The sequence below is a fragment of the Trachemys scripta genome, chromosome 10, assembly GCF_013100865.1.
Source record: "Trachemys scripta elegans isolate TJP31775 chromosome 10, CAS_Tse_1.0, whole genome shotgun sequence".
Taxonomy (NCBI): Eukaryota; Metazoa; Chordata; order Testudines; family Emydidae; genus Trachemys; species Trachemys scripta.
The window spans coordinates 45,718,092-45,844,764 of NC_048307.1; the positions used below are offsets into that span (position 1 = coordinate 45,718,092).

General features: G+C 50.5%; 1 protein-coding gene across 2 annotated transcripts; it reads left to right on the top strand.

Moving 5' to 3' along the window:
• The first annotated feature begins 49,218 nt into the window (after positions 1 to 49,218).
• Positions 49,219 to 97,509, top strand: RBPMS2 (RNA binding protein, mRNA processing factor 2). 2 transcript variants are annotated; one of them, XR_004647345.1, is made up of 9 exons: positions 49,219 to 49,741; positions 72,815 to 72,892; positions 74,863 to 74,901; positions 76,421 to 76,483; positions 78,447 to 78,597; positions 79,189 to 79,337; positions 83,381 to 83,534; positions 95,435 to 95,504; positions 96,267 to 97,509. XR_004647345.1 is itself a non-coding variant. In XM_034783043.1 (8 exons), the coding sequence occupies exons 1-7, from the start codon at positions 49,682 to 49,684 to the stop codon at positions 95,495 to 95,497; spliced, it is 603 nt and encodes a 200-aa protein (XP_034638934.1). In that variant the 5' UTR covers positions 49,220 to 49,681; the 3' UTR covers positions 95,498 to 95,504; positions 96,267 to 97,509. The 2 variants fall into 2 exon arrangements, 1 of the variants encoding a protein (XP_034638934.1); XM_034783043.1 differs by lacking the exon at positions 83,381 to 83,534 and having other exon boundaries at positions 49,220 to 49,741.
• The last annotated feature ends 29,164 nt before the right edge of the window (positions 97,510 to 126,673 follow it).

Consider the following 126,673-nt stretch of genomic DNA (forward strand, 5'->3'; position numbering starts at 1 on the left):
GGATAGAGACCACCGTGTTCCTCATTCTCACTTCCCCTCCCCCCTCACATCACACATCCCCAAATCGCCCCTTCCCAGACCATGTTCTCTTCGTCTCAAAGGCTCATCCCAGGGAGACGCCCAGCCCAGAGCCCCCCCCCCCCCCCCAGGTGTCTCTTCCACACTCATCATTACATCATTAACTCCTGTTCCTGGGCAAGCCAGTGGGAATTTTGTTAGGAGACAGGGCCAGGCCCACACCACCTCCTGCCGCGTGCTCTCCCTCCTTCCTGCCTCAGCCGTCCTGCTGATGGTGCAGTCCAGCCTCTAGGGCTATGACGCCCAGGCTCCCCTCATCGCTCCAGGCTGGACCCTCCAGCTTGCACAGGGTTTGCTGCTGAATTGTAATGCAGCCAAGCCACAACCGCCACTTACCCAGCTTGGGCGAGGGGCCACGCTCTGAACTATCCCCCCTATCCCAGCCAGGTCCAATACTTCCCCTTCTTCCTCTTCACATTCCCCAGATCTGCCAACATTCTCCTCCAGGCTTCATCATCTTCCTCCTCCGCCTCCCTGCCATCTACCCCGGCCCATTCAGGACACCACTGCTCAGATCAGCTTTCTGGTCTGTTGCTCACCCTCCTCCTTGGGCCCCTCGACTGGCTCCCCCTTCTCCAGCGGGTCTTGTCCTCCCCTGTGAGTCCCTTCTCAACTCTGCCCCACCCCCGCCGCTGACCCAGCAATGCCATCACTTGTTTATCCCACCAGGGCCTTCACATCTTCTGTCTTATGCATGGAACTCTCTCCCCCTACTCAGCCAATAAAGCTACTACTCCCCTGCTTCGAATCCCCAGCAGGGCCAGAGGATTGCGGCTCAGCAGGGAGCACAGGTAGGTTTATTTATTTCACATTTTCAATGGCTCTATACTTCCTACGGTAACCACATGCTCCCATCACCACGGCCTCCCTCCCCTCGTCTGCTACGCCTTTGCAGCGTCTGTTATTTTATATCCAATGGTAAGTTCTTCGGGGTGCACAGTAATGCTTAGGGTTCTTTAGTTCCTGGTCCCAGTCACCTGAACTGGGGCAGGGTCACAGGACCAGCATCAGTCTCCCGCGGCTCCAGCGGCTACTTTTGTTTTTGGCAGATGAAATGCAAGTAAAATAGACTGTCAGTCCCCAATGACAGCCCTAGGCGAACACAGCCCCAGACTCCAAACCCATCCCAAGATAGGTACAGGGAGGCCAATGCCCGACCCCACCCGTCACATCAGAGGATCGTCTTGCTTCTCATTGGGCATCTACCAAGACCTGCTCTCTGCAAGTCTCAAAGGCCCTCTGCCCATCTGGCCAGTTCCTGTGCTCAGTCCTGCTCCATTTGTTTAGCGCTGAGATACAGCTGGGGTTAGGTGAGAGGAGCTCAGCTGAAGGAGCTGGGTGAGTGGGTTGGCCTGTGCCAGCACAGGGCCCTGTCAGCAGTGCTCTGGGTGTCTTCCAGAAACAGAGCCAGCGTCCTCCTTGGCTTTGCTTAGCTGCCTCAGTTCCTCCCGGATGCCTGACCTTAGTGTGGAGGGCCTTGCTGTTCCCTTGGCCAGCTGCACCCACTTTCTATTTCGATCTAGCATTCTCTGCCCCTGCCTGAGGGGCTCCTGTTTACCATTCTTCTCAGAGGATTTCTCCTGTTCTAGTTTCTTGGTGAATAACGCTTTTGTAACTGCCTGGGCTAGGAGAGAGCTTTCTTTGGCTCAAGAAGAGGTTGACATGAAGGTTTTTGTCCAGCTGTCCATGAGTCTCTGAACGGGGAGTCTAATAAAACTGTGTGGGCCATGTTGTCATATTCTAACATTTCTAAGTAGGGAGCCCATGAACCCGCCAGTGCTATTATTTTATCAAGTTCTTTGCCCTTTTCACTGACTTTTCTGCCTACCCAGTCGCCTGTACATGGTAAGGGCTTAACACATTGCTCTTGAAATGGGATTGCAAAGAGTATTGCTGAAATGAACCATTCAGCAATTGTGGGCCATTATCTATTATTAACTCACGTGAGTTCCCATGGGGCGCAAACGCTGCTTTACACTACGCTATGACTGTGCTACTTGATGTGTTGTGCAATAGCTCTGTGTTTAAATAACAACAACTGAGAAGCAGTCCACTCATAAGAGGTGATCTTTCCTGTTTAATTCAAATAAATCTATGCCAAGCTTGGACCAAGGGCAAATAGCAATTTCTGGTGACTTCCCTGGATCTTTTTCATTCCGATACCTTTATTGGCCTCAGATTTCACACCTAGATCCCTTCCTTCAATGGCATCTCAGGCTCTGTGTCTCACATTTCTCAATACTCAGCTGGGCAGGGTGCTTTATAGGCTAGGTCTACACTAGGGGGGAGGGGGGTCGACCTAAGATATGCAACTTTGTGTATTTTAGGTCGACTTACCTGGCTGTGAGGACGGCGGCGAGTTGACCGCTGCTGCGGCGCCGTCGACTCCGCTTCCGCCTCTTGCCGTGGTGGATTTCTGGAGTTGACAGCAGAGCCATCGGGGATCGATTTTACCACGTCTTCACTTGACACGATAAGTCAATCCCCAATAGATCGATTGCTACCCGCCAGATCGGCGGGTAGTGAAGACGTGCCCATACTTAGCATTTCTGACCTCGGGCCATGTGGTATCATGACACAAGGTCCTTGGTACGGAACTGCAGTAATTCCATCTTCACAGTCCCAATACTTTCTTATGCTTGGAGGTGCCTGGGCTTTTTCTGTCCATATAGAGTCACTCTCTCAAGCTGTGGTAAGGTTGGATTATTTTGTGTTTCTTGGCCGAGCCTCTCAAATTGTGTTTTGGAAATGAGTAACACTTGAGTCATTTTTACTTCAGACTCCTCCTCATGCAGCTCCTGGCTTTCACTATTGCTAGGTAGTCTTGGAAATGATACGAACCTCCTTTCTGGGCCTGTAGTTCACATTTAACGACTACTTTTGCAATTTCACGAGCATCATGCCTGCAAACTGCATGGAGTTTAAAAAAAACAAACAAACAAACCATAATAGAGGCTCAAATTAAGTGTATGCCTCAAATTAAAAACAAGAACAAAAAACAGTAAGAAAAGACAAAAAAAAATGCAATCATGGCTAAATAACAGAGTAAAAGAGGCAGTTAGAGGCAAAAAGGCATCCTTTGAAAACTGGAAGTCAAATCCTACTGAGGAAAATAGAAAGGAACACAAACTTTGGAAAGTCAAGTGTAAAAGTATAATTAGGCAGGCCCAACAAGAATTTGAAGAGCAACTTCAAATAAAAGACAAAAACTAACAGCAATTTTTTTTTTTTTTAAGTACATATAGCACAGCGCAGACTCACCCCTGCAGCGCCTTCTGCTGGTTGTCCTCGGGAATTAGCTCTTCAACCCAGGAGCGCCCTCTGCAGGCCGGTGATCCGCTTGCCGTTGGCACCTGTGTCCCTCCCAGGACCCCGGTGCCCTTGTCTCAGGGTTCTGCCTCCTGCAGTACCCCACAGTCTTGCTGGGTTTCCCCCACCCCAGGGGAACCCCTCACCCCCTATCCCCATGTCGCCTCAGTCATGGCTACTGCCAGTCTCTGTTTAGCCCCCATGCCCTGGGGTGGACTGCAGTCTATCAGCCGATCATCACAGGCAACAAGGGGTTTGGACTGGCTGCCTTTACCCACCCTCCAGCTGCCCCACTGCAAGCCCAATATCTAGGAGGCCTAGAACTAGGCCCTGCAGCCTGGGGAGTTGCTGGCCTAGGGCTTCCCTGCTCCTAAGGCCTTTCCCCAGCCCTGCCTTCCTCTAGGTCCCCTGGGTGAGTTCCCAAGCAGCCAGGCCTGTCTCCCTCTCCAGTCAGAGAGAAACTGCTGCTTTTGGCTTCCCAGGCCTTCTGATAAGGCCCAGTTCCTTAGTTTGAGGTGTGGTCCCAGCTGCAGCCACTTCCCCCAATCAGCCAGGGTTTTACCTTGCCCAGCCCCAGCCCTCTGCAGGGCTTTCCCAACCCCTCTAAGGCCGGAGTGGGTGCTCACCCCGCTACAGTACATCAGAAGCAGGAAGCCGGCCAAACAGTCAGTGGGCCACTGGACGATCCAGGTGCTAAATGAGCACTCAAGGAAGACAAAGCCATAGCAGAGAAGCTAAATGAATTGTTTGTATCAGTCTTCACTGCAGATTCCCACACCTGAGCCATTCTTTTTCGGTGAGAGATCTGAGGAACTGTCCCAGACTGAGGCATCGATAGAGGAGATTTTGGAACAAATAGATAAATTAAACAGTAATAAGTCACCAGGACCAGCTGGTATTCACCCAAAAGTTCTGAAGGAACTCAAATATGAAATTTCAGAACTATTAACTGTGGTATATAACCTATCACTTAAATCATCTCTCTAACAAATGGCTGGTGGATAGCTAGTGTGAGGCCGATTTTTAAAAAAGGCTCCAGAGGTGATCCTGGAAATTACAGGCTGGTAAGCCTAACTTCTGTACCAGGCAAATTGGTTGAAACTATAGTAAAGAACAGAATTCTCAGACACATAGATAAACACAATTTGTTAGTGAAGAGTCAACATAGCCTTTGTAAAGGGAAATCATGCGTCACCAATCTACTAGAATTCTTTGAGGGGGGTCAACACGCATGTGGACAAGGGGGATCCAGTGGATACAGTGTACTTGGACTTTCAGAAAGCTTTTAACAAGGTCCCTCACCAAAGGCTCTGAAGCAAAGTAAGCAGTCATGGGATAAGAGGAAAGGTCCTCTCATGGATTGGTTAAAAGATAGGAAATAAAGGGCAGGAATAAATGCTCAATTTTCACAATGGGGAGATGTAAATAGTTGTGTCCCCCAGGCGTGTGTACTGGAACCACATCCCTTCACTGGCTCCTGGTCAGCTTCTTATCCCAGTTTCAGGGCTTTGGTCCTAATTTTCAAAGCAATTAATGGCTCCAGCCCCAGCTATATCAAGACTGAACATCTTTGAAACCCCGCGATAGCTGCACTCCTCTGGGACAGTGCAGATGACAGCTCAGGATGAAGCATGTGAGAGCTGGGGACAAAGATTCTCTGTCCAGAGGATGCGGCTTTGTTACAAACTTTTGGAGGAGATCAGGTGAGTCCAGAGCCTGGTTGTCTTTAGGAGACATGGCAAGGCCTTCCCCTTTGAGAAAGCCTTTCCACCATACGTAAGGTACAGGTATTTTGGTACAGGTATTTTTAGTAAAAGTCAAGGACAGGACGTGGGCAATAAACAATAAATCATGGAAGCTGGAGCCCTGCCACACGGAGCTGAAGCTGGAGCCCCTCTACACCATGCAGGGCTGAAGCCACAGCCCCACCACATGGGGCTGAAGCCAGAGCCCCAGCTCTGCTGCACAGGGGCTGAATTATTGGAATTTTCAGGAAGTTGCAGAGGTCTCGTAATGTCACGGAATCCATCACCTCCGCGACAGACTCATAGCAGTAACCGTAAGTAATGCTCGCTATTCAAACACTCCTTTTATCCCCAACCTCTACCAACCTCACCCACAAATAAAAGCCCCCTGCCCCGAGCAGAGTTCTGACCCCAAAAAGAGGGAGGTGCCAGAAACGCCATGAAGTCCACTAAGGGCTTTGCTATTGCTGTTCTTTGTATGTGGAAGGTGCTCAGACACTACAGCAGTGGGCAGCAGTATAAAACCTTAAGAGAATAGATAGATAGAGGGGGTGTATGGGAATAGATAGATAGATATGCAGGAGCTCCTGGTTTGGAAATGCTGGACTGTTTCTGTTGGACCAGGGGAACATCCTGCCTCCACAGTCCCAGCAGGGCTTCATCTCCTCGGGGTACGATGCTGAGGTGGGAGAGACCCAGAGACGGGGGGAGGGTCATGGAATGAGGAGAGGTGGCTCTGGAAAGTTCCCCCTTCCGTACGCTCGGTCTTTTCCCAGCATGCTTTGGGGGCTGGCAGCGCCTGCAGTCGTGCAGTGCTGTGAAATATTCATCGGCTCGCTCTGCTCGGGACATGAAATTGCTCTAAACACCTCTAAATATTTCATCCTGTGTGCTGGAGTAGCCTCCCACCTTGCGGGCCTGCTGGGGTGAGGCAACGGGGTTGGCGAGGCTGCCTATTCTGCTGCTCACAGGCCGGCAAGGCGGCCAGGCTGGCCCAGCCACAGGGCAGGGGTGGGACAGTTCTAGGTTCACTTGATGGCTTCAGAGACCAGACCCTGGGATTCAAAAGACCCAGGCCCAGTTGTATAGCTGTCGCTGTCTCTCTCACATGCTTCTGGCCTCCCTCCCCCTCAGCCCTCCCTTGCCTCCACTTCTCCTCCCTGTCTCTCACATGTTCCCTTTCCTCTGAGCTAGCTGTTCACTGGTGTTTCTTCTCCGCCTCCCCACCGCCCGGCCTTGCCATGCTCCCCATCTCGCTAACGCCTTGTGAAAGGAACATTTCTTGTCCATGTTTTCCTTGTGAGCAATTATCCTCATTAAAAGTGCAGGATCAGGAGGACGTGCGGAATATTCTGGCCTCCTGGCTGCTGGGAGCACGGGGCCTGATCCCGCACTACTGGCGCTCCCCATGGACATCCAAGGGGAAGAGGATTGTGGCATGGCTCCCACATGTCTGAGTCCTCCAGAGGGCACAGGGAAAGCTGAGGAAGCCAGCTAAGGCAGTATTGTCTGCAGTAAGCAGAGATGCTGTGTGCATCGTGCAGAGGTAAAAGTGGAGTCACAGCAGGATTGTGTGCAGGATGTGGTTGCAGCTCTGTATGTATCATATGCACTAAGCAGAGATTCACTTACCAGACACATGGTCTGCAGTGACTGAGGCTCAGCAGTCTGTGGGGTGGCAGGGCGGGTTCCACTGGCCTCCCCGTGTGCTCGCCATGCACGATGCTTGCTGTGAGACAGCACCAGCAGTGACTGTAGGTGAGTTGTGGGTTTGCTATGTGGTGGTTTGAGCACTCTGGTCTCTTTCTCTACTGATGGAATCTCACTGGCTGGTGACAATCTGTCCATGGTTCAGATTTATGTGATGAAGTTTGTTTGGATCTGGGGGCTCTATATGTCACATAGCGCCACCTGGGGGTTGCCCTTGGCAGCCATGTGTTGGAGGGCAGGAGGCCCCCGAAGGATTAATCCTGAGGAATGCCTGCCCCCTGCGCTACAAAGAGCCAGTTCCCCTTGCATGTGCCAGACTCTGGCTCCCACTCCAGAGGCCCGGCTGCCACGTGGCCTCTCTTTGGCTCTCTGCTGTTGACTATTTAAGGCAAACCTCCTTGCCTGATTTTAAACAAAGCCCAGCTCCTCTCGCTCTCCTGGTTTTAAATAACTCGCCTGGAGTAAACATTGCAAGGCACGAGCCTATAAATCAGGCATTCCCAGGACCTGCTCAGCGGGGCGTGTGAGCAGGAGGGCAGCCCAGGCCTCCTGGGCTCCAGCACACTCAGCAGCAATCGTGCACTTTCTGGAAGGGATGACAGGGCCTGCTGGGGTGGGGGGAAGGGAATGAGTTCCCATGGAAGGTAGAGCTGCTGACGACTTAATGGGACAGAGGTGCTGGGTGTGTTGTAGCCATTGGGGTAGAAGTAACTGCTAGAATTAGACTGCAAAGCAGTTTCCATTACAGCCCATGCTTTCTCTTGACATTCCCCGCTGTGACTGGAAGTTTCTAGCCACGACCCCTGCCTGATGATGAATTATTCCCCTAGGCACAAGCTCTCCAGCCAGTTTGGGATTTGGAGAGAGTCAGCATTGGCCCGCTTCAAAAATAATTGCAATGCCTTTGTTCCCTGGCAGGGATAATTCCAAGATGGCTGCCCTATGAAATGGCACCGTCAGCCTGGAGGAGTGCCTTGGGGAGGAGGTTCATACAGCAAAGCGATAGCACTGAACATACCCAGCAAAAACGGCTGTTGGTTTGGACTTGGATGAGCACACGCAGCTAGCTGGGCTGAGAGCATTACTAACCTACATGTCAGTGTGGGGAATGGTCCCCCTACTGCGGGGAACTTTCCTGGCTTATGCACTACCCCGGTGAAATGGGCTAGCGAAAGGATCTGAGTCCTCGCTTCCACTCCCTTTATCCAGAGGCCTGCCTGACCTTGGGGGCTCCCCTTCCACTCTCCTGTGTGGCAGAGTCCTTGTAACCCCAACAAGGCTGGACCCAGGATTCCTGGGGGGCTTGACTCCCAACCTTGTCGTGGTCACTTAGGACAGCGGATAGGGTGTCCCCACTCTGGGGTGCTCTCTCCGCACTGGATGCTTCCCTGACCCACTGATCATTACATACAGTTCAAAGCAAATACAATTTATTAAACAGCAGCTAATTAAAAAATAAGGAAAGGTGAAAGGAAAACCCGTCACCCCACTCTGTGGCACGGGGACATCACAACCAGCCCTGGCTGGAATGTCAGGGCAGTTCACAGCCTGTTCCTCACACATCCCAGGTCCTTGCCCAGGCCCTGGCTGTGCTGCAGGGATGCCGTGGGTTGGACACTTGCTCTGGTGGTTGCCACATGCCTTCAGGATCTAGGTGGCAGGTCCTTCTTCCCAGCGTCAGGTCCCCTCCTCTCCTCCATTGGGATAATGATCCCCCTCCAAGGCCTCTTGGCTGGTGGGGTCTCCCTGCACTGGACCCGCTGCCCAGGGTCCCCCCTCGCGCTCCCTCGCTGCTCATCGCACCTGCCTCCGGACTGCTCCAGCTCCAGCTCCAGCCCCAGCACTGCTGCTGCTCTGCCTCTAGCAACCTGGGCTGCTTCGCTGATCCCTCTGGCTCTGGTTGCTGTAGCTCTCCTCCCAGCGCAGGTCTGTTCTCTGGGCTGCTTCTGTTAGGGTGACCAGAGAGCAAGTGTGAAAAATCAGGACAGGGGATGTGGGGTAATAGAAGCCTATATAAGAAAAAGACCCAAAAATCGGGACTGTCCCTATAAAATCGGGACATCTGGTCACCCTAGCTTCTGTGGCTCTGCACCCAGCGTTGACCTGCTTCCTGAGCTGCTTCTCTGGCTGGCATGGCTCTGCTCCTCAGCTCAGCTCGGGCCCCTGCTCTCTCTTTAGCTCGAATCAGATGTTCGCGGGAAGTCTGAAAAGGGGCAGGTGGCGGCAGCAACAGGTAAGGGGGGGGGCGCGAGGAGGGCTCCTGGGAGGCGCGGCGCGGCCCAGTCCGGCCCTGGTTGAGCGGCCCCGGCGGCTCTGGCTCCAGCCCGGCACGGGCCCCGGGGTACCGGTCCCGGCCGAGTGCGCCGGCCCGGCCCCGGCTCGGGCCCCGGGGCGCCGGCCCGGCCCCGGCCCGAACACCTCAGGCCCCGGCCCTGGCTGCTCTGGCTCAGGCCCCGGGGCACCGGCCCTGGGGTGCTGGCCCGAGCAGCCCCGGCCCGAGCCCCTCGGGCCCCGGCGGCTCTGGCTCGGGTCCCGGCCCGGACCCAAACCCCGCGACCCCAGCCTGAGCGGGGCCTGCAAGCGGCAAGCCCTGCCCCCAGGAATCGGGCCCCGCTCGTGCTAAGGCCGGCCCTGCCTATCAATCAGGCTGACCTGGAGCATTGGCCTCTCCCCATTGTTCCTGCGGACTGTCAGTCTCAGGGTCCTGATTTCCCATCAACCCTTCCCCTTTCTTTTGGGACTGGGAGCTAGCCAACCAAAAAATCCCCACTGAGTTTTAGTAAGGGGCTAACAGACCCCTTACATACTGGTTGCAGCTAGCCAACCAAAAAATCCCCACTGAGTTTTAGTAAGGGGCTAACAGACCCCTTACATACTGGTTGCACTAGCAGAGCCTGGGAGGTTTGGGATTTGCTGCATCAGCTTCCACGCCTTGGAGAGTCGAGCCTCTTCTCAACTTTCTTCCTTTGAAAAGAAACCCTAGGAAATGAAAGGCTAAAATTGATACCAATGCAATGTCAAGGCTGCACAAAAATGTGGGCATTAGAGTTAAAAATGTTCACTCAACTTCCACTCAGTTGCTTCACTGAACTGTGTGAAAATACAGGATTTATAGTCACAGTTACACGTTGGCTTAGGAAAAACTCTTACAGAGAAATACTCAAGCCTGAAAATGTCTAAAACACTGAGAGAATTCAAGATTCAGCTATGTGATATTTTGGATTTGAGAGTTATCTGAATTTCACACCATCTGAAATTCAGGTAACAAGGATTTGAAAATCTGGAGTTTACCAATATCTAAACATGTGTTTATGCTGTGATCATAAATAACTTTTATATGATATGGTATGATATTTATATTAATTCAGAACTGGCCGCACCATCTACATTTAAAGTTCCCCAACAGTTCCCATTGTAAGACTCTATTTTCATTTGGTTATAACCAGAGCTGTGCAAATAACAAATCTGTCAGTTTGCTTGGCATTATTGAAAAAATTTTAAAAAATAATTTCAGGTCAAACTGAAAATGAATTTTTTCAAAATTTTCAGTGAATCCAAAAGTAAAAAAAAATTGATTTCAGGTTGAATGAAATGTTTTGTTTCAATTTTGACTATGACAAATTTAACTATGATTCAGATTGTTTTTTAACATAGAATTACAGGAAATTTTGAAACAAAGTAATTTTGAACCAATTTTTGGTTTTTTTTTTTAAAATACGGGAAAAAAGTTTTAATTTTTGGTATTTTTGTAAAAGCTTTTTTTATTGAAACAATTTGCAAAATGTTTTGGTGTCACCGAATCTGCATTTTTTGCCAAAAAAGTTTCAGACAAAAATTTTGCCCAGGTCTACTTATAACTTTGCGAAACTGTTTAGGATGAATGTTTCCATGCCAGGTGTCTGACTCAGGCTGAATATTTTTGGAAAGTTTCAGTTTAAACTGTTTAGGCATTTTCAAGAATGAGATTAGGAAAAAACATGTTTTGGTTTAGAGAAGGAACTTGAAATTTGGCAGGAGGGGTCACCCTGATGCCAGGGATGTGCCTTTTGCTGTTTCTATGAAAAAACACCAAAATCTGGTCCAGTAATATCCTTTGAAAAATCTCATTTTGCACATGCTCAGTAGAGACTTTTTGAGCTGGACAACTAAATTATCTGAAGATTCCATCTGTACTGAGCTTGCCAGGGCTAAGTAGGACTTCCCCTGCAATTGCTCTTCCTGGCTGCTGCAGGCCACTGTAGGGCAGGGCACCAGAACTGGGAGCTGGCAGACTGCTCAGTGCCTCCACTACTGGTGCACAGCTGATATGGAGGAGGAAGCAGCCCTCATGGAATGCTGACGAGATAAGATTTGGATGGGGGTGGGAGAGGGAGACTGTAGATTCGGACAAGGTGCCTGTGGGGGAACACTGGGGTCTGGGATAGAGAGAGACTGGGACTGGCAGGGTTGGCAGGGAAAAATGTGCACTGAACGAGGCAGGGGTTCTATGGAAAAAAATTGTGATCATGTAGTTACGGACTATCGTAAGGCATACATGCAAAGGAGGTGAATTAATGTTGCACAGGCTACCTGAATTCTGGCATCTCATAACGTTACTTGACTTTGCAACCTTCTTTTCATGTTGTTTTTGGATGTAATATTGGATGCAATGAGAAATAGTGTGCAATGTAATTAAAGACTTGTGCAATGCAGACAAAAAGGGGGCAGAGTTAAGGTTATACTTTCAATCATTTCTTGACCTGTGTATAGTTATGGTAACTGTCAGCCTCACTGCATCTTTTATTTGGAACACCTAGCTATCTAATCTCTTTCTCTACAAATGGGTAAGTCAAAGAACACATACAATTATATAAAACATCTGTTAAGAGAGAGAAAGCAGGATCTGTGAGCAGAATCTTGCAGAGGGAAAAATGCCAAAGAAAGCCACCACAGTAGCATTTAACTTCAAAAAGGGAACTACACAGAAATGAGGAAGCTAGTTAAATGGAAATGAAAAGGAATAATAACAAGGATGAAATGCCTGCAAACTGCATGGAGACTATTAAAAAAATCCATAATAAAGACTTAAACTAAATGTATACTCCAAATTAAAATAAACAAAAAACAGTAAGAGGACAAAAAAATGCCACCTGGTCTAAACAGCAGAGTAAAAGAGGTGGTTAGAGACAAAAAGGCATCCTTTAAAAAATTGGAAGTCAAATCCTACTGAGGAAAATAGATAGGAACATAAACTCTGGCAAGTCAAGTGTAAAAGTGTAATTAGGTAAGCCAAAAAAGATTTTGGAGATTAACTAGCTAATGACACAAAAACTAACAGCAATTTTTTTAAGTCCATCAGAAGCAGGAAGTCTGCCAAACAATCAGTGGAGCCACTGGATGATCAAGGTGCTAAAGGAAGACAAGACTGTTGTAGAGAAAATAAATGAATTCTTTAGGTGACAAATCAGAGGATCAGTCCCAGATTGAGGTGTCAATAGAGGAGGTTTTTTGAACAAGCTGATAAATTAAACCATAATAAGTCATCAGGACCAGATGGTATTCACCCAGGAGTTCTGAAGGAACTCAAATATGAAATTGCAGAACTACTACCGTTGATATGTAACCAATCTCTTAAATTAGCCTCTGTACCAGATAACTAGAAGGCAGCTAATATAACATCAAATTTTAAAAAAGGCTTGAAAGTTGATCCTGGTAACTACAGGCCATTAAGTCTACATTCAGTACCAGGCAAATTGGTTGAAACTATAGTAAAGAACAGGATTATCAGATACATAGATGAATACGATTTGTTAGGGAAGAGTCAGCACAGCTTTTGTAAAGGGAAATCATGCCTCACCAATCTATTACAGTTCTGTGAGTGTGTCAACAAGCACGTGCACAAGGGTGATCCGTTTGATACAGTGTACTTGGACTTTCAGAAAGCTTTTGTCAAGGTCCCTTACTATCTTAAGCAAATAAGCAGTCATGTGATGAGGGAAAATCCTCTCATGGATCAGTAACTGATTAAAAGGAAACAAAGGGTCAGAATAAACGGTCAGTTTTTACCATGGAGAGGCATAAATAACGGGGTCCCCCAAAGATCTGTACTGGGACCTGTGCTGTTTAACATATTCATAAATGATCTGGAAAATGGGTTGAACAGCGAGGTGGTAAAATTGACGATGATACAAAATTACTCAAGATAGTTAAGTCCAAATCTGACTGCAAAGAATTACAAAGGGATCCCACCAAACTGGGTGCCTGGGAAACAAAATTAGAGAGACAAGATGGGTGAGGTAATATTTTTTATGGGATCAACCTCTGTTGATGAGAGAGACAAGCTTTCGAGTCACACAGCTCTTCTTCAGGGAAAGAAAATGGCAGATGAAATTAAATGTTGATAAGTGCAAAGTAATGCACTTTGGAAAAAATAATTCCAACTATACATACAACATGGTGGGGTCTAAATTAACTGTTACTACTCAAGAAAGATCTTGGCGTCATCATTGATAGTTCTCTGAAAACATCCACTCAATGCACGGCATCAGTCAAAAAAGCTAACAGAATATTAGGGACCATTAGGAAAGGCATAGATAATAAAACAGCAAATATCATAATACCACTATATAAATCCATGGTATGCATGCAGTTCTGGTCACCACATCTTACAAAAGGATATATTAGCACTGGAAAAGGTGCAGAGAAGGGCAACAAAAATGATGAGGGATATGAAACAACTTCCGAATGAGGAGAGATAAAAAGACTGGGACTGTTCAGTTTAGAAAAGAGATGAGTAAGGGGGGATACGATAGAGGACATGAATGGGGTGGAAAAAGTGAATAGGGAAGAGTTATTTACCCCTTCACATAAGACAAGAACTAGGGGTCACCTGAGGAAAGTAATAGGCAGCAAGTTTACAAGAAATATAGGGAAATACTTCTTCACCCAATGCACAGTTAATCTGTGGAATTCATTGCTATGGGGCGTTTTGATGGCCAAAAGTATAACTGGGCTCAGAAAAGAATTAGATAAGTTCATGGAGGATAGGTCCAACAATGGCTATTAGCCAAGATGGTTCCCAAACCTCCAACTACAGGATACTGGGCTAGATGGACCATTGGTCTGACCGAGTGTGGCAGTTCTTATGAACTTGACAGGGTGCCTCTAGGAGCACGATCCAAATATGGGGAGGTGGAGCCATGGCAAGCAGAGGCAGCAGGCCCTATGGATCAAGTCCCAGCCAGGAGCCAGCAGAGCTCCTGAGACCAGCTATTGAGTTGCTGTGTGGGTGAGTCCTTGGGTGAGTCCCTCCCCCTTCCCTGGGCCTCTTGCTGCCCCACTGGGCATGGGGATGCTGCTGCTTCCCAGGGGGAGTTTGGACTGGGAAGGGCTGGGTTGTGTGCGGCACCGGGAAAGGGGATGAAATGAGAAATTGAGAGGAGACAGGTCCCTCACTCCCTTCCAGCCCTTTGAAAATGCAGTGCATTGCTATTGTCTGGAGTCCACAGGACCGTGGAATCAGAGGCACTCAGGGTGGACTCCGGAGAGAAGAGACTGATTCTCCTCATTGCGGTAATTCTGGGCTGGACTCCATGATGGTGCTGCCGGTGGTCCAATCTGAGGAGAATGCCCCCTGCCCATTAGGGAATGGCCACCACAGCCAGTCCAATAAGCTGACGAGGCTGCCAGGAGGCAGTGCAGCAGGGACAGCAAAGGGGCTGTGCGCAGATGGGGCTGGGAACCTCTGCCTTGTCTTTGTGCCTTGCATGAGCAGTGGTGGCATCCCAGGGGAGGTGAGCTTCTTCCCATGTGGTTGGTGTAGGTCAGCACCATTCACACCTCTGCCCCCCACTGGCTCGCTCCTCAACCCTCTCCTCTCTTCCCTGGACCTCGCTCCTCTCTTCACCTCTCCCTTCCTCCTCTCTTGGCATCTCCTCAGGCTGTGGTGTCTCCTGGCCCCTTCTTCAACACACTGGGTCCTGGGCTAGTTCTCCTGGCTTATCCAGCTTGCCCTGTCTCATTCCCTCTCTCTCAGCCCCCTTCCTCTCTCATCTGTGGGGAATGCCCTCCCAGAAGCAGAGCCCCAGTGCTGGTAGCAGCGATGGAGGGGCCAGTGTGGGTCAGTCACTGGCATTCCTCCCTCTCCCCCGGTGTCCAGCCTTGCTCAGAGCAGGCCCAGCTGACACACTGGTACAAACGCCTGAGCCCCATCTTCACTAGCTCTCATGCCACCGCTGTCCCCGGGGAGCTGTGCTGGCTAGTGCCATGCTGAGGGTGGGGGTGTTGGCCTCTGCCATTACCAGTGCACCTGCCTTTGTTGTAATGTATTCACCTTGGGCCCATCTTCTGCCCCTCCCCCCCTTCTCTGTTCCTCTCAGAGTGTCTCAGTCCATTTTGCCTCCCTCCTCTTTCCTTTCAAAGGCAAACACATGAGGGATTGAGCAGCCTCTTCGAGGATGATGCTTCATTTAGCTCTCATCCCCCCCGATTTGCTAATCCCTCTTGTTATCCACATGACTGAGGGGCCATATTCTAAGTTCAAAAGGATACAGTGCAGTGTCGGTTACAGATCGGATTGCATCCTTGGAAGGGGAGCATTAGCTCTACCAGTGCTAGATCTGGGGGCGGGTGTGCTCGGAGACCGCTCACACCTTCAGAGCAGAGACAATGGAAAAGACGGGGGTGGGGAAAAGCAGGGCTGGGGCTCAAGAGTGTGCAGGCTGCCATCGGGTGTGGGATGAGAGCTGCATGGTGCCCTCGCCGTGTGACCACCAGAGAACTCCCATGGTGCCAATAGGCATCCGGCTGTTTGGAGGGATTAGGATGCCGGGTCCTTGGACTGAGGAGTCACTAAGGGCTCCTTTGCAATCCCCAGAGACTGAGCATCTGAGGGATGATCTTGAACCTGTCAGTGCGGGCCTGTTTCTCCACTGCTTGGGTCATCATTGATACCTGTGCACGTGAGTGCAAAACTCCCCCCACTCTCCACTCTGTAAAAGGTTGCACAAAGACCTAGCCAATGGGTCTCAGATCCTGCCTTTATAAGCAATCAATAGCAGGAAGAGGGAGCAGTTAAGAGTCACAGGGAGGGAGATATGAAAAGAAAGGAGCTGATGAGATGCTGGAGGCTGTTGCAGGGTGGTGGAGACTGCAAAGGAGAAGGCTTTTATACCAGTGTTGGCCAGACTGTGAGGACAGACCAATCTCACGCTGCACATCTCTGTCTTTCACTAGCTGCTGCTTTGACATGTCAATCTACCTTTGTAAATCAAACCATTTCTTTCCTGCTCATGGTGCTTGGTCTAGTGCAGCGTTGCCAGCACCAAGTATTCAGAAATCATGAGTCAGATTCCAAAAATTACGAGATTGGTTTAAAAATTGTGGAGGTTTTTTTCTCCTACTGAGCCTTTGGGTCATGCTCAGGTCACATTTCCAGGCTTTTCTCCAACCATGTGGGCTAAAAAGATACTTCTTTTAAAAAAGGAAAGCTGGTTCTTATAAAATCACGTGCCTCCAGGAGCTGGAGTTTGAAGGAAAACCCAGAATACTGTAAGGCTCATGCTAAAAACACAAGAGATGGCAGTGCTGCTATGTGCTAATTTTAGCATGACAGTTTCTCAGCATAATTTTTGTTGGTGGCTGTATTTTTATTTAATATTTCTACAAGCTTTCTTCCCATTATTGTGCTTACAGATGGGTCATTTCTAACAATTTTCCATTTCTAACACCTTTGTTAATTTCACTTTCCCAACTATAAAAAGACATCGGATCACAAATGTGTTGGTTGGTACGAAAGGCAAGCAGGGAAAATAATAAATCAATTCAGCCCCTAAGAGGTGTATCCTCCTGAGCAGAGGCTGCCAATTGTAGCAAATTGAAACCACCAAACTCTCTTCTTTTGTACCCCAAACCCATTTCAGGTTTTAAGCAGTGCAAGTCACTTGTTGTAACTGAAGGTGCCTGTTCCTTTAAATGCTGCCTTGACGCCAAGCTGAGAAGTGTTACTACAGCTATGGTGCTTGTGCCTCAGACCACCCAGCCATCCTCTGCTGAATTCCTGCTCCGGCAGCCTGGTTATTAGCAACTTCCATCTGATAACATAAGCTCCACTTCAGCTTATGGCACTGTGCAGTGACAGAGTGGGGCTGATGGTCTCCAGATCCTCCCCTGCAGGCTCTTAGGGCTCCCTGTTGGCTGCTGTAGAAAGGCAGAAAGGGTCAGTCCTCAGCTCCCTCCCTCAGGGCTCTTTTCAATGCTCTTCGAAAGGCTGGTAAAAAGTGCTGCCCTGAAGGCTGTGCTGGGGTTAGGAACCCCAGCATGTAGACATGCTTTACAACTGCCGGGCCTTGAAACACACGTGTGACCAGCTCCGGTGGCTGGAGCAGAGCTCTGGTGCTGTCACCCACAGAGAACACGCCCATTGTTCCAAGGGGTGACTTGGTGCCATCATCAGCTAAGGCAACAGAGAGGGGAAGTGACTTGACCAAGGACATATAGAGAGCTGAGGGCATTCCTGGGGCTTGAACCAGGAGTCCTGTCACTGCAGCTCCTGTTTTAACCCATGGCCCCCTGCTCCCACTGAGGAGAGAATGGAGCCCGGTGTGTGTTCTGCAATGTGGGGGGAGGCAGTTTACTTCTCACTGGTGTGATGGAAGGAGTGAGTGTTTGGGACTGGGAGGGTCTGAGTCCCCTCCTCATCATCTAGGTTGGGAGCCCTCCAATAATCTCCCATGGGAACAGCTGCTCAGTTGGCTGGAGGCTAGCAGGGAGTGAGTGGAGGAGATCCAACATTCCCAGCCCAGCACCAAGTCTGAACATCTCTCCCGAGTGATTAGGGGAGCATGGCATTGTGGGTGTTTTCCTAGGTCATCCTCTATTGTCACCTAGCAATGCCAGTCCCAGAATCCATTGGTGATGACTCAGGGCACGGTGGGCGGTTCCAACCCAGGAGCCAATTCAGGGTGTTGTATTCTCTGGCTTTGCAAGTGTGTTGCTCTAACCCTTTGGCAGGAGAGAGGCTGCTGCAAATTAGGGAGGCAGCAGGACTCTATCGCAGACATCCCAGGACATCTGCATTTCTGATCTGTGCCATAAGGAGATGAACACCTAGGCTGCGCACTCCCTGTGGCTGGGACAGAGAAGCAATAGGAAAATGAACCAACTGGGAACAGCTGGCCAACTTCTCAATGAGTGAGGCCTGTGGACAAGATACAGCTGGTGGGCAAGCGAATGATGTTGCTTTGTGGAAGTTGACTGCCAATGCTCCCTGGCATATTTGTGTGGTACAAAGAATGGTATGACTGGCGGGGGCGGGATGTTACTGTGTTGGAAGCATGCTCAGTTTCCTGCCACATGTGGCAGCCATTCACAATGTCTTTGAGGTAACAGAGGGGAGTGAGCGTGACTGCAGTTTTGCTGACACTTGGGGATACCACAGATGGCACATACGTATCTCCACATCTCATAAAGCTGGAACCCCAAATGCTTTTCCTCTAGAGTGGTGCAGGCTCCAGTAGGACCCTATTGCTGGTTCAATGATACTAACACTGAGAATTGGTCAGAATTCCTAGGGACGGGCAGCTTTCCCTGCCTCCCACTAGAGAAAGGAATGGGTTACTATTGCTGTCGTGTCTCAGGGGAATCAAACCTGCCCCTGGTTCTGGGTAATCAAGGTTATTGTTGCCTGCTGTGAGCTGCACATCTCTGAGTAGAGAGGGGAGCATTCTTCAGAGGGTGCTGGGCTGGGAAGCCAGTGTAAATGCATATTGGCAACTGGCATTCCTGCTCTGAGGAAGGGAGCTTTGATGGCATCAGCATGTTCTGTGCCAGTACCCTGGCTCCCGCTGTAGCTGGGGAGGGAGATGCAGTGAAAACACCTATGGATTGAACTCACTCTGCTTCTCAAGAGCCTTTGCTAGCTGCAACTTCCACTTGATGTACAGCTTTTCCTAAAGAATTGCAGCTCATCCCTATTGATCATTAGTACTGTGTTTCACATGGTGAGCTAAATCAAAGGCAACAGGAGCAAGGTTGGGTATTCCCATTCCCATTCTTTTCTGATTGTGAAATACTGATCCTTCCACCCGTAATCATGCAAGTGCCTCTGAACAGCTATGGGGGTTTGGTGGAACACCTGTCATTTGTTCCTCTCCATCAACTTCAGCACCTGTTGTTCATAACTGGACACTTGCTGGGCATGCCTCTTGTTTGCATGATTCACAACTGTGTGTTTAGGGAGGAGGATGGCAGCATGAAGTGCTCCCCTGTGAAAGATGCTGCTTAGGTGAGCCCTGTTTGGAATGGTCAAGAAGAACTCTAAGGAGCGAGTGGGGTTGACATTGCAATGATCTCAGGACATATCTACACTACAAAATTAAGTTGACCTAACTTACATCATCAGCATATAACCACCATAGTAATTACATTGCTTGTGCATGTCTATGCTGTGTTCCTTGCGTCGGCAGTGTGCATCATCACCAGAAGCGCTTGCACTGATTGAACTGTCAGTGTGGGGCATTGTGGGATGGCTTCTGAAAGCCTGCAACAGTCTATTATGCAAGCAACACAGTGTCTACATTGAGACAGTGTCGACCTAACTACACTGACATTGACTCTACGCCTCTGGTGGAGGTGGAGTTACTAATATAGGTGCTGACTTCCTCTCTACCCAGGGGGTGCTTGATCCACTCTCCGCCACATGCCCCACCCCACTCCACCCCTTCCTCCAAGCCCCACCCCTGCCTTGCCTCTTCCCGCCCTTGCTCTGCCCTCGCCCTCGCCCGTGCCCCCACTCCACCTCTACCTCCAGGCCCCACACCTCCCCAACTCTTCCCGCCCTCACCCTGCCTCTTCCCTGCCTCTTCCCCCCCTCCCCAGAGCGCGTCCCATACCCTCTCCTCCCCCTACCTCCCAGCGCCTCCTGGACACCATGGAACAGCTGATTGCAGCAGGCAGGAGGTGCTGGGGGGGAAAGAGGGAGGGATGGGAGCTTGGCTGCCAGTGGGTGCTAAACACCCACTAATTTTTTTCCATGGGCAGCAAAAAACTATAGTGGCCCAAGTAAATCCAGCATTAAGAATAGCTTCTGGTTATATGAATTAGTGGTAATTACATGGGACACAAATTAGAAGTATGCTGTAAGTCTGTAGTTAATGCACCTGGATTATGAATGTATCCAACAGTACTATAGTAATCTAAAGTTAAGGTCCATACACCACAGTGGCCATGGCTCTCTGGGTCACTGCAGCTCAGTCCTTCTCAGACTCTAAGGCCTTGGCTACACTTACCCGCTAGTTCGACAGCTGGAAATCGAACTTCTGGGTTCGACTTATCGCGTCTAGTCTGGACGCGATAAGTCGAACCCGGAAGTGCTCGCCGTCGACTGCGGTACTCCAGCTCGCCGAGAGGAGTACCGCGGAGTCGACGGGGGAGCCTGCCTGCCGCGTGTGGACCAAGGTAAGTTCGAACTAATTCGAACTAAGGTACTTCGAACTTCAGCTACGTTATTCACGTAGCTGAAGTTGCGTACCTTAGTTCGAATTAGGGGGGTAGTGTAGACCTGGCCTAAGGCCTAACATAACCCAGCTAAAACCACCAAAGCCCAGGGTATCCCCACTCTACAGTCTCAGTCATGAAACTGTATTCTTATTCTGATCCCATTTTCCAAACCAACCCGCCTTCCTCAATTGCAACCTGCCTGCCACCAGCGCTGCATGTGCCACAGCTTGAGAATGGTTGCTATAGGCTATTTTCAGAGGATTAGAAATGAGGGGTATTTCCATTTGTTCTAAATAACGTCCTACCTATCTCATTTCCTAAAGGAGCTCTCCAGGCAAAAGCCAAAGAGCTGAAGTGGAGACCAAAGCAACTGCGTCATCGCACAGACTAACAAGCTGCAAAGCATCTCTCCTGACCAGGAGTGTCCCTGAGCCAGAGGAACACAAGACAAACCACAACTGTAACCCATCAGAGAGGGGCACTTATGCTGGCTGTTCCTGTTGCTGTTTACCTCTAAACAAACATTTCACAAAACTTATGTTTGGGGCACTGCGAATTTCACTTTTTCAAACCTAGCCCCTCGCAGCCCGTGGGATTGGGAAAACCTGGCTGCTGCTTTAGGCTGGAAGCAAATTTAGTATCGGATTTGAAATGTCCTCATAAATGGCAGGCGAGGAACGTCCTCAGACCCTGGGCTGCAAGCAGTGCTGCCAAGAGCTGCTCTGAAATGCCCATAAAAGAAGATTTGCAGGGATCTGATGCATCTGGAACAAACATTTCCATACACCTCCAAGGCCCTTGTCTTTCTCTGTTAGCTTCAGATCATCCTCCTAGGGAAGGAGGGCAGAGCCGAGGAAAACGGGCAGTGATGTGCAGACGGGCAATTAAAGATTGAAAACATACACTGAGGGTCTTGGAATATCTATGCTGGGAATGTTAGACAAGCCCTGACATTCTATAGCCCTGTCAAGCCACAGTGTCACATCATCTATTGCCCAGATTCCTCCAGGCCCCTCCTCAGCCCCAGTGCTACATGATGTGTTACCCAGAACCCTGGGGACCCTGCCTAGGCACCAAACCATCTGCCACCCTGAGCCCTCTGGCACTGCATCCCGTTCTCTGTCACCCTGAACCACTAGCCCCACACCCCGTTCTCTGTCACCCTGAGCTCTCTGGCCCCACACCCTGTTCTCTGGTACCCTGTGCCCCCTGGCCCCATACCCCGTTCCCTGCAACCCTGAGCTCTCTGGCCCCACACCCTGTTCTCTGGTACCCTGAACCACTAGCCCCACACCTCGTTCTCTGTCACCCTGAGCTCTCTGGCCCCACACTCTGTTCTCTGGTACCCTGAGCCTCCTGGCCCCACGCGCCCTTCTCTGTCACCCTGAGTCCCCTGGCCCCACACCCCGTTCTTTGTTCCTCCTTGCCCTTCATCTCCTTCTTTCTGGAATTAGTTGGCCTTGGCTGGGGACCGATCTCGCAGCCTTTGCAGCCATCTCTGTGATGCCCAGGATGACTCCTGTGTAGCACATGAGGTAGGACCTGCAGAGTCATGAACGGTCAGACTGAGGTTGGGCCTGCACAGCCAAGGATGGTCTGACTGCAGGGCCGGTGCTACCATTAAGGCAAACTAGGCGGTTGCCTAGGGTGCCAAGATTTGGGGGTGCCAAAAAGCGGTGCCCCCAATTTTTTTTTACACCGTTCCTGGGCTGGGCTGCCGGCAGCGCGCTGACACGTGCGGCTCAGACTCCCTCTCCCAGTGCAGCGGCCGCTCCACTTCTCCCGCCTCCCAGGCTTGCGGTGCCAATCAGCTGTTTGGCGCAGCAAGCCTGGGAGGGGAGGAGGATTAGAGCGGGGGGCAGCGTGCTCGGGGAGGAGGCGGAGCAGAGGTGAGCTGGGATGGGGAGCTGCCGCACGGCTCCCGGGGGTGGGAAGCTGCCATTGGGGGCGGGGGGCGGGGAGCTGCCGCAAGGCTGCGGGGGGGCGCAAGGTGGAGGTTTCGCCTAGGGCATGAAACTTCCTTGCACCGGCCCTGTCTGACTGTGAGGCTGGGCCTGCACAGACATGGACAGGCTGACTGTGAGTAGGGTTGCCAACTTTCTAATAGCAGAATGCCAAACACCTTTGCCCCGCACACTGCCCCGCCCCTTCCCAGAGGCCATGCCCCTTTCCCGCCCCTTCTCCAAGGCTCCGCCCCCACTTACTCCATCCCCTCCCGTCGCTCGCTCTCCCCACCCTCATTCTCTCGCTCATTTTCACTGAGCTGGTGCAGGAGATTGGGGTGCGGGAGGGGGTTAGGGCTCCAGCTGAGTGTGCAGGCACTGTGGTGGGGCTGGGGATGAGGGTTTTGGGGTTCAGGAGGAGGCTCCGAGCTGGGGCAGGGGGTTGGGATGCGGGAGGTGGTGAGGGCTCTGGCTAGGGGGGTGGGCACTTACCTCAGGCGGCTACCAGGAATAGGCAACATGTCCCTCTGGCTCCTGGGGGAGGGGGGCCATGGGGTCTCTGCATGCTTCCCTGCCTGCAGGCGCCACCCCCACAGCTCCTATTGGCCATGGTTCCCAGCCAGTGAGAGCTGCAGAGTTGGCGCTCGGGGCGGGGGCAGTGCATGGGGCCACCGTGGCCACCCCTATGTCTAGGAGCTGCAGAGACATGTCGCCGCTTCCCAGGAGCCGCATGGAGCTAGGTAGGGAGCCTGTCTGCACCACCAACTGGACTTTTAATGGTCTGGGGTCAGTGATGCTGACCGGAGCTGCCAGGATCCCTTTTCAACCGGACATTCCGGTCGAAAACTGGACGTCTGAGTGTGAGGCTGGGCCTGCACGGCCATGGATGGTCTGACTGAGGCTGGGCCTGCGCGGCCATGGACGGTCTGACTGAAGCTCCCACCTGAGTCAGCGCAGGGAAAGGAGCCGAGAAGAGTTAATAGCTGGGTGGGCTTCACATGTGTCTCTGGAATGGGGCGTGATGAGGGGCTCTGTTGAGGGGAGGGGCAGATGAGGGAGCTGGTCTGACCTTCAGTCACTTGTGGCAGGATTAATAAAACCTGTTGGTAAAAGTTTAGCAATGTCCATTGAATCAGTCACCAGGGCTTAAAGGGCCAGGAGGCTCCTGAATCCCACACAGTTACCTGGACACAGTGAACACCTAGAGCAGGGGGTCAGGAGTCAGGACCCCTCAGGGGGTCGCAAGATTATTACTTGGGAGGGGGGTTGCAAGCTGTCAGCCTCCACCCCAAACCCTGCTTTGCCTCCAGCATTTATAATGGTGTTAAATATATTAAAAACATGTTTTTAATTTATAAGGGGGGTCGCACTCAGAGGCTTGCTATGTGAAAGGTGTCACCACTGGCCTAGAGCCCCACGCGCCTTGCTATGGGATCCAGGTGCGTGGTTATCGGCATTACTGTACTGTGTACAACACCTAGTGCAAATTGGCCCCTTGGCATTGCCACAAGCATCATCCATTCCTCATCCTCCTCCCATCTGGGAAGCAGAGTCGGACGGCTTTGTGTGGGGGAGAATGGGCAGGAATGTCAGTCCTGGCTTGCTGGATTCTTTGTTTTTTAATTTTTAATTTATTTAACCCAGTTGCAAACTGAGAGCCTTTCAAGAGACCCATCAGGGCCCTGGCCACGCTGCTCTGAGCAGAGCATGGGAGTGTGCTTCCTCAGTGGGAAACATCCTGACGTTAGGTCTTTCCCAGACTCCTAGATGCTTCTCCTCTGAGGCTTGGTTCCCATGCAGGGGACGATGTGTTCTGAGAGCAGATACCATTTGACAAAGCTGTACATGGGGCAGCGTTCAGTTACCTGGGGCATACTGGGAATACATCACTTTGCACAGGCTAGAGAAGTCCAGGCAGGACCAAGACAATCTCTGAATGTTACTCAGATTCTTGTCTTAACAGCCAGTCTTTCATAGTGTTTGGATTGGAACCAAGGCCCATTTAGCAGCACAGAAGAGCCATGTAGGGATCCAGTCTGGATTAAAAGTGGCATTCATGTCTGTGCAAAGGGCCAGCCCAAGGCCAAGGGAGGGTCTAACTGAAGCTCTGTTTTGAGGGTAGAAGAGTATAAGGCCCTGTGGGTCTAGAACCCAGCCAGCAGCAGCTGTACCCAGGTTGCGCTCCATTGCCCATGACCCATTGTGGACACAGACCATGGGAAGTCCTGCCTCAGGGGGGTCTGACAGGCAGCAGCCTTGTGGCTCCTGATTGGCTTCCCACCCTGTATAAACCCAAGGGGTATTCCAGGAAATGTCCAGGCAATAGTGTGGCTTGCTTGTAGCTGCCATGACCATTCTTACTCCCAGCATCAACCTTACCTTGATTTGGACTTTGCCTCCTGACCTGGACCCTGAAAGCAACTCAGACTCTGACCCCAAGTATCAACCTTGGCCTGGAACTATGAACTCCTTGGCTACTCCCAGCCTCTGGTTTGACTCTGCTCTGACTCTTGGTCCTGACTGCCCTTGTTAGGATCCTGACAAAGAGCTGCCTAGGCCCTCTGCACAGGGGAAAGTGTTGCCGATACTGTAGAGTGAAAAGACTGGGTTCTGATGGGCCAGTTGTTTGTTTAGTGCAATCCAACTAGGTTTAATGCAATTAAACACGTAGGAAAGGCTGGGATTTTCTGTGCCATGCCATGTGTCAAATGGCTGACTGTGTTCTACAGTGTTATCTGTGGGGTGTTGCTGTGTGTGTTGCCTCCAGGGCATTTGTCTGTCCTTGCTGTGTCCGTGGCAATGATGCATCTTTTAGCTATGCTAGAAGTGGTGCTGTCTCCAGTGGGGTGGTTCTCTTTGTATGGAAGCTGGATAGTTAGGATCAATCACTGTGATCATGGAGATGGACAGGTTCTGCCAGGTTCAGCAGTCTGTAAGATACCTCCTGGGAGGAATGGAAAACATGCTGCCAGCCTCCTCCCAGAATTACCCCACCCCACTGTTCCCAAAGTGCTTGCTCATGGGAGGGTCCAACTTCAGACACCTGGAGTCTGAATCAGGGGCACTGAGCAGCCGAAGCTCAGGCTGAAGGTTCCCTGGCATCTCCCGTTGGGCAACCAGTCACTGACATGCACACAGCTTGAGGCGCTTTTGAGATGCTGGGCTGGCTGTGAGCCTTGCCCTCGTTTCAGAGGCTGGTGCCCCCCCATGGGGGATCAAACAGGTTTGGAAAATAATCTGTCCCCTGGCATTTTTGCTCAGTTGCATCTTTATTTGTAAGCTGGGGGACAAGGTGGAAGTAGGAGGTGGGGGGGAAGAAAGCGGGAGGGAATATGGTTTAACTCCTTAGTGAAAGTGTTCTGGACAGGAGGTATGGTGTATTGTAGCTGTTTCCTGTGTACTGGTCCTTGAAATCGCCAAGAACACTGTTCTAATCTCCACAGAGGCAGGCAGTCATTTTGCCATCAGCTCAGCATAGACTGTCAGTGTGGCCTGGCCATGCCTCTGAATACCCAGATTCTGAAATAAGAGACCACACACCTTGAAATGAAGGACATCAAATTTTTAATTGAACACACTGTTTTATTTAAAAAAAAATGTTCAAGCATGCAAACAGCCTGGAACTTATTATAATGAAACTAAACCATGGTTCTGTGTATTACAAGCATACTTAAAATGCTATGGTGAAAATTATGCAAGCTGTTGTCACTTTAGAGATTGGTACTCGGCCACAGCTGTTTACCTTCAACCATGACTGTCAAAGGTTTTGCAAGTGCAAAACATTAAAGAAATTGGTGATTTTAAAAAACTCAATAAAATGAATGTCAGGATTACCCCAGACAATTACAATTCTGTTCTGAACTGTGGAATTAGGTGACCAGAACTGATGTGCGTGTTGTTGTAACAGCTTGGGCTGGACCGTCTTGGACAGCCTGGGTGGCTCAGTTTCACTGGGGAGAAGCACAAGCCACATATCACACCCCATCAGATGAGCAAACAAAATCTTACATAGCCTCCTGTCTGATAATAGACTGGTTAGACGTTTCTTCAGAAGCCTAGACATATTGCTTTAGAGCAGTGGCGTAGCCAGGTTCTAAGAGCAGGGGGAGCAAACATTAAAAAGGCGCCCCCCTTGGCCCCTCCTCTGGCCACGCCCCTTTGGCTCCTCCTCTGGCCGCTCCGCGCCACCTCCCCCCCCCCCGCTTGGCTGGCTCCTCCGGCTGCGCCGCCCCCGTGGCCCTCCCCATGGCTCCTCTGGCCACGCTGCGGTCATGCTGCGCCCCCCTTCAAGCCTGGGGTGCAGCAGCCCCCCCCCGTTCCAGCCCCGTGTGTGTGCAGGGAACAGAGGGGGCTACAGCCTGGATTGGGGTTACAGGGCCCGGCTCTGCTCACGGGTTTTGACCCCTCACGGCTGGCCGGGAACGCAGCTCCTGGTGGGTCTGAGCCCCTTGGGCAGTGGGGCAGTTTGGGGGAGTCTCTGTGCTCCAGGCTGAGCACCGGCCGCCCCGAACTCATCCCCCGCTTGCTCCTGCCTAAGCTGACATCCCCGCATGCCTCTGTTCTTCTCCAGGACTTGCCTGCTTCCCCTCACGCACCCCGGAGCAGCGAGAGCCACCAGCTCCATTCGCCTGTCTCCTTCCCCTTCCTTGCCTGAGGCCACCCTCGCTCCTCTGGCCGCGCTGCCCCCTCCCATGGCTCCTCCGGCCGTGCCGTGCCACCCCTGCGGCCCCTCCCATGGCTCCTCTGGCCGTGCCGCCCCCTCCCCATGGCTCCTCCGGCTGTGCTGCCCCCCCCTTGCCTGCAGGAGCCGAGCGCCGGCCCAGCAGGCCAAGCTTCAGAGCGGACTGTGGGCCCCGCCCTCTGGCACCATGGTAACCTCTAACTAAGGTGCTGCTTTTGGAAAATGTGCTGAGGGGAAGTGGCTGCTTCCCCTGCACCCCCCTAGCTATACTACTGCTTTAGAGTAGAGCCTTTTCCCTGGGGTGACTCAGCACCTAAGGGTCTTGGCAACATGGTGGTTGCATCTGGAATTGAACTCATTAAATAAACTATAGCACCCTTGTGGCCAAGATGGAGTCCACTCCATGGGTGGTTCTGGACAAGAAAAGGTACATGCAAAAACACAGTGGGGAAACTCCCTTCTACCCCAGAGGCACCTAGTCCAACCCCCCTGGAGTTACACACCCCAGAATAGTGCAGTGGAGACAGGGGCGGCTCTATGTATTTTGCCGCCCCAAGCACGGCAGTCAGGAGACTTTCAGCGGCGCGCCTGCGGGATGTCCGGCTGGTAACGCGGATTCGGCGGCATGCCTGCGGGAGGTCTGGCTGGTAATGTGGATTCGGTGTACCCACCGCCGAATTGCCGCTGAAGCCGCGGGACCGGCGGACCTCCCGCAGGCATGCCGCCGAAGGCTCCCTGACTGCCGCCCCCACAGCGACCGGCAGGCCGCCTCCGTGGCTTGCCGCCCCAGGCACGTGCTTGGTGTGCTGGTGCCTGGAGCCGCCCTTGAGTGGAGACAGGAAAGACAAACATTTATTTACAGAGGGCTGAATGGAGAAAAACAGGGGGAGTATGACATTCTGGGGTACAATCCAGACAGTGAAGGGCTGTGCCATCCCTGCCCTGCAATCTTGGGTGCCTCACAATGCTTTGCTGCTGTAGCTCTGTGACGTTCCACTCTGGTGTTATCTGGACTGGTGATCTGCTAGGTCACTCTAATCTTTGACTCTGGGAGCCAGCCTTACCCTGCTCTGCTATGAAAACGCCCACTCCTGGGCTGTTCACGCACAGCCTCTGGCATGTAAGTTGCTCTCAACTACCAAATGACACTAGCCAATACCTCTGGTCCCAGACACAAACCTAGGAACCTCCGTATTGCAGTGTCCAGTTATACCCGCTGGACACTGCAAGCTTATATGAATTCGTCACTTTAACAAAGAAATTGATATGTATCAGGCTTGTTATCCCAAGGGGATTCTCTGGCACACTTCAAACCAAACGCACTGCTTCAGGTAGAATAAACAACCAGATTTATTAACTACAAAGATAGATTTTAAGTGATTATAAGTCAAAGCATAACAAGTCAGATTTGCTCAAATAAAATAAAAGCAAAATGCATCCTAAGCTGATCTTAACATTTACAATGCCCTTACAAACTTAGAGACTTCTCACCACAGGCTGGCTGGTTGCTCTTCAGCCAGGCTTTCCCCTTTGATCAGCACTTCAGTCACTTGGTGTGGTGTTTGTAGATGTAAGTGGAAGAGAGAGGAAGAGCATGGCAAATGTCTCTTCCTTTTATCATGTCCTGTCCTCCCCCTTGGCTTTGCCCCTCCCCCTTCAGAGTCAAGTGAGCATTACTGAGTCTCTCCAAACAAGGCTGAGCAATTTCCCTGGTGTGGCCTCATGCAGATGGGTCATTGCATTGTAGCTCCCTTGCTGGACAATGGCTGTTGATGGGTTCTTTGACACCCCGCCCAGGCATTGGTTACTTTCCTTGCTGTTGCCTCTGGGAAGCTAATATCTGTCTGATTCCACCAACTTACAGCATGTTTTAGTGACAACCATACTACACAATTCTCATAACTTCATATGCATTAATGATATACATATATGGACAGAGAAATGACTTTCAGCAGGTCATAACCTTTCCCCGATACCTTACAAGGCATGCTTTATATATAAGATCACGATTAGATGAAAATGAGGAATATGGGGATTACAGCATGCTCCCCCAAGGTATAGAATATCAAAAGCTTCCACCTGGGCTGCTCACAACCAGCCTGCAAGTCACATCCTGAGTGTGTGTAAAGCTGCAGCCTGCCAGCAAAGCTCCAGTCACACTCTGGCTTCCACCAGCCTTGGTTAACACTTTTAGAGTGACCCTAACACACTCTCAGTGCTGGATTTCCCCCCAGAATGTGTGTTCTGCACTGTCCAGCTCTCTTCTGGACAGTCCAGATATATTAGGTCCATTGCCCTTCTAAGGGGATCAAGATACAAAGTTTGCTCCCCTTGAATGGAGTTACCCACACAGTTCACAATACTGGATTAGTTTTGATCAAAGAATAAAACAAGTTTATTTAACAACACAGAGATAGGTTTTCAGTGAGTACAAGTATAAGCTATTAAAGTCAGAAGTGATTACAAGACAATAAAGATAAAATGCTTCCTAGTACTAAAACTTAACAAACAAGTCTGGGTAAACCCAGATTCAAGGTGAATTCCCTTACCCAGTAACATTGATGACCAAATTTTCAGGCCTGTATCTGCTCCCAAAGTCCACAGATTGTTTCTTTTGTCCTAGGTGAAAAAGACCTGGATAGGGAGTGATACCATGGGGTGTTTTTGCCCCTCACTTTATAGTCCTGATCCCCTTTGAAATGCATTTTTCTGACAGTTATCCCTAGATAAAGTTCATTTCCACTGTGAGGTTGGAGTCATGGAGTTTCAGGGTGAAAGAGAAACTGGTTTACCCAGACTTGTATGGTAAACACATTTCAGACCTAATTTCAGCTTATGTTTGTAACTTTATATATAATGTTGCTACATGCATTTCATCATGATATTATTGACCTGTGAGTTTTAGTTTTCAAATGATACCTCACAAGGCATATTTTGTACAAGGATTATTACAATAGTGTGTAGGGTGTGAATACAGGGGTGCATTCGGTCACAGTGAGAAGATGGGGGAATGGTAAAATGGGGTTACATCCACCACGAGGACCCATGCACCCAGTGGTACCAGTATAAAAGGATAGTTGCCAAACACTGCGTCTAGCCTCAGAGTTCCAGAATCTTGGGCAGAGTTCCAGTCCAGCAGTGAGTCCTGGGTGGTTCTGTTTATCTCTTGACCCAGTAAACTTCCCTACAAACTGCTCCAGTGCCCTCTTCTGCTGCTCTCTGCAAACCCACACAGAGCGACAGCTTCCCCACTTAACTAGCTACAGCCTCCCTCCGTATCTCAGTGCAAAGTCACAAAACCCAATATTCATGGCCCCATTGAGTTCCGGGCGACAGTGATGCTGGGTCTGGCTCTGGTTTGTCCTTCTCAGATGATTCCTTCCTGGCTCCTGTCCTGGGATGTCTCCAATTGGCCGCTCTGTCTCTCAAGCTTTGGGCTGGTTCTTGGCTGGTTTACTGTTTGAGGGCCTGTTCACCGTAGGTCCTCTTGTCTGGAGCTACAGACACCCCACACACCCATGTCTCTCTCCCCACCTTGACTCTCCTCCCTCTGGAACAATCTCCACTTCCTCTCCCTCAGGTTTTAAAGGGGCCCTGCTCTCTAAACCCCAAGGGGGTTACAAAAGTCTTGGACTCAATAGTGTTAGAACAACTTCTATGGGTCTTACTAGCTGGAGCCCAAAGTTGGATCCAAAGATTTCGGCCACGTGCTACCGAAGAGTCTATAGAGAAGACAGAGGCCTAGCTAGAGACCAATGGTACTATTGAGTAGCTCAAACAAGGGCCCAGCTTAAGGATATTGTACCAAGGGAGACGGGGCAGCGTCGAACCCCAACCCCCAGAGGTCAAAGGCATCATACAGGTAGAGAATTTCTAGATGGTTTGATGCTGCAGTAACCCCAGGAGCTACCAACACACCAGGAGTCCCTGCCAACTCTGTCCACATATCTATTCAAGGGACACCATCATAGGACCTAATCACATCAGCCACGCCATCACGGGTTCGTTCACCTGCACATCTACCAATGTGATATATGCCATCATGTGCCAGCAATGCCCCTCTGCCATATACATTGGCCAAGCCGGACAGTCTCTATGCAAAAGAATAAATGGACATAAATCTGACATCAGGAATCATAACATTCAAAAATCAGTGGGAGAACACTTCAACCTCTCTAACCACTCAGTGACAGACTTGAAGGTGGCAATTTTGCAACAAAAAAAATTCAAAAACAGACTCCAAAGAGAGACTGCTGAACTTGAATTAATATGCAAATTAGATACAATTAACTTAGGTTTGAACAGAGGCTGGGAATGGTTGGGTCATTACACTAATTGAATCTATTTCCCCATGTTAAGTATCCTCACACCTTCTATGGGTCATCTCGATTATCACTTCAAAAGTTTTTTTTTCTCCTGCTGATAATAGCTCATCTCAATTGATTGGCCTCTTAGAGTTGGTATGGCTACTTCCACCTTTTCATGTTCTCTGTATGTATAAATATCTTCTTGCTGTATGTTCCAGTCTATGCATCCGATGAAGTGGGCTGTAGCCCACGAAAGCTTATGCTCAAATAAATTTGTTAGTCTCTAAGGTGCCACAAGTACTCCTATTCTTTTTGCAAACCTACAAAGGCCCACTGGGGCACTCAGGAACACTATATGGTTTGTTTCCACTGTGCTCAGCCTGACCATATACAAAGGGACTGACCCCTTATGGAATGCAACAACCTGGGTGCTATTATAGCCAAGTTTGTGGCCTTGGAGGCTCTCTTAATTGGTGTCGAACCCCACTGTATATAGTGCCTATTAGACAAGGGCACTGGGTAATAAAGAGCCTGGTCGAGTCTGGCTGCAGGCAGTGGTTAGTCCGGGGGAGCAGTCTCTGGATAGTAGAAGTGGTCAGATACCTGCCAGTCCACATTTCATGTGTGCACGGTAAGACCCATGTCTGCCCGATAGCGAAGGTCAAATGGAAGTATGGGGTCAGCAAGGTCAGCTGAGGGTTGGGGTGGTAAGGAACCTCCCTGGCCCATGACTGTGAGCTGAAACTGTGGGGTTTCCTGATGCTGATCAGGGTACCAACCGAGCCGACTATTGACAAGTGCCAGGAGCCAGGCTCGGGGCCGGTTAGTGCTGCTGAGCAGGCAGGAAGTGATCAGAGAGACCAGACGCTCCATGCAGAAGATATTGAAAGGGCCAAACAGGAGATTAAGTCCTCTCAAAGCCTGGAGGTGCATTACAAGAGGCGAGGTGAGGGGTGGAAGAAATTAAGGCCTCCTGGAAACAGAGAAACAGGAACAGGAATTAGTCCAGACAAAAACAGAATTGGAACAGGAAAAGTATCTTTGCCAGCTACTTGAACAAGAGCTGAATATGTGGTAGGCAGCAAAACAGAGCAGTCACTCCTGTAAGCTGGGAACAGGTATCCGTTGGGGCTGAAGAGGAAGGAAACTGGGCAGGCCTCTGGGAGAAGGACAGCCTCTGGGAGGGGACAGGGGAAGCTGCACTAGCCACAGAAACTAATTTTTGACCTCAGGGGAAACTGGAGAATGTTGAGGTGAGGTCCGGAGCACATGGACTGAGAAACCGCAGAAACAACTGGCGGGCACTGAGCAGGCTCTACAAAATGTGATACAAGTAAAAGTGGCTGAAAGGAGATTCTCAAGAGATCCTGGAGGAAAAAGACTGATGGCTTATGTGGGTGCACGAACTAGAAGAGGAAATGGAAGGCGGTTTAGACCAGCATTGTAATGTCCAAAAAGCATTCCGTTGGGAAGGAGCTAATTGCTGATTATGGCACAGGTGCAATAGATGTACCTAATTAGATGCTTTTTGGCCAGCGGGGTGGGACAGGGAGACAGCAGGTGATAACTTAATGGGCAGCTAGGCCCCATAACAGTGGGGAGAGTTCAGCCCCAAGGGAGGAACCACAGGGAGAAGGACTTCTGTGAAGGAGCCTGAGTCAGTCTGCAAGAGAGCAGGGCAACTAAAATGATTAGGGATTTGGAACAGATTCCATATGAGGAGAGATTGAAGAGGCTAGGACTCTTCAGCTTGGAAAAGAGGAGACTAAGGGGGGATATGATAGAGGTCTATAAAATCATGAGTGATGTGGAGAAAGTGGATAAGGAAAAGTTATTTACTTATTCCCATAATACAAGAACTAGGGGTCACCAAATGAAATTAATAGGCAGCAGGTTTAAAACAAATACAAGGAAGTTCTTCACACAGCACACAGTCAACTTGTGGAACTCTTTACCTGAGGAGGTTGTGAAGGCTAGGACTATAACAGCGTTTAAAAGAGAACTGGATAAATTCATGGTGGTTAAGTCCATTAATGGCTATTAGCCACGATGGGTAAGGAATGGTATCCCTAGTCTCTGTTTGTCAGAGGATGGAGATGGATGGCAGGAGAGAGATCACTTGATCATTGCCTGTTGGTCCACTCCCTCTGGGGCACCTGGCATTGGCCACTGTCGGTAGACAAGATACTGGGCTAGATGGACCTTTGGTCTGACCCGGTACGGCCGTTCTTATGTTCTTATGTAGATCTCAGACCAGCTCATTTTGAGGGGCCAGCGTTCAATGCTGGAGCTGGGGGAGGAGCAGCGGAAGAAGATGGAGGGTAGATTTGTTGAGAGACTCCAATTATTAGTTTGAGCTTTTGTCGCCCTGAAAGGGATGGACTTAGATACTTCTCAGCCGGATGACTGAGGAATGCACAGAGATAGACGACTGGCAGGTGGCACTAGAGATACCAATTTCTGCATCATCATACCCTGGTGCAAGGGGGTGCTGTAGTGGAGAGTGTGCCCCAGAACACAACATCCAAACAACCCCACAGTCTTTGCTCCAGCGAGACCTAGGAAAGGAATGGTGAGGGTGGGGCAAAGACAGCCTGTCAGGATGGAGGGGTGTTGGCAGAGCTGAGAAACAGCCCAGGTCTGGACTAGCAGAGGGTCTGCAGGGCAAGACTGAAAGGCAGCATCAGAACTGTGGTTGTAGGATGCCCATCAATGGAATAGCAGGGGGCTGTAGGGTGGGATGGAGGGGCATTAGTAGAGCTGGGTGAGTGATGGTGGGGTGGTGGGGAAGCCTAGGATTGGAATAGCTGGGGGGAATGTAGGTTGGGAGTGTCTATACATAAATGCAAGCAAGGAGCATGGGGAACAAACAGGAAAAACAGGAAGTATTAATACATAAACTAAATTATGACTTAATTAGTATCACTGAGACTTGGTGGGATAAGTCTCATGACTGAAATACTGGTATAAAGGGGTATAGCTTGTTCAGGAAGGACAGGCAAGGGGAAAAGGGAGGAGATATGGCATTGTACATCAAGAATATATACACGTGTTCTGAGGTCCAGAAGGAGGTGAGAGGCAGATGGGCTGAAAGTCTCTGGGTGAGGATAAAAAGGAGAAAAAAAACAGAGGTGATGATCAGGCCACCAAATCAGGAGGAGGAGATGGATGAGGCATTTCTAGAACACATAACCGACATATCCAAAACACAACACCTGGTGATAATGCAGGACTTTAACTACCCAGAGAGCTGTTGGAAAAGAAATACAGCAAAATCCAAAAAGTCTATTGAGTTATTGGAATGTAAAGGAGACAACTTTTTGTTTCAGAAAGAGAAGTAACCAGGGGCAGTCATTTTAGACTTGGGAGGTGGGAGGCAATTTGGATGCAAGTGATCATGAAGAAGTAATGGGCTTAAGGGAGATTTAGTTTAGATATTAGAAAAAGCTTTCTGACTATAAGGGTAAGTTCTGGAATAGCTTCCAAGGGAGGTTGTGGAATCTGCATCCTACAGGCTGGAAAAACACCTGCCAGGAATGGTCTAGGTTTACTTGGTCCTTCCTCAGTACAGGAGGATGGACTAGATGACCTCTCAAGGTTCCTTCCAGCCCTACAGGTCTGATGTTAGCAGAGCAGTGTGTGGAGCCCAGCATTGGAATAGACAAGGATCTACAGGTGGTGAATGAGGTGCAGGCAGAGCCGTCAGAGGAAATTTCCCAGCATCTTCTAGCACTGTATCCGGAGGAACTCAGGGCTCTCAGCCCTTCTTTCACAACTACTAAATTCAGTCATAAATCTAAACAAGCAGGAAATAGCCCAACGTTCTCCCCTTTGTCCTAGGACGAGTTCCAGGCCTTGCCGTTATCGCAGACAGCCAGCAAAAAATGGTGAAATGATGCTGGCTGCCCCGGCTCCGCTGGCCACAAACCTATTGATTTATTTACACATCTGAGCTCTGCGAAGACTTCTTGTAAGGAAAGCATAGTTGGCCTGATCCAGCCCTTGCGTACACTAGCTATACACCTGCACAGCTGCATTGGCTACCACAGCGTTACTACTGATACCCACGGGCGATATGATCTGACTTATTGAGCATTGTCTTGATTCCGGTTTAGCTTGTTTTAATAAAACCAGAGCCAGCCAGCCCAGAAATTATCCCTGGCAAACAAGGTGACCATTACATCTTCTCCCTTCTTCCATGCACTAAAGCTTTCCTGCAGACGTGACAGTAGCCAATCATGGCTGGTTGCCTGCAGAGCACGGCTTCTTCCTAATGGTATATGTCCACTCTCATGCATGGGTTCTGAACCCTTACTTGAGGCAAGATCCAGGCGGCCTAGGGCCACAGACACCTCCATGCAAAGCAACTCTGCCCTGACTTGCAGAGGGAGCTAAGAGTACTCATCACCTCTGAAAATCAAGACAAGAGCAAGATTTCAGTCTATTGCACTGGGGGGAGATTCTCTCAAAGCTTCATCCGCTGCCCTGTGTCTTCATGGACTTAGGGCTAGATTTCCAGAGACCCCCACAGTCAGTGCATTGAGATCCAGAAAATCTGCCCATTAATGTCCAGCTGATCTCTGATGACAACAGGCTTTTATTATCATTAATGCTCCTGGTGCCTGAGTTGCACTTTGCAGATGTTAGACGAGTCTCACAAGCCCTTGCAAAGCAGGTCAGCATTGTAGTAGTAATAACAGAAAATTATGTCCATTTTACAGATGGGGAAATAGAGTCACAATTAAGCAACATGTCCAAGGTCACAAAATGAATCGATGGCACAATTACAAATAGAACCCAGATGTCCTATCTTCCCATTCTTTGTTCTAACCTCAAGAAGACATGCCCTCCCTTTTATTAATAGGAATCAACTGAGTCAGACCCAAGGTACATCTTGCCAGGCATCCATTTCTGACAGTGGCCAGAACCAGCTGGTTAGAGGCAGGCGTAAGAACCCTGTAGTAGCAAATTGGGGATAATATTTTCCCCACTCCCTGCCCATAGGTCTCATCCTGGCTAACAGAGATCAGCTTAAGCACTGAAGTAAGTTTAATGTCCTTGTAAAAATATTTGTTAGCATTAATTATGGTTGTGACGTTGCACTCTATATGATTTTATGAAAATATGCTAATGTAACTGGAATATGCTTCATGCAAAAGGTCTCTTGTAAAATATCATTACAAAGCTTATAATCTACTAAGTGTAATCATCCTATTTGTATAAATGTACCACTCTTGTATCTGAAACTAGAAATATGAAATATAACTCTGAGGGCCTATTGTAATTATGCAAAGTGTGGACCATTAATGGTGGTTTGGAATCTTGATGACTCCCATTAACCAGGACAATTGACTGCAGATGGCTCTGTTTTACCTGTAAGTCTTCCTGTATACCTGTGTGCTGGCAAGTGGGTAATGAAATCTTACAGTGGCATGTGATCATGTCACCTGAACTGGAATCCATCTTTAACCTGGTGCTTTTCCATTGAGAAGGGGGAGGTGGGATCCCAGAGGGACAAAGGATTCCCGTCTTATGCAAAAGATATATAAATGGGTGGAACAGAACAAAGAGGAGAGCCATCATGAGGAATCCCCTAGCTACCACCTGAGCTGGAACAAGGGCTGTACCAGGGGAAAGGACTGTGCCCAGACTAGGAAGGCGTCCAGTCTGTGAAAGAGACTTATTGAAACATCTCTCAGGGTGAGATTTTTACCTGTACTCAGTTGTATTACTGTATTAGGCTTAGATTTACGTGTTTTATTTTATTTCACTTGGTAATTTACTTTGTTCTGTCTGTTACTACTTGGAACCACTTAAATCCTACTTTCTGTTTTTTAATAAAATCACTTTTCACTTATTAATTAGCCCTGAGTATGTATTAATACCTGGGTGGTGGTGGTGGCGGGGAACAGCTGTGCATATCTCTCTATCAGTGTTATAGAGGGCGAACAATTTATGAGTTTACCCTGTATAAGCTTTATACAGGGTAAAATGGATTTATTTGGCTTTAGATCCATTGGGAGTTGGGCATCTGAGTGTTAAAGACAAGAACACTTCTGTAAGCTGCTTTCAGTTAAGTCTGCAGCTTTGGGGCAAGTAATTCAGACCCTGGGTCTGTGTTGGAGCAGATGGGCATGTCTGGCTCAGCAAGACAGGGTGCTGGGGTCCCGAGCTGGAAGGGAAAGCAGGGGCAGAAGTATTCTTGGCACATCAGTTGGCAGTTCCCAAGGGGATTTCTGTGATCTAACCCATCACGATGGTAACTCTGGATATTCTTGTTAGCCATAAAAATGTCCAGTCCTTTTTGAAGCTTGCTAATTTTGTGGCCTCAGTGACTTCCTGTGGCAGTGAGTTCCACAGGTTAATTATAAACTGTGTGAAAAGAAAATTCTTTTTATCAGTTCCACATTTTAATTTCCTTGACTGGCCCCTTGTTCTTGCAATGTCGTAAGCAAACATCAAGGAATGCACAAGGGACTCTGTAAAAAAAATGTTTCCTCTGGCTTGAGCTAATGCAGCTGACACTTGAAGTTCAGTAATAGTACACTACTCTGAGGAGGCTGCAGGTTTTAGCCCCACAACTGACTTCTCCATGGAGGTTGGTTAATTATAGCCCTATTTCTAGATATCTTTGGAACTTATCTGGCCCCCATTACTGTAGTCTCTGAGCACCTCACAGTATTCAATGTATTTATCCTCTCAGCCTTCCTGTGAAGTAGGAAAATGCTACTGTCCCCATTTTACTGATGGGGGACTGGGCCACAGAGAAACGGTGTAACTTGCACAGAGTAAGTCTGTGATGGAACAAAGAATTGAACTCTGAAGTCCCAAGGTAGTGTCCTAACCATTGCACCATCCTTCCTCCTTCCCTGCAGGTGCAGATACAGGATGGATTTGGCTTGTGCATGTTTGAAAGGAAACATTCCCAGTGCTGGCCATGAGTCAATGTGAAATATCAGGCCGCTGTGCACTGGTGGCCTGGCTTGCTTTTCATCAGGTTCTGTGGGTAGGTGACATCTTGCTGCCTTGGTTCAAGGGTGCTCACAGCCTAGTGCTGCTTTGCCCGCACAATCGCCCCGTGGCAGCATCTGGCCAACGTGACGTTCTTGAGCAAGCCAGAAAGTCTAGGCAAATCCAAAAGTCTGTCTCGGCTTTCCTTGTCCATGCCGAGGCTGAGCTGTTGGAGTGGATCATATGGAAAGCATAATACAGGCAGCGCAGTGCCTTTGAGGGTACGTCTACACAGCAAAAACAAACCCTGCGGCAGTGGGTCTCAGAGCCGGGGTCAGCTGACTTGGGCTCGCAGGGCTTGGGCTGTGGGGCTATAAATAGTTGTGTAGATGTTGGGCTCAAGCTAGAGTCCAGGCTCTGAATCCCACCCCCCTGGCCGGGTTTCGTATGGATGCTCAGTGCCCAGGCACAATGTTGTGTGATGAATGGGCTGCCTAGTGCTCCTTCTCCAGTGTGCACAGGTAAGCCATACATGTGTACCTTAGTTCAGGTACAATAGCCCCTTGTATGACTCTTCTGGTCCCCAAGCATTTTATACAGTACAGGGAGGGTCGGAAAAGTGATTTCACTGCTGAAGAAACTTATTTTCAGAGAGACAAAACCATGTGCCCAAGCCATCCAGTAGCAGCGCTGGAAACAGAATTAACAGAATTATTCAGATGTTCATAAAAATCCCGGGAATAGAATAACCAAGACTGGTAACCATTCGTTGGCTATTAGCCATGCTGGTAGCCCAGCAGCAATAACCCAGGACTTCCAACTGGAGGCATAGTGGACCCAAGGAGGAGATGCCATCAGGCTTCGTGCCAAGGGAAAGGGATCTGTCCTTCCCTCCCATGGGGCTGGAGCTGACTTTGTGCTGCAGAGAGCTGAGTCTATCAGGAAAACTCAGTCACGGGTCTGAGACTGGACACTTACCCCTCCTCTTGCCCAGCTACCCAAGAGGGCGATGCGCCCCAGAGGGTGTGTGCTTTGGTGGCTAGGCTGCCGGGGTAGGAGCTGGGAACAGTGACCTGCGTGGTCAGGGATCTTCCAGCAGTGGCAAGTGATATCCCAGGGCAGGCTCTCGGCTCTCCCGCATCGGCTTCATTTCACTCCCTAGTGCAGACACCTTCTCAATATCCAGTTCACATGTCTCTGAGCCTCTGCCTATGAATCCAGATGTGCTCCTAGTGATGTTACATACACCTAACATTAAAGGATCTCTTTCCTTTAAACTTTTCATTCTATTTCCTTGTCATGCTTTATCATTCTTGGCCTGAACTTTTCCCACCAAAGGTCTCACAACATTACAAACATTTCATTGAGTTTTATTGTTATTACATTTATTAATATCGGTCATTTTATAATCTTTTTATTATGATTACATTTATCAATATAATTAAATTATTAACAAATACAGGAAGTCTCATTGCAGACTCTGGCAGTGCTGTCCCTATATTTTATAGAAACTGAGACACCCAGAGATAAAGTGGCATCACGTGCATCAGTGCCAGTGTCAACAACAGAACTGAGAGCCCAAAGGGCCAGGCCCTGCTTTAACTGTTTGGAAGCACAGCCTCTTCCATGTAGGCTTTAGAAATACGGTGGGCTTGTCTACACAAGGAAGTCATACTAGTTTAACTCAAACTGTAATTCCAAAGGCTCTGTGAATACTCTGGTTTTGGTTTAAGAGTAACTTATTTTGATTGAGCTTAAACTAGTTCCTAAACAACATAGGTTATGTTTAGGGTGACCAGATGTCCCATTTTTAAAGGGACAGTCCTGTTTTGGGGGACTTTTGCTTATATAGGTGCCTATTACGCCCCACCCCGTCGGGAATAACTGGCTAGGTGTTAGTACTGCTGAAAAGGAGCTGGGGGTAATAGTGGGTCACAAATTGAATATGAGCCAACAAAGTGATGTGATTGCGAAAAAGGCTAATATTCTGGGCTGCATTAACAGGAGTGTCATATGTAAGACACTGGAGGTACCTGTCCTGCTCTACACAATGAGGCCTCAGCTGAAATACTGTGTCCAATTCTGGGCACCACACTTTAAGGAAGATGTGGACAAATTGGAGAGAGTCCAGAGGAGAACAAGAAAAATAAAACATTTAGAAAACCTGGCCTATGAGGAAAGATTAAAAACACCAGGCATGCTTAGTCCTGAGAAAATAAGACTGAGGGGGACCTGACAACAGTCTTCAAATATGTTCAGGGCTGTTATAAAGAGGATGGTGAGCAATTGTTCTCCATGACCACTGAAGGTAGGATGAGAAGTAATGGGCTTAATCCGCAGCAAGAGAGATTTAGATTAGATATTAGGAAATCTTTCTAACAATAAAGATAGTCAAGCTCTGGAATAGGCTTCCAAAGGAGGTTGTGGAATCCCCGTCATTGGAAGTTTTAGTAACAGGTTAGACAAACACCCACAGGGATGATCTAGGTTTACTTGGTCCTGTGTCTGCAAGGGGGCTGGACTTGATGACCTCTGTTATAAATGATGGTGGGGGGAGGGCAGCTCCCTTTTATGGACACCCAGCCAGCCAGTAGCTATAAAATCCCTCTTAGTATCTGTTCTCTAATTGCTCTACCTATAAAGGGTTAAAAAGTTTCACTGCTATGCATAGGTAAAAGGAAGTGAGTGGGCACCTGGCCAAAGGAGCCAATGGGAAGGCTAGAACTTTTTAAAATTGAAAAAAGACTCCCCTTTTGTTTGTCTGTTGTTGTTCTCCAGGGGAGAGGAGGACAGAGAAGCAGCTATGCTGTAAGAAGCTTGGGCCAGGTATGAAACATCATCAGTATTAGACCTAGAAACTACTCATTTAAAACCCCAGATATGTAAGTAGATCAGTAAATGGCTAGGAAGACACGATTTAGGTTTATCCCTTTTATTTTGTTATGGCTTGTGGATTCCTCTGTGCTAACCCCAGGTGCTTTTGTTTTGCTTGTAACCTTTAAGCTGGACCTCAAGAAAGCTATTCTTGGTGCTTAATCCTTGTAGTTGCTCTCTTAAAATCTAGCAAAAGCCTGAGTTTCCAGATGTATTTTCTTTCTTTCTTTTTTTCATTAATAAAATTTACCTTTTTTAAGAACAACATTGGATTTTTGTGTCTTAAGAGGGTTGTGTACGTTGTTTAATTAGCTGATGGCAACAGCTGATTTCCGGGGGTGAAAGGGCTTGAGGGTTCCCCACAGGAAAGAATTCCCAAGTGCTCCTTCCTGGGCTCTCAAAGGGAGTCTGCACTTGGGTGGTGGCAGCATCTACCTATCCAAGGTCAGAGAAAAGATGTAATCTTGGGAGTTTAATACCAGCCTGGAGTGGCCAGTATTAATTTTTAGAATCCTTGCAGGCCCCCACCTTCTGCACTCGAAGTGCCAGAGGGGGGAATTAGCCTTGACAATCTCTTGAGGTCCCTTATAACATTTATGTGATTCTATGACATGTTGGCAGTGCAAACATAACTAGATAGCAACTGTCCACATTTCTACTTTTTGTTTTATTCCCTTTTCTTTTCAGATCATTGAAGAGCTCCTGAGGGAGCCATATTGGCCTCTTACTATTCTTCCGATCTTTCTGACACACCAGCACGTTGCTATAGCTAGTCAAGGTAAATCCTAGCCGGGGGTGTAGTGCTGACCTCAACTAGCCACAGCGAGGTTAAAAACTACAGAGCCTCATTTCCACTAGGATTTCATACTGAGATGCTCTCTTGAGGTACCTATCTTGCTGTGAAAAGCACACCTGTTTTTACAGTGAGGACATCGCCTTAAGCTAACGTGAAATAAATTGGATTTAAATCAAAATCAATGGGGTCCACACAGCCTTTTGCTCCAGCTTCAAATCATCCTGTGAAATCTGTGCCACTGTGCATAGCCTGGTACAGATCAACCTTGGTGGTTCACAGCATGGGCAGGGGACCGCAGCATGCAGCGAACATTGACCATTACTGTCATCTATGAAAAACACCTTTTCATTGCCCTGGAGCCCTGACACACCTGAAAAACCACCAGGTGCAAAAGTCCCTATAGACCTGGTGCCTACCTGAACTTCTATTCTCCCACCCTTTGTCAGTCTTGTCTATTTACCCTGGAAACTTCTAGGAACAGGGTATCTTACTAGGTTGATCTTACTTACAGCTTTGCTGTGAGTACTCTAATACTACTGCTAATAATCATAATCATTGTGTTGTGTCAAGTATAAGCAGGACTCTTGTATAACAATACTGTACCCAATGTACCTGTGTAAGTAAACACAGACCCTATATAGCAGTGGTTCTCAACTGGGGTCCGCGGAGCCCTGCAGCTAAACCCGGTGGCCCAAGCCCCAGTGCTGAAGCCGGGAGTGGCATGGGGCTGAAGCCAGTGGCCCCCCAACCCCAGCCGGGAGTTGTGCGGGGTTGAAGCCGGTGGCCCCCGTGTCCCAGCCTGGAGCAGCACAGGGCTGAAGTCGGTGGTCCCTCCCACCCCAGCTGGGAGTGGCGCAGGGCTGAAGCTGGCGCTCCGCCCTCCCCCCCAAGGCCTCGAAGCCGGAAGTGACATGGGGCTGAAGCCGGCGGCCCCTCTCCCCAAAATCCCCAAAGCCAGGAGCAATGTGGGGCTGAAGCCAGCAAACCTCCCTCCCCAAGTCAGGAGCAGTGGGGGGCTGAAGCCGGGAGCCCCAGCACCCCCTGCCCCGCTGAAGCTGGGAGCTGCGCTGGGAGCCCCCCGCCTGAACCCTGAGCTATTCCTCTGCCCACACACAGCCCCTAGCTACCCCCTCCCTGCACCCTGAGCTACTCCCCTCACTCCACACAGCCCCTAGCTACCCCCTCCCTGCACCCTGAGCTACACCCCTCACTTCACACAGCCCCTAGCTACCCCCTGAGCTAAACCCCTGCCTACACACAGCCCCTAGCTGCCCTATCCCTGCACCCTGAGCGGTTTTCAAACTTTTTGAACTGAGTCCCCCACTTTGAATTATATTTTTGGTTGCATCCCTTCACAGCCCAGACAGGCTGGGTGGCCTCCTGAGTGAGTCAGGGGGTGGAGGTGGCGCTCCCTTACTGGACCCTGCAGTGCGGAGCTGGTTTGAGTGCCGCCAGCCCTTGCCCCCGCCAAATAGAAGTAAAACTATGTGTATGCCCAAGGGTCCCCCCCAGCCTGGAGCCCCTGTTCCCCCTCCCTGCCGGGCCCTGGTGTTTTTATAGCATGTTGAGGGGGGGGCTCAGCAAGAAAAAGGTTGAGAACTCCTGCTATATAGAACAGTCTGAATCACTGCATTGGACCTAATACATGTACTTCTGTCTGCATCTGCCCATCTAGACCAAGATCAGCCCACAGGGTGGTCTGGTCTGATTGAAGGAGTCTGGTTTTAGTGAATATAGGCAAATCTGCTGTGAACTAGCTGAATGGGTGCCCCCTGCTGTTGCGCTGAGCTGGATCCCCCCTGTCCGGGAAACAAAACACCTCCCCTGCCCCAGCTGCATGTTTCGTGTGGCTCTGACAATAACGCTTACATGTTACTTGCTGGCGTGTGAGCCTGTAATGGCATCACTGTAAGCCTTTGCCTGAACATCACATGGCCTTTGGGTTTCTCCCTAGTGCATTTGGGCTTCCTTGCTGCATTGGCTGGGGCAGCGCAATCTATAGTCTGCAGCTGTGAAGGCACATCACACAGGAAGGGCTGGGCCAGCAAGAACACATGGCAGAGGCCACAGCACAAATGCATTGTGGGTATTAGGTGGAGAATGGAGTCAGTGGATTCCAACCTCCCAGTGGAAAGCAAGGAGTTTGCATGAGTGATGCAATATCAATGGACCCACTACCATTGTTGTGATACTATAGTTCAGGTTGCATTCTGCTTATCCTTAAAATGGGCATTCAACTGCATGTGCAAAACGCAGTGCATCTGCCCCAAATATTCAGCCCCTAATCTCCCAGTAAGACTGGAATTTTTGCAAGAGTTTGAAGAGAACCAGTTACTGATTTCCTGAGTTCTAATCAATGACAAATTGTCCCCCAGAAGTTCACATTCTGAGTCTCGTGATCTTTCAACCCCACTGGCTTAAAAACTACAAACTGGAGAAAGTCAAAAAAGTGAGCCCAGTGAGAGTTTGGTTGGCTTGTTGGGGCTACGTCATTATTTTGTTAATTAACCCAAATTAAAAAAAATTAGGATTTTCATCAAATCTGAATCTGTATGAATGGTGGTGATCTGATTCATGATGGCCAGGAGTAATATCTGGTGGTTCATCAAGGATCAGAGGGGACAGCTACACTGCAAAGAAAAACCCATAGTGCCTGGTCAATTGACTCGGGCTCACGTGGCTCGGGCTGAAGATGTGCTTTGCAGTGTAGTTGTCTTGCTTGAGCTGGAGCCTGGCCTTTGAAAACCATTGCAGAGGGAGAGTGTCAGAGCTGAGCTGGAAAGGTCTACACAGCTATGCCTGCAGCCTGAGCCCCACAAGCTTGTCTGGTCTCTGAGGCTTGGCGCTGCAGGTTTTTCTTTGCAGAGTACACATGCCCGAAGAGTCACAGAGTTTAACGCCAGAAAGGACTATCAGATCCTGTGTATCACAGGCCAACAGCATCACCCAGTACCCATACACCAAGCCCAGTAACCAGAATTAGACCAAAGTATTATAGTTTCCTGTCAATCAGGATCTTCACCATAGAAACTGTTGCCTCCGTGAAACTGTTCAGGCCCTCCTGAACTGGCTGAAGATTTTAAAGAAGAACAGGATGTGGGACAATCCATTGCTGCTTGCTCTGCACTGACGGAACCATCGCTATGGCAAAGATCCGTCTCTTTGTGCAGATGGCTCAAGAGCTCTGTTCCTGAATCAGCTGGACAGGAGAGCAGGTCAACATTTTTGGATGAATTTTCCCCCTGCTTCAAATAATGGTCTTTAAAGCAAATGTAAACAGCAAATCATTTTTGCAACAAATAAATAAATAAATGTAGTATTTTCAGGCAAAAACGGCAATGCTTTTTGACAAAAAATTTCACATTCAAAAAACTCCAAGCAGTTCTACTGTCCAGTTGATTCAGGGCAGAACTTGTGAACCAGCTAAACAGTTTAATGAAGCTCAGGATCTCTGACTTAGCAGGGGCTCATTTCATAGACACCTGGATGTTGGTAAACGGAGTCATTGCTTTGTCATTGCCTCTTGGAAATAACTGGGAAATGAATACACAAAAACACTGCGCTGCGTGTGAGTTAAGGTTGCTCTTAACAGCCTCCAGCAAGGCAATGAAAAGTTGAAGTTCCCAATAGTCCGTGCCTTCTGCTCCCTCTTCCACAGACACACATCGCTGCATTAGCTTGACTACCTCTGCCACAGCGAGTGCAACACAACCATAACTCCGTCCAGCTGCAGGATCAGCCTTCCAGCACCTCCTTACCCAAACCCGAGGGTCTGCAGCAACAGCCGTGGGTGGGTGAGTCTAGTCTGTAGTGGAGGGTGGTGGAATTTTCAAAAGCAGCTTCCGATTTGGAGCATACCCAATTTGAGCCAGGTAGGACCTGAGCTGTGGAAGTGCTCAATGCCCACAGCTCTTTGTGCCCACGAGAACTGTGCATGCACTCAGCAGCTTGGAGAATCCTGCCTCCTGTGTCTCAAGTTGGAGTCACCCCAAGGCCATGGCTGCTGTTGAAAATGTGGCTGTGAGTGATCTGGCCAAGGCCACACAGTGAGTCAGTGGCAGAGCGGGGTCACAAGGCAGGAATAAAGCTAGCTGGCTATAGGGTAACAATTGTGATTTCTGAATGGAAATTTGTCTGGCTCTGTTCCCGCCTTTGATAGCAAGCAGTTCTAGGACACTCATCAGAGCAAAATGTTATTGCCAACCAGTCGCTGAAGATAAATTCCAGGCCTGCTGCTGAGATGCGCTCAGTTGTAGAACAAGTTGAATGTTGTCATGAAACTCAGTTCATTTTGGGCAGTCGGGGAAGTGGATGCTAAAGCTTAGGTCACCCAGTCAGAGAACAGAGATATTCCCATGTGACTGAGGTCAGAGAGACTCAGACTTCTTGGATCACATTTTTATACAAAGATCATCTCATAATCACCTGGCCTTACACCCGTGATCCCACAAAACACCACCCTGGCTGTCCACAATGACTCAGCCTCCTCCTCTCCCTGCTGTGCTCACACAGACCATCTTCACGCCTTCACAGAGACATCACCCTTCCTTCCATTCCCAGCCACCACTACCCCGATCCACTCCCTTCCCATGTACAATAGTGTGCCAACAGCAGCCATTACTTCCATGGAAGAGTGATATGGGAAGGTATTGAATGGACTGTAGCGGTCTGTGCTGCAGTTCAGTAGCTGGAAGGAAGGAAGAAGAGCCAGCGCTGTGTGATCAGCCAGATCCTATGGAGCACAATTTGTGAAGCTCTGACTTTGGGGACTAAACACATAGCTCTAATAGGGTATCCTCAGTGAACGGTGCAGGAGCATAGGCTAACAGTTGTTCACATAAACTATTCATTGAACGGTTGACTAAAATTCCCCCGAAGCATGACCTTCTCATGGACAGTTCACCAACTGAAATTCACAGAATACACTGTCTGCGGTGACAAACTGGGCCATGTCTGCTTCTGGCTCCCACTCCTACATGTCACTTGCTAGATTCTATTGCCTGCCAGTCACATGCCTGAACAACAACATGAACCAAGAGACAGTTAAAAAGCCACCAGAGAAAAAGTGAAAACAAAGCCGAGACAGCCCTGAAGTTGGGCTGGGGCTTGCTCTAAAGCTGTGTTGACCCTGACAAATTTAGGACCAGATGTTGTCACCATTGCAGATCCACTGGCAGGGGAAGCAGCAATGTAGAACAGGACTCTGGTGTTTTATCCTCATGTTGCCTTGCTCTGCAGGCAAGAGAGGAGCTGAGGGTTCAAACACATTTATGGCAGGCTTGGTAAATCCACAGCAATACCAGCTAAATGAAGGCGTCTCGGTGGCGATCGCACAGCTACTTGCTCCCTAGGGAACAGCTAAACTAAACAAAAGAGAAATCCAATAAGGGGGATAGGTTAGAGAAGCAATTACAGGATTATTGTACCACCCGCCCTTCAGTCAAACACAAAACTAGCCAGCATCACTTCTCTATTTAGGCATTAGAATTTGCAGGGTAGGGTCAAAATTCACTGGGTCCAGGTGCCAGATCTGCATATTTGTGGGACCACAATGGATTTTATTGGTGCAATTGCAACAACTAGGCTTGTTCCCTATGTAAACAGCAGAATTAGAGGGAGCTGGACCAAAACTGGACTAAAATTGTCGTCTCCATGAACAAAGAGTGTGCGCCATGCTGAGTGACCCAGGGAGAACACAGAAAAACACAGGGATTCGTTACCTCGTTAGAATTTTGACAATTCCCACCTTTCTGATTTGTGGTTATTTGCACAATGAAATCTAAATGCGTATTCCCCCAAAAGGCTCTTTCCGGCTTCCTTTTATGGTAAATTACATTTATTGAATTGCTCAATAAAGCACAAGAACAAAAATCACAACCAGGAGATCGTCACAAGCCACACAAAGGGAAGACCCCACCTTGTGCCTGGAGCATGCAGTCTAAAGGCAGACAATTCCAACTATCCTCCTCTCACAGGGCTCCAAGACACAGTCAGTCATCCTTGTCTCTTTTAAATATTGATTTCTCCTCTTAACTGCTCCTGCTCCATCTCCCCTGTTCCCCACTCCCCAAGGGCATGCCTTGGCCCATTAGAGAGATGAGCATTGTTTAGCGGTCTGGTAAAATCCTCCCCCCGAATTCCACTGCCTAAATGGAGAACAAGTCTAGCTACTGGCTTGAGCACCAAGAAAAGAGATCTAGGCATCCTGGCATAACAACGCTGGAAAAATGTATCCTCATGTATCCAGCCCATATTTAACCCCCATCCCTGCAAATTCCATTGGTTCAATAGAGACTCCCCTCCCCCCCATATGCTGGATCTGAGTTCTGGTGGTGCTGTTGTCCTGGAATATGCTGGCATCTGTTGTGTGTGTGTGCGCGTGTAAATGTCTGCAGTGTTGTTGTAGCCTTGTGGGTCCCAGAATATTAGAGAGACAAGGTGGGTGAGGTAATGTCTCTTATTGGACCAACTTCTGTTGGGGAGAGGGACAAGCTTTGGACCTACGGGGGTCTTCAGGTGTGGGCAAGGTACTCAGAGTGACACTGTGGCACTGGAGGGAAAGCTTGTCTCTCCCCTCAACAGAGGCTGGTCCAATAAAAGATATTTCCTCATCAGGCTCGTCTTTGTGAGGGGAAACGTCAGGGCTGGATCCCGGGGCTAGATGTGAGTGCCTAAGGTGATGTGCTGAGATGCAGCAGGCTCCAGTAGGACAATAGGAGAAGCTCCACTTGTTGTATGACACTCCCTACTTCAGGGCTTAAGCTAACCTCTCCCCATGGAGATCAGGCTGAGGGGTGGGGGCAGAGACCCCCTCTACAAGGCTCTTCTCCCTTCCTCTGAAGCATCTGGTACACCCAACTGCCGAAGCATCTCGATGGCCCACGGCAGATCCAGCGTGACCCCGCCTGCGGTCTCTATTTGTGCGGCCCTCCTCCAAGCTAGCTGGAGCTGCGAGGGGGGGGTGTCGTCGCACCGGTTGGGGGGGGGGGGCCTTGTAGGCAGGAGGGGGGGGGGGGGGGCGCGGGCCGGTCGGTCAGAGCCGGAGGAGCGGGCCGGGGGCTCGGTCAGAGCCGGGGGAGCGGGCCGGCAAAGTGGGGACGGGCCGGGACCGGCTCCGGGCGGAACGGGGCCGCTGGCCCTTTAAGAAAGTTCAATCGTGCGAGTTCATCAAAGTTTAAAAAGTTTTTCGTGGAAAAAAAAAGCGGTGGGGGGGGGCAGGAAAGTTGGCTGCAGGCGGCGGGGATTGGCTGCGGGTTCCCCGGGAGACGGTGATGCAGGGCGAGGGGCCGGGCCGGAGCCCAGCTGAGCCCCCCTCTCCTCCCCCCCGCCCGGGCGGGCTGCGCCGAGCCATTGATGACCGTATTGAAAAGGCGCAGGCGGCAGCTCGGGGCTGTACTCGGGGCCGGCGGCTGCAGCTCGTTGGCACCTTCCCCCTCCCTTAATTGCTCCTCAGCCAACTCCATGTGAGCCCGGCCGGGTACAAATAGCCCCGCGCCGCGTTTCCCCCCCACACCGCGCACCTCGCCCACGCCGCACCCCCGTTCAGTTGGGCGGTGGCCAGCCCACTCCGCACCCTCCCGGGCAGCACCAGGGCACCCAGCCTGGGCACCGTCTCCGCACCTAGCTGCACCCCGGAGCCTTTTGTTTGTTGGTCACCCACAGGCACCATTTCCAAGCCCAGCCCAGGACCGCAGCTCCCCCGAGAGCCTCCTGCCCCCAAGAGAGCCAAGCCCGGGGGAAGCCCTGCGATCCCTGGACAAAGAAGCTACAAAGAACCCAGGACCGTCCACTCAGCCCCCTGCACCCCCGCCATGAGCAACCTCAACAAGGAGAGCGAGCACAGTAACAGCAGCAACAACATCGAGGAGGAGGTAGGGGGCTGGGGAGCAGCTGCTGCTGCTGGGGGCTTTGCCCCCTTCCTTGGAGGGGGCTGGGAGGGAAGGTTTGGGGGTCCTTGCCTGTCTCTGGGGGTGGGGTGGTAAATTGGCTAGGGGAGTGTAGGGCTTAATGGGGAATTTGGATCCTGGTCTCTCTAGCCTTGAGCTAGGTGGGATGGGGACCTGAGTGTGTACTCCTTGTCAGGGGGACACGCTCTAGCCTTAAAGAGCACCTAAGGTGCTTACTACAAGTATGCCCCACTTCCCCTCTGCAGGGCTAACCCTATTTAGTCTGTCCAAAGTGTCTAAATCAACCAGAAATGTAAGCCCTGCTCTTCCTCAGTGCCCACCTTGTCTGGGGCTGGGTGGTTGGCTGTGCAGTCAGATTCCTGCTCTCTTCCGGCTCCGAGTGGAGCAGTGAAAGAACAAACTAACTTTCTAAAAATCTGCTGTGTGGGAGCCCTGCTCCAGCGAAAGCCAGAGCTGCTCTAAGCCCTCCTGTGGCGCTGTGGACAGGCATCCAATGCAAGGCTGTACCTTTCTGTTGGGCTGGGAACAATCTTGTCTGAGGCTGGGGGCAAGGCTTGACCTTTGCCATCCCTGAGTTTGGCTCTTGGTCTGGGATAGTTTTCTGTACCTTCAGCTGGGACTGGCCCTCAGATTCTCCAGGACCCCAGTCATGAGCCAGGAGAATTTTCTCTCGCATTTTACCATTCAAAACCTTGCACTACTTGGTGCTTAAAGTGATCTTAAGTGTGTGTGTGGGGGGGGGCGGCTCTGCCATAACCTGGGAGCATCAGCTTTGGCAAGTCAGGAAAAGTGCCCCACTGTGAGCTGGTTTGATTTCTTTCAAAGAAACCTTGGCTAGGTTGGTAACCCCCCCCCCCAACTACACCCCCACCCCCAAAACATGCATACACTAAGTGCTGCTGGCTGGTGTAGTACAACCTATTCCTGTTTGTATTGCTGGGCAAAGGGCATCTCACAGCCCCCAGAGGGGAAGGATGACACCCTTCATCCAGCCCTGATTCCTGTTCACCCCAAAGCTTGGGTGGAGGGGTTCCTGGGGGTGGGGAACAGCTCAGAATTAAATGAATCCCTGGCATGCAGCTGGGGTGATGGAGGGGCCCTCATAGGGAAATGCAGTTGTTTAAGCAGGCCTGGTTGGGTGTGGAGAGGTGCTCTCCTTGGAGCCTTGAAATGCTTGCCAATCTGGTGTGAATTGCATGATCCATCTCCTGCTCTCCTCTTGAGAATGTACGGGCTTCTTGGTGTGAGGACTGTTGCAGGCCAGCTAGAGGTCAGGAACATTTCCTTGTCATTCTATTTTGCCTGGCTTGACCTCCTGCGTGACCTTGGGGAGATCGGCTAGCCTGGCCCTGCCTGGTGCAGGAGCCCTAGCCTAGAGTGTGGCTCTGGGGAATGAGGACAAGGATCCTTAGTTTCTTGGTTTGAGGGGACCTCCAGTGGTTGCAGTGTGCCTGGGCTGTCCCCAGCTTGGCCAGAACAGGGCTGCCATGCTCTGCTGGAGACCTCTCTCTGCTTTCAATATAGTGGGTGAGTAAGAGCCACTTGGGGCACAGAGGGTTGCCAGGCTTCTTTGTCTCCTCCCTGACCACTGATGGCTAGAGGTGCAAATCTGGACTCTGGTTAGCTTTGTGCTGGGTCTGAGAACCCTGTGCGGGGAGGGATGGCAGAGCAACCTGGGATGCTGCTCTCTGCAGGAGAAACCCAGAACAGAAACCGTGCAGCCTGGTGTCCGGATGGCTGCACTGCTTTGACTCCTGCCTTGTGGCATGCTGCTGGGCAGCAGGGAAAACAATCCCTCCATGTCACTGCCATCACTTCTTCTACCAGAATGTCTGTGTCCCCATTAGTCACTGCACCAGAGTACTTGGTACAGTCCCTGACTTTTTCCTGGGGCTCAGACTTCTCTGAAGTCAGCCCAAGGATGCTCACCCTTTGGGTGCAGAGCTAACCGTCGTAAGTGTGTAGTGCTCAGTGCTGGAGGGAAGCGTGAATTCTCTGGTAGCTTCAGTTGGCTATGCTATTCTTCCCATCCCCTCCCCCAACTCTCCTACAAGGAGCCGTGTAGCATTGCTGGTGCAGAATGGCGGCTGTGTTTCCACCCTGGCATTGGGCAAAATGCTTCCAGTACATTGGTGAAGCATGCTGAGCTTTTGATCAGGAATTCTCAACAGCTACATAAGAAAACCCCTTAATGCTGAGGCTACCTGTCCACCCTCTCGCTGTTCTGGGGAGGGGGGGGCATGTGTGTGCAGGAACAAAGGATAGCACTTACCTAGGTCTGCAGGAAGTGGGTTGGGAAGATGTTAATGGCTAGTGGAGTGAGATGGCTCAAAGCACTGTCTAGGAACAGCGTGGTGACTTCTTTTCTTTTTCCATAGAATTTCTTAAGGGTTTAGATGGAGAGGAGGAGTCTAATACTTAGTGCCTTGGTACAGCTGGCGATATGGTGGTGGCTGCAGCAGCGGCATTTTGTAGCATGCCTGGATTTCTAGTCATGGGTTTAACTTCAGGTTTGTCTCCCCCTGCTTGGCACTTTCCTAGTTTCCCCTCTCCTTCCCTTACCCCTAATTAGCCAAGCTAGTCCAGTTAATGCTTCTGTAACAAAGGAAGGGGTTTATTACCAGCAGTTGATCAGCACTGCCTGTGAGAATCTGCTACAGTACAGCCTAACTAATAGGCACTAATGCCTGGGAAAACCCATTGCAAATCTTTGATCTGATTATTCGCTGACCTGCGGAACTTCCCAGTGAAACCCAAGATCCTGGGTCACTTAGTCAGGTGTAATTCTGTTTCAACTACTATCTAGTGCACCCCATAGCATGCTAGTAAGTGTTGTGCGAGGTAATTTGTCAGGCTATCAGTCCTCATGCTGGAGTAAGGTTTACTATTGCTGCCCTGCTGAGAGCTATTGGCTGGTGGACTAGCAAAGTGGAGACTTGAAGCGCTACTATCCTTGGATATATGCCGGTATTGTGACAATATGCTATTGCATGGGGAAGGTAGGAACACCTGGCCCTTCCAACAGTGATGTGTGGTACTAGGATGGGACTCGACTCTTCCAAGAAAGCCAGTCTCAACTGTATTTCAATGTCTGTCCACCATGAGCAGGGTGAGAGCAAAGGGGTGTGAATAAAACAATTGTTTGGCATGCTCTCATCCTGGTCTTCCAGTAGAGGGGGGCTGCTGTGCATGCCCACAGGGGGGCAGGGAGGGAAGGGCGCAAAGGGGAGCAGCATCTGCAATCCACAAATCAGTAGAGCTGCACAGGCTTGTATAAAAGGTGGGGGTCATGGCCACCCTGTCATTTCTAATGGGAGTGAGTGTCCTTGATCCATGGAAAGGGGGTGCTGGTCTGGTCCAAGGGTAGAGAGCCATGGTATGGAAAAGGCTGAGGGCTTCTATGCAAAGACACCTGGCCCCTCCCAAGCAGTCTTGTTCCTAGAGTACATCTCTTCCTTGTTGGATGTAGCTGCCTAATTCCCAAAGCTATACGCTTGAACTGCTTCTTTGGGAAGAGCATTCCAGTCAGGTTGTGTCCTTGTGTTTGTTAGACATTTTCCCCTTTCTTCTTCCCATAATTCCTTGTTACACAGGACTTCTCTGCATCACTCAAATTCCTCTCCCTTCTTGTAGCTGCATCCTTCTAAGAAGACATGGCCATCTCAGTTCATGCTTTGGACTAAAGTCTTTCCTCCTAGTGTTGCAAACACTTTGGGTGACTGAGTGGAAGGGAACTTTTTTTCTCCATGTGTATTTGACAGCATGCTATAGAAAGATTCATTTCTCTTGTCTAGCCAATTACCCCCTCCCCACCCACCCCAAGCAGCAGGGAATCTCACATCAGTAGGGGACAGATCTACTTAAACAAGTGACTAAAACTAGTAGGGGGCTTGACATGACTTTGAATTTGGGGTTTTGAAACTGACTAGAATTCTAGTCAGTTTCAATGTTGCTAATGTTGAACCATGGCTCACTTGAATTCTGGAATATGGCTAGGACCTCTTCCCTGTCACTGGTGAGGCAAGCAGTATGTTATCTAGCATCTTCACTCAGATCTAATCCTTACTGCCATGAGTGCTCTGCTCTTCTCAGAATGCCCTCAAACTTCTATTCCTAGATACGTGCCTCTGCATGGGTAATTTGGTCTCTTTGCCACATCACACTGTAAACTCCTATCAAAGTTGGCATCCACAACCACCCTTTAAGCCTCTCAGCAAAACCAGTATGTCCCTCTCATTGAACACACACGTACCTTGGCTTATTCTCCTTCTTCCCACTTGGCACTTGTCTGTGTCACTCTCAAATTTAACCTCACTGGCACCTAATCTCAAGGTCCCTGTCTTTCACAACCCCTCCTGATTAGTGTCCTCTGTAGATCTTATTAATGTGTCCCTCTCTCCCACTGCTTGGCCATAATGGAAAGCTTAAATAGCAGGGCCTCACACTAGTCCCTGGCCTACCTCACCAGACACCTCCCCAAACTTGATACACTGCCACTTATCATTATCCTTTGTTTACATGTCTAAGCCAGTCATCAGTCCACATGCCAAGCTATTCTGAACTAACTGATATGCAAAGTTGTCTCTACAGCCCTTCTTCCAGCCACTAACTTTGGCTCAGCAAACAAAGTGCTCTAGTAAGTAGCACTGCTGCTTGGGATGTTGGCACACAAGTAAACAAAACACAGCAACTTATTGATACTGCACTAGCACCTCAGGACCCCAGTGTCTGGTGCTGTACAAACAGAACCAGGAGAGCACCCCAGAGCAGGGACTTACAATCAATCCTCATTATTATTATTATTATTACTATTATTAGATCCTATTCCTAGAACTAGAAGGGACCTTGAAAGGTCATTGAGTCCAGCCCCCTGCCTTCACTAGCAGGATGAAGTACTGATTATGCCCCAGATCCATAAGTGGCCCCCTCAAGGATTGAACTCACAACCCTGGGTTTAGCAGACCAATGCACAGACCACTGAGCTATCTTCCCCCCCCCCCTTTTGTCAACTGCAATGCTGTTCTAAACAGTGTTACTTGCTAGATGGCTGTCACCTTGCCCTCTCCCTGGGGTGGGAGTTAACTTTCACAGCCGTGATGGCCAGTAGACCTACAAGAGGTTCCATACAGCTCCTAGCCTGCAGCAAATATAAAGGAGGGGAGAGGGCATGTGGGGCACCTGTGAGGTTGGGGCAGAGACCTGGTGAGAAGCCAAGGGATCTGTCCCTGGACTCCTCTTGAAGAGACTCATCTGCTACATCCAGCCTCTGGCTAGGATGGCAGATACCTTGCATGAGAATTCAACAGGAATCCAGTTTCCTGCTGAAGTCCTTCTGCTCTCCACCTCCCAGGCTGGCTCTGTCTCCATTAGAAAAGGACTGAGTTAGATCACTCTAGCCAAGCTTGACCTAAACTCAACCACTCTTCCTAGCCATGATGTAATGGGGCTGGCGGGGAGCTCACACTTAACACTCACCAGCTGGTAAGATATGAGAATAGATGCTCTTATTTGCTAAGACTCCTGTTTAATCTTTGAGTAGTCCTCATGCAACCACACTGGCCAGCTCTTGTTCTTGGTCTCTCCTCTTTTAGAGAAACTGGTCTGACCTCAGTTATGTCTCTGTATGCTTAAGCTGCATTCTACCCAAGTGGATTTTCACTTTCTCCAGATGTACTGTACTTTCCAAAACTTACTCTTCTGAAATTGACCAACGCTGGACTGTTCAGTGCCCCATCCTTACTATGGAGAACTTGAATAGCTAGTGACAGTAGCTGCCATCAGTTTTCACTCTGCTTGTCTTATACCCCTTTCCTCCTATGCTGTGTTTTGTCTACTTGGATTATAAGCTCTTCAGGGCAGAGCCTGTCTGTACAGTGCCTGGTACAATGGGGCCTGTTAGCCCTTGAGCACTACTGCAATAAACACCTGTACTAAGCTTTCCTGTTCTCAATTGCTGCATCCCAAGCAGGGTAGGAATACATAGAGCCAGGATGGTGCCTATGCCTTCACTTCCTGGATTGTAAAGAACATCTCTGCCAGTTCAGCTAAAATCGGTCACTTAAGCCCTCTGAGAACAGTGGCTGAGTGCCTGGATCGCAGGTCCTGGAATTCTATTCCTGGTGGTATGGCCACAAATGCTCCATCTACTTTGATTCCTTATCCTTTCCCCAACAGCTCTCACTGCCTCTCAATTAGCCAATGATATCTTCCTGCCATACTTCTGATGCTCTGACCACTTCCACCTCTTCCTGGTCTAGCACCCCAGTAAAGTTTGGCTCTGTCTATAGCAGTAGGTCTCAAACTTTTTTACTGGCGACCCCTTTCACACAGTAAGCCTCTGAGTGCAACCCCCCCATACATTTAACATGCTTTTAAAAATATATTTAACACCATTATAAATGCTGGAGGCAAGCAGGGTTTGGGGTGGAGGTTGACAGCTTGCACCTCCCCATGTAATAACCTCATGACCTCCTGAGGGGTCCCAACCCCCAGTTTGAGAACCCCTGATCTATAGTGATCTCCCAGCTGAGTCAATCAAGCATCAGTTACATCCACTAGAGCAGTCTCCATGGCTTAACATCTCTAGGCCCTGCTCTTCCATGCTACCCAAACAGGAGTTCTCCAACTCTTTGCTGGGCCCCCTTTGAAAATATTTCAGGCTGTGATGACCCCCCCCCCCCCCGAAGTGATAGCAAATTACTGTACATACTCAAAGCACTAAATGATGCATGTAATCATTATCCCTGCAGTCAAAGGCACTGAAGCCCTTTGAAAAGTGTAAAATAGGGTGACAATATTTAAAATTCCCAAATAGACACTGCTAAGGGGCTGGGGAATGGGGTGTGGGGAGTACAGCAATACCATACTATGCCACCCTTACTTCTGCGCTGCTGCTGGTGGCTCGGTCTTCAGAGCTGGGCTCCTGGCCAGCAGCTGCCACACTCTGGCTGCTCAGCACAGAAGGCAGTGCCTCCACCAGCAGCAACACAGAAGTAAGGGTGGCAATACCATACCATCTCATGACACCCCTGCCCCCACTGTAACCTGGAGACCCCTTTTTTTGGTCAGAACCACCAGGTTGAGAAACACTATTAGAACATGGATACAGATGCCTGGGTGTTGTACTGCCTGGGTTTAAAACCCAGTCTTCTGCCGCTTTTGGACAAATCTCCAACAGACCAGATGGATAGTGTAGCCTTAATTACACCCCCCCCTCAAAACAAAACATCTTATGATAAAAAGCCTAGCTCTAGGGCTGTTCTCACCCAAACGCCTGCTATTGCTAACACAGACCACTCCCTTTGTCAGATCAGAGTCTGGGGATTCTTTTCGAAGTTAGAGGAAACGACTCTTCCGGTGTCTCCTTATGCATCTTAGGGAAATCTAGCTTAGGTTCCCACTGTCATGCAAACCAGCTTTCCTTGCTGGCCTCTGTCTCAAACAAAGCACTCTTATTCCATGCAGTTAAATGGGGTCTCTGTTTTCCTCCTCCATATGTTGCTTGTCATGTTGGTAGTGACAGTGGCCCCTTCTCAACACCTGGAGAGCACTATCAAATCCTAAACCTCCCTTGAGTCTGCCACCAAGCACCACAGCTCCGAATGCAAAAGTGAAACTGATGGGCCTAGACCACAGCTGTGCCTCTAATCCATAACTATGTACTGAAGCTATAGCTGTCTGATCCTTCCTAGGCACTGTGCACCTAGAGCCCCCAGTCAGCTACGGCTGCCTGCTCTCAAAGTAGGCATGTAGAATCATAGTAGCCAGGGCCAGCTCTAGGTTTTTTGCCACCCCAAGCAAAAAATGTTTGGCTCACCCTGCCACCCCAGCGCTGGGCTCCTCCCCCCCCCCCCCCCAAACTCCCTGCTGCCCTAGCCCTGGGCTTCTCTTCTCCCCACCCCCTCCCACCAGTGCTGACTCCACCTGCTCCCTGCTCGCCTCCAGCTGGTCCTGCGCTGTCAGGGTAAGCAGCAGGGCTCCTGGGCCACACCTCAGCTCAGGGTCCCTCCAGCTGGGGCTCCTGCCTCTAGGACTGGCTGGGACCCAGGAGGGCAGAGCTGGGGGACCACCCGGCAGAGGGCTGAGGGGCAGGGTAGCCCAGAGAGCAGGACTCAGGCACCACATGGCAGTGCCCCAGGCACCAGTCCCCACTATGGCCCTGCTGCTGCTTCTGGCTGCCCTGCTGCAGTCCCTGGGTGGCTTGGGTTGCTTCGCCCAGCTGCAGCGCTGCTACCAGATGCAACCTGCAGTGGCCCCAGGGCACCCCCGTGCAGACACGCTGCTGCTGTCAGGGCCAGCTCTAGGCTTTTGCCGCCCCAAGCCAGGGGGGAAAGGCTGGCTGGAATGCCAACCCTGAATGTGCCACCCCAAGCACATGCTTGGTTTGCTGGTGCCTGGAGCCAACCTGATAGTAGCTTAAAATGAGAACTCTGTTCTCTAGCCTTCATTATGGTGCCCAAGCAAATGAAATATAAAATATACAGACCTGTCTGTCAGCTTTGACAAGTTCTAGACTTGTCAGAGGAAGGCACAAGAACCCCTGTAATAGGGAAATATTTCCCCTGTGTTAATTACTCCCAAGAGATCTGCTCTATGGATTACTTTGGGGAAGGTCTCTGGTCTGTGTTAAGAGGTCAGACTAGATCACAATGGCCTCTTCTGGCCTTGGCATCTATAAACTTGCTCCACATCACTTAATGGCTGGGTTCTACCTTGAAGGAGGCTTTATTGCTGACAAATGTCTGCCCTAGCTTATGTACCTGAATTACCCTATTTGTTTGACCTCTGAACCCTGCTAAGCTCTTGGCCTCCATCTAGTGGAAGTGAGTTCCACAGTCTTGACCAGTTTTAAATGTGGTACCTCTAACTTCAGTGGGTATTATCTCTGTATACAACAGACAGGTAAATAGGACCTCCTGGCTTAGCTGCCACTTCAGTGTTCTAGCAAGGAAGAATTGAATATCTAATCTCAGACTCCAACAAGCCTTACCTGTGATCTGCTTTCTAAAGTTATGCACTGATTCAGATGAATCATTAGATTTGAATCTAATTACTTTCTCACCTAAAAGGCACATGTGTTTTCAGATCAGGAAAACAAGTCACATGGCACTGGCTCATTCTGGGTCTGAAACACATAAAATGGTAGCTGTCTCTGCAGAAGGCAAGGAAGCTCCTATGTTAAAGATACCATATGCATACAACAGAAAGAAAGACCCCTCCCTCCCTCTTACTGTTCTACATCTAAACAACAAGGTAGCTGAAATCTGGTTCCTCTTACCTAGAGCTTGGTCTTGGAAGGTAAATGTGCACTAGGTTACCAACAATCTCCCCTGACATGATGGAATGTGACTCCATCATGCAGAGCCTTTTCAGCACAGGAAGTTGCTGACATGAGAGAAACAACCTTAATGCTGGATAAGGGTCCTAAAAGTGGTAATTGCTTCCAGACAAACATGTACTGACAAATATTTTGTTAGACCCCAAATTGCTACCTTTATCTGGAAAGCATTGACATTCACAGGTTCAGGTGGGCCATGTTCTGACACCTATCATGTAGCCATACCACCAGTCTGAGATCATGTGATCATCACATCAGTCAGGTGTGATCCCATTTGGATGGGAGACCAAGGAAAACCCAAGCTGTTGCAGGAAGTGATGCTGGTGACCTTTATAGGTAAAAGGAGAGGCAGTGCCATCTGACCGGCCCCTGGGCATGGTGGGAAGGGGTAACTGCATTTTAAATGAGACAAAACCAATCCTGTGTACTGAGAGGAGGTGGCTAGTGCAACAGACAGAATGAGGGAGTGTCACTGCTGAAGGATCAGACCTTGCCCTGAAGAACTGAACTTGCTCCTGGGCTCTGTCCTCGCTGGCACTTGGCACTCAGCCAGCCACACCCACTTAGGCACACTTGCAAAAACCTCTACTTTACTGTAGTTTCATTCCTTCAGGTGTCACTTGTAAACCACCACTTTATTACCTGGGAGGTGCTTGTGCTGTAGTGATGGCCATATAAGTGCCAATTGGTGTGATGCCAGCCTGGAAGGTGAAACTAGGGGAAACTTCTACAGAGTCTAATTCCCACCCTTTTCTGGCCGGGGGGGGGGGGGGGGGGGGGGGGGGGGGCGCGCGGAGGAATGTTCACCAAAGATAATGGCTGTGGCTTAAAGGCCAGAGCTAGCCCTAGGCAAGCACAGCCACTTGGTGGTGCCCCCTGCAGCCAGTGTGCTGGGGCTGAGGTAGTGCCAACTGTTCTTTCAGTTGGAAGGCAGGGTGAGCAGCAGATGCAGCATGGTGGGTGGGGACAACTGAAGCAGGTGCCCCTGGGAACTCTGGCAATGGGGCCAGAGCTGCAGGCAATGAGTGACCTTTGCCTGGCCTAGCAATGGCCTGTGTGGAATGAATGGAGTGGACTGGTCTGGGATCAAGAAGCCCTCACCAAGCCTCTTGTCTCCAAGGCTGCTGACTAAGGCAGGGGATGGTGGGGAGGTAGGTGGGATGACTCAAGGTGAAATCCCTTGCAGTAGAGAGGGAGGGGAAGCCCAAATGATGGTGATTCTGGCAGCTGTCAGGGTCAAGGCTGAACTGCCCCACTGTGCAGGCCCGACACAGGAGTACTACCTGGAAGCTGCTTCTTTGGCTCCATTCATAGGACCTGGCTCAAAGTTTAAAGGCAGATGACCCTGTCACATGACTCCCCCAAGTCAATGGCTGGCTACATGCCTTGCCATTCACATGGGGTGTGTGTGTGTGGTTGGGGGGGGTTTGGACTGATCCTGTCCGTAACTGGCCAAGAGCTTTGCAATGGGTTCCAGGAGGGAGTTGTCTTGAACTCCTGCTGCCCGCTGCACCATGCTGGCTTGGAGAGCACTACAAGCCTAGTCAGCAGCCAAGCTTGTGAGCTGGGTCTAGGGACTCCTGGGATGAGGAGGATCCCAAAGGTGCATGATATTCTGGTCTTAGAGGGGGAGATGCAGCAGAATCCCCACAACTGCCTGTGAAGGAAGCTCCCAGAGTCTGTGCAGACTCAGTCCAAGCTTGGCTAGAGAGCTATGTGACCAGTCAGGGGAATGCAGCCTCTTCATTGCAGCTCCCTTTCAGAGTGGTTCTCATTCCATCCTGTTGGGGGTGTTATCTCCAGTGTGGCTGTCCAATGTGGTGTAGGTAGCTAGGTATCTGCCTGCTCCTGGACTGGGCAGAGCTGTCATTGTGTGGGGCAGATAGACCCAGTATGCTGGAGTTACCAGCTGTGCTTTGGCATGGATACCCTCTTGAGTCTTCATTTGATAGCAAGGCCAGAACAGCCCATTGCAGTTCTAGTCTGACCTGGATAATCTCAATCTAAACACTCAGTCATTGGAACGGAGTCCACAAGAACACTAGGTATTAAACATGGCATGGCCTAAATTTAGGTCTTCTCCAGGTCAGAGGTTCTCCTTACCAGCCTGTGGCACCCTCGATCCCTACTCCCTCCTTGGAGGTTGGGGAGGCAGGGGGAGGGGAGATGGAACAACTCCAAAATGGCTGCAGAGCTGCCTCTTCCTTAAATGCCTTAGTGTCTGGCCAGCCATGGCTCCTCCTGGCCTCTCCAGAAACAGTTGTCTAGGGTCAGGATCCAGAGCTGTCCTTGAACGTGTCCCCCAAACAAGCAATAGGTGGGTTGACTGGGCTTTGAAGTAACCCTGTGGTAGAGGGCCTGGGTCAGAGGTGTGCCTGCAGCACATGTAGACACTCACGCTAGTTTTAATCTAGCTTGGGTAGGCCTACAAGTGCAGCCATTACTTCCACTCCCACTGCAGTGTTGCTGTACCCTAAGCCCATGGGTACACTGAGGGTGCTGTGTACATTAGATTTGAGGGAGGGGAAGGCTGTCCTCTCGTCCCCACCTTTATGGTAGGCTGTTCCAGGGCTCCCTTGGGCTGGAGGGGTGGGGAGCAGTTCCCCTCTGCTGTGTTCTTTACTGGCTTCTCTTAGTGCTGCCCCTTCCCTTCCCCCTTGCTCTGTCCTAACTTATCACTTGCTTTCTTAGCCACCAGACTCTTCCTCCTGGGCTTCCTGCTCTTGGTTTGTTTTGCCTGCCTGTGCCACTTGTGCTCAACCTCCCAATGCAGACATGAGGTGCTATCTCATTCCCTCGCCATGTCTTGCCACAGGCTGCTGCCTGCCTCTGGAGCAGTAGGAGGGTCAGAGCACGGATGCTGGCTGAAGTCAGGAGCCCCTGGCATGTGCTGGTGCTGGAGTTGTGCTGCCTATAGACCCACCTCTAGCAGCACGGACCCAAACTAGGGACTAGTAAAGGCTGGACTAAACTCCTCCCAGAGGTGTCCTTTGTTTCCTGCTGTACTAGGACTGCAGAAGCCAAGACTACAGGAACTTGGTAGCTCATCTGGTGGAGTGGAGCAAGACATCCCTAGGGGCTGTGGGGATGCTCACAGGCCTGTTGGTGCTTCAGGTGACTTCTGTACCCCTGCAGCTCCTCAGATCCATGGCTCTGGAGATCTGGAATTCTTCCTGCCTTGCATCACAAAGGATGATGCAGAGCCAGTCTAGGAGCAAGGCCTGTCCACTCCAACAGAAAGGGCAGTCTGGGAGTGAGAGGCCCACCTGGGCCTCTGGCAGGGTGTCAGGACTGAGCAGCCCTGGCACACCCAGGCCTCTGGCAGGGCTGAGCAGCCAGCTGGGTTGGGGGTGATTGGCAGGGACCTCAGCTGGAAGGGAAAACAGGAGTACCTGTTGCTTGGGGGAGCTAAGCAGGTGTTCCTCAAGGAGGCCAGCTCCTTGTGGATGCTAGAGAGGGTACCTACAGCTGCTCATGTGGGTCCCTCAAGCTAAACTTCTAGGTGTGATAGGCCTGGTATAAGCTAGGCAGAGGTGCTGGTAAAGCCAGTGCTCTCTGCAGCTGCAGATCAGGCACACAACTAAGGCTGCCCCTTGACTTCCAGGCTCACCTAATGTACTTCCTGCTGCTGCTGCTGGAAGGTGGGAGGCTGACACACAGATACAGATGTTCTTGTTCCCCCAGAACAGCTACAGCACGTGCTGCGCAGGCTTCCCTGACCCAGAACCTCCTGTAGGGGTGTGCAGTTCAGTCTTGTCCTCGCTTACCATAGCAAGCGATGCCAGTTGTAGTTCTGAGGGTGCAGTTACTAGGACCTGGACTGAACTTTGTACATGCCTCCTAAACAAGCTACCTGGAGAGGAAAGTCCCATGGCTCAAGGTGACCCTGTGAGCTATAATCTCTGGCCTTGACACCAGTTTAATAAAAGGCCCAGTTGCCCTAGTACCACTGGAGACATGTGACACCTCAGTGTGAGGAAACCTTTCCCCAGCTGGCTCCCTGTGAGTACCTGTGCAGAAGCTCTCTGCTCCAGCCACATAGCACTGACACAAGGCTTCAAAATCCAAGCAGCGGTATGTCCCCATGTACAATAAACACTAGCAAAGGACTGGCTGAGTGACCTTCAAGATGTTGACTGTTCCGTATTCTCTAGCTGCCTCTGTTCAACCCTTGTACTCAGTAAAGCAGGGAGGAAGCACTTGCAGCTAACAATGCCTCTGGCTGGCCTAGGAACAGGCTATGCCTTTCTGGGATTGATCGTATATTTGCTGGACTCCAACAGTTACTTTCAGGTAGCCATGAGTGCTTGGGACTCGAGCAGCTGTCCTCTGGAGGAACATCTCATGGCAGGCTTGTCCAGCTGGCTGGGCTAATCCATGGAAATGGGCTCTCAGTTTAAATGGCAGACTGGCTTTCCCTGAACAGACTGCAGTGCTGGTGAAAAGGTGCTATTCTGGCAGGTGCTCAGGCTGCTAACGCATCTGCTACAATATCCAAAACACATCCCCAGGCTGCCCCAAAGAGGGGAACTGGGCTAGCAGAGCAGTAAACTAGCTTGGAGCTGGGCAATTGCACCGCAAGGCTTTTCCGGTCCAGGCCAGTGAGTGTAATCTCAGGGTGCATAGCCTGGTGCACCAAGCTAATCTCCAGCTGTAGGCTTCCTGCTCCTTCAGGCAGAAACCCACGTCTGTCTCCGCTTCCCAGTTAGCTCAGTGCTGTCTTCCTGCTTGGCCCCACTGTGGCTGGGCTAAAACCCAGTTTTAGAACCACTCCTCCACCCAGATGTGCAGGAGGATGAAATGCTTGAATAGGAGCCTTTAAACAGCCTTTATTGGAAGAGGCAGGGGAACATCCCCCTGTGCATGCACATGGTTCTGTCTTGTAGCCAGCACAGCTGTATTTATATCTGCTCTCAATGGCTGCCACTGTAAACCTGACTCTCATAAACACTCAAGCCTCCATCCCCATGCCTCTTCCCTTTCAGAGTTGTTGCTGTACTTACTGTGGGGCCCAGATACTGGCACACTCCTGGGGGGGGCAGGCGGGCATGGGCTTCCTCTGACTCCATCTGTCATTCTTATCCATGACTTCATGTCAGTCATGCTTGGCTGGGCAGAAAGGCTTGACTGAGTCGTAGTGGCTGAATGTGCCAGGCTGAGCATGTCTGGTTCCCTGTGTGCCAGCAGAGAGGGTGGGCTGCTGTACCACCACAGCTGGATGGTGCAGTCTTGGGGGAAGGGATCTCTTCTCGAGCTCTCAGAATGAGGCTTCACCCCCCCCATGTACGGCACACTGGGAACCTAAATCTTCCCCCTTTCTCTTCAGGCAACTGGGTCACAGTGAGGACAAACAAAGAACTCTGCTTCAAAAACCAATCCAAATGCTTGTCAGGATCCTGGTTATGTCACTGGCAATCTGGTGTTTGGGGATAGCAGGGGTGAACCAATGAAATCACTTGCTGCACTCCCCTCTTGCAGCACTGCTATGGGGTATACACTGGATGTTTCTCTACCTACTTCAGTAGTATGGCCACTTCTGGGGTGCAGCACAGCAGATGTTCAGCCATGCATAGCAGTTGTGTAAACTGGTCCCTCCCATTCTTGTCTTAAATGCAATAAACTGAGAGCTACTTATCAGGAAGTTCAGCTTGGCAGTCACCAGCCCAAGATGGCATGTGGCTGAATGGGGGGCACCCCCCACCAAATGCCATTGTCTTTAAATGACTAGGAGCAGTCAAGAACTCTGCCTCGCAGCAGTGTTACCTGATGCTACCTAGCACCTTCCCTCTTCAGAAGGGAGGAGGCCAGTACTGAATGACTAGCTGGTAGCTTCAAGCTCATCTGAGTTGGGAGGTTCCAGGCTGAAGCAGTGCCTGCTGTTGCAGCCATATAGGCCACAGACCTAGTGCTGTGGAGAAGCCTGCTTGTGTGCAGGGGCTTGCCACTAAGCTGGGCCATATCAGGTCACCTGACTCCCTCTTTGGCCTCTAAGCGGGCCAAACAGCATGCTTCTGGGGTGTGACTTCCCTCTCCACTGAGCTTCTAAATTGAGGCCACTGTCTGCTGGGCCACAGGCTTCATTCACTCATCCTGAGCTGGCAGCTAAGGTTCTGCAGCTCTCCAGGCACTCAGTCCATAGGTGAGAGAAGTCCCTTTATAAAGAGCAGGAAACTGGGATTTAAGGCATGACTCCTGTTCCTAACCAAACCACACCAGAGTTGCTATGACTCCGACCTCAAGCTATAGAAAGACTGAACTTACAGGGACATGTGGTTTGATTCATTTAGTTGCTTTAGTCTGGTTCTTTTAAGAGCAAAGTACTAAAGAGGGGAGGAATGCAACAGACTGGGGGCAAGAAGGGGACAGTGACCACCTACTTGATATGTTTGCATTTTGTATGGCACTCCATTTCAGACTCTCCAAATCTGCTCTCTAACATGGTGCCTAAGTTCCTGACATTAACAGGCTCTGCTAGAATATCTGGGACTGAAAGATTAGGTTGCCAGCAAATGTACTATTTGTAATCTTCATGGTTAAGATTCCAAATGTTCCCTTCCTGCCGTTTTTGTTTTGCAAGCCCCGTGTTCCTTGCATCACTCGAGCCTTATAAGTCCCGGGTTTTAGAGCAGGCCGCTGCCTCACAACATTCCATCCGGCTATCGTCAAGTGGCCCCAGCTGCATCTCATCCAGAGCTGACACAATTCTGCAAAACAGCAGCCATGTGCAGTGGCCGGATCTCCTGTGACCGGGATGAACTAGCAGCACACAAGCTCTGCACTGCTTCCTTGTGGGCAGGGCAGCTGTGCCCTGGGCACACAGCACCTTGGGCCTTAAGAGGAGGCACAGCTGATGTTTAGAACCACACTCTGTTCCACTGACTTCCAGTGCTAGCAGCAGAACTCTAGCAAAGCCAAGAGAATCTGTCTATACTGACCTCTTTCCTATCCAGTCCTCTTGTGACAGCCTATATGGCACACGGACGCTACTCTAGAACTGGGCTTGGCACAACTTGATTGTCTCATAACTGACTTTATTTTTGACTTTTTTCAGTTGGGGGAGGGCGTTCATACAACTTAATGACAGTTGAAATTCAAAAAGTGAAAGCTTTAACAATTCAAACCTAGATTGCATTGAGTGTCTGGCAAATAGTCTTAAATCAAGTTCCTAGTTCAGGCAGTGCTTTCTGGCTCTGCTTTAGCAGTAAATTTCATTTACCAAGGGAAATATCTTAAGCTTGTCTGGTGAAATCAACACTTACCAAGAAACCAAATCTTCAAGTCGCACATAGGGTTGGAAGGGAGTTTGCTCCCTGCTGAGGTGCTCTGATTGCAAGGCTTCCTAAAAACTTCACTTAACCATCCAGGGAGGTGGAGTTACAGATGTTTGGACAACCTTGGTCTGTAGGGCTCTGTTTGCTCCAATGGGCTTCAAAATCTTTGTATTGTATATAAAGCAATTAATGTAGGGCTTTCCTGCCTCAGCGCCTGCTGGTCTCTTGACTGCCATGATGGACGGGCAACAGTACCTCTCGGCTGCTCTCTAGCTGTTTGAGGAGAGGACTGCTCTTGATTCTTGCCTGGGAGAGTGCCACAGATTACTTCCCAGGCTTCCCACAATGCTGTGGGAGGAGGGGAAATGCTGAGTAATGCCCTGTCTCTGTACCAGGCTTACTGCTGGGGGGTCAAGCTGTTTCTGGCCTCTGACATAGTCAGACCCCTCAGGATATTTAAAATATGGGGTGATCTAGAAACTAAGTGTCTCTTGCCACTGCTGAAGCTGCTCCCAAAGGCCCTGAAGCTGGGCTGCTTCCTGTTGCCATTACACTGCAGAACTCCTCCCATGCACGGGCAACCACCATGCTTCAGGTGAAATTGTAACATGAAGCAACACTGCAGCAATGTCCTACTCCTAGCCAGCCTAGGGATGCAGAGGGGCCTGCCTTATGGAGTAAAGCAGCAGTGGGCCCATGCTGAGGCCTGAGCCAGCACAGTGTTGGACTCTAACCTGATCTTGGATCACTACCACTGAGCCTTCTTGGTGGTGGTGGTGGTGGGGGGGGGGGGCTTGCTTAATCTAAAGTAACAGACTTATCTGGGGTGTGGGGGAAAAGACCCAAGCCCATGACTATGGGCATGAGGAATCGGGAGTGCCCAAGTGATTTGGGCACTAAGCAAGTTATTACCCAGGCTGGATTTTGTTTAGTAATGGATTTCAATAAATGCCACTAAGCTCCTCCTCCCCACACAGTGAGAAGGTGGCTGCTGTGAAAGTCACTTTCCACTAGTGACTAAGTGGACACAGAGGAGCCTGTGGCTGTCAATGAGGAGCCAGTCTCTTGCCCTCAGCTGGGTTGCTCCTGGGTTAAGAAAGCAGAAGGAAAAGACAGACTAAACAGTGTCCCCTTGAGGATTGCTGGGGAAACTCTCAGCCTGCAGTAACTTCCTAGAACCTTTAGGCGTTCTGCTGGCATGCTTGTCAGCCACTGGCCATCAATGGTGTAATGTTGGCTGGTGTAACTCTGGCTTTTGGGGAGGGGGAGAAGGAGAAATGTCCAAGTGATTGGACAGGAGACCACTTCCTGTAGCACATGTCCAGAACAGGGTGACATTAATTCCCCTCTACCATGGGCAGGGTCTCTCATTGGGGCAATTGAGGGCCCTCTCCCCAGGTCTTCCACTACTCTGGGGATTACTGGACCCAGAACTAGAGCTAGTGGGATCAATGGCATGCTGGCCTATGCTGAACACCACCTGTTAAGGTGGAAGGTTTGGAAATAGGCAAATGACACATCTTATGCATGTGACATAATGCATTTCACAAGTGATGTCCCACCAGCTGGGCAAGACAGCCATGGCATTGTCCAAGTCACCACCTCAATCACCTGGCTGAGTGCTGGTGATGTAGGAAGTGATAAGCCACCCTGCTTCTTTCTTCCAGGTAGCTTGGGTGGAGAGTTGGAGTGGGGATGGGGAGAAGCTTCTGCTGTGGATCGGGCTGGGCGTGGTAGAGCAGTACAGTGGTGTGGCTGGGCTAAGAATGGGCAGGGCTGGGGGTGTGTGCAGGCAGCATTGGTCACAGCTTGGGTGCTCTAAGCAAGGGGGTCCCTAGGCAAGAATTGGCTGGCTTGGTTGCCCATCTGAAGAAAATACCCTGTTGCTGGCAGTGGATGTAGGTTCCCCAGGATGAGTCTCACTCTGCCCCCCAGCTGGTGTCCAAATAAGGCTTCCTGTCATGGGCCGGTGCTTGAGACCTGGGTCTCTGCCATGGTGTTGAAAAGACTCCGGTTTCACCACGTTGGTGGTGAAATCATCTTGAACAATGCAGTGGGGGTAGAAGTTGGGGAGCCTCTCTAGGAGCCAGCAGTGGAGCCCTTTCCTAGTGTTGATGGGCTCACAATTCAGTGGGCTACCAACCATATCCATCTCTGTCCTGAGTCTGACCAAACTTTAATGTATTCTCCAGTCTCCTGGGTCTTTCCTGCTCATGCTGTTCCCTGGGACTGTCTCCACATCACTCTGGTCCTTATAAGCTAATGATGCCTCTCCCTTCTAACATGCTTGTTGCAAGGGCTTGCTGATAAGAGTGCAGGACCACTTTCAAAACCATCTGACCTGTATCTTGCTGCACAGAGAACATCCCATTCTGGGACCTGAGCACATCCTGAAATATTGAACAGGGAAGGCTGTTTCACATGGCTGAGGCACGTGCAGGCCTAGCACTGGTGACATAGCTACTTCCTGTTTGCAAAATGGGCCGGTCTCTTCTGAAAATACACAGCAGATACTCCCCAGCCTCCCCATTAGTGCTTCTTACTCATCAGTTACATGCTGGCTGTGGCTGAGCCGCTGGGTCCCTGGTTTCTTAGCAGCTCTGACCAGCAGTTGTACTGCATGAGAACCAGTCACCTCTCCAGTGAGGCTGCAGGATTGACTTGCACAGCTTGATGGTGGCTGTTTTTGATAGTGTCTCTCAAAGGAGCAGGTAGTCCAGCTGAAGGAGATGGCCATCACTCTCAAATGCTACTCCTGCCACTCACAACCCCAGGACTCACCTCAGCAAGGGTCCAGCCTGCCAAGACCAGGTACAGCTTAAAGGAGGCTCCAGATAGGTAGAAGGAACCTAGCAAGCTGAGATCGTAACTACAGCAAAGTGGATTCTGCAGGTGGTCAGGAATGAAAGTGGGTTGGGGAGGCAGGACAAGACTAGACACTAAGCAATTTTCAATCACTTGCAGGACTGGAATGGTCTGCTGGACTTTGATGGTTGCAGGGAGTAACTGGCTGTTAAATGATTAAAGTACAAAAGAATACTCTTTCTACATAGATTGATAGATTCTAGGACTGGAAGGGACCTTGAGAGGTCATAGAGTCCAGTCCCCTGCCCTCATTGTAAGACCAAATACTGTCTAGACCATCCCTGATAGACCTTTATCTAACCTACTCTTATATCTCCAGAGACAGATTCCACAACCTCTTTAGCCTCAGCATAAGCCTAAGGCACAAAATGACTTACCTAGCAAGGGGGACACAAGGCAATAAGTCTTCAAGTATATTCAGAACAAGAGACAAAAGGAAGTGCAGGCCCTCTACTTTCCAGGGAAGGAGAGTTAAAAATTGATATCAAGAAAGCTGAGGTGCTTAGGCAAAATGGGCATTTTCTTAACTAGAAAGAAGTTACTCAACACAATATTGACAACAGGGAAGGAATGCAAGCTAAAAATAGGGAAAACAGGTTACAGAATATTTATACAGATGTGACCTAATCAGTAGGGCCTGATGAAATTCATCCTAGGGTACTTAAGCAACTAGCTGCAGCAATCTTAGAGCTGTTAGTAATTACCTTTTGAGAATTCCTGGAGGATGAGAGGTCCCAGAAGACTGGAGAAAGGTACTATGTTTGCTCGTCTCTAAAAAGGTGCACAAGGAGGACCCAGGGAATTATAGATTAGTCAGCTTAACTTCAATAAATTTGCTCAAGATCTTTCCAGGTATTGAACAAGACCCTTGTAAGCAGCTGGAGGGTAATAGGGTTTATAAGGAATAGCTAGCAAGGATTTGTTAACAAATCATGCCAAACCAACTTAATTTCCTCCTTTTGATAGGATTACTGATCTAGTGGATGGAGGGAAGCAGCAGATATGACAGACCTTGGGGGTTTTTTAGTGCAGCTTTTAACAGTTTTGCATGACATTCTCATAAGCAAACTAGGGAAATGTGATCTAGATGAATTTACTATAAAGTGGGTGTACAACTGGATGAAAGACTGTACTCAGAAATTACCATTACCTTGCTGTCACATTGGAAGGGTGTATCTAGTAGGTCCCACAGTGGTCAGTCCTGGGTTCAGTGCTGGCCAATCTTCATTAATGACTTGAATAATAATGGGGAGTAAGTCTATGATCCTTGCTGATGGAAGGGGTTGCAAGCACTTTAGAGAAATTTAAACTTGTCCTCTAATTTGTCATGGTCCTTTTGAGTTGGTCTAAAATCAACAAGATGAAAGTCCTAAAGACAGTACAAAGTACTTTTCACTCAAAAAAAAAAACAAAAGGGGGGGGGGGGGGGGGGCGCGGGGGTAGCAGTACTGAGAAGGAGCTGGGGATTAGTGGACCATAAACTGATTTCTCAATGAGATGCAGCTGCAAAAAAGCTAATGTTCTAGGGTGTATTAAGTGGACTCTTGTATACAAGACACAGGAGGTAATTGTCCTGCTCTACTTGACACTAGTGAGGCCCCAGGTGGAGTACTGTCCAATTCTGGGCACCACACTCTCTAGGAAGGATGTTGACAAATTGTAGAGAGTCCAGAAGAGCAACAAAAATGATAAAAGGTTTAGAAAACCTGACCTATGAGGAAAGATTCAGGGGAGGAGGGGGACTCTCAATGTTTAGTATGGAGAAAACACTGAGGTGCAACCTGATAAGTCTTCTAATACTTCAAGGGCTGTTATAAAGAGAAGGGTGATCAATTGTCCTCCCTTCACTGGACATAGAGAACAAGTAACAGGCTTAATCTGCAGCAAAGGGAGGTTAAACTCTGGAGCAGGCTTCCAAGGAGGAGGTGGTAGAGTCTCCATCATTGGAAGCTCTTAAAAACAAGCAGGACAAACACCTGCCAGAGATGGTTTAGGTTTCCTTGGCCCTGGCACAATACAGGGCTGGGACTTGATAACTTCTTGAGGTCCCTTACAGCACTACATTTCTAAGGTTCTGTGACTCTTCAAGGTCTCCAAGATGCTGGACAGAAGACCAAAGTCCAGAACCTTGGTGCAGATGGGGTTGAGCACCATGGAGAGTGCTGACAAGTTCATCAACCAAGGCTGCAAGCAGAGTGGAAACTGTAGCAAACAATATCCTTTGACAGCCAGGTCTTACTGCTCAGGCATGACAGCCATGTCATGCCTATGGATGCAGAAAGCCTCTATGCACTGTGACAAACTTCAGGAGCTAGCAGATCTATGTACTGCCTGCATCACTATATGGGTCAGGCGTCTGGACCCTCTTACAGGCAGATCTGGGTCTGTTAGAGGTATTCCATAGGCACTGTTTATGCCAAATTCTGAGCATAAAGTGTGCAAGAGTCAGTCAAGCCAATCTTGCTGAGATCTGGGCTTTCTCCAATTGCTTACCACATTCAGAAGTGGCATTGTGTGCTCTTTGGGTATGTCACCAGGAGGGGGACAGACCTCAGCATGCAGTGATCTAAGATGTCCATTGAGGCATGAAGGGGTGCATGCCCTGAGCCTGCCTGGTATTGTCCTCTGGGCAGGATTGAGCCAGAGATGGGAATGTCACTCTGATGCCATCAACTTGCTCCAGCAGCAATCAGTGGACTATGTGCATGTGGTGTGACCCTGTCACCACTGGGGCTTTCAATGAACATTCTCCATTGGTCTTGCTGTCACTTTGACTTTGAAGTCTGTACCCAGAGGCCTAGTTCTGGGCCCCCTTACTTTGAGAAACATACTAAAGTCCCTGCTAGACCCTTCCTGCACTGGTAATAGGGATGGAGCAGGTCTAACTTCTGTGACCCAGCAGGATGTTCTGGGACTGTGTAATCGTACCAAGAAGATGGGCTCTTCACCTAGGCAAAGATGGCCTCTTGGCTTGTGGAAAGCTGCAGTATTTCAATTCCATTGTTTGCTCACTGTGCACCCGGCAAGATATTTGAGGCAAAGCAACTTATCTCAAAATAATTCCCAGTCAGACTCTAATCCATGCTCATGCATTTCTGAGCAATGTCTCAGGCCCTGCTCATGTGTCTAGGTCATGCTGAGGGGCAGGGTCTGGGCCTAGTAGAGCCATAAAGGAGCACATGCAGCTCTGTTTTGGGTGTGAACAGTGATTGTACATGGTTCTGTAACTTGCACCCCCTGAGATGCTGGCTCAATGAACAGCTCTGGGCACACCCCATCATGAAGGAGGCGCTACAGTGCCTCTGACGGTGAGCCAGCAGTTTGAATGACCTCTCTAACTAGACACTACTCCCCTCAAATCTAGGAAGCTTGAGTTCTAGAGCTAGAGCAGCATTTCCCCCCGCCCCATGAACATGCTGCCATAGGCATGATGCTCCCCTCTCGCCAGGGAAAAGCCTGGAATGCAAAGGGTGATGTGTTGAGGCCATGTTTCTGAAATGCATGCGCTACCTAGCGCTCCAGCCTCTGCCTGCCCGGCACTCAGTGTGGGCCCATCTCTTCTAGGTACGGACGCTCTTTGTCAGTGGCCTTCCTGTGGACATCAAACCCAGAGAGCTCTACCTGCTCTTCCGACCGTTCAAGGTGAGTGGGGGGAGGGATAGCTCAGTGGTTGGAGCATTGGCCTGCTAAACCCAGGGTTGAGTTCAATCCTTGAGGGGGCCACTTAGGGATCTGGGGCAAAATCAGTACTTGGTCTTGCTAGTGAAGGCAGGGGGGCTGGACTCAAAGACCTTTCGAGGTCCTGTACCTATCTAGGAGATAGGATATCTCCATTAATTTAAAGTGGGCTGCCCTGCTAGCAACATGCCGGTTGGTCCTTCAGCCAGCCTGCCTTGGGCAGCACAGGCTGCCATCTGCTTGAGGGAGTGTTTCTTTTGGGGTGGGGGGCAGGGGGAATGTTACTGGGTCTGAAAGTCTAATGGGAAGAGTGAAGGGACCTGGGCTGCTGCTCAGTGGGGGTCAGGGAGGAGCCCTTCAGGGTAACCTGGTAGATGCTCAGTCACAATAGTGAGGCATCTAATGATGGTGGCAGCCAAGTAACAGAAGCCTCAGCTGGCTATCCCTTCTGTCCCAGGCACTGCAGGCCATCAATCCCTTGCTGTCCTGAGCCGAGGGTCAATGGGAGCTTGGAGATCACCATACCCCTCTGATAAACCAGAAGGTGCCCCTTGGGACCCACTGGTGGTTCCCCCTCCACAGGAGCTCATACCAATGTACTAAAAGCCACTGCAGGCACTGCTCACTCCCCACTGCACCGGAGAACCCTAGGGAGCAGGATGTCCCATGTTCTAGCTGCGGTTTGCTGCTCTAAGGGGAGGTGAAGAGCTCCCCTGCTCCTAATAATGTGCAGAGGGGTGAAATGTCTGACCCAGGTGAGTCAGATTCCCTGTGACAGCTGAACTTTTTGCTTGGTAATCACCGAGGGGCTGGTAGAGCTGCTGAACAGCTACCAAGGCAATTTCCCCCTCCAGTGTACCTGGAGAACAGACTTGTTTGGGGAGGAGGGGGCTGTACACCCTTCCTCCCTCCCCCCACTACACACTGCTATGGCACAGACTCCTCCTCCTTTCCAAATGCTGCCAGTCCTATCTGGATGAGAACATACTGTGCCTTGGGCTAGCCCTTGTTCTAGGCTATAGGGGTTGGGGGCACAAGCAATACACTGCCACAGACTTGTGTAGAGACATCCAGGCTTGCATGGGGTGCTGCCTCTAGTGTTAATGACCCTGTGAGGCCCTGTGCACAGCACTGCACAAACCTGATCACTGGTGGCACAACAAACCATCTCCCCTGGGTAAACCTGGGTGTGTGTAACTGGTCCGGGAAGCTATAAACCCAGACTATAGTCTGAAACTAAACTGATGCTGGTGCCCTGGTCTGCAGTCTGTATAGCTGAGGCCAGTGGGTTTTCAGCCTGTGGACCCCTGGGGTCCACACCTCCAGTCAAAATTTTTTAGGACTCTGCAAAAGAAACAAGGTTGAAAACCACAGGTCTAGGCAGTGCTGCTGCTCTGGATGCATGGGGACCAGGAACAATAGCTGACTGGGACCAGATACAGGATACCCATTCCAGTATTCCTCCTGTTCAGTAACCTCTTCATTGGCCGGCAGTAGCATCTACTGGGGTTAATGTGCCCCCCCTCCCAGTATCTAGCTTCCTGAACAGACTGAATCAAAAATGTAACTTAGGATGCCTCCTCTGTCCATCCTCCTAAAGACCTGACTCCTGCTGTGAGCAGCCCTGGGGAAGCTGCTTTGCTACTAAGTAGCTTTTTGGAGGCTCTCCAGACCTCTGTCCAGCATGCACAAGTGGGAACGGAGCACTCATAATGCCTGCCAAGTCCAGCAGGGTGGGAGGTGAGAAGAGGGACCAGGCTGTCCTTGCCTGGGAGGAGAGGCTAACAGCTCAGACACCACAGCTGGATCATCCAGAGTTATGCTTCAGGAACTAGCTGGGGCTGGTGGGAGATTTCTAGAGTCAGTTGTGGTGTTGGGACACCTCTCTGGTTGCCTTACCTTTAAGGAGTCCTAACTTTCTGGTCTCTCTCCAGGGCTATGAAGGGTCACTGATCAAACTAACATCAAAACAGGTAACTCTCCTTATTCTATCTCCTTTCCCCTTCCCTGGGCATTAGTTCCATGGCTTCTGGTGTAGCAGGGATTAGGTTCCCAGGACGGGGCTCGGGGAGGATGCCACAGTCCCTGCAGGGTGAACTGCCATCCTCTGGTAACCTCTCCTCAGTCCCTGCTCACACCTGCATCCAGACCCTGGCCCCCAGCCCATGGTGCAGCTTTCCCAAATGTCTTCCCAGCCACCTCTGCTGCGTGGCTGGGCAGCAGCAAGCCTTGGAGCAGGACCATCAGTGACTCCCCCTAGGGAGTAGAATGCTGAGCCCCACCTGGCCTGTTCCACTTCTTGTCCAGTTGAGCCCAACCTGCCAGCTCTTGTAGGCAGCAAGCATCTTGCTGGCAGACTAGACCAGAGGCCTTTTTGATGACTCAGTGGTGGGGCAAAGGCAGTCTATGGCTGTGAAGAGCTCCTTTGGGTGAGGGTTGCCCAGCCTAGGCAGGACACAGGCCTGTGAGTATCGGACCTGCTCAGCAGGTGCTGCATCGCCTCTGCCTCAGATGTGGGAGCTGTCACTCCAAGCTGACATGGCCCTACTGTCCCTCTTACTGAGAGCTGTGCTTTTGTGTGAACAAAGCTGGCATGCAGTCCAGTGCAGCCCCCCTCTGACAATGCTGGGGAGGGGTAGCCACAGAACCAGTCTCCTGCTGGGTCCCTCCTGTTTGGGAGGAAAGTGCTAGCAGGAAAGCCTAGCAACAGGAGGCAGAGCTGTGATGCTGCCAACTCCGAGCCTCTTCGTGTAAATCCCCATGGGTAACTGGGGCCCTCTTGCCCTGGTACAGGGAGGTGTCGCACCTCCCTATGCAGAGCTCCCCAGACTCCATAAATGGGGGAGGTGGGGGGGATGAATGCTTAATCCAGGACCTGAGCTGTCTGGCTGCATGGAAGTAGTGGTGTCCCCTCCCACCCCCAAGGCTTAAGCACGTGCTGGCTCTTGCAGAGGTGGGGCAATTTGCTGCCCTGTGTCTGTGCAGCTCTCTGAAGATGTGAAATGACCACAGGTGAGATAAAGGGGCTGGGATTTGACACTCTGCTCCTCAACCCTTATGACTTGTCTTCCCTGGCAAAACTGTCCCCCAAACCCAGACTAGTTCAAACACCAGCTGGAGCTGCAATTCAGACATTGTTCAGGGCCAGAGCTGAGGGTGACTAGATCTCTGTGCCCTTGAAAGAAAACCCTGTGGTGTCTGGTGCTGTGACAGGACTATGCAGATGGATCATTAGGCCAAACAGGGCAGCCCTGGGCCCAGGCCAGAAGAAGCACCGGGGGGCAGGAATTGGCAGCATAGTATGACTCTTGGCCTTTTTCTCTGCATTCTCTGCCCCTAAGTTATGGTTTAGAGCAGCCACACTGGCCTCTTGCTGCTCTCTGAAATGCAGGATTCTGATCTGACTGGTGCTGAGGCTATGGTGCTGGCAGCTTGGGGAGGGAGTAGCAGGGGAGGAGGCGCTCAGACCTAATCTCCTGTTGTCTCCTCCAGCCAGTAGGTTTCGTTACCTTCGATAGCCGATCTGGTGCTGAAGCAGCAAAGAATGCCTTAAACGTATGTACCCATCCATGACTCCAGCTGAGGCCTCGTGTGGCTAACCAGCCCCAGTGTTCATTTGGAGATCTGTAACCCCCACCTCTAGCAGCTGATGCTTAGTGCCACTTATAACCAGGCAGCAAGCTAAATGGATACTTGGCTTGTCAGCAGCATGTGAAGGATCCCCACCCCTCAGCTATACCCTGAAGCATAGGCTGGCAAGGACCAGTACCTGCACTAGGACTTCAGCCTGTTCTAGAAACTAGCTATAGCCAATGCAATGCACTTCATTTGCTCAGAACTCCTCCACAGCTAGGGAGCATTGCATTGGCCTATCTGCTGATTGATACACTAATGAGCTGGGCAAAGCAAATACTGGACAGCTTCCCTCTGTTCACTACCAGCTTTCCCTCTCCCTTCCCCATCACACCTTTCTGCTGAAGACTAAAGGCCTCCTGTCCTCTGGTTCTCTAGCTCTGAGGCAAAGGTTTTTCACCACCTGATCACAACAGCCTGCCTCATTCATTCATAACCATGTGGTGAAATGAGATACTAGCTGCAAAACCAGCTTGTCAGATTGGAGTGTAGGGGTGGCATAACTTGGGTGAGTTCTGGCTCCCCTTGGTTGTGGGATAGTCAAACAAGCAGAGGGTGAGTCTTAGATTCCAAGGCCCAAAGATCCCTGTGATCCTCTCGTCAGACCTCTGTATAGCACAGGCCAGAGACTCCCCACAACAATTCCCTTTGAACTAGAAAAACAGCCAATCTCCTCTGGAGAAGCTGCTACAATCCTTGAAGTTGTTCTGATGGTTAATTACCCTCACTAGTTGAAGTGTACACCTTATTTCAGGTCTGACTTCATCTTGCTTCAATATCTAGCCATTGGGTCTCGTAACTTTCAGTAGCTAGACTGAAGAGCCTGTTACCAAACTTATTCTAAATGTAGGAGCTTGTAGGCAGAGCTCAGTGGTGCCTTTAATGCCCTAATTTGTGAATGAAGATGTGAGGACTACAGACCCCTGGTTCTCTATTGCTGGGTAGCAGTTAGCTACACCCCTGTGGTAGCCCTGCCAGAGGAGCGCTGCCTTGCTGTTAATGCTGAATGGCTAGGTGCCATCAAGCAGGGAGGGTGACAAGTCAGTTTAGCAGGAAGCTATCATGGATCGAACTTCTGAAGCCCTTGGTTTACAGTGGGCCCCATAGATCTGTGGGGGGGTGGTGGTGGGGGTGTTTATGGCTTCACTTCCATCACCATGGCATCTGGGTGTCTGCCAGGGACCAATGTATCTGAGCTAGCAGGTGCACTGATGGCATTATCCTTGCTGGGATGTGATGAGCAGTGCACACCTGTTCAGCCATGTATGCCACCTCCTCCTCCCCGTTGCATAGCATCCTGCCCCTAAGCCATCTAATAAATCTTGCTAAGGTGACAAGCCAGACTATTGCATGTTGGGGAGCACATCTTGCCTCCTCCTACTTGAGCTGAGCAGCTGCTGCTTGTGGCTTGCTCAGCCTCACACTCCTGTCTTTAGTGCAAGAAGTTTGCAGCCTTTTCTGCACTAGTGCATCCCCACCCAGTGTTACCCAGCATCTAGCCTTGCCCATTGCCCACAGGAGCAAATGCCAGTGTGAACAGGGCTCTCCAATCTCCAGCACAGTCAATTTTGTCCTGAGCAAAGCTCACCCACTCTCTGAAAGATGGTGCTGTGTGGGGCTTGGTCCTGTCCACATGCTTCCAACACCAGATCAGCTGTACCTGTTGGCAAGAGGGAAAAATTCCCCAGTGCTAGAGAGCCAGCTCTCCTGGGTGAATCAAGCACTCCATTTCTGGTCTAGTGTCCCCTGGCCTCACTCTGCATAACTGGCTGTCACAGGTTGGGCTCTGGTCCCTAGCCAGGGAGAGGTGACTAGTAACAGCTTATCTGAACCCACCTGGGGAGTGGAATTGGCTTCAGTGCAAGACTGTGCTCCCCTCCTGCAGGGTATCCGCTTTGACCCAGAGAACCCCCAGACCTTGCGGTTGGAGTTTGCCAAAGCCAACACCAAGATGGCAAAAAGCAAGCTGATGGCCACACCAAACCCCACCAACATCCACCCTGCCCTGGGCGCGCACTTCATCGCACGGGACCCCTGTGAGTAGCCACCAGGGTCACGTTGGGCAAGGAGGGGCTCTGCAGTGGAGCAGGGGCAGGCACTGCAGCTGCTTCCCTTGTTGCTGTCTAGATGGCCATTAATGCCCATGTTGGGCAGGAGCCTAGCCTCAGATGTGCCAGTGTTACTGCTGCAGGCAACAGTCTGGCTGTTGGGAGGGCACTGAAATGTGGGAGAGCTTCACCCACAGCTGCAGCAGGACCTGCCTGTGGGCTCTGCTGGGGTCAGCCTGCTCCATGTACAAGGGCTTACCAGGTGTAGATAGCAGCATGAGTACTCTGAACTACAGAGGCTGCCATGCTGTCAGGGTTAGCCCCTCCTGCTCTCCACAGTAGCTAGATCTCCCCTCTGGGGCAGGAGAGGAGGTGGCATTACTGGCATTAAACTTCTCAGCACATCAAGCCATAACTTTCCTAAGCTTGATCACTGGTGGCTGAGCTGCACCAGGCTCTGGGTGCAAGGAGCTATGGAGGCAGAGGAGTGGCTGAGCCTTGGTCTTGCTGCTGCAGAGTCCAGCTCTGTTCCCCCTTGGCGCACGTCTCAAATACTGACTGCTGTTTCTAAATGTCTAGATGACCTGGCTGGAGCAGCTCTCATTCCAGCATCTCCAGAGGCGTGGGCTCCCTACCCACTGTACACCACAGAGCTAACCCCTGCCATCCCCCATGCCGCGTTCACATACCCAGCCGCTGCTGCCGCCGCTGCTGCCCTTCACGCTCAGGTGAGTCATGCCCAGCTGTCCTGCTCCCAAGGGAAGCCCTCCCGCACCTTCTGGAACTATTAACTTAGAGCCTTCTTTGTGCCTCCTCCTCTTTGTATGTTTGGCATGGTCATTGGCTTCTGCACCTTGACCCACCTACCGAGCAGAGGAGTGAATTCCTGTGCTGCTGCTCTAAGTAAACAGGCTGTGCTGGGGGCCCTGATGAAAGTGCAGGCTACTGAGTAACAGGCAGCCTGAGGTCACCTGCCCCATGCAGTGAAAGCCCAACACTTCTGGCACTGCAGGTTCAGTCTGCTTGGCTGCCGACAGCAGGGGAAGCCTGCCCTTGGGACTTGGCTGGCTGGCAGTGCATTGAGCCGAGCAGGATCCTGCTCAGCAGGGCTGGTGGGAGGAAATGCTGGCAGATCAGTAAGCTGTGCAACCTGCTTATGGAGGGGCAGGTCATGACTGTAGCCAAGGCTGCATTCCATTTGCCTGTGGGGCAGGGGTTCCATAGGAGTTAGTTAAATTAGGTACTTGGGAGATTCAGCTTTGTCCTGAATGGTGCTTTTCAAACTTCTCATTGCTAAAACTAATGGGAACTTTGTGCACAGGCTGTGTATGAATCAACTCAGTAATAGCTAGGCAGAGTTAATGGTTATGCTATAGACAAGGTCAGGTCAACAGCTCAGATGACGACAAATCCAAACTCAACTAATTCTTGCCCTTCTATAGCTTGTCTGTATGCAGTGATCTCATTTCCAGTAATGAGACTGGTCATGTGTCCGGACACTTCACTGGTAGATGTCTCTGCCCACCTGTTACTGATCTCTGTTCTGTGGCTATGTGCTAGCTTGGGGAGCAGTATTCAAAAGGCTCCCCATGGCTCTGCTGCACCAGGGCAACCCTGGAGGGGAACTGAGGCAGAAGCCTTGGCACCCATAGGGAGCCTGGTTCTTGAGCCCATGTCCTAGCTCCAGTCTGGCAAGGACCAGATTTAGAAGGTTGCTGCAGCTGCTTTGATAAAGCTTCACAACTGGAGCTTGCAGGCTGCTTTGGCATGCCTATGAATCTGCCCTTTCAAAGTTAAAATAAGACTTAAGGCTGTTACTACCAGCTTTTTGAATATGGAGCCATTGCATTATTTTTGGGTTCCTTGTTAAAGGTTAGTATCTGCCGATGTTCTGTTAAAATCCAAGGAATTCCAAGACCACCTACACTAAAATGAAATGAAGGTTGAGTGAATCCCTAAGGACAAAGTACCAGGATGTTGTAATGGTGCCCAGACCAGTGACTAACCCCCCCTCCAACCTGTTGAGAGTTGCACTGAAAACCCAATCAAAACATGTTAAGGTTTTGGATGCTTCTGCCTGCAGTGATGCCCTGCAGGGGAGGAGGGATAAGAACCTATTGTATCTTAAACTTTTAACTCTAATCTGGGACCCACAATGTGCTAACTTAAACCTAGCATGCTATCACCATGGGGAGGCAGAGGAAGGCAGGTTCAGTGGTTAGAGCCCTGCCTGGACCATGGAAGAGCAAGAATTGCCCCCTGATCTGCCACAAATAGCCTTGGGTGACCTGAGCAAGTCACCATGGCTCTGCCTCACTTCCCCATCTGGAAGTTGGGATTAAAAGCCCAGCCCTGTCTCCCAGTGTGGGGCCACAGGGCTGTGAGGCCATAGAGGTACCATGGATAGTTAACCTTGTTGGAGCCTCAGCTGTGTATTGCTGTGTCTTAATGTGTCTGGGTTCAGCTGATGTGCAGCAAAGGGCCATGGTTAGTCACTCTTGTTGTTGCCATGTAGCTCTGAGGCATTAGCACATGTAGGCTTGTGTCCTGTATCCTATCCATCAGGACCCATCAAGGACTGAACTATGGCAAGACCTTCTCTGCCCAGCTGGGTCTCTTTAGCCAATGGTTTGGCATTTTACTACATAGGTGAGGTCCAGCAGGCTAATAAGCTGCATAGGGCTGGACTGAGCAGTGGCCTGCCCTTGTATTGACTGACAATCACTTGGTTGCTCAAGTCCCTGCACTTCTGCTAAATATCAGAAGTACACATGCCCATCCTAAATGGGCCAGTAGTGACTTGGGATACTGTACTCTAGAATGACTAGGGTTCATAGATGATTAGTCAGCATACTGCACCTCTCCATACAGCCCTAGGCTGTTGTGAGATGTAGTTGCTGCAACTGCTTCAAGAATGGCCTTGAAAGGGGAATCCAGTTGGAGGCTTACCCAGACCAGGAAGCCTCACCTACCCTTCCCTAGGACTTGAGCCAGAGGGGCACAGGCACCAACTTTCCTTTGTGCTGGGAGGTGCTCCACCCCAGGCCCTGCCCCCACTCCATCCCTTCCCTGAGCATGCCATGTACTTGCTCCTCTCCCATCTCCCCCCAGCTTCCTGCATGCCACAACAGCTGATTGCAGGTGTGGGGAGAGGAGGTGCTGGTAGGGGGGGGCTTTTTTCTCCATGGGTGCTCCAGCCCCAGAGCACCCATGGAGTCAGCACCTATGCAGAGGGATATTAATGCACTTGCTTTACAAGGTCAGCTCTGCCCATCTAGCTCATGAGTCCTCTAAAAGCTTCTCAGTTGGCTACACTTCTACAGGGCTGGTGTGTCTAGAGTTCCTTAGATGCCCTGCAGGAAGCAGTATTAGAGCTAATGCCCACTAGCAGGAGTTCTGCCCTAGGCAGTGCTGCCATGTTGTGCTGGGTGGTTGGGCAGATTGCACTAACTACAATGCAGCCAGAATGGAGCAGTAATGCGTTAACTTCTTCAAAACTGTAGAAGTCTGTACAGCTCATCCACATGCAAGTAGCATTCACCTGGCCTTTCCCTCCCTGCCCCCAGAGTGGGAAGAGGAGTGTCTGGCAAAGGACTGTAGCTTGATTAGGTCTTTTCATTAAAGTAGTTTTGGAAGAATATCCTCTCCTGCAGCTCTGAGTCACTACCAGGTTTCTCCCCATGCTGTGATCTCTAGCTGGCATGTCCTCAGAGGCATTCCCACGTAGTGCACAGGTGCCCAATAAAAATTTATGGAGTTAAACATTACTTAGTGCTGCCAGCTCTGAGCCACCTAATCCATAGGCAGGAGCCCTCTGCTGCTGCAGAGGCCCAGCTGGGTGGGGCTGCAGGGTGGGGGTGAGATTAGATTTGAGGACTGTAGTTCTTGAATTGTGGATAAAATCTTTGCCGAGTAAGTGGCCTTCAAACCCTGTTCTCAATATGCAACAAAACAGACCACTGGCAGAGTCCTCCATCCACACTGGTTACGGTGGCTAGTAGAGAGGGCACTGGTCTTACTGTGACGCAGCATACAAGCACATACACCGTTCCACAGGTTCATCACTGCAGCTGCTCCTTCCCAGGAAATCAGGGTGAGCAAAAATGCTGGTCTGCCTGGATGTTCCCCTGAAGTGTGGGACCTAGTGCCCCTACACTGGGCTTCAGCAGCTTCATAGCCTGTTGGAGATGCTCCTGTAACTCTGTCTTGGGCCAGGAGACCTAAAATGTGCACTATGAACCCATAACGAATTGTTAAACTACCCCAAGTAAAGCCAGACCTGTGACATGTGGCTCTTGTCCAGGCACATGGCTCATCTGCCCATCCCTGAGGGATCCCATCCCCTGGTGGTGTGGCAGCCGGAGGGGTGCATGCTATTTGCCTTCTTGGATATAATGCTAGGAGTGACTCACTGTAATAGCTTCAGCCAAGCTTGCTCTATGGGATTGGTGCACATGTCTCCTGCTCAATGGCAAGTGATGGTATAAGGCTGGTCTAGGGCCTCATCTAGGGTCTCCAGTAGCTCTGAAGCTTTCAGTAACCTGCTCATTGACTATTACCCATCTCACTATTGATACTATCTGGGCATTGCTGTGGCCCTCCCAGAGATGATGCCATAGCCCAATGGGCTGGGGCACCTGTGACAGCTTATTGTGTGATGCTGCCGGCTGCAAGCCTCTGCCAGGGGGACTCCCACAGTGGCAAATCACTGACTTAAATGATCCCATCTGCCTTCCCTCCCTCTCTCAAATCCCTCCTTTGATGTCCCTAGTGAACGCCAGCCATGATGCCAGCGCAGGCTAGCCCTGAAGCTCAGAGCTGTCCCTGGAGATGGGACACCCTAGTGATGCCTAATTGCCGCTAGTGGAGTGGCTGTCCTACAGCTTCATTCCTAAGCGTGATGGCCCCCACGTCTGGAAAGACTGGTAAGGTAACCATCTCTTCTCCAGGGTGCACAGCGGGATTTGCAAGCTTCTGCCCATCTCTGTAGCCCATATCTCCTTGGCGATCAGTGCATGGGCCTCACGCTACCCACCCACCAGAGCCTGGGGAATGAGATGCCAGGCATTCTTTCTAACCCACATCTCCAACTTGGCAGCACAATATGGCACCACAGCATGGCACCATCTTACATTGAACTTCTCCCCAACAAACTAGGATTTACTTAGCCCTGAGGGGCAAGGTGGGAGGAACCTCATTGAACCATGGCAGGAAAAACCTGCTACTAGGCATCAAAGGAGTTCATCTCTCCCCAGCCACCCCCTCCAAGGCGATTGGCCACACCCTTGTCTCACTCATGTCACATGGTGGGGGAGGCGAGCGACGTGATGACGGAAGCACACAACTAAATCCTCTACTGTGCACGTTCGAGAACAGCACTTGTCAGGCACTTCCTCCCAGACTCTCTGAAGGGGATCGAGCCAGCCCCACGCTGTCAGGTCTAACCTTCACCTTTCCTCCCCAGTTAGCGCAAACAAAGCCAGCTCCTGCCTGGGACTCAGCTCCTCTCGGCAGATGGCCGGTGTTGCCAGGAAGGCCGCTCCAGAGAGCCCTAACTAATATGGTGTGGAGGATCTGGGGCGAGGGGGAGCTGCACAGAGCAGCACAGCAATGCGTTCCCCAGTGCAGGGGGAGAACATGGGGTCTTTGCAGCAGGACATCTGCCACCACCATGATGCTCTGCTCATGCAGAGGGGTTAAGGGCGCCGTGTGGGGATGCTCTGGCTCTCCTGGCCTGAATTGCAGTAGGAGGAGGTGCAGGGAGGCTCTTCCTGCTCCTGGAGTAATCTCTGAGCCAGTGTGGGGACCAGGACCCTTGGTTCCTGTGGTTTAGGTACTGCTATGGGCATGGCAGGTCAGTTTGCCCTATACCAACATGGCCCTTCAGGAAGAGGCCAGGCTGGGTCCAGGGCCAGACTGTGGCTTGATCTAGAAGTGCAAGGTAAAGATCTGCTATAACCCCTACTGCTGCAGGGTCAAAGGGTCAGAGTGCTTGCTAGAGTCTGGCCTAGGCTCTGTGTGGGGCTCTTGTAATATCGGTAACTTGTTCAATAAGCATTACATTCCTGTGCCTGGCCCCTGGTGGCACAGCTCTCCATAAGGGAGCCCCTCATTGAGCTCAGAGCAGGCAGACTGGGTGAGCCAACCTGCTTCTGGAAGCAGGCTTCAGTCACTGAAGCCTTTCTCCAACTCCCTCATGCTTTACCCTGGCTTCTCTTGCCTGCCTTCTCCTGGCTCTTGGCTGCCTTGGCAGTCCTGTATGTAGCCAAGACCAGAAACAAGAGCCAAAGTATTCCCCATGGACACAGATTGGACGCAGGTGGAGAGTGGAGCACAAGGGGATGTACTCTTCCAGCAGTGCAGCCTGTCAGAGGCCAGCTGCTGCAGCAGGCATGCTGCAGCCTCTGGGTCCAGCCACAGAGCTACCCAGCCTGGAGGTGACACATGCATGGCTCGTTGGTCAGCTCCCTTCTCCAAAGGGGTGCTGTCCCCTGAGTGAGCTGGAGGTGGGAAAGGGATTCCTCCATGCAACATTTGGCCCTCCAGACTTGGTGAGGAGGCAGCAGAGCCTGAGGCTTTCCGACAACTGGAGGCAGAGCCCATCGATGGAAGGGGAGGTCAGTGCCTAGCTACACACTTCCCCCTCCCAGCTGGTATTTCTGCCTTGCCCAGGCTTAATGGGAGCCAGCTGCTCACTTGAGGGCTAGTGTCCTGCTGGAACTGAAAGTGGTGACTGCATCTGTAGGGAGGAGCTGCAGCTGACTACCCTGGTATTCATGTTCCCGGTGACCTGCCAGCAGGTAGATGTCAGTGGAGTGTGTGTGGGGGGTGGGGGTGGGGGAGGGGGCGGCAGGGTTAGGTAGGTGGGACAGATCCTGGGGGACTGCAGGTGGTGTCTCTGGAGAAGAGCAGATGCTCAAATAGCTCTCCAGCTCCTGCTGAAGAGGACAGAGCCATTGTAGTGCTGTACAGTGACTTCAGCTATGCCATGTGGCTGGGTGGCAGAAAGGCCAAGTAGTGTGAGTGCTGAGGTGACCCATAACAATTGGTATCTTGGGGGTGAGCTTCCAGGGCCATAGGACTGTTGAGTCCTGGTCTGAAGCCATCTGCAGAGTATCCAGGACGTTAATCTCATGTAGGAAGCCAAACCCATCTGACCCTTTCCCAACAGAGGAGAGCCTGGAGCTGGAGAGCTTGTGTTGCATTGGCTTTGAGAGTCTGGTGCACAATTGTCCTTTTCAATATGAGGTCCAGCTTCTTCCTCTGAAGAAGGCAGTGACTGTTACCTGTTAGCAGTTCTGACTTTCTGCAGAGAATGCAGAGTGGCTCTAATAATTGGCTGGGAACCAACATCTAGTCCAGCATAATGTCCTGCCTTTGCAAGTCTGTCACATTCAGTTGTTACCTGCCCAGTAGGATGAGAGTGCTCCAGATTCACATAGCTTGGTACCCATGTGGGATTGTCTGAAAATGGGCTTCATTAGTTGCCTAACACAGGCTAGGAATTCTTGGGCCTTCAGAATCTATTGAAAGGAGGGGAAGCCATTACTTCTCCAGCTACAACCAGCCTGCTCAGGCCTAGCTGAATCTCATTCTGACTCCTGCCCAAGTGGTAGATACCTTCCTAAGGCACTGTGTGGATGAGACCTGAATGGTCATTGAAATGCCTCTCCTGAGCAGCAAATTGTGCCCATGCATGCACCAGCCCTGGAAGGTGCTTGGTAGGGAAGAAGTGCTCTCATCACCCAGCTCCTTCCGGCCGCCCCAGAGCCAAGGCTGCTAGGAAGCATGGGCATGTGTAGCAGGTCCTGCACTCCAGCTGGGCTCTAGGAGGCTCTTGCTGCAGACAGGCAAGCTGTCTCCATGCTGCATGTTATGGTCCTAATGCCAGACCCTTCTGGCCAAATGCTTCTCCTTACATCCTAGCCCTCTGGAACACCCTGGGAGCAGATGGGTTGAGTCAAGTGCCTGCTGCTGCTCGGTGGTGGTGGTGGGCTGATAGTACTTGGCTTTCCTTGGATGTTCACATCAGTGTGACTTCCACTCTGGATTGCCCTGGCCCCAATGGCAGGGAGGCAGTGTCAGCTGAAACCACTCCCCCAGTCTCCTGTGTGGCAGAGGGCTTCCTTTGGCTCTTGCTGGGCTCATCTGGCATCTCCTCTCCCTCTTGTGAAGACCTCAGCCTGCAGGGCAGGGTGGTGGCTGGCATGTTGACCTGCAGCCTGCTGGAAGTGCAGCCGCTAACCGCCCACGGCTGGCTCTCTTGGCAGCTGGACAGCACATTCCTGCCTGCGCTGTGCTGAGCACTCTCAGAATGTCAGGGCTGCAGCTTTTCTGTTGAGGCACAATCTGGAGACTGATTCCAGCCTGCAGCTGCCAGGTTGAGTCTGATTCCAGGAGACTTCTCTGGAGCAGTACTGGGGACTGTGAATTCATGCTAGTCCACCGCCAATCCCTCAGCCAGCTAGTCTGGCATCTAGGCCATGGTGCAAAGTCAATCTCATTACTGTGCACAAGGGGCCTGAGGCTGACAGCTTGGATTTTTTTTGTTAGCAAACTCTACTGTACAGTCCCCTAGAGGCTGCAATGGGTACCTTTGATTGAACCTGCCTTTGAGAACTACTAAACTAGCTCTAGTCTGTGCAAGGTGGCAAGCAATGCAAAGGGCAGTAACTAGCGCCTCTGAGGTACAGGAGTGTACAGGTATGTCTACACTGCAATTAAACCCATGGCTGGCCCATGTCAGCTGACCCCTGCTAACAGGCTGCTTAACTGCTGTGTAGATGTTTTGGACTCTAGACCCTGTGAGATGGGAGGGTCCCAGAGCTTGTGTCTACACAGCAATTAAACAGCCCCTTAACCCCAATCCTGGGAGCTGCATCACAGGCAGGCTGCAGCTGTCTAATTGCTGTGTAGACATACCCTAGGTGGCTTCCCTGGGCTGGTCATCCTTTTGAGGGACTGTTTACCCATAGGGCTGAGTAGTGGGAATCCTGTACAGAGAGCAGGTGGAGGATTGGGTTAGGTCAGGTGACTTAACTCCCCTCCCACAAACATTCCAATTTCTTCCCACAGGCTGGAGTGAGTTTTCACCTGTCCTAATATTTCCCTGGTCAGAAATCCAGGGACAGGTCTGGCTGGGTTGGAGAGCAGTGGCCTGGCTGGGTCATCTTAGCTCAGCATATAAGAAGCCAGGAGGCTAACATTACAGCTCCCAGGTGACTTGAAGTGTCAAACTGCAGCTTGGATCACTGTCTATTACCAAGGAGTTAAAGCCTCTCTCCGAACAGAAGGACAAGAGGAAAACTCAAATCTTGCACTGCACAATGCAGGGGAAGCACTTGGAGCTGCTGCAAGTGTGAGATGCTGGTTGCTGGCTCATGGGCTATTAGGTGGTAGATTCTCTACCACCTCTGCTGATACAGCCCTGTGCCCTTGGAGAAGACCCTAAAATCTATCCCTGCTGATGCTCTGAAGTGGCAAGTAGCTGTGGTGTGCAAAGCAAACTTGAGGGAACGCTGGTCTCTGTGCTCAGACAAGGGATGAAGAGCTGGGTGCCCAGAACTCTTTGCTAAATCACATCCTACAGAAACACTTTTGGGCCAAGGAAGCAGCCAAAGCTTCCACCTGGGATGAGGACCCTATTGTACTAGGTCCTGTGCAGACATAGGAATGTGGTCCCTGTCCTGAAGCTCTCCCAGTATGAGTGGGGTGGCCTCACAGAGGAAGACTCCGCAAAGCTCCTGTTTTTTGTTGGAATCATCTCTCCCAATGGCCATGGTGCAAACAAACAAATCCAAAAACCATCATTCACTCTCCTATCCAGTCCATTAGGACTGGAGCCAGCACTGGAGGATGAACAAGTGCCAAAAGTCGTTCTATACAGGAGAATCCCAGCTGGATTTGTGTCAAATGTCTAATTGTGAAGGGCTACCTCTGAAGTAGACTCTATCTAAATCCCATAGCAGGCTCTACTGGAACAAGGCAAAAGCAGCTCACCCTCTGGACTCTGCATTGGTGTCTCTGAAGTCTCTCTAGAGCCTGATCTGATGTGGCTCTAGAAATGACTGAGACAGCAGCATCCTTTTGCTGCCTTCAGGAAACTCCTTTATCCATTCTAGCCTCCCATCACTGGCTAAGGACAGGTTTGAATTTTTCTCCTTTCAGCTGTGCATCTGACTAGAGCAGTGGCTTGGATACACTTGTAGGCCCCCAAAGCTCTCAACTCCATTCGCACTTCCACTTCCTACAATGGCAGAAACCAGTAGTGTCTTGGGATATACCTACAATTTTCTACCTCCTGTTTTCAGTAAGCTTCCCTGGGAACTGACCATGTCCCTCCAGGAAAGGAGTCTGCCTCAGACTGCCCACTAGGCTGCAGCTCTCTTGATTCTAACTAGTCAATTTCTCTAGATCATAGGAATGTGGCTTTTCTCCCAGCCCATTTGTCCTTTACACATGAAGATGGCATGCACATCCTTGCTGTATGTCTGTTCTAGCCACAGTCCAAGAAACAATCCTGAGGTCTTCCTCATGGAGGTTCCTGCAGCCTTTCCCACTCCAAGCAGGGGAGCTAGTCTTCAGCAATTCCATCTTGGAGGCAGGTGCAGGCAGTAGTGGCATCTTCTGCCAGGCCAAGAGGGGGCTAGTAGGTGCTCAGAATACACTGCTCCCCTAGGGCTAAAGCTGGTGTCTCTTCCAGCCCTAGTCAGTAGGGGATGCTTGGTATGAGCCTCTGGGTAGCAGGCGAGAAGGTGGATGTCCCCAGTGCTGTGCAGGCCATGTGGGGTTTAAACTCTGAACTGGGCACACTTGCCTGGCTTAAAGCACCTCAAAGCTACTTCAGACTTGTGTGTGGATGCTGGGAGGAGTTAAGGGTGAAACCTGGATAAGAGCCCAGATTATTTCTGCAGTGATGACACACTACTCTCTGCTAGAGACTGAACAAGGGCTAGATTTAGGACCCCCTTTGGCAGGGATTGCAGCCTTGTGTACTTTGTACTTGGTCGCTGCTGCCTGGTTCTACAAGAGCCAGTCTCCTCAGCCCCCTGCAAAGGAGGCCCAGCTCCGTTCTAGGGCTGGAGCCTCTCTGCAGCAGAGGCTGCTGGCCTGGGTTAGAGTTGCACTGCACAGTAAATGGAGGATGGAAGAAACTAATTCCAGATGGTCTGGGGGAGGGACAGAGGACATGGATTATGGGACACTTGTATAAACTCTAGCTGTCCCTGTGTGGAGGGACATTTAAGGGAGGAGGACTCTGAAATGTGACATCACAGTAACTGGCAAGGAGCAGCAGTGACTGGCCCTAATTTGAATCTGTATCTGGATTCAACACCTGTGGCTCACAGGGATTCCCTCTCCCTGGGGCAGTGGGACCAGGAGAGAGCTACTTAAGAGGGAGAGGATAAGCAGCAAGGGAGGGAATTGCCCCAGGTGAAGGCTCTGGAAAGTTAGGCCCTGGTGGCTCACCACAATAGGACTGCATCTTCCTGAAGAGGATGGGCATGATGGTCTACAAACTTGTCTACACTGCATTGTAAACCAGGTCTGTGGGATGCTCAAGCATAGGCTTGGAAACACCTGGGTTTACAAGTGCTGGACCTGGGTGTTCAGCTGTGCCAACACATCCATACTGCACAACTCGGGTCTTCTGACGCAGCTCAAGCAGCAGAGCTGAATCTACACTGCAGAATGCTGGGGCTTGGAGCCCAGGTCCTGCTGTGACTCAGGTCTGACTTGCCTCTCCCCCAGCAAGGTCCTGAGGGCTTGCTGATGTGAGCCCAACAAAGGGACTGAGGCGGTGGGGTGGGCTCAAACCTGATTCAAGCCCAGGCTTGGTGTGCAGTGTAGACAGTTCCTAATGGGCTGAGGCTTGGAGTTCTAATTCCAGCTTGGACTTGCTATGGCCTTTGTCCTCCCACTGGTACCATGTGGGAAGTGTGACAGTTATTTCCTAGTTGAAACTCGCTCCCCGCTGCCCTCTGGCAATGCCACTTAAGCCAGATCCCCTGGCTGGAGGCTCTGCATCCAGTCCAGAGTCTATGGTAGGATGGGGGGAGACCCTACCATTATACAACCTAGTAGTGCCTGGCATGGCCTCTGCATGCCCTGGGCTGGTGAGCTTCCTGCAGCCTGGGAGGGACTGGAGGGTTCAGGCTTTAACTTTCACCTGTAGATGAGGAGCCATGTCTGAGTGGCTGCCATATTGTGGATGCCAGTTAGCCTTAAAATGAATGAATGCACACAACATGAAGTGACCTGAGTGTCAATGACAAGTGGGAACAGAGGCTTTGATTGCAAGCTCAACCAGGGCAGTGATGGTCCTGCTATGTCTGAAGCACCATGCATGTGACTGGCACAAGAAGTCCACTTGGAACTGGACTCATCAGCGGTTTCAAAAGGGGCCAGAGACTAACAGGGCCATTAGCCTCAGTCATCCCACTAGGCTAGATTAGAGGGGCTGTTGCAGGAGAAGAGGAGGGGGGAGGACTTCCCCCTCAGCCTCTGCTGTTCCTGTCCTGTAACCCACAGCACCCCAGTCTCTGTGGCTGTCAATCCAGCCTCTGAACTTTGACATTGTGATCATAGCAATGCTCTAGCTCTGACAATCTCAGCTGGTTTCAGCTACCACAAAAGTAACTCAGTCCAGGACCATGTGGCTGCCTGCAGTAGCTCAAGTCCACTTCCATTGCATCTCCTGGGAGTGATTTCTCTCTCTTCTCGAAAGAGGGCTGCAGGTGTTATGGCTCAATCAATGCAGAATGCTGTCTTACAGGGCTGTGAAATTCTTGGCCCAATCTCAAACCCCAGACATCCCATCTCCCTGATGGGCCAAATGAGCCCCAGATCCCAATGCTGGGAAGGCTTGGTTCTGAACTGCACTTCTTGGGCTCAAATGCAGCTTCAGTCTGCTCACCCTGCCCCAGCCTGTACCAACCTTTTAAGCTTGAAAGGCTGTTCCTGACTGACCCTATTGCTGTCAAGTAGGGGTGGGGGCAAGGCAGCAAATGTGTCAAAGGAAAGAGCATAAATTCACAGCTGAGCCCCTTGGCCTCTGTCCTCAGGAGGAGGAGCTCCTCCCGTAAGAGGATTGCCCAGAACACCTACGCCACAGGGTGGAAGACTCCTCCAGCTTTCCTGCTATCTAGCTAGATGATGCAATATGCTCAGTGACTATCTAAGCAGGGGGTCTGTCAGCCAGCCCAGTTGCAAACCCCTCCCATCAAGGGGGGCTTCCAGCACAGCCTCTGAATGGCATTTTTCTGTAGCAATCCAGTGGATTGCTGGAAAGGAGTTAATATTAGGACTCCAGTGTCCTACCTGCACAGTAAGACTTGCTGTACACATGTACACAAGGCAGTCTTGGAATCTACTTTAAGAACTACTGAGTCTGTTCTGGGAACAGCTTGTTCCTTTTGTGGAGAGGCCACAGCACAGGGCAGGTTTACTGCCTGTACCACTACCAGGCCTGGGCTCTCAAAACAACCTCCAGGAAGGTCTGTGCAGCAGGATGGAGGGGTCTGGCTTTTCAGCACTTGGGCTGGAAAATCTCCAGTTGTCTTCATCTGTCTGCGGTCGGCCTCATTCTCCCAGCATGCCAACACCCGCCTGGCACCCAGAGGTGCACAGTCTCTGCTTGCAGAGCTTTCATCAAACATGGACTAGCTCTCTTGATGCGCTTCCTGTGGCATCCCCCAGCCTGGCCTGCGTGAGAGCCAGCATAGTGACTAATACAAACCATTGCTTTCTAGCATGCCTATTGCAAGCAGCTGGCTGTAAGGGATTAGCTTGGGAGTAACTGGCTTAACCCTGCGCAGGCTGCAGCTACAGCTCTAAACTTCAAGTGAGAGCACCCCCACACATTCCTCAGACTGGAGGTGGAACTGTATTGCAGACTCTTCCAAGGTAACTTCTCCTAGTGGTGTCTCCTAGAGCCTCTACCACAGGGAAGGTGCCATTTGCCAGCAGCCTGGACACAATCATCTGCTCCTATAACTCTGCAGCGTCTCCCTTTGAAACGGACAGTTTTCCTGACGCTGCCATTCTCAGTCCAATGCTATAAGAGGCCCAGGTGCACAGTTCTAGCTCATCCTTAGCACTGATGCTTGGTAAGTGATGAGGCTGGCACCTTGCAGGGCTATGCAGTGCCAGCTGTTAGCAGGTGAATGGGCATTTAACTAAAGAAACATGGGGCAGGAGTATGGTGCTGCCCTCTAGTGGAGGAATTAGAAGGTAAAGGACCTTCTGCTAACCTGATCTAAATAGACATTCTAGCTTGGTAGTGGCCTGTGCAGTCTCTTTGCTCTTCTCCTGCCAGGATTCTAGCCTCATTTCCCCCCAGTGGAGCTGGGATTATCCAGTGACTGTCCTCTGGGAGCTTCCCCATTCAGAGTGGCACAGCCCTTCAGCTCTAGGGGCTGTGTACACTTGGCTTAGGTATGTGGCATCTCCAAGGGCAGGCTGGGAGATGACCAGCCCAAGGCAGTGGGGCAGGTCACCTTGAGACCCAGGGAATGTTTCTGTCTTCCTTATTTGCTGCATCATGGTAACGCCTTCCCACTTCTGACTGCTCCCAGGATCCTGGGTGCACCCCCTTCTCTAGGGCTGATCCCACTAGGCTGGTGCTGCAGTGTCCTCCTGCTGGGGGAGGAAGCTATGGGACATCAGGTCTTGATATTGGCCAAGGCTCCCAATCCACAAGTAGCAGCTATCCACCAGGTCATGGCTGTTCTAGAGCACCCCTCCTTGTGCTATGGACATGGCCCTCATGGGGAAACTCAGTCACAAGCACCTCTGAGTCCTAGTGACACTTGTCCATATGTCATAGCCTTGTCACTGGATCAAATATCCCTGTTAGCAGGCTGGATGAAAGCAGATGGCCAGATGCCTGTTCTGCCCATCTTATTTCTATTTCTATTTTTACTCCAGCAAAAGTTCTCAACTGGCCTCCCAGTTTACTGAGCCAGTGACTGGGAGTGGGGTTGCAGTGCTGGGTCTGGTCCACTTAGTGAAGGGGAAAGCAGCAAGTGGGCCCTGTGACTCTCAGCTGTGCCAAGGGGCATGTCCTCATCTTGTACTAGCTGTCTAAGTTGATGGGGTCAGGCTTGTCCTTCAGGTTTCTCTCCTGGGGGCAGGATTGCAGGCCCTGGTGAAATGGGTGTGTGGGTAGATGTGTGGGCATGCCTTGCCATAGGCAAGCATGAAGCAGGGATGCCACAGCAGGTGACCTATCAGTTCCATGTGCCAGGATCACTAGTATAATTACTGTGATGTACCCTGCTGGGGTCTTCAAAAATGCCAGATGGCTTGATAACCCCCAGCATCCTTGCTGGTGGCTTGAGCATCTCCTGACTGATCAGTGTTGCTCCTCTCGCAACTATACCCTAAGATTCCTTCCCTAATGCTAACCAGGGCTGCTGGGCATTGGTTCTCTACCTCCTTCCACCCAGAGTCTCTCATGTCCTTAGTTTTAAGGTTTGAGTCAGTGAGAATTTGTGACTAACTTGATGTCATAGCTCAATCTAGATAAGCAATAGGGAAACCCCCTTCCCCTCCCCCAGCTTCCTCATGAGTTGCAGTGTTAGACACTTCCTGTACAGCTGGAACTCAGCAGGCCAACTTGAGAAGCTTTCTATCCCCAAACTCTGTAGCCTGTGCATCTTGTAACAACCTGTGCGCGCCGCCTCCATGCTAGTCTGTCTTGCTGCTATCTAATGTACTTGCCCTTAACGGTGACTCCATGAGTGATCTTTTCAGAGGAGTGCATGGCAGTCAGCTGGTGGCTCCCGCTTCGTTCATAGGAAATCTTTCTCCCCAGCTCTATTAGAAGTGGGTGGTGTGAAAGGACCCCCTCACTCTAATGGTGTTGAAGTGTCTCACTTCCCAAACCCCCAGGTAAACTCCCATAGGAAACTGTTGCCAGGGCTTATGATATACAGGCCTAAAAAAGGCAGATTGTTGTGCTTGGTCTTAGACTCAAATCTGAGTGGTGTGAACAGGAGTACTCTGGTTAATGATTTGTTAGTGTGTTAAGACAAGGACTATGATGCTGCAGGTTTGACAGGCCCGCTATTGTGGGCTCCTACCAAGATGGCTTCTAACAACTCTGGATGCCAAGCCATGCTCCTGTTGTACTGATGTACTGGCAATGCCAGCCTGTGTGCCCTTGGAGGGGGCAGCTAAGATTGTCCCAAATCCAGACCACTTCCATATCTTGGCTGAACTCCATATTGGCCCCATTCCTAAAGCCAAATCTTAGGTGCTAAATGGCAGGGCCGGCTCCAGCATTTCTGCTGCCTCAAGCGTTGGGGGGGGGGGGGGGGGGCATGAACAGCAGCAGCAATTTAAAGGGGGGGGGGAAGCCACAATCGGTGGCAGCAGTTCAGCAGCAGGTCCTTCGCTCCTAGAGGGAGTGAGGGACCTGCCTCCGCCGAATTGCCGCAGGTGCCGCCCCTCTCCCTTGGCCGCTCCAAGCACCTGCTTGTTAAGCTGGTGCCTGGAGCCGGCCCTGCTAAATGGGGGAAGAGGCTCTCTTCGGCTAAAGGGCCTAAAATGGGAATAGGAGTCTTCTGACTTATCTCACAGTAACTTAAGCTCAACTGGTACAAGAGCCCTTGGTGGTGCTGGGGTCTGGATAGCTGCATGCAGTCATAATGGTAGTAGCAGGCCCTCCTGAGGGACAGCATCCAGGTATTTGGTCTGGAGGCCACTCTCCCCCATGTGCTGGGTGGAACTGGCGCTCTGTGGTGCAAAGGGGTGTTCAACTCCCAGTCTCTAGTCTCAGTGCGACATGATATCACAGTAGCAGAATGGCTTTCTCTTCCAGATGCGCTGGTATCCTCCCTCTGAAGCTACCCAGCAAGGATGGAAGTCTCGTCAGTTTTGTTAGTTCTTCAGTAAGTATGTTTGCTTGGAAGTGGGCCTGGGCCAGTGCTGCTATCTGGTCTGGATCCTTGCATTCCTGACCTCCAGGCTGCATGAAAATCTGGCCTGGACTTGCGGTGCTGCCTTGAATGGGACTTGTATATATCATTGTGGAGGGAAGAGTCACTCATCCAGGCAGAGTGGCAAGTGTTCTCAATAGCCCACACCTCTCCTACAGCATCTTGCTTAGATGATGCAGGGACTGGAGTAGCAGAATTCCCTTTTCTGTCTTCCTCTACTAACTGCATGAGTTCTGGGGCCTTCTTGTTCCCAACAGCTGGTGTGTAAATACACTGACCCCAACCCGAGGACTGCATAGGAAACTGTGGCCAAATTAATACTAAACATTGGCCTGGATGTGTTGCATTAAGGGTCTGAATGTCAGATCTGCTCACTCAGATTGCAGCTGGCTTGCAGAATCCTTAAAGGTAACTAAGAGTAAGTGTGTAAAACTGAAGATCCTGGTAGTGAACTTTGAGTCCCATCATGCCTGCTGCAAGTCCAGCACAACTATTCTCCAAACCCACTCCTTAACGTGAGTGCCTGGGTAACACTCTCACTTGGACAGAGCTCTAGCACTGCTTAATGTTACCACTTCAGCAGGAAGGAGGCAGCCTGTCACTTGCTGTGTCCTGTGGTGAGGGTGAACACACTATCTGCCCTGCAGGTAATCACAATGGCCTGGTAAATGAATTACAGGGCACACTGAGCATTGCTCTTCTCTTATGTTCCAGAGTCTCTTGGCTTGTTCCCTTCTTTGTCTCTCCTGGAGCGATGTGCCAGGGATGAAGCAATGGATCCATCAAAATCCGTTTGGTTTGTGGACACTCTGCAGTAATGTCACATTTCTCCTGGTACAGCCTTGTGGGCTTCCCTGTTAGACTGTGCATCTATCCATACCCAGCTCAGTGGACTGCATTCTGCCTGTCCTCCCCTTCCCTCCCCTCCCCTCCTAACAGATTCCCAGACTGAGTTTCTCCTTCCTGCGCCACTGAAGCCTAGATGGAGGGACTCAATCCTGGTGGTAACAGACGGGTTTGTCCCTACCAAGACACTGGTGTCAAATGAGGCCTAGCTGTACAGAGCAATACTCAGGCTGCCTTGCCCTCAACTTTATGCAGCTCTGCTGAAGGAAATGAAAGACAATCAGTTTTGCATGTTTTCTGGCATGAATTTAAAACACTTAACTTGTGTATGTGTGAGTGTATAAGTTTGTTTTAGCATTTGTGTAACTGTAGCAACAGGTCTTGGCCTAACTATTGATCCAGCAAGGTTTTTCATCTTGCTTCTGTGAAGACTTGGCTTTCAAAAATACTATCCTTGTCTCACCCCTCCTCGTCCACCTCCCCCACCCCACGTTCTCCAGTCCGACCAGAAGATTTTTGAAAAATGTTTGTTTAGAGTACAATGCACTGGGTTTCTTTTCTTGTCTGGTCTCTTCTCTGTTTTTTAAAAAAGTCAGGGTTATCTTTTTTCCTCAGACTTAGATATTTTACAGCTGTTATAACTCTTTTCTCCCTCTCTCCTCCTTCTCCTCCTCCCTCCCCCCACATCCTTCTGATTGGAGAGATTCCAGTGTTGCCAAATCAGCTATCCTTATGGGAATTCAGAACAAAAAGTACGAGTATTTTTGTACTATGTGTAATAAGGAAATATTTATGCATCAAAGAATTTTTGTGTGTTTTTTTCGTGTGCAATTATTGAAGAGAAACTGTAATCCGGTAAAATAAGTTAATGTTTAGTTAAAAGCTTGAAAGAAGTTTTTTCTGTAACAATGATTCCGTCAGGCTTAGTAAACAAACTGTGCAATTTTTGTTTTTTATTTTAGCATCTTATTGCTTGGTATTGAAGTGCTTAAGTATTATATACAACCATGGCTGTCTTGCTTGTATTAAGACTTCTGAGAATAAGTTGCTATAGAATTGCTGATCCTATGAGAATGTGAAACTGGATAATATATGAAATGCAAAAAATATACCCAGAGGCTGCTGTGACTCTTTTCTGTTGTCTGTGGTCTTTTCTTCTAAGCACCAGAACTCTCAAAGCACCTCAGCCTGAGAGGAGCCCTGTGCCTCCCCTAGGAGGCAGGTCTGCCATGCCCATCGTAGGTAAGGAAAGGGAGGCACCAGGGTTGAGTGACCTTTTCTAAGGTCACAGAGCAAGTCAGTGGAAGAACACAGGCATTCTGGTAGAAACGGACAAACTCTCAATCTTTCATGGCAGAAAGTGCTTGGGTTAGTTTGCGCACTCGAATTGGCAGTAGCTTGATTGGTTCTCTGAAAAGCCACAAATTTACCAGCTCTAGAGTGACTTTCTCCCCCTGCAAGCTAGGAGCCTCCAGTGTCTGTCACCTCAAGTGTCTCCTGGTTCTTGTGATCACATGCTGTGACTGCCTCTCAGCAGAAATCCTCCAGACTGCCCCTCCCAGTCAAATTCAGCATGGGGCATGCCAAGGCAAGGGCACTGAGTGGGCACCTTTCTAGCCACTCTGGGGCACCCCTGGCTGATGTCTGCAAAGGGTTGTGACCTTGCTCAGTCAGTGACCTGCTCCTTCACTCTCAAAAGCTCCTTGAGCTTCACTCAGTGTCAGAGTCTGCCTGCATGGAGATACTTCACCTCACTGCCTGCATTGTCTTCACAGCCCTGCTATGTGTACACCGTGGTTTCTCCTAGGTCAGAGGGACTTCTTCATTCCCAAGCCTCTTTCCCGTTTGGCTTTGCAGGAGAAGCACTCTGTGGCTGAGTGGATGCTTCAGGCTCTGACCTACTTCTAGTTGTTGGGGGTGGGGGTCCTTCCTCAGTCACTTAACATGTAGAGGAAAGCATTGCAAGAGCCTCTTGAAGTGGTAGGATGTTGGCATGTCTGCATGATGTGTCTTCCCCACAGTCCCTTGTGGGGCCATGCCTGTGAAATGACTGCCACTAAACTCATAAGGGGAGAGCTGAGGCAGTGGCTTCCGCAAAGTAGAACACAATGGCAGCCTGTGTTCAGTAGGCCCTGGCATGCAAGTATAGAAGTACAGGCCTTACTGAATGTCATCATGTGCCACTGACCAGGTCTTGCCTAGAAGCACTGGCTGAGACCTTTCTTTTGCCCTTCAGCCTATCTCAGGATAACTCTAGAGGCCTTGGTCTGTGTAGCTCTGAAGCTTTCAGTCTAGCTCACACCCCTATGAGAGGCCAAAAAACATTTCCTCTGCTCATTGTACATGAGGTCCTCTGCTCATTGTACATGAGGCCCTCTGCTCTTGGCATGGGTTGGATGAGGTCAAACACTTCCCCAAGCTGCTTGCTGTGTGAAGCCCTAAGATGTAAGCAAAGTGGAGCCTGCCCCTTTCCATCCACCCTTCCCCCTCCCCCCTGCAAGTAATTCCTTGGCTTCTAGAAACCTGTACTTCTCCCCTGATCCTTGGTGGCATTTCCTAGGGCTAGAGTAACAGCTGGCCCTAGATACGCTCTCCCCAGAACTAAGGGCTTGAGTGTTGTCCTGGCCAGGTGCTGCTTCTGAAGTTTTCCTGGTTGTAGACCTGCTCATCCAAAGGGCATCATGTAAGCACTTTGCCCCCTTCCGTTGCTCTACATTGCTGTGGGCTCTGGTTTTAGCCTCTGCTGCTGGAGGGGAGTAGTCAATGCCTGGTTGAACTGCTGTCTACCTATTGCCCCCTGGCTAGGGGTGTAGGGGGGTGGTGGCCAACTTCTGCTTGTCACCACCTCTAAGTTAATCAGTCAGAGCCTTCCATCCATTTTGCTGCCCCCTGAGCTCCTACTCATGAGACAAGGCTGCTCTCCAGCCTTCTGCTGAGGCTAGGAAGGGCTCTCCCTTGGCCATTGGAATGTTTTGCTGTTTTTCCTGAGTAGGCTGGGAAAGCAGAGATCTCCATAGAAGGAAAACATCCTCCACTGCTGCCTATGGTCATACTCTTCCCAGGTACTGATACACTCCTTTGCTGCAGTGAGCTGGCTGGCTCAGCTGCCCAGCCCTTACTCTATTCCATGGCAATGCAGAGCTCCCGAAGGCAAGGTGGGGAAGAGGACATGAGACTGCAGCCATAGCAAAGCCTGTACAAGGCAGCATTAGTCTAGCAGCCCAGGCCATGTGCTGGCCCCAGCCCCATGTTAGCAGCTGCTCACTTCAACCTTTACTATTGACTCAGGTGTGACCTACAGCTCAACTAGCTCAAGATCTTAGCCAGAAGCGAAGCTGCTGGAGCAGAAGAGACCCAGCCCACCCTGGTTGCTCTAGGATTCCAGCTACTAAGGGCTCATGCTCTGATCAGCTGCCAAGAGGGGCTCAGCTGGAAGGCTTCCACCCCTGTGTTGCTGTGCTCCTGACTTGGGGAGCAGTGTGTGCTGGGTGACTGGCTCTTTGCAGCAAGGTTCAGCTTGCTCTCCGCGCTGTCACCTGGCAGACCCCTTCAGTGTTCAATATTTCCCATCCGTGCGCAGAAACCAGCTGGGTGAGCGCTCTAGGACCTAGCAAGGGTGGGGCCAGTTCTGCATGGTGGGCTTCCGGTCAACACCAGCTCTTGCTGTTAAGCTGGCAGAATGGGCAGCCCTCCCCCTCTGCCTGCACAGGCTCAGGGCCACTCTGGGGGCCAGTGAAACATCATGCCGAGCTCTGAACCAAGAGGCGTGTTCCTATGAATAAATGATGAAATAGCCAGGCATGCGGAAGTGATCACTCCAGATCCCTTCGGCTGGAGGAGAAACAGGCCCCGCAGCTGATAGGGTAGGGGGGTGGGATGGCCTTGCTCACCTCAGGCTGTATGGGACTTACAAGCCTAGCTGTGAGCCAGTTCCCAGCTGCAGGATGGTTGCTCTGGGGTAGCTGCGTGCAGCTGGACCAGCTCCTTTCCTTGCTCCTGGAACTGCTAGAATCCCATGCTAGGATGGGCCTGTGGGGGAGGGGGGGCAGCCAAGATGCCCCATAGTGTCCCAGCAACAGTGGTGTGGGGCAAAAGGAGGCCGCCTGTTTTGTGAGTTAGCCACTGGTGCGCTGGTGTAGCTAGCTGGGGTTGGTCGCCCTTCCCCTTTGCTCTGGCATGGCTCAGTGATGAGTGGAGTGGCAGGTGGTTAGCCCCAGCAGGGGCAGCAGTTAGTGGCTCTAGGTATCTTCATTGCTAGAGCACAGGGATAGTGTCACCACTACTAGCCCGAGCTGGGAGGGAGCATTTAATGGCTGGCCACAGGAGGGGAGGGGACTGGACCCTCCTGGCCTTTAGCTGGGCTGGCTCCTGCTGTGGGCCCTACGCTGCCCTTGAGTGGCTCTAGGTGGCTCTGTGCAGTCCTCTGGCTGAGATGCCCCCTGTGCCGGCAGCCCTGGCAACCTTGGTACCCAGAGGGCTGTGTGATGGCTCTGATCTCACAACCAGCTGTACCCGCTGATGTCTCTGCTTCCTCCTGCAAAGATTGTGGCTTCTTGGGCTTGTTTTCTCTCTCTCTCCCAGAGCAGGGCCCAGCTTTCCAAGGGCAGAGCCAGGCAGCTTAATAAAGGCAACAAGCAAAACCAAGGAGTTTAAAAAGTCAGCTCTAAAAATAGCCCTTCTGGCCACGGTGCCTGGGAATTGGCTCACGCTGATGTCCGCTGGGCAGGAGAAACAGCTCCAAGTAGGGCAGCCTGAGCAAATGTCTCCGAGCGACCTCCCTGCTTGGCTGGGGCTTTAGAGTTGCTTCACCTTCTGCTCTGGGCCAGAAGGTGGGGCTGGGGGCAGCTCCTTGCAGCTGAGATCCGCATGCCCCAGGGAGCTAGGCCAAGCACCAGCCCAGGAGACTGAGCCCCTCCACTCTGCTGTATCCTCCTGAAAGCAAGCAGCAGCAGGGATGTAGGCCAGGGCCTGGGCTGGCAGTGCTGGGGGAAGAAAGCTCTGGGGAGCCTGCAATGGGCACCTTCCCTTCCCAGAGCAAAGCGGCTGATGCTAGTACCCAACCCACCATGACCTTGCCCGCTGCATTGGGGGACGCACATCACTGATTCAACCTCCTTCTCTTGCGCTGGGAGGCTGTGCCCCTGAACCTCTCCTAGGGTTGGCTTTGGAGCCCCTAGCACTGCCCCTGGAATGGGCCAGTTTTGTCACTGGGCTGGGTTCCCCAAGCCTGCGTCTCAGGGCCTGCCCCAGAGCCTCCCCCCACACTCAGAGCTCTTCCCTGCTCAAGTCTCTGGCTGAGTTTGTGGTAAGCCTTTCTCCTCACCTCCTCTCCCCTCCGTCTGGCTGCCAGATCCAGCCACATCTCAGCTTTGCTCACCTAAGTGGAAAGCTTCCCAGGGGAGAGCTGGGGGCCAGCGCTGCCTGGCTGCGGGGCTTTAAATTATAGAGAAGATTTTAAAAAACCTTTAGCACATGCATTAACATGGCCTGGGCCATGAATAATTGACATCTAGTGCTAGTCAGCTTTTACACAGGGACCCAGCCCAGCCTGTGCTGCTGCCGAAGTAGGTCACGGCTGCTCCAAGCGTTCCCCGGCCGTGGCTGTTGTAGAAACTGCGAGTGTGTATGTGTGCACGCCCTGTGTGTGTGTGTGCGCGCTGACCCACCCCCTCCCTGTGTGTGCGCGCTGACCCACCCCCTCCCTGTGTGTGCACACTGACCTAGCCCCTCCCTGTGTCTGTGTGCTCAGGCTGACCCAGCCCCTCCCAGTGTGTGTGTGGGGGTGTGTGAGTGCATGCCCCTCCCAGTGTGTGTATGTGCATGCGTGCCCCTCCCAGTGTGTGTGTATGTGCGTGCCCCTCCCAGTGTGTGTGTGTGTGTGTGTGCCCCTCCCTGTGTGTGAGGATCACAAGCTGCCCCTGCCTGGCCTTATGTGTGTGTGGCTGGGCACGGACCCTGTCCCTGGGGCTGGATACAGCTGTGGCTGTGCAGTCCCTCCCTTCACCCCCAAGGGGTCTCTCCTGGGCAGGGGCCATCCTAGCATGTCCCAGCAGCGCTGGCTCCTTCCTGCTCCCTTTCCCCTGCCCTGGAGGTGGTGCTGACTCCTGCCCTGAAGGGCTCTGGCTCAGTCCGCCCCACAGGAGCCTGTGGGACTCCCGCTGGGTGGCGGCAGGGGCTGCTCTCCAGTTGGGTGCTGGGGATGGTCAGTGAAATCTGGACCATTGAGCTAGGTGGCACGTCCCTGTCATTTTAACAGCCTCCTTCTCCCCTCCCTGGGCACAGCTGGCAGTGGGGCTGCAGCACACAGCTGGCAGGGGAGTTCTGATGGGCACAGCTCTGGGAAGATCAGCAGCGGTGCCAAAGGGAAATTGAGACTACTGTCTCTGAGGCTGTGAAGAATCTGCTGCCAAAGCAGGGGGCTCAGCAAGGAAACCTCCACGCACCCAAAACTCACAAGCCAGGGCCCCCAAAATCACACAACTGGCTAAAATCACAAGCTTTTATAACTACAGTGAGCATGAGGCTCTCATCCATTGCCAGCTGGTTTCTGAGCTTTCAGGTCACGTTTTTCAAACCTTTCTCTGCAGCCACCAGGGCAAAGACTTCCTTTTTTTAATGGGAAGGCTGAGTTTCTCCAGTCATCACGTGTCTCCAGGAGCTGGGGATTTAGGAAACACCTCAAATATCATGAGAGTCACACTAAACTGGGAAACGCTGCCAGCCCTGGGGGTTGGTGTCTGTTTCTTGCCTTGCGTCCTACCTTCACCCAGTGTGTTAGAGACGGGGTGTGTGTGTGTGTGTGTGTGTGCGTGTGTTTGTGACCAGGGGCCTGCTGCCTCCTGCTGGGGGCAGGATGGGGGCAGAGCCATGGTCAGGGCAGTACTACCTGCCAGCCCCACCCAGAGTCACACTGGCACTGCAGGCAGCTGAGTTATCCAAATGGCCTGGCATGTGCGCTGAGCAAAGGAGACGGCTGCGTTGAGGGCTCATGGAGATGCAGCAGCAGCCTGGCTGCCCGCTCCTTTGCTGGGTGTACACTCCAGGTGGGACCCCCTGACCGGCAGCACCTCGTTCTTCTGCTGCTCTCGTGCTGGGCCATGGTAGTGGCTTTGAGCTCGGAGGGGAGTGGCTGGTGCCTTTGCCTGTGAGCTGCCCAAGGCCGGACAGACAGGCCTCAACACACACCCCAGCCTGCCCCACCCTAGCCCCACGTCTGCTTTCTCTGTCCCGGCCCTGTGGCTGCCCAACTGCTGAGCGCCACCCTAACCCTAGTGCTGGGACACACCCTGCAGTGACTGGCCCAACAGTGAGCACTAGGGGGACAGATGCACCCAGCTCACTTGACACCCCCCCAACCCCTGCTTGTTCTGAACAGACTCCAGGGCCCCACATACCCCCTGGCACCTCCAGGAGGACAAAGGGCAGCTGTAGCCTGGGCTGGGCAGGATGCAATGGGACAAGGAGCCTTTGTGTTGGTTTGGGGTAGCTGGGAGAGGGCGCTGGACTCCCTCGCATTGGCCCTTGGCTGCAGGCGGCCTTCTGTGAGTGGGACAGAGGCTGCATTGCCCCTCCAGGAGCTGCAGGGCAGGCAGTGGCAAACCCCGGGTTCTTGATAGGGCAGATGGGCTTGGCACTGGGCACATGGCCCAGTCCCCAGTACTGGCTGCTTGCTGACCATCTGGCTAGCCAGTCCCAGCCGCATGTGCCTGGGCATCAAGTGGGCCAGAGCTGCCATCTGGTGGTGTGTTGTATGGGAGCATGACCCTGCGTTCACCCCTATACTGCAACCTCCGCTCTCAGGGAGAGCCCTGGGCCTCAGACAGTCAATGTGTGACCACAAAAACTGGGCCTGGTGCTGGGAAAGCTGGCTGTGGCACAGCCCACTAGCCCCCTGGCAGGAGGCTGCCACATCTCGCGTGCTCCCGCAGACAGGCAGGATTTTGCAACTGCTGTGTTTGTGAATTGCCTGAACAACAGTAATCCCCAGCAGTCCCTGAGCACTTGCCAGCTATGGACCTCGGCATGCTTTACAGTCTCATTAGCCCCGTTCTACACCTGGGGAAACTGAGACACAGCGCAGGGATATGACTTGCCCCAGGCCACCTAGCAGGAGAACCAGGAATAGAACCCAGATCTCCCAAGTGTTCTATCCACTACTAGGCCCCAGACCCTCACCTACAACACCCTGTGCCTGCGGGGAGGGGGAAGCATTATTAGTCCCCAGAGTTGGACAGGCGTCACCTCTGCCCCATGCAGGGCCGGCTCCAGCGTTTTTGCCACCCCAAGCAGCCAAAAAAAAAAAAAAAAAAAAAAGCCGCGATTGGCAGCAGCTCTACCGCCGCCGCTTCATTCTTCGGCGGCAATTCGGCGGCTGGTCCTTCCCTCCGAGAGGGACTGAGGGACCCGCCGCCAAATTGCCGCCGAAGAGCTGGACGTGCCGCCCCTTTCCGCTGGCCGCCCCAAGCACCTGCTTGCTGCGCTGATGCCTGGAGCTGGCCCAGGCCCCATGCCCCAGGCCTACAGAGAGGGACGCAGGATGGTGCCGGGGCTGCAACCAATATGGAGAGTGTGTCTGAGGACAGGCACTGTGCAGGATCACCCAGCAAGGAGGGGGAGGGGACGGAGATAACAAAAGAGCCCACAGCCCAGAATAGCCAATAGTCAGTGGTAGGGACCCTCACGTAAGATGCTGGTGTCTCAGCTGCACGTCCCTGTTCCGGACTGTGCAGAACAGTGGCTGGAACATGGGTGCCGCCCCTCTCAGCCCCGCTGGGTGACTGGGCTGTTGGCTGATTCAGGGTGTGGAGCTCTCTGTTTCTGTCACACAAAGCCTTGAACAGTCTCAGTATCAACTGGACGGGAAACAGGAAAATCAAAATGATTTGTGGGCTGGGGTCAGAAAGCCATTTGCCGCCCAGTGCGTTCTCCAGAGACCAGAGCGAAGGCGTCCACCCCCCTCTCGGACTGAACTTGTAACAGGTTGTGCATGCTGTGACAGCCAGTTTGGTATTAATGCTGTTATAGTAAAGAGGAAGCAGGAGGGTGTTGTGTGTAGGAATTGGGTAGTAGTGCTTTCAATAGGTTGTGAGCCATCTAGTGGTTCTAACTGTGGTCTATGGTTTAGAAACCAGCAGAATGTAAGTAGCTAGTTTTCACATAAACAACAAGGAGTCCGGTGGCACCTTAAAGACTAACAGATTTATTTGGGCATAAGCTTTTGCGGGTAAAAAACCAACTTCTTCAGATGCACGGAGTGAAAAATTACTGATACAGACATTATATAATGACACATGAAGAGAAGGGAGTTACCTCACAAGTGGAGAACCAGTGTTGACAGGGCCAATTCGGTCAGGGTGGATGTAGTCCACTCCCAATAATAGATGAGGAGGTGTCAATTCCAGAAGAGGCAAAGCTGCTTCTGTAATGAGCCAGTCACTCCCAGTCCCTATTCAAGCCCAGATTAATGGTGTTAAATTTGCAAATGAATTTTAGTTCTGCTGTTTCTCTTTGAAATATGTTTTTGAAGTTTGTTCAAGAATAGTGACTTTTAAATCTGTAATAGAATGTCCAGGAAGTGTTCACCTACTGGCTTTTGTATGTTACTATTCCTGATGTCCAATTTGTGTCCATTTATTCTTTTACCTAGAGACTGTCCGGTTTGGCCAATGTACATGGCAGAGGGGCATTGCTGGCACATGATGGCATATATCACATAGGTAGATGTGCAGATGAATGAGTCCCTGATGGTGTGGCTGATGTGGTTGGGTCCTCTGATGGTGTCACCAGAGTAGATATGGGGACAGAGTAGGCAATGACGTTTGCTACAGGGATTGGTTCCTGGGTTAGTGTTTCTGTGGTGTGGTGTGTGTCCTGAGCAAACACAGTTCATTGGGCACTACTGGGCCAGTGGGTTTTCTACAGATTATTTTGCTGCATCCAGAGCAATACATAATGGGGAGCTGCCCCCTTTGCCCAGGGAATTCTCAGATGGCCAATTATATTTGGAATCCAGCTCTTTGCTGCCAGCTGAGTGGTGCAAAGGAGACAAATCTGGCCCAGTCCCTCCACTCAGCTGAAGCCAGTGCATTCCCATGGGGTGGACGTACTTTACTGCCTGTCATGAAATACAGCTCCTGGGACCATAAAGCCCCAGATGGGTAACAACAGCCCCCAATGGGACTCAGGTACATTCTCCAAGTCAAGCACATGCCAAAGTGCTTTGTTGAATCGGGGCCACTCTCCCCCTTCTCTCTTCTAGCAACATGCTGGCACTAACGCTGACTCACTGCCTTGTCAGGGTGCAGGAACCACCCCGTGATGATCATATTTGCGAACATTTCTGACCCTAGCTGTTTAAAAGCCATGAAGGGAGGCAGAGCTGCAAGGGGGAAGAGCCAGACAGCAGTTTTCATGCAGGGATTTTCTCCTTTTCTTATTGTTCCTTTAGCCCATTTTGGCTGCCAAGGTGTTGGCACAGGATGGCTTCTGCCAGCCCTCTCAGTGCCCCAGAATGTTTTACCTAGTTTGTACCTAGTTAGTGAGGTGGCTGTCACTGACAGGGTTTGTGTCTGCCCAGCCCATTGCTAATACATGATTAGCAACCATGGCAGATCCCCAAGAGGCCCCCTGCCAGAGGCCCAGCTAATGGATGGTAGGTTCCTGGAGCAACATCAGCATGCAGCTCTTTTGCTGTGAAGCCAGAACCCTTTCCCCACATCTGTGTGATTGGTCTGGTAGGGTCGTATTGCTCCCAGCGCTCAGTGGGCAAGGATATCCCAGAGGGCATTGCTCCATGTGCTGCTTGTACCATCTGTTGGGGAGGCCTCCTAGGACGCGAACTCTTGCTGAGGCAATAAAGACTATGCTTATGTAGCCTGATCTGAAGCCTGCTGAAGTCTCTGAGGCCCAGCTCCTTACAGGCGCCTAACTCCCATTGATTTCAGTGAGAGCCAAGTGCCTAAATACCTCTGAAGATCTAGGCTTGAGTCCTTCCGCTGACTTCAGTGGGCTTTGCATCAGGTCCAGTGTGAGGCTGGAGCCCTGTATGGGGTATAGAGACCAGATATGCCTTGAATGACTGGTAACTATTCATTCCTCCTGCTGGCCCTCAGAAATGAGAAAAGCGGTCTGCCTCTGTTTAGCCCCAAATAGGATCCAGCTGGGAGGAAAGACAGTGATTCACATCACGTGAGACACTTTGTCTAAGGAGCCACAGATCGGCTACGGTTGGGAGTTCCACCATCAATAATAGAAACTAAAATGGCTAAATGAGGCCTGGTCTCCATCTAAAACTTAGGTTGATCTAGCTACATTGCTCAGGGGTGGGAAAAATTCATATCCCGGAGAGACGTAGTTAAGCTGATCTGATCCCTGGTGTAGACAGCACTAGGTAGATGGACAAGTCTTTGGTCAGCCTAGCTCCCACCTCTTGAGGGGGTGGGTTAATTACAGCAACAGAAAAACGCCTTCCATCACTGTAGCGAGTGGCTATACTACAGCGCCAGAGCTGTGCCACGGTAGAGTCTGTAGTGGAGACAAGCCGTCAGCCTATTGTTAATCGCCTAGGCAAGAATCTCTCATAATTTGCATATGGATAAAACCTCTTTCTCCCTCCAGCATAGTTAAAAAGAACACCAAAAAGTTACCAAGCAGGGTAACACCCTGCTTTCCTATGCAAACCGGCCCATTGCACACTGTGAGTGGAAGCTGTGAGTTAAACCGACTAGAAATAACTTGGGAGGCTGAAGGGCATATAGGGCAAACTTCCTGTCACCCCCATGAAATCCAAACCACGTGTTCCCCCCCAAACCCGCCAAATGATAAACTCTGCATTTGTTTGCCTTGTGAGTCAGATTTACATCTGGCTATACGTGGAGAGTGTCTCTTGTTTTGTTGCAAGCCCTAAACACATTAAATACTTATGTACAATCAAAAATGTCTGAAGTATGTCCATTAGATTTGGAAGATTATAAGGGATTGTGCTGGTCTTCCCTGTAAATAACTGCAGCACTCTTGAAGTAACAGGAATGGTCTGGAACAAGGAAGAAGGAATGTTGAATGATATAAGCCAGGGGAAAACTTTGAATTATGAAAGGCAATTGCTTTAAAAGGGGGAAATGCCAATTCACAGCGTGGGCTAATGTTGAAATACAAGTCTTAAAATGAACCAAACAAAAACCCTCCCATAAGCAAAAGAGTGAAGACATTTATTATACACGGATGCCATCTACTGGATACCGACAATAGCAACAGCAGACAAATGGAGAGCGCTGAGCACTCATCTGGGAAATGGGCAGGAGAAATCAGAGGGTTGCCACCCCACCCCACCCTGCAAAAGCCCAGGAATCAGGATATATAAAACTGAGGTCACCATGTAGGACACTAGAGCTCACTAAACCACTATGTGGACAAGACTAACCCTTGGGCCAGAGACACAGGACCAAGAGTTGATTGAACCTATAAAGAAGCTGCAGAATCCAGGAATGCCTCGATCAGCTGTGTGGATGTGACGAACTGGGACTGTTCTTACTGTGGTCTGTGAATGCTGACAGGGGAGTGTGGCTAGGATAGTCTGCATTGGGGGATGGGAGACTGCCCGAAGGAGCATACCTGAGCGTGTAACATGAGAATCCAGGAAGGGGTTGGAGGCCAGGTGACACCTTGGCCCGGGAAACTGAACAAAGGCTGTGGGAGGGGTCGCTGAAGGCAGAGTGTTGGAAGCGGGCTGGAGAGATGGCTGGGAGGTGAGATGGCTCTGACCTCCCAAAGCGGGGGGCTGGGATGCCCTGGGACCCCAAGCTGGACCTAACTGAGGGGGGCCCTGTTGTCTGTGCCTGCAAGACCTGTCTTGGACTGTATTCCTGTCATCCAAATAAACCTTCTGCTTTACTGGCTGGCTGAGAGTCATGGTGAATCGCAGGAAGCCGGGGGTGCAGGGCCCTGAGTTCCCCAATACTCCGTGACAGTGGACAAAACTCTTCTCCATCCCAGGGTTAATTAACAGGATATGAAGAAGTGGTGAGATATCATTTCCAAGCTTATACTTCCCCGTCTGTTCTTTACCACAATAACTGGTGGTTATCTTGCTGAGTCTGCACTCTCTGGTGAGATCTCAAGTCACCATATTTTAGATTTCAACTAAAGCTACATACATGATGCCCTCCTTTATCAGTCCAAGCAAATTAGCCTATGAGAGATTTGAACCATAACTTTAAGCAATGGCTTTAGATATGCTAAACTTGTCCCTTTGTGGCCAATCCATTCAATCATTCTTAAGTGGGCCTTAAAGACAAGCGTATCCTTATTCCTTGGAGAAATACTGGAAGCATAGGCACTGAGTTTTATTTTTCCCCAGGGGTGCTCCATCCCCCGCTCTGCTCCAAGGCACCGCCCTTGCTCTGCCTCTTCCCACCCCGCTCCAACCCCTCCCTCAAGGCCCCTGCCGGTCCACCACTCGATGCTCTCCGCCCTCCCCCCTTCTAGCAGCCAAACTCCTGATTGGCAGCCCTGCCGAACAGCTCTGGCTGGTGGGTGCTGAGCACACACTATTATTTTTCCGTGGGTGCTTGAGCCCAGTCAGTGCCTATGTCTGGAAGTGTGAGAAATATGTCAGGTACTAAAGAATTGACACTTGATAATCATAAGTAAATGGCATAGAGAAATCATGGTAATTTGCATTGTTTCTTGGTATAACTGCTGAGCCTCAACCCTCGTCCATGATAATTGCTTGCAAGACTGTATGGTGGTGTATTCAGTACATACCTAGAACATTGGATGGTCTACTCTTGACTGGTGAACAGTTGATGGTATATTGATGTGGTTCTGGGTGTTGAGTGGTTAAGAATAACCAAGCAGGATGCTTTGAAAAATACTGTTGACCTGAAAATAACCTAGTGTTAAATCAGTAAGCTAACGCTCCCTGGACTCAATAAACAGGGGGTTACCCTATGAGATTCCATTCTAATATTGGCTATAACACTCATCCAATTGGCAAATCTAGTTTGTTAGATTTTAGCTTTAGAATTTAACTGGCACTTTGGCCAGTTCTTAAAATGTGCCTCTTTCATGCTCGCAGCCTTACCCAGTGGGACCGATTTCCACCATACTCAGATATCCTGAAACTCCTGGTGTAGAATGAAGACAAGTCTGTCTTCATTCCGCACTGTCTTAGTGCCTTGCAATGAGCAAATGAAAGCACTGCTTAGAGTGAAGCTGTTAGGTAGAAAAGCTGGCTTTGCCAGTGTGGGGTCCCACTGTAATACTTGTTCATCTCCATGGCTTCAGCCTAATGGTATGAAAGTGAGAAAGAAAGCTTTGTAACAAGGCATGGGGGGAGGAAAGGGGGAGGCGGGTTTCACAGAGTTTAAAGCCAGAAGGGACCATTGAGTATGTGCCACAGGCAGAGAATAGGAGGCACTGAGGTGCCCAGAGCCCAAGGCCCCCACAGTGGCAGGGTGTGACATTCCCCTCTGGTGTTATCTGGACCGGTGATCCAGATAACACCAGAGGGGAATGTCACACCCAGGTCACTCCAATCCTCGACTCTGGGAGCCAGCCTTACCCTGCTTGGCTGTGAGAACCCCCACTCCTGGGCTGTTCATGCACAGCCTCTAGCATGTAAACTGCTTGGATTGTGCAACTGAATTACACTAGCCACTATCTCCGGTCCCAAACACAACCCTAGGAACCTCTGTCTTGCAGTGTCCAGTTATGCCTGCTGGATGCTGCAAGCTTATATGACAGGTTTCAGAGTAACAGCCGTGTTAGTCTGTATCCGCAAAAAGAAGAACAGGAGTACTTGTGGCACCTTAGAGACTAACAAATTTATTAGAGCATAAGCTTTCGTGGACTACAGCCCACTTCTTCGGATGCATATAGAATGGAACATATATTGAGGAGATATATATACACACATACAGAGAGCATAAACAGGTGGGAGTTGTCTTACCAACTCTGAGAGGCCAATTAATTAAGAGAAAAAAAAAAAAAAACTTTTGAAGTGATAATCAAGCTAGCCCAGTACAGACAGTTTGATAATAAGTGTGAGAATACTTACAAGGGGAGATAGAGTCAATGTTTGTAATGGCTCAGCCATTCCCAGTCCTTATTCAAACCGGAGTTGATTGTGTCTAGTTTGCATATCAATTCTAGCTCTGCAGTCTCTCTTTGGAGTCTGTTTTTGAAGTTTTTCTGTTGTAATATAGCCACCCGCAGGTCTGTCACTGAATGACCAGACAGGTTAAAGTGTTCTCCCACTGGTTTTTGAGTATTTTGATTCCTGATGTCAGATTTGTGTCCATTAATTCTTTTGCGTAGAGACTGTCCGGTTTGGCCAATGTACATGGCAGAGGGGCATTGCTGGCACATGATGGCATATATCACATTGGTAGATGTGCAGGTGAACGAGCCCCTGATGGTATGGCTGATGTGATTAGGTCCTATGATGATGTCACTTGAATAGATATGTGGACAGAGTTGGCATCGGGGTTTGTTACAAGGATAGGTTCCTGGGTTAGTGGTTTTGTTCAGTGATGTGTGGTTGCTGGTGAGTATTTGCTTTAGGTTGGGGGGTTGTCTGTAAGCGAGGACAGGTCTGTCTCCCAAGATCTGTGAGAGTAAAGGATCATCTTTCAGGATAGGTTGTAGATCTCTGATGATGCGCTGGAGAGGTTTTAGTTGGGGGCTGAAGGTGACAGCTAGTGGTGTTCTGTTATTTTCTTTGTTGGGCCTGTCTTGTAGGAGGTGACTTCTGGGTACTCGTCTGGCTCTGTCAATCTGTTTTTTCACTTCAGCAGGTGGGTATTGTAGTTTTAAGAATGCTTGATAGAGATCTTGTAGGTGCTTGTCTCTATCCGAGGGATTGGAGCAAATGCGGTTATATCTTAGAGCTTGGCTGTAGACAATGGATCGTGTGGTGTGTCCTGGATGGAAGCTGGAGGCATGTAGGTAAGTATAGCGGTCAGTAGGTTTCCGGTATAGGGTGGTATTGATGTGACCATCGCTTATTAGCACAGTAGTGTCCAGGAAATGGACCGCTTGTGTGGATTGATCTAGGCTGAGGTTGATGGTGGGATGGAAATTATTGAAATCATGGTGAAATTCCTCAAGGGCTTCTTTTCCATGGGTCCAGATGATGAAGATGTCATCAATGTAGCGCAAGTAGAGTAGGGGCGTTAGGGGACGAGAGCTAAGGAAGCGTTGTTCTAAGTCAGCCATAAAAATGTTGGCATATTGTGGGGCCATGCGGGTACCCATAGCAGTGCCGCTGACTTGAAGGTATATATTGTCCCCAAATGTGAAATAGTTGTGGGTGAGGACAAAATCACAAAGTTCAGCCACCAGGTTAGCTGTGACATTATCAGGGATAATACCAGTGGGAGAACACTTTAACCTGTCTGGTCATTCAGTGACAGACCTGCGGGTGGCTATATTACAACAGAAAAACTTCAAAAACAGACTCCAAAGAGAGACTGCAGAGCTAGAATTGATATGCAAACTAGACACAATCAACTCCGGTTTGAATAAGGACTGGGAATGGCTGAGCCATTACAAACATTGACTCTATCTCCCCTTGTAAGTACTCTCACACTTATTATCAAACTGTCTGTACTGGGCTAGCTTGATTATCACTTCAAAAGTTTTTTTTTTTTCCTCTTAATTAATTGGCCTCTCAGAGTTGGTAAGACAACTCCCACCTGTTTATGCTCTCTGTATGTGTGTATATATATCTCCTCAATATATGTTCCATTCTATATGCATCCGAAGAAGTGGGCTGTAGTCCACGAAAGCTTATGCTCTAATAAATTTGTTAGTCTCTAAGGTGCCACAAGTACTCCTGTTCTTCTTTAAGCTTATATGAGTTCATCAGTTTAACAAAGAAATAGATATGTACCAGGCTAGTTATCCCAAGGGGAGTCCCTGACACACGTTAAACCAAACACACTGCTTCAGGTAGAATAAACAAACAAACATATTAACTACAAAAGATAGATTTAAGTGATTATAAGTCAAAGCACAACAAAGCAGATGAAATAAAGGCAAAATGCACTCTAAGCTGATCTTAACACTTTCAGAGCCCTTACAAACTTAGATGCTTCTCACCACAGGTTGGCTGGTTGCCCTTCAGCCAGGCTCTCCGCTTTGATCAGCGCTTCAGTCGCTTGGTGGTGGTGTCTGTAGATGGAGGTGGAAGAGAGGAAGAGCATGGCAAATGTCTCTCCCTTTTATCATGTTCTTTCTTCCTTCTTGGCTTTGCCCCCCCCCCTTCAGGGTCAGGTGAGCATTACCTCATCAGAGTCCCAAACTGACCAAGGGAAGGGCGGGTGACTCACTTGAGAGTCCAGCAGATCCTTTGTTGCTGCTTAGGCCGGTGTCCTTTGTTCCTGTGAGGCTGGGCTGGGTTTGTCCCATACATGCCCTGATGAGGTGTGAACTGCCCCTCTGTTCCTGGAGAGTTTTGCCTGGGCTTGTTTTAAGCCTGAGGACACATTTTCAGCCTCATAACTATATTCATGAAATTATAATCTATAACATCACTATAACAACAGTGCTCGGTGCATCATGAGCCTTCCGAAGACACCCGACATGACAACTTTGCATTGGATACCACAGTACCGTATTATAAGGATGAACATGGGGGTGCAGGGTGTTCCCCCGAGATACAGAGTGTCACACAGGGAAAGAATTATGTGAGTGATACCCAGATAATCCCAGTATGTGAGAACCAGCCAGCCAAGCAGCTGAGAGAGTGAATACTTGGTGCCATCTCAGAGCCCTGGCCCTCCCCACCCAATGTCCCATCTCCAGCCCTAGCTATCCCTGATGCTTCAGAGGAAGGAGATTAAAAAGAAAACCCTCCCAGCATGCATGGGGGGACGGGAGAAACCCTTTGGCCATTCCTCCCAGTGGCTGATGGAAACCCTGAAGCATGAGCATTAGAAACATAAGCCATAAACCGGAAGTGGGGGCGCACTGCTGTAAGCAGGGGGTGAACGAGCTCCCCCTTGACATCTTGTGGATTTACATGAACACACCGACTCTGCCTAGGTATCCAGTAGACACAGCTGTGATGCCAAAGTGATCAATTTTGGCTGGTGGTGGGTTACAAATCACTTTAGTGTGGAGTGCAGGGGTAATGAGTGTTGTTATTTTTATTGTACCAGGAAAGGGCAGCAGAACTGTGCTTAGCCTGTCCTGATTGGCGGGGTGGGGGGGGTGTGGGTCAACTGAATTCATTAAGCAGGGGGTAGGGAAGCCAAATCCCAGTGAAAGGAGATAGAGAGTAGGGTGTTCCTACCTGCTGGTTTGGGTTTTGCCTAAAAGTCCTATTTGACTCTCTTCCTCTTCATGGTTTAAAAGATGAACTTGATTAGACTCCCTTGAGAATCTTTGTTTTAGTAAGCAAAATTCTGACCAAGGATAACAGGTGTGAATGGTGCGCAGTGGAGGGAGTGGGGAGTTAAAGGGATGGTCGTTGTTATATTTTAATGCCGCAAGGTGAGAGACTGAGGCGAAGGACACTGCCTGATGTACTCTGGGCTGGGTGCTTTGCTCACATGTTTTTGGAATATGGTTGCTGTGTGTTCCCAAATGAAGTGGGGTTCAGCAGGGGTCTGTTTTGGGACCGGCTCTGTTCAATATCTTCATTAACGACTTAGATATTGGCACAGAAAGTACGCTTATTAAGTTTGCAGATGATACCAAACTGGGAGGGATTGCAACTGCTTTGGAGGACAGGGTCATAATTCAAAATGATCTGGACAAATTGGAGAAATGGTCTGAGTTAAACAGGATGAAGTTTAACAAAGACAAATGCAAAGTGCTCCACTTAGGAAGAAAAAATCATTTTCACACATACAGAATGGGAAGAGACTGTCTAGGAAGGAGTACGGCAGAAAGGGATCTAGGGGTTATAGTGGACCACAAGCTGAATATGAGTCAACAGTGTGATGCTGTTGCAAAAAAAGCAAACATGATTCTGAGATGTATTAACAGGTGTGTTGTGAGCAAGACACGAGAAGTCATTCTTTCGCTCTACTCTGCTCTGGTTAGGCCTCAGCTGGAATATTGTGTCCAGTTCTGGGCACCGCATTTCAAGAAAGATGTGGAGAAATTGGAAAGGGTCCAAAGAAGAGCAACAAGAATGATTAAAGGTCTTGAGAACATGACCTATGAAGGAAGGCTGAAAGAATTGGGTTGTTTAGTTTGGAAAAGAGAAGACTGAGGCCTGGTCTACACTAGGAGGTTATGTCGAATTTAGCAGCGTTAAATCGAATTAACCCTGCACCCGTCCACACAACGAAGCTATTTAGTTCGACATAGAGGTCTCTTAAATTCGATTTCTGTACTCCTCCCCAACGAGGGGAGTAGTGCTAAATTCGACATAGCCATGTCGAATTAGGGTAGGGGTGGATGGAAATCGACGCTAATAGCTCCAGGAGCTATCCCACAGTGCACCACTTTGTTGACGCTCTGGACAGCAGTCCAAGCTCGGATCTCTGACCAGCCACACAGGAAAAGCCCCGGGAAAATTTGAATTCCTTTTCCTGTCTGGGCAGTTTGAATCTCATTTCCTGTTTGGACATCGTGGCGAGCTCAGCAGCACTGGCAACGATGCAGAGTTCTCCAGCAGAGGTGACCATGCAATCTCAGAATAGTAAGAGGGCCCCAGCATGGACTGATCGGGAAGTCTTGGATCTGATTGCTGTGTGGGGCGATGATTCCGTGCTTTCGGAGCTGCGATCGAAAAGACGGAATGCAAAGATCTACGAGAAGATCTCAAAAGCCATGACAGAGAGAGGATATAGCCGGGATGCAACGCAGTGCCGCGTGAAAATCAAGGAGCTGAGACAAGCGTACCAGAAGACCAAAGAGTCAAACCGACGCTCCGGATCCCAGGCCCAGACATGCCGTTTCTACGAGGCACTGCATTCCATTCTAGATGCGGCCGCCACCACTACCCCACCACTGACCGTGGACTCTGAGGATGGGATATTGTCGACGGCCGCTTCCTCGGAGATGTTAGCGGACGGGGAAGATGAGGAAGGTGAGGAGGAGGAGGAGGCAGTCGACAGCGCTTACAACGCTGATTTCCCAGACAGCGAGGATCTCTTCATCACCCTCACAGAGATCCCCTACCAACCATCCCCAGGCATTAACCCAGACCCTGAATCAGGGGAAGGATCAGTTGGTAAGTGTTTTAAACATGTAAACATTTATTTTGAACAGAACAGGAATATTAACAATGGGTTTTTCATGATTTGTTTGCCCTAGGCGCTTAACGTTTTAGTCCTTGGCAGTGCAACTACTGCAAAAGAATTTAACAATGTCTGGTTTATCATGATTAGTTTGCCCTAGGCGCTCTACTTTTTAGTCCTTGCCAGTGCAGCTACTGGAAAAGAAGGTCTATATGTCCAGGGATAGAGCTGAAATCCTCATGGGACATCTCCACGAAGCTCTCCTGGAGGTAATTGGAAAGCCTTTGCATGAGGTTCCTGGGGAGAGTGGCCTTATTGTGTCCTCCGTGGTAGGAAACATTTCCTCGCCAGGCTATCATCAAGTACTGTGGGATCATTGCCTTGCAGAGTATGGTGGCATAAGGCCCTGGTTTTTGCTGGCTTTCACGTAGCATGCGTTCTTTCTCGGTCTCAGAAATTCTCAGCAGAGTGATGTCGCTCATGGTGACCTGCTTAGAATTAGGGGAATGTTACTGTTGGTGTCACTAGGCATAGCTACCAGGTAACTCGGGAGAGTGGAAGGCCAAAAGTGCCGATGAAGCTCTTCTGCCCTGGGCCTACCTGAACCACAGAACCCCATCTTGTGAACGCTCACCTACTTTCATGCTAATTGCCTTAATGCTGAAGCAGAATATGTAATGGTCAGCTTTTCTAGCAGATGGCTGCAGTTTCACTCACACTAGCAGAAATAGTAAAGATAAAGAAGTGAGGGAAGGGAGGGGGTAGTTAGTTTGCAGGCGTCTAAACCCAAGGTCACAGATATGCATAAGACTGGGAAAGTTTTCTCACAAGCTTATGTAGAGCTTATTGTAACTGTTGTCTGAAAGGGAGGGGTAAGGGGGAAAAGCCAGACAAAGATGTATGCAAACAGTTTGGAGTATAAAAGGTAAAATTTGTTTGTATTTGTGGCACTTGATTTGAGACATGCTGGTCTCCTAGTGCCATTTCAGAGCTCTGAAATAAACTTGGCTTGCTTTCTCCCCTCGGTGTCTTTATTGGTGCCAAGCACACCAGGCAACGAACCACTGTTGTCCCCTCGAGCCCTTTGGGCTGGCAACATTACTATTGGGACTGCTTGCCTGTTCCTTTACAGAACTGTCACCGGCGGTTTACCGCCATGCGGTGGAGGCGGGAGAGGGGCAGCATACAGGGATCTTTCCCGGGGACAGCCGCAAGGGGGTGGGACAGGGGCAGAGTTCATGCTTGCCGGATTGCCGGCAGCAGGAACTGCCCAACGATAGGAGCATTGCTTTGAACGTGAAAGGAGGGCACTGCTCTAATTTAAGTTTTAAGCAGCCAAAAGTCTACGGCTTACCATGTCAGCCTGCTACCCAAATTCCGCTGTCCTGCCCCGCTTGTCTGATCTCCACTGCAAGACACCAGGCACTGAATGCGAAGGCCGAAAATTCGACCTTGTCCTGAGGGCGCATGTGATAGGTGCTGTGCATGGTCTTGTTCACAGAGAAAGACTATGTTCATTGTTCACAAAAAATTATCTTTGTGAGGAATTCACTCCCTGTTTCCCATCCCACAGCTGCGACTGTCTCCCGACCTACCCTGGCATCCCCCTCGCAGAGGCTGGTGCAGATTAGGCGGAGAAAAAAGGACACAGGATGACATGTTCTCAGAACTTATGGGCTGCTCCCGAGTCGATGTGGCACAGCAGACCCAGTGGAGGGAGAACATGTCGCAATACCAGCGAGCACACAGCGAACGGGAGGAGAGGTGGTGACAGGAAGACCAGCAGGCGACTCAAACGCTGCTTGGACTAATGAGGGAGCAAACGGACACGCTCCGGCGCCTTGTGGATGTTCTGCAGGACCGGAGGCAGGAGGACACAGCCCCACTGCAGTCTATCTCTAACCGCCCTCCCCCGCTGTTGCCGGCACAGAGTGCCCGAGGACAGCAACAGTGGGTTCATTGCCCGGTGTGCTTCGTGTCAATAAACACACCAGGTGGAGAAGCAAACAAAGTTTATTTGAGATCTCAAAGCGGTGCAAGGAGACTGGCACGTCTCAAATCAAGCACACCAACAGAAACAGCTTTTCTTCTTTTATACATTTTGCAGTTAAGCCTCATCCCACTCCCCTTCCCCCTCTAGCCCTCCCTTTCTCCCCCCCATTCCTCCCTCTACCCCTTCCGTCCCTGGTAATAGTTACTAAGCAAATAACGATTACATTTAAGCAGTTAAGTCATTCTTGGCAGCTATAAGCCTAGCTTGTTAGTAACTTCTTTAAACCGTTATCTTGTCCTTTTTCCCTTCGGCCAGAAACATGCAGGCCTCATTATTACCGCTCGATACCGGTGTGAGCAGGGGGTTGCACACAGATAACTGGTTGCTTACATATTCCAATTGCACCTGGCTTTTGAGGTCGATTAGAGTTTAAACATGGAAAGAGTTTGGTTCATTTAGGCCTAGTGCAGGAAGGCTTCATTGACACTTGTGATTTTCCACCCTCCCGAGTTACCTAGGGCAATGGTGATGCCTAGTGACATCAACAACTCCCTCCTTTGAGAATACTCAACAAGCTTTTGGCTGAGTTTTCTCATATTCTGTGGACAAGATACGATTGAGTGCCATGGAGCTGGGGTTCTCAATGAGAGGGTATGTCGGGATTTTTGGGGAATGGGGGGCACAAAGCTTACGGAGGAGCAATTTAAAACAAGCAACCAGGAGGAGGGTGACCAAGCACAGTACCACACCTATGAGGAGGAGACGCACAAGGCCACCCCCCAGTCCTCCCAGGTCGGGCAACCAACTCCAAAGGGAATCGAAACCTGTGGGTTCCCTTTCCTGGGCCTTCCACTGCTCAAAAGCCGGTTCGGCTGACAGGATGTGCTTGTTAATGTCCTGTGAGTTTTCTGGGACATAAGTACAACATTCACTCCCAATAAGGGCACACACCCCGCCCTGGGAGGCTAAAACATAATCTAAGGCCTGTCTATTTTGTAGGGACAGCAACCGGAGCTGGCAAAGCTCTGAGTTAAGGCTTTTCTCTATGGCCAAGGTTTCAGTGGCGAACTTGGTGAGAAACACAGAGAGCCTGCGATAAAATTGGGTTAGCCGTCCCACCCCATAGGCTGGGAGGAGGATCATACCCAACCTGTCTCCTTCTGTAATGGGCTCTGGGGTGGCATACAAAGATCTACGCTGTCTGGGGCGGCCAGGGGGCAGTTTAGGGAGGACACGAAGGGGAGGGGCAAGATATCCTAGATAGCAGCTCCCATACCACCGATGCGGTAGCCACTTATAGACAGAAATTCCGCAAATGTAAAAGGAGTGGCCATTTCCTACCAAGCCATTATAACCGCTACTCCACCTATTTGTTTCTTTGTCATTAAATGTTGCGAACCAGACAGTAGAGTTGGATTTGCCATTAACATAGACAGGGAAGAAGCATCACTGTCAGGGGATAAATAATACTGACAGGTGCTATTTCCAGCGGACCAGGTGTGATTGCTGGACTTGAACTGTCGATAGCACACCAACCCGGGGGCCACTGACCACAGCCTAATAGGGGAAGGGATCTGCATTGAGTTGGCCCGTGGCTCCCAGGGGTCGTCCCTCAATGCATACTGGGATTCAATGGTACAGTTTTGCGACAAGGGGGTACCCAAGGTATTTCTTCCCCTACTGAACCATCCCCAACAGATATCTGACCAATTTTGGGGAACCGCCCTCCAGGGTAACCCTGCTGCGTGGTGCGGGACTTGGGAGCATACCTAGCAGTTAGAGAGGTTGAACTCTTGGGCAAAGCAAACCTTCAAGGACTCATATGTGTTTGTTTCCAAGTTAGTAGGGATTCCTTTCCATCCCGCATGTGCCGGGGGGAAACGGGAGGTAACGAGAGGAGTGTCCCTATGGCAAAGAGTACCACTGTGGCAGACCCTGGACCTGTTTCCATGCTGGGCAGGTGACCCTAGGGCCTAACAATTACAATTCCCCAAATACCCACAAAATAACAATTACCAATAGTAGGCAGATTAAAAACAAAAAGGACCAGGCCACCAAGTTAGGCCGGCCCTGTGAGAGTAAACACAACCAACGCTTAAAGTTTTCGCGGGGAGTGCGCTGCGACTGTCCAAAGAGACCACAGGGCATTCCCAGTAGATCTTATTGTTTTTTTGAATAACAGTTTAAGTCCCAGGTCATCGCTGGTAGTCCTTTTCCGTAGGCTGGACGGTCCACCATTCAGGAGAGGGCACTGCCTTCAGACGGGAGTGATGAATCCAGTTCTTGTGTCCCTCGACCTTTGCTGCTGTGTGGGAGACCAGCAGGACGGCGTGGGGTCCCTTCCACTTCTCTTGGAGAGGCTCATCCTTCCAGGTCCGAACGAGTACGGAGTCACCTGGCTGCAAGGAGTGGATCGGGGCATCCAGCGGGAGAGGCTGCAAATCTTTGGTATACCTGTGGAGAGAACAAAGAACAGCAGACAGAGAGCAATGTACTGAGATAAGAAACCACAGCCTACCTCCCACTCCCCTGCCAGAACCGGTGTACCGTTCATAGGCCATGCCCTTCCAAACATAATCTCGAAGGGACTGAGCCCTAACCTGCCCTTTGGGAGAGCGCGAATGCGGAGCAAAACAAGAGGTAGAGCATCAGGCCACTTAAGGGAAGCCCCTTGACAGACCTTTGAGAGGTGCCGCTTAAGTGTCTGATTTGTGCGTTCCATTACTCCACTGGCCTGCAGTCGCCATGGAGTGTGGAGCTTCCAGGGGATTTGCAGGGCATCCGATATCTTCTGAACAACTTGAGATGTGAAGTGTGTTCCGTTGTCAGATTCCATCCACTGTGGGAGTCCGAAGCGGGGAATGATCTCCTTGACAAATTTAAGAGCCACCATTTTGGCATTGTTGTTATGATATGGGAAGGCTTTAGGCCATCCGCTGAATCGATCCACTAAGACGAGAAGGTATCTGAATCCTTGGGTCCGGGGGAACTCAGTAAAATCTATTTGCCAAACTAGTCCTGGGCCTGGGATAGGCTCCAGAGTGGCTGGTGGCACTGACACTCCTGGTCGAGGGTTGTTCTTTTGGCAGACTATTCAGCCTGTACCTGGGAGGCCAGGGGTCTAAGTCCAGAGGTTAGAAAATATTTATTCATAAGCTGGGTAAGAGCCTCCCTGCCAGCGTATAATTCTTTGTTTCTTCACCAGGGTTAGTTCTTAATGTCTTTTGTAGTCAGGAATTCCTGGACTTTGTGGTTTCAATGAAGCAAGTGTTCCTTTTTCTCTTTTCCTAAAACAGTGTGGTTCAGCATCATACAGGAGAGAGGTTACTAGCACATCACCCTGTCTTTAAATAGGCTTATTATTAGTCGGAGAGTCCCCCCGAGGTGGAGGGGTCTTTTTACAGTGAGAAACCTGGGTTCAGGTGGGCAGTTCTTGGCACTTCACTGCGGTGTTAGTGGTTAACAGGACTCGGAAAGGGCCTTTCCAGTGTGGACCCAAAGCAGTTTTTCGTTGATGGACTTTACGTAGACTCAGTCTCCTTGTTTCAATGAATGGCAGGGCTGCTAGGGTCATTGGTTAGGTTTCGTTTCTCACACATAAAAGAAGTGCTAACACATTTCATTAATGCCTGGCAGTGTTTTGCAGATCTCATAGTTGCTTGGGCACATTCAGGCCCCCCTTTTCTTGGTTGTCAGCCAAGTCTTAGCTGTGAACAATGTCCTTGGATGGAGTCAGCATCTTATCTTTGGACTGAGCTTGCTAGCTATATTTTTTCCTCTCAGTTAACTCGTTCTGTTCTTTTTCCTGCTCTCCTTCTTGGGTTCTTTTAACTTACAGAGGAAACTTCCACTCTTCACTCATACACCTTTTCCCAACAATGAACACATACACATTGCTATTATACACCCTTCCAGTAAAATAACTTCTATTCAGAGCTTTGGAGCAACAAACCAGGACAAGCACACCCACTTTTGAGGAGTCCAACAAAGTTCAGGAGGCTCAGAGTGGCTTTAAGACAAGGGGTGAGACCCACAGCGGCAATTAACAAGTCATCCACATATTGCAGGAGGAGGACCCTGTCCTCATTGTCCCACTCCAAGGGTATGTCTACACTACGGGATTAATCCGAATTTATATAAAGTCGAAATGAATGCGGCCACACTAAGCACATTAATTCGATGGTGTGCGTCCAAGTACCGGGGCTAGCGTCGATTTCTGCACCGTTGCACTGTGGGTAGCAATCCCATAGCTATCCCATAGTTCCCGCAGTCTCCCGCGCCCATTGGGATTGTGGGTTAAGATCCCAGTGCCTGATGGGACAAAAAACATCGTCGCAGGTGGTTCTGGGTACAGCCTCACCTCCTCCCTCCCTCCCTCCCTGCATGAAAGCAACGGACGGCAAACAACCATTTTCGCGCCTTTTTTCCTGGGTGGGTGAACACTGCAGACTCCATACCACGGCAAGCATGGAGCCCGCTGAGCTCAAGACAGCAGTCATGAATATTGTAAACACCTCGCGCGTTCTCGTGGAGTTTATGCTCAGCCAGGACCAGAAAAACGAGGCGAGGAGGCAGCGGCGGCGGCAGCGCAGCGACAAGCATGATGAGGACATGGACACGGACACGGATACAGAATTCTGTGAAACCACGGGCCCCGGTGCTTTGGAGATCATGTTGTTAATGGGGCAGATTCTATCCATGGAACGCCGATTCTGGGCAAGGGAAACAAGTACAGACTGGTGGGACCGCATAGTGTTGCAGGTCTGGGACGATTCCCAGTGGCTGCGGAACTTTCGCATGCGTAAGGGCACTTTCATGGAACTTTGTGACTTGCTGTCCCCTGCCCTGAAACGCCAGAATACCAAGATGAGAGCAGCCCTCACAGTTGAGAAGCGCGTGGCGATAGCCCTGTGGAAGCTTGCAACGCCAGACAGCTACCGGTCAGTTGGGAATCAATTTGGAGTGGGCAAATCTACTGTGGGGGCTGCTGTGATGCAAGTAGCCAAAGCAATCACTCAGGTGCTGCTACGAAAGTTAGTGACTCTGGGAAATGTGCAGGCTATAGTGGATGGCTTTGCTGCAATGGGATTCCCTAACTGTGGTGGGGCAATAGACGGAACCCATATCCCTATCTTGGCACCGGAGCACCAAGCCACCGAGTACATAAACGACAAGGGGTACTTTTCAATGGTGCTGCAAGCACTTGTGGATCACAAGGGACGTTTCACCAACATCAACGCGGGCTGGGCGGGAAGGGTTCATGACGCTCGCGTCTTCAGGAACACTACTCTGTTTAAAGGGCTGCAGCAAGGGACTTACTTTCCGGACCAGAAAATAACCGTTGGGGATGTTGAAATGCCAATAGTTATTCTTGGGGACCCAGCCTACCCCTTAATGCCATGGCTTATGAAGCCATACACAGGCAGCCTGGACAGGAGTCAGGAGCTGTTTAACTACAGGCTAAGCAAGTGCAGAATGGTGGTAGAATGTGCATTTGGCCGTTTAAAAGGTCGCTGGAGATCATTATTGACTCGCTCTGACCTCAGCCAAAGAAATCTCCCCATTGTTATTTCTGCTTGCTGTGTGCTCCACAATCTCTGTGAAAGTAAGGGGGAGACCTTTATGGCGGGGTGGGAGGCTGAGGCAAATCGCCTGGCTGCTGATTACGCGCAGCCAGACACCAGGGCGATTAGAAGAGCACACCATGAAGCGCTGTGCATCAGAGAAGCTTTAAAAACCAGTTTCATGGCTGGCCAGGCTACAGTGTGAAATATCTGTTTGTTTCTCCTTCATGAAAACCCGCCCCCTTTATTGGCTGATTTTCTGTAAGGAACCCACCCTGCCCCTTCCCCCAGCTTTCTTTCAAACCAAATAAAGTCACTATCATTTAAAAATCATTTATTCTTTATTAATAGATTAGAAAAAGAGGGAGGGAACCCGGATGGTATTTGGGAGGAGGATTGCTGGGAAGGAAAAAGCCACAAAGAAAAGGTTAAAAAAATGACAGCCTTTTGCTTGGGCTGTCTACTGGGGTTGAATGGGAAGGTGTACGGAGCCTCCCCCCCGCGGGGAGGGGGGAGGGTGGAACAGGGGCTGAAGCGGCAGTCTGTTTTCCAGCAGTCGTTCCTGAACCTCCACCAGACGCCGGAGCATGTCTGTTTGCTCACGCAGCAGCCCCAGCGTTGCATCCTTCATCCTCTGGTCTTCCTGCCGCCACCTCTCATCTCGAGCGTCCCTCCTGTCCTCACGTTGGTCCCTCCTGTCCTCACGTTCACTGACTTCTTTCCTATACTTTGAAACTGTTTCCTTCCACTCATTCAGATGAGCTCTGTCACTGCGGCTGGATTCCATAATTTCAGAAAACATCTCGTCTTGCGTTCTCTTCTTACGACGCCTTATCTGTGATAACCTTCGGGATGGAGGAGGGAGGCTTGAGGAATTTGCAGCTGCTGTAGGGAGGGGAAAAAAGAGAGAATTGTTTAAAAAGCTACATTTTGCAGAACAATGCTTATACTCTTTCACGGTGACCAACACTATTCACATTACATAGCACATGTGATTTCTGTGCAAGGTCGCATTTTGCCTCTTAATGCTGAGTGCCTGTGGCTTTGCTGCTAGAGATCACAGGTCTGGGCAACAGAATTCGGCTTGCATGCGTCCATGGTAAGCCATTGTCTTACAGCTTCTGCGCCCTCCTTTCCCACATACCAAGCATAGCTTGTAGAGTGCTGCGGTTTTTCTGTTAACATTCAGCAGCACCAGAAAACAAACTAACCCCCCCCCCCCCGCCATGAATTCTCTGGGATGATCACGGTACCCCTCCCCCCACCGCGTGGCTGGTAACAGGGAAGATCCCTGCTAGCCAAACGCGAAAAACTCAGGGCCAATTTCCCATCTGCGCTTGGCTAACTGCAGGGAAGGATTTATTTTCCGCCACAGGCAAACAGCCCAGTAGGAACGGCCACCTCTGCCCCCTTAATTAAGTTCCCGTATTTCAACCAGGTTACCAGGAGTGATATCACTCTCCTGAGGATTACACAACAAGATAAAGAACGGATGTTGCTTGAATGCCAGCAAACACCGGGACCATACGCTGCCAGACTTTGTCAGGCAATGATACCAGATTACTTGCTGCAAGCATGGCGTGGTCAAGTGTCCTACCATGGAGGAGGGAATAAGGATGCACTGCCCAGAAACCTTCTGGCAAGGCTTTCGGAGTACCTCCAGGAGAGCTTCATGGAGATGTCCCTGGAGGATTTCCGCTCCATCCCCAGACACGTTAACAGACTTTTCCAGTAGCTACAGACTTTTCCAGTAGCTGAACTGACCGCGAATGCAAAGTCAGGCAAAGTAATCATTAAAAACCGTTTGCTTTTAAAACAAGTTTTATATTTTAAAAGGTAAACTCACCTGAGGTCCCTTCCATGGGGTCAGAGTCTTGGGTACTGGCTTGGGAGGGTACTTCAGTCAGGGTGATAAAAAGATCCTGGCTGTTGGGGAGAATGGAGTGCTGTGTGCTCTCTGCAAGCTCATCCTCATCCTCCTCTCCCCCATCGGCAGAATCCTCAGGCGTCGCTGATGAGACTATCCCCGACCCAGAATCCACGATCACAGGTGGGGTAGTGGTGGCAGCCCCCCCTAGAATTGCATGCAGCTCGGCGTAGAAGCGGCATGTCCGCGGCTCTGACCCGGAGCGACCGTTTGCCTCCTTTGTTTTTTGATAGGCTTGTCTGAGCTCCTTGACTTTCACGCGGCACTGCTCTGAGTCCCTATTGTGGCCTCTCTCCATCATGCCCTTGGAGATTTTTTCAAAAGTTTTTGCATTTCGTCTTTTAGAACGAAGTTCTGCAAGCACTGAATCCTCTCCCCATACAGCGATCAGATCCAGTACCTCCCTCACGGTCCATGCTGGTGCTCTTTTTCGATTATCAGCCTGCATGGTTACCTGTGCTGATGAGGTATCTGTGGTCACCTGTGCTCTCCACGCTGGGCAAACAGGAAATGAAGTTCAAATGTTCGCGGGGCTTTTCCTGTCTACCTGGCCAGTGCATCCGAGTTCGGATTGCTGTCCAGAGCGGTCACAATGA

Bases quoted from the DNA above. Each gene is read 5' to 3' on its own strand.
- RBPMS2 (XM_034783043.1), top strand. From the start codon at position 49,682: ATGAGCAACCTCAACAAGGAGAGCGAGCACAGTAACAGCAGCAACAAC. The intron at 49,742-72,814 runs GTAGGGGGCTGG...CATCTCTTCTAG, and splicing joins GCAACAACATCGAGGAGGAG to GTACGGACGCTCTTTGTCAG. The intron at 78,598-79,188 runs GTGAGTAGCCAC...CTAAATGTCTAG, and splicing joins CTTCATCGCACGGGACCCCT to ATGACCTGGCTGGAGCAGCT.